Genomic DNA, 131,160 nt, shown 5'->3' on the forward strand with positions numbered 1-131,160 from the left:
ATAACCACGGCCCTGCCCCTGCCCCCGCCCCAGGGAGCGAGGCCATAGGACCAGCGCCCACCTCCCTGCAGGGATCTGGCACGTGCTAGACCAGTGTCCTCAAGAAGAGTCCTCAGACTTCTCTCTGGTTTCTTCGCCCAGGCTTGGTCCTCAGTCTGGTGATGGCTGTGGTCTCCCTCCAGAGACGCCTCAGCCCCGGGATCTCCGCCGTGTGAGTACAATACGTGTCCAGTATGGACACACAGACAAAGGGTGCCAGCGGGTCCAGGCGAGCAAGGGGAGGCTGGCAGTGGTCCCCACCAGGAGACCCTGGCTCCTCTCACATTGCTGCTCCTCAGCTGGTAAGAGAAAATCCCCCATGTGCAGGGCCCTCCTCTTGAGCACTGCTAACACCAGGACTCCCTCTTCTATTCAGGAAAGAGATCATCACCTTGAAAAAGAAGAGGCTCTTCACGATCCTCATCTTGATGCTCGCAGGCGCTCTAGGTGAGCATTTGCCTGCTGCCAGCGGAGCGGCAGAGGCACAGAGCGTGAGCTTCAGCGTGAGAGAGAGGTGCTGGTGGGCCCCTTGCAGCCTCCCATGTCTGCAGCTCAGGGAGCTTCCAAGGCGCCCACTACATGCAGAGAAGGGAGGGAAAATGGGCTGTGGCTGTGGGACGCCAAGTGTGCCCTGAAACCAAGGAGAGGGTGCCCACTTGGAGCTGCAAGCTCTGCACCCTTTCCCCCATGTCCTCAGCCAGCCTCTTGCTACCCTGATGTGGGAGGAGACTCTGTGACTCCAGGGATCGTTGGACACCCTAATGAAATAACTCTCTTGGTGATCTGCATTCCAGCTGGTGTTTGCTGCGGGAGCTTGATGCTCATGTTGAGGCTGTGGACACAGGATGTGCCGCAGGTCGGTGACTGTTGTTGTGGGACAGGCAAGCCCCACGGAGGAGCCCTGCTGATGGTGGGCGGGTCCATCGCCCAGTCCCTGCGCTTCTAGGCAGTGACCCAGAGAATCAGCAGCAGCTTCTGCCTTGCCCTCCTAGAGCCGCCAGCTCTGGAAAGCTCCAGCAGCTCTGGGACTCAAATGGAGAACCCTTCCCTTTCAGGTGCTGTTGGGGCAGCCTGCAGCCGACCTGCTTTCCCTGCGGTAAGAGCCCTCTCCTCTCCTGACGCGCGGCACGTTTAGAGGGGTAATGGCAGATGAGCCCGTGCTATTGGCGCTCACTTGTGCAGCGCCCAGGGCTCGTGCCTTTCGCTCCGGCCTGGGCCTTTTGCTAAACCGGGAGGGGAAGGGAAGCATTTGCAAGCCCGCAAAAAAGAAAGAAGGTGGCTTGAGCACCTTTGTCTCTGCTCCTCCTGAGCTTGGAGGCTCTGAGAAGAGCTGAGCCGCTCTCTGACAAGATCTGCTCTCCTTCCTGGTGAATGCAGGAACACGATGACTGTGGGGTCGGAACAATCCCAAGAGATGAAACAGCTGAGAGATGAGCTGGTGCGCCTGGCTGCAGAGATCAGCACTACGAGGAAGGTGATCCTGCACTTTGGGAAGGAGGGCTGGGTCGAGTAGGGCCCTGCACAGGGTGCTTCCTGGGCCAACTGATGGGCTTTTCCTGCCCAGCCCACACATCCATCCCTTGCCAGGGGATGCTGCTTGAGCTTCTCCGCTGTAAAGCTCTTCCTCCTGCCCAGGCCTGATGTGGTTGCTTCCCCTGCTTCTCTCTGTCTTTCCCAGGAAGTTCAGCAGATGAGAGACGCAATGTCTGCAACCACGCAGTTGTCTGACTGGGCTCTGAAAAGTGCAGGTACAGCCGAACGGACAGGGCTGTAGGGCTGTCACGGCACTGGGCTCGTCGTGCTTAGCGCTCCATAAAGCAGGCTGTGCTGCGCACTCTGCTCTCTGGGGCAGAGGGAGGCGGCACGAATCCACAGGGCCCCAGAGCACGACTGTGGCTGAGCGGCTCCCTTGGGCTCGCACCAGACCTGCCGCCAGAGCTCTCGCTGGAGCCCCGGCCGTGCCCTACACAGCGTTTCTGACCTCTCCTCCTCCCCTAAGCCTTCCTGGGGAATGAAAATCAGTGGCCGGGTCATCCTTTGCTGTCCACACAGCGGGGCCTTGCCTTGGGTCTGCTGCCCTTCCCATGGGAGCCTGCAGCATTCCAGCACCCGCAGCCCTTCTCTTTGTGTGGCTGGGAGACAAAGGCTGTCGTCACCAAGCATGGGGATCTCCTTCTGTTTGCTGCATCCCCTGCCAGGGTGTCAGGCTGTGTGCAGGGCTGGCAGGCAGCCTCAGAAATAGCCTGCAGCCAGCAGGTCCTCCAGGCCTGAGGCTGCTCCCTTCTCCCCTTAGGGGCTGCCATTGACCTGCAGAGATCGTCCAGCAGCTGCACAGGCTTCAGCAGTGTGTTCTGGTTCCTGTGGGATCCACCAGAGCTGGATACCTTTGTGCAGGTAGAGTAGCAGAAACCGCCAGTACTGCCTCTCTTGCCCCTTACAGAGTTGGGGACAAGCCCTGGGGCATCTCCCCTCAGGCCAGTGGTGTTCCTCCAGACCACGGCACTGGTCTGGTGCCTGACACTTGAGGATTCGCATGGGACTTGGCTCGCAAAAACAGGGCAGTTATCCTCAGAAAGGGGCTGAGCTGAGCTGAGCTTCCTGCCCATCATCCCTGGTCACTGCTGGCTGAAGGAGCTTCCGCTTTGGCACCCCACTTCCCTGCCACAGCTCGGATTTTCCCTCTCCTGATGGCACAGTGGGGAGTGGGGGGAGGCTGCAGAGCTGTGGGCCAAAGAGAGGGGTTTCTCTGAAACGCTGACTCCGGTGCGGGGCATCGCTGTTTCCCACTGGCTGGCTTTTTTCCTGTGTCCCACACCGGGAAGAGAGCCGGGCACTTCCGCACACTTTCCAGCACACCACTCATTTTGAGCACAAGCCCAGACCACAGGCGCAGTGCCGTCTCTGTGCTTCTGGCTGCGCGGGAGCCCAGCGGGGCCCATCATGGCCTCGCGTTCATGGCTCTTGGCCTCTGCTTTCAGTCGGATACATCCCCGGGATACTGCTGGCCTTTCCAAGGGTCTCAGAGCGAGGTGCTGATCCGGTTGCCCATGCAAATACAACCCACGACCGTCACCATCCAGCACACCTCAAAGGCAGCCTCTCCGCTGGGCACTGTCAGCAGTGCCCCCCGAGATTTCACTGTCTCTGTAAGTCTCTGCCGGGCACTGGGGGCTGGGACTGGGCCACGGGGAAAAGCTGTAAGGGGCACTTGGTCCTCTCTGCACCTCTGCCGAGACTGGAGTGCTCCCAAGCACTGCTGTTCCCTGAGGGGACATTACAAGGGGCACGCCGGGGGGGGTGTCACCGCTCCTAAGGCTTGCTCAGAGTGTTTTGGCCCAGCACCCCCAGGCCTTTGAGCAACAGCCAAGGGGGAGACTCAGCCCCACCGCATCCGGGACCCGACCGTGCTGGTCCTGAAGGGGCTGAGTGGGGATCACGGGCCCACATCTGGCATGAGCCTTTCCTCGTGGACGTCTTCAGCCTGAGCTGCTCCTCTTGCATTTTCTCCAAGGGACTGGCTGAGGAAGACAAAGAGGAAACTCTGCTGGGGACCTTCACCTACAACGTGCAGAAAGAACCGACCCAGACCTTCCCTCTGCAGGTGCAGTGAGTGTGTGTGGGCAAGAGGCCAGGGCCCAAACGCTGGTTTACCAGGAAGTCACTTAAAGAAGGAGTGTGCATGGTCCTTGCCGGGGCAGGGGCTCAACACTGGCCGAGAGAAACACTGATGTGACTGCGGGGCAGAGTGTCATCCAGCAGGGCAGCAAATGCAGAACAAGGGCCCCCTTGCCCCCACAGCTTTGTGGGTCCCCAGGGCTACCCGGCTGCACCCGCTGGGCAGCTGGTGGCAGGGAGGGCACTCAGCACCTTGCCCTGGCAGCCGGACTTTTCCCACGCTCCGTTTCCCGCAGCCAGCGAGCCGCAGCTTTCCACAGCTGCCCTCCACACGCCCTGTGGCGGGTGTTTAGGGTCCTTTGCCACCTGGGTGGGAGAAGGGAAGGAGGGGTGAGCTGCCGCCTCAGCCGGGATGGGAACTGGTCCTGGAGCAGGGGAGGGGCTGGCAGAGAAGATGCGCGCAGCCTGCGCTCACTCTTTACAGCCCGGGAGTGACGCTGCTTTTTGCCACGGTTTTGTTGCAGAATGGGAACCCCAGAGCCTTCCAGCTTTTGAAGCTCGGCATTCGGAGCAACTGGGGAAAACGAGGATACACCTGCATTTATCGAGTGCAGGTGCATGGGAAGATCGTGGGAGCAAGTGCTGTCCACCAGACACATGTGGACAGCTTACCTGAATAGTTATTAAAGAGTTAAATGGAGAAATAGGCCAGAGGGATGTGGCTGTTAGTCTGCTGCAGGGCACTGTCATATCAGAGGCCCTCTCAAAGCTGCCAAGTTCCGCCTCGTGCAGGCTGAGGCCTTCCTCAGGCTTTCCACTTTCTCTCCACTTCAGGGACGCTTTCTAACTAAGCAAAAGGAGGTGATGCTCCTGTAGCCTTCCCTTGTCACAGTTCCTTGACAAAATCCTGCAGCATGAGGGGCAACCCGCCATCTCATGCCAAGGAAGACTCATCAGACAGCCTGGCAGCATCTGAGGGTCGTGATCCCCAAAGTACTGGCCCATTTCCTTCAGATGGCACCTTGGGGCTGGCGACAGGGTCTGGTACGGGTCCACATGGGGTGCAGCCCGTGCGGGACCTCTGAGGAGTGTCTGGCGTGTTTAGGGCGGTCTGAGCAGCCCAACTGCTGCGCAGCGGGGATACTGGCTCAGCTCCCTGTGCCCACGTGCGCTCCCAGGCACAGCCCTCCGCTTCTGCCTTCTGCGTGTCTTTAAGAGAGCCACCGTTCCCCCAGCCTGAAATGCCAAAACACAGCCAGGTCCCAGCTGAACGCTGAACACACAAGCATCTGTCTTTTTCAAGGGGAGATTTGCCCAGTTCAGCCCTGTATCTTCAACAGCAAGTACGCAAGGGTATGGACCTACACCCGTTCGCCTCAGACTGATGTAGACTTCAAAAGCTAAAGCCAACAGTTCCACTGTCAGCCCTGCCACCTGCTAAGTATGGGAGGCCAGGAAACCAGTGTGGTCTTCTTCTCGCTTCAGTGGGTGCAGCTTTGTGGGGAAAGCTTGGGCACCTCTGGTCTCCTCCCACATTGCTTTCCTCATTTGCCTTTCAATTTAATACGGCAATAGGTATATTCAGGTGGACAATTACATGGTCATCAAGCTAATTCACAGGTCAAGGTGGTAGAGGTCGGTGTACTGCTGCCAGAGAATCCTTCTGCTACTGCTCTGTATTGGCAATGTGAGAGCACACTGGTGCAAATTTCGTTTTTTACCGAAAACTGTATCAGAAACACTTGGAAGAAAAACATCTTTTAAAAATGTAAAACTAGTAAACTTCTAGTTACTGGCCTCCTAATAGACTTTTGTACATGGAGGGCAAGGATGTGATTTGAGACAGCCACCGTGGCTTCACAAAGGGCAAGTCTTGCCTGACCAGCCTAGTGGCCTTCTAGGATATGGATTTGATGGATGGATTTTTCAGTGGATCAGAACTTGGCTTGATGGTGGTAAATGATTCTGTGTCCAGATGGAGATCAGTGTAGAGCAGTTTCCTTCAGGAGTCCATATTGGGACCCAGTACTGTTTAATATCTTCATCAGTGACAAGTGCACTCTCAGTAAATTTGCAGATGACACCAAGTTCAGTGGTGTGGTTGGCATGCCTGAGGGATGGAATGCCATTCAGAGGTACTTGGACAAGCTTCAGAAGTGGGCCCATGTGAACCTCACAAGGTTCAACAAGGCCAAGTGCAAGGTCCTGTCCTGTGTCAGTGCCACCCTTGTTATCAATACCAGCTGGGGGATGAAGGGATCAAGAGCAGCACTGTGCAGCAGGACTTGGGGGTACCAGTGGATGCAAAACTTAATACAAGCTGTCAGTGTGCACTCGCAGCCCAGAAGGCAAATCATGTCTTGGGCTGCATCAAAAGGACCGTGGCCAACTGGTTGAGGGAGATGATTCTGCCCCTCTACTCTGCTCTGGTGAGATCCCACCTGGAGTCCTGCATCCAGCTCTGGAGTCCTCAGTACAGTATAGACATGGACTTATTGGAGAGGGGCCAGAGGAGGCCACAAAAATGATCAGAGGGCTGGAACAGCTCTGCTGTGAGGACAGGCTGAGAGATCTGGGATTGTTGCCTGGAGTAGAGAGGGTTCTGGTCTTTCAGTAATTAAAAGGAGCTTATAAGAAAGATGGGGATAGATGTTTTAGCAGGGCCTGTTATGACAGGACAAAGGCTAATGGTTTTAAACTAAAGGTAGATTCAGACTAGACACAAAAAATAAATTCTTTATGATGAGGGTGGAGAAACATTGAAGAGGTTGCCCAGAGAGGTGGTAAATGCTCCATCTCTGGAAACACTCAGGGCCAGGCTGGACACAGCTCTGAGCAACCTGATCTAACTGAGGATGTCAGTTAGATCAGGAGTCAGACTGGATGACCTTTTAGGGACCCTTCCAATTCAAACCATTCTATGATTCAATCAAGATATAAATTTATTGTCGAGAACAATCAGAAATGTCCCACTGGGCATCTTCCTATTAAAGCCTTTTTCACACTGAGATCCCTTAATAGACTATAATAATGTTTGTACCAATTGTCATTTACAGCGAGAAACTTCCTGCCTCTAGTGACACTTGAAAACATCCCTAAATTTTCCAATTAAATTTTTATTTGACCTATAATAAAAATAACCAACACTAGGCAACAAATTTTTAGTATCTCTTGAGTAGCATATTAAGACTGATTCTTTTGTATTTCTATGCAGAACAACTTAGTTGGCCTACCATTTTCTATGGAATAATTTTGTGGTCAGCTGTAACCATGTATTTGTGACTTAGCGTTTCATTGCTGTAAAATTGAACACTCTGTCACAAATCTAGTATTATTATGACTTAAAGTGCTGGATAAAATTGGAGAATGGTATAAACTGGAAAAGAACAAAGCTTTTTATGTCTAGTAATAGGTGAATAGGGAAAGACCTCTCTTGAGAAATGATTGGTGACGTTGTACTTATATTTGTCCTTGAACTTTAAAAATTGGTAAGTTAGGTCCCATTCCTCATGTTTTACAGGCTCCATCTCATGGCACAAACTCCTAATTATTTTAAATAGGCAGAATCCAGATCAAGTAGAAGAAAAGTTTAAAACCTAAAATGAAAAAAACTGTTTGGAAGGAGAGAAACAGTAGGATGCCCAATGACAGCTCTTTAAACAAGAGTTTTTGTTAGAGATTGATCTGTTTATTGAAAAGCACTTAACTTGACAGTGCATCTTTGTTGAAAATGACCCAGATATCTCTCATGCATCCTTCGTGAATTAACTCAGAAGCTAATACCTAGGGGACAGAAGCTTGGCAAGAAGCCTTGTTGGCTTTCTCACTTGTTTGCAGACTGAAATTATAGTGAATTGTAAGGACTGTTACTTTGCAGTAAATTTCACACTCCTGCCCTTCCAGGAGTTAAAATCAAATGTGCTCTGAAACAAGAGAAATTGACATATGATGAAATATGAAGCTTTTTGAGCAGTTAACCTCCTCCAGTGGGTTCTTGGAGTGCAGGGATCCAGAAATCCTATCACATTTGGTGTGTAAGGTCTGGTGGAAAAGCAGGTATGCACCTGAATGAATGTGGGACTCCTAGGGAGATAACATGACTGTGCAGCTTTTGGTTGAATTAATGAAATCCAAAGTGAAAAATGTAAAACAGCAAGACTGAAAGAGTGCTAGAGTTGAAAACGTTTTAATTTTGCTAGATTCGAAGGAAAAACATAGGAACTAAAAAAGAGAGGGGCAGAATAAAACACTTCATTTGCAGGGTATATAAAGAGAAACTAGAAATAGAGTTTATTATGGATTGAACTTTGCTGTCTTTACAGTTAATAGGTGATATATTAGTTTCTGAATTATTCTAACCAAATCTGCAAGAAAATTTGCAAGGCAGGGCATTTTCAACATGACTCTAAGCAACACAGAGCTTTCTGTTGAAGAAAATATAAGCTGTGTGTGTTTTCTTTTCATTGAACCATGTATTAAAATCTATATCCCATTGCTAACGAAACGTCTGGTAAACATGCTACCAAATTTCCAAAAGAAAGTTGGATCCTATCATGTGCTCTGTAGTCCATAATCACTTTTGAAATTATTATAGCATGTTTAAATATTTTTCTAACTGTTACTAGCCAGGGTTAGAGAAAGGCATTTATATCTAGGATTTCATACAAAGAGCATTACCTGTTTGCCAAAATGTGTGTTAATTTGACATGCACTAATACGTACTTGGTGATGACCTGATGTTAGGTGTGGATTAAAAAGATCTGAAATATTGTATTAACATTAGTGAAGTTTGCAAAGTCAAACCAACCAATAATAATTTATATCCTAATGACTTGTGAAAAACAAATACACCAGACATAATTTCACACACACAGACACAAAGCCTGGGAAGTACCACTATAAGTGTGAGATCTGCCTTAAGTATTTTGCGATACATTGCATCACCGGATGTAGTACTCCTCGATGAAACAATCCCCATTGATTTCAGGTGCTTTTTTGAAAGTCTTTGTAATGAACTTATCTTTTTTTTTTTTCTGTTTCTCCCCATATGAAGTAGCATACCAGAGCACTGAGACTGTTAGTACCAGTCTAGTTTGTCACATCTTTCTTGCACTTGTCTTGCTGTTTCTCACTCCAAAAAAGCCTTGCAAATTATGTTTCTTTCACAGGGCAATATCTGAAGTATAGTTCCTGCCTAGTCTTTTTCAAAATGTCCTATACACCCACAACCCTCCAAAAATAAGAATTTCTCATGTAATACTTTCATTTATATTGGTGGAGACATGGAAAACACACACAAAAAAAGTGATTATTAGTAAGTGAGCCCATCCATTAGGTATAGTACACATTGATTATTGCCTAGGAACAACCTGAGGCTGGTGAAGTGACACTTTCCATCCTTAGATCTCAAGGCATTTTATGTATGACTAATTTTATCACTAATTTTATGCTAAAGCTGAAAAACACTCATCTTTGCATAGGTACCTCCCTGGCCAAAGGAAAACGTAGGAAAAAAAAAAAAAAACACACTCTCAACCCATGTATTTATCTACTATTATACAACAAGGCAGTTTGAAATAATGAGAGGGGAAAAAATAGGAGAAAAATACTGTTTCCTTGATAAGAAGAGCACTACAAGAATCCTAGATTTCTTTCTGCAGTATTTCAAGGCATTCTCACATAGTGAATGACTATATAATCAGATACATTTCTAACCTGTAGTTCTGACATTAGCTAAAATTGCCTAGTTTTGCTCCTGACTCTCTGTCTGGCACATGTGCTCCTGCAAAATCTTTAACCCAATACGCTACAGGACAAATTTATCAAAAAACGAAGTTTAGAGTATCTTCGAGCTAAACTATTTGCAGAAGGTTGCAAAATCTTGGGCTGAAGATGAGCAGCAGAAATAAGTATCGAAACAACTTCATAACCTATCATCTACTGAAATACAGCAACTGGGAAGAATTTTTCTGTCAGGTCACAACAGAAACACAGAAAGTAAAACGTTTTTCCCTCATTCTGTTGGCTGAAACATGTGGCATTTTACTTGACTTATTAGTATTTGTGTCTAACCTGGATGAAAAACTGTAATAAGATTAGAGGATTTCGACTGGCAAATTCTGGGAGATTATTTTTCAGGGTTTTTTAAGTGTTTCACGTACTTTACTATCAGTGCACTATTATTCTTGTTAAGGCATCTGGAGATGGAAGAGGTATTCAGTTCAGTCACTACAGGATTTGGGTCCTGATGCAAAGCCTATTGAACAAACTGGAACACTACACTAGGTTTCAGTTTAGGTGATACCAGTAAATAGATATATATATTAAATAGTGCAAATTCACTGATTATTACCAAAATGAACAAATCAGTGCACACCATAACAGATTCTCTGGTTCTGCAGCCACTGAAAATAACTTTATTCACAGCACAGCAAACTAGTACTCCGTCAATAAATGCTAGGGTAACTATCACATAGGCAGCAATTTTTTTCCGGGCTGGGTAATATTAGTGATATTTGATTAGCAAGTTCTACCAGTGTATGCAGAGAGCATGCATTTTGCTCAGGTGCACAGAGTGAACCACATCAAATCTGAGTAGAAAACACAAATACTTCATAAATTATCAAATAATTGGGCCAAATAGAAATGCAAGTGTTAATTAATTTTCAGCAGTAAACTGTGCTAGCATCATTGAGATAAAAAAGATAGTGATTTTACTTTAAAAGAAACTTAAAGCATAAAAATGCCATGAAGTTTGGATTTTTAGTGTTTCTTATCCAGGCAGTTGAATAATTCTGATTTTAAGATGCGTAGAATACAGGAGAAGACGTAAAAGTCTTTCAAAGATAGTAAAGTAGGTTTGAATAATCAGATGCCAGATAGTCCAATGTAGGATCTAGCAGAAAGTTTGGTGCAGCCATTCAATCAGACAAAATATTTTAGGCTCTGTTTTCCTCCTCAACTCTATCAGTGGCTCTGTACCTTCAATGTTTATGACTCAAATTTTCTTTTCCATAGGCCGCTTTTGAGACTCTTGGAAGGGAAGCACTGAGTTCAATGTATTAATGATCAAGTAAGCAACACTCCATAGTAGGTGCTTTCTGAAAGCAAACAAATAAATGAAGCAACCTGTTGAACACTTGGAAGTGCAAACAGTGTTTCCCTCTTCATCAGTAAGACTTTTCTCAGTTTGCCTGGATGGTATACGACCATTTCTCTCTGCATTAAAGGTTCTCTCTGCATTAAAGGTACTGGAGGTATCCATTTCGGTCTGTCTTGGCACCGATTACTTGAACTTGCTGAAGAGCTGTAAGTAAGCCAAGGCCTTCCTCATTTTGCATGAAAAGAACCCACAGATCACTAGTTAAAATATCTGGTTTTGTCACCTATAAGCTTGTCTTCTGTATCTCTAGCTAAAAATCTGCATTAGCCTTATGCGATATACTTCACCTGCTTATGCTGTCTGAAGAAGTTGTTTGACATATTTCAAAGGTTACTCAATTATTACTATATATTTTACTGTACAAGGAATTATTTTTTCCCTAGTTACAACAAAAAAGAACTAGGACAGTAGAGTTTATTTTGTAAAATGAAAATATGCAGGAAATCCAGTGGTGTGCTAACAATGCTTGACACAAGGAATGTTTTCTATAGCAGAAAATAGAAAAGAGAAAGCACTTGTATGCCAGCTAGGTGGAGATTTTAAATATTATAACAATTCTATTTACACTGGGCAGATTTAGCATGCAGTTACAATTATCCAAATACAATAGAAGAATATTCTTCATGTCCTTCTGGGGCTAAAGCATCTATTCAAAATTTTAAAATCACCTGTCATTAATATAAATTGCCGTGTTCTTCACGTGCTATAGAAGCATACATATGCCATTAAACTAAAATGAAGTCAGGTAAAGCTTTAGTACAGATTATGGAGGTGAAATGCTGAAGATTTTGGATCTATAATGCCAAATAAAATTATTTTCATAGCTGTCCATGTTAGAAAGATCCTTATGTTATATTCTGTTTTCAAAATAAACAAGTGTGAATCTTCAGCTTCAAAGAACACTAAAAAAGACAAATATTTCTGTTTTATCTTGTGTGAAAGTTAGCTTTTCTTTTCCTTTTTTTTTTTTTTTAAATGTAATTCAATCACAGCAAAGCTCTCTCAGATCACGATTGTTGCATAATTACTGTGAACCACAGACACAGGAAAATGCGGTTTAAACATTGATGACATCTCAGTCGTTCTCCAAAGCTCTTCCCTTCTTTGAAACATTGAGTAAAAACTGCTGGTCATAGACAATTGTGTCAAACTAAATCATACTGATAAACTATGTAGTTAAAAACCCCACTACATGTCTATTTTTTCTAACACTTTTTTTGATCCAGAATTGCAATTTACACTAGCACATTAAATATTGACACATTTCTGTGAGTTCTATAGTGAATTCTTTCCACATACCATGTTTTCTCTGGATTTGTTTGCCATTAAAAACTAGCTACCACTATGAAATATTATGATATCTTGCTGCTTCTTGACAGCATACTGGAGAGATAAAATATGAGGTTTTCAGATCCTATTAAGCCATTCAACTGAGGCTACACTGTTGGTCTCACTTTTTGGCAGTCAGAGATAGCGATCTGTTCAGCATCCTTTTTCTGAAGAGTGGGAAGAATTTAGAAAGGAAGCCTTGAATAATGTATCACTTAAAACATTCTTCACATATTCCAAACAAAGCTTCTTATTAATATCAGTGGTGTTCACTTGATCAAGGGGAAGTCATTACTGTGATGCTGATCTACCTTCCTGTTATCTGCCTCCTCTTCTTTGACAGCATGTTCATGTCTTCTTCTACCCTCCAATTCACTTAGTTTCTCCACTATGAATTTCTTGTCCTTCTGACTGGTGGGAGCTATTAAATACACAGGCAAATTCTTTAAAGCTACAGAATTTCATTCAATTGCCACTTGGTTATTACATCTATAAGCTGTGCCATTTTAAACACTGCATTTTGATAACGACTCAGTCACTAACAGACTGTGGATGCATCTCTTTATATTTTGGTCAACAGCCTTTCTTTACTATGTTTATAAGCTTTAGTAGACCCAGTATGTTTTCTATTTTATCCCAATAAATATCATTTTCTGCCAAAATTATTGTTGTTTCTTATTATACTAAACAAGGATTGGGTCTTGGCAGGGTGTTTCCATAACCTTCAAACAATTAGCAAATATTTTCCCACATTTCCTTTTTCAGTTCTTTGTAAATGTTGATGTTAGACCCATATGCAGTGTCCTGGCAACAGTTTCACAAAAATCACCTCTCTCTACGTCTCCGGATTATTACCCTATTTACGTATTTCAGAAAGTTGTTAGGATGGAAGTATTTATTTTTAATTCCTGGAATCAGCTGTAAGTGTAGTAAATTCATAGAAAACAGCTGAAAAATTCCATATGTCTGCTAGTAGAAACTAGTATTTACAGCCCAGGCTTTACTTTGAACACTTCTGCGCAGTGATGCTTAATGGGGATATTGCACCTGACACCTATTCTGCTTCTCACTATGTCATCTTGGGTGAAAGTTTGTGACCTTTGCTTTTATGCCCATATCTCAGTACTGATACCCATGTGGTCACCTGACACTGATTTTTATGGTGTCTATTTATCAGCCTCTAACAGCAACCTGGAATGAAAAACAATTGTGAGTGGGGAAAAATCCTCTACTCTGTTAATGCACAAACAGATTGCAGAGGTAAAAGAAGAGCACAGACATTAAAAGATGGGGGAAGAAAAACCTCACAAATCTTCAGACTTTTCTGGTAGCCTAAGCAGGTATAAGGAATGGAATTTTGATCAAGAACAATCATAGATTGTCACAATTAATTTTTCTAGATGTCAGATCACCTGCACAGAAATGTTAGGAAAGATTTCTGGATTTATGCAGCTATAATATAAGAGAAGCTGGTCAGAACATATAGCCATTCTTTCTTGAAGTTTTGCAAAGTAAAACCACCTGTGATATCTTATCAATGTGGTTATTGATCCTTCAGTTATTTTCAAGATGTGAGAAACTATGTTAAGCATAGTCATACAGAAGCTTACACAAAATATTTTGACTGGTAAATCAACACTTTGGAAATATATTTTGTGAGAAGGTTTAGCTTTCTTGTTCTTAATTGGAAATAATAAAAGTAGAAACTATGAGATACTCACACAAGAAAATGTCTTCACACCTAATGGTAAGATAAGAAAATATCCCAGTGCTTTTCGTTTTATTATTCTGAGAGAAGAGCATTCAGTGAGAAGTTTCTTGCTTCTTGTATTTCCTTTGCGTCAAGATGAGCAGGGACTGTGGATGGCATCTTGCTTGATACCAGTCTGCCAGGAATTTCTAATTACTGTTTCCTAACACCAGAGTTATTCACCAGACTCCTAGCCTTCAGCATCCCTTTCTATCTCTCTCTGTATGAAGACAGCCCCACTAACTGTTTCCAGTTTGCAGGAGTGCTAACCCTAAGGACACCAACTGAACAGGCCTAGTTGTTCCTAAATGTTGGTCCTGCACGGCACTTCACTTCTTGTTTTCTGTATAACTGCACTTGAGCAGCAGCATCTGAAGGTTGTCCTTACAGTCTAGATTCTTGTTAGAGGGCTTAGTACTGGAGATCTTTAAAAGCAAGTCTGAATAACATACTATCATGAAAAATACACAGAAAACCTTAGGCTAAGATTAAGATATACTGGGCATTATGCAGGACTGTAGCTGCTAAGGACTGTTATGCAAAATTACCGTAAGAACTTGCACCATGCCAGGTATAGTGTTAAAAAAACAATACGGATAATTTTTTCCTTTTTCTATACCAAGTGCTGTAGAAATAAAGTAAAGTAAGTAATTTCCTAGGCACAGGATCAAAATAGTTGAAATACAGGGAAGAAGAAGTTGGTATTGTATTCATCAAATTATGTGCTTCATTTCAAACTCTTTAAAAAGCAGGTGTGCATCCTCTACAGAAATAAAAGCGATCCTCCATATAAACGTGAAAAAAATATAAAATAAGACACTGTTGCTTCGATCTTTAGACTGCAAAACTAGTACAGGAGCAAAGATGTGTCACATGTTGTCCACTAATTTTGCAGATCAAAGCAGGTATAAATGCCACCTCATATAACACCTAGTATATCTTCATCTTGGCCTATGAAGTCTTCTTGTAGCTAGGTCTCTGAATTACAGAGATACTCAAAAACTGAACTAGAATTGTGTGCCAAAACTTTTTTTGTTAGAAAAAAAATGTTAAAACTTTTTAATTACTAATTGTTTCCAGTGGCATTTTTCTTAGAATGCCAATTCAGAGTAGAAGAGTCTTCAGTATTTTTTTCAAGGCTAGAAATACTACCATATTTTTTACATGTTTTTGTTTCACGTGCTTTCTTTTCAATGAAATCTGTGTAAAACATGGCTTATAAAATGCATACGAGAGAGAGAAAATAGCAGTCATTTTACTTCAAAGTGTATCACTTAAAAATTGAGAGCAGAATACTTAACCTTTTCACTCTCCATATTGGGTCAAAAGCAAAATGTTACAGAAAAAATTTCCAATGATGAGACATATAGAGAAAATATTTTCAATGCACGAGATATTTGTAGTCCATCACCAAAAAAATAAAAAAAAAAAAAGAGAAAATATTTTGAAGAAAGACCACTTCTATTCTTTGATAATAATGTAATGTCATGGAGGACAATGAACAGCAGATGACATGAAATGGGTGAGATGACTTTATCAAATGGACGAAAAAAGTGAGGGAGGCTGTGGCAGGTAGAGAATTGTGCACATGCACACACTTGCACCTGCACACATAGATAAACACAGAGAGCTAACATATATAGTTAAGTGCACAATTTGCCCACCATTTGCATGCCAGAAAGTCGAGGCTGCAGAAAAAGCGACCGTCTTTCCAGCCACTCCATGGGCTCTGCCTGAGGGCTTGGAAGGTAACACTTGAACAGTTGCATCTCTGGTCCTCTGCTTCTGCACGGTACAAGATTTCCATGTGCCATCTTTCCCAAACTCTGTTGCTGGAGGGATTTATAGCCACATACTGTCTCAAATTGATACACGATGATATCACACTAGGCCTTCCCAGCAGTTTCAGGTGTTGTTCTCCTGGAGACAAAAATTAGAAATTAAATATTTGGAAAAGAGTAGAAGCTTAAACATCCTATGAAAAGGATTTGCTTTCAGCCATCACAAGATTTTTTGCTGTCTGTACTGTCCAGAAGTTATGAAAATCTATCAGAATATTCAAATAACTTTGGGCTGGGACTGCCTAGTCCTTGGAAAACTTGTGTTTTGTAATCCTGACGGGTTTGACTGTAAAGAATTCCCTTAGGTCTTTAGGAATAAAGCACTAGCTGAGACAAGTGCTGTCACTGATAAAGCTTTGGAAGGACCCAGGAATAAAGACAGCAAAGATTAGTTGCTAGAAGTGATTTTACAGAGTTCATCAACAAAATATTTCTGCATCACACATTCAAGATACTTGCAGGGAATGTGCTGACACTGTTGTGCCTGCAGCACAGCTTGTAAGCCTTTCCTACAACAGTGGTGTGCAGGTGGAAACAGAAGTCTGTTTCCGTGGAGCTCTATCCCTATGCTTGTGCCCCTTATTTATTTTTCTGTTCCAATGAGGCCAAAAAAGGCCCAGTTTCTTTTTAACAGACTCTTTTGTTTTCTTTTTAACTCATTCTAAAGGGTCAAATGACAGCTATGGATGGTGAAAGCCTCAGGGAAAGGTCTGTCTGTGTGATGCTGCCAAAAACACATTTTACAAGGCGCTGGGATTGCTGATGGCACCAGCCCAGCTCTCTGGTGGTGCCATGCAGGGCACACATGACAATGATTTGCCATCACTGCTCCTGTACCTTTGACATCCTGAGTCCTCCTTTCCTTGCCTGTACCACACCCGTACTGCCTCAGGTTATTATCCTCTTGTCCCACACATTGTCTGCTTTTGCACATGTGCAGGACGTTGACATCCTTACAGGCTGCTTTTAAGGTTGGTTTTAAGATTCTACATGAAGGGAATGTGTTTCAGTACTTTCAACAGCCACTTTCAGCCTAGCTGCTTACTGTTATGAATAACTTTTGGAATGTCTCTGGAGAACCTATCTGTACTCCTGAAAACACTTTTATCCTTATCCTGAAAACACTTTTATCTCTTCCAGTCAAGTTACAGATTAATTAAATTCTTAGACTTCATTAGTTCCCACGTGTCCTCTTACTCCTAATACATTTTTAGAGAAACAAAACAAAACACACTTGAATTTACCATAAGTTTATAGTGAAGAGCAACCAGGCACTGAGACAACTACTTGAAGACACACTTTGGAAAAAGTGGGTCTTAATTACTTATGCCTCAAGGGCCTATATGTTAGCTGGGTATAATACAAAGAATTTGCTACAAGGAGGAACCTGAATTATTATAATATACGTGAAGAATTTGGAGAACTTCAGATAAAAGGTGCTATGAACTGTCAAAACATTCATATTCTAATATATTTCTTGAGACAGTCTGGGCCAAAGTAAGCATAACTCTCCTTCCAGCTAAAGGCTGACAGATGTAATTCCTGATGGAGAGTTTATGCTTGAATGAACAATTTCAGAAGCTATTTTGATTTTTTCTCTGTTTTCTGAAGGTGAGCATCTGCAATTTGATTATTATATGGGGAAGAGGGGAGAAAGAGCTACATACAAGCATGTGTGTGCCTGATTGAAATTATAAAGCTTTGTGCTGGAAGGATCTGTATCTAGGAGACAGCTAAAAATAACTTTATTCAGGACAGATGGGTGATGTGAGTATGTGGGTGCTGTTCAACTGTTTTATTGGACTTTTCAACCCTTAGGTGTGTTTTATTAACCCATTCTGAAGATCTGTCTGAAAAACAAATGCTTACACTATGAAAATATGACAGGTGAAAGTAGATAGGGTGAGCTTTAGCAATTTCCACAGCTAGGGCTTTTGAGTTTTCGGGGTTCTTAAAAAAAATTTAGTGTTTGGATGCTATTGAAAAAGCAGGTTTTCACAATAAGCTTTGCACAATGGCCATTATCTATAGGAATCTCTATATTTTCTTACAGTATCCTTTAAAACTTATATTTCAGAACGAAAATGAATCTATTTAGAAGTTAATAATATTAAAATTAAATGTCAGTGTGCCATCTACTGGCTTACAGTATTAACATCAAACAGTAACAAAAATCAAATACTTGTAACTCAGCAGGAACCATCATCCAAAATATTAGATAAGATTGCCAGCTGCATTTAATTTAAAACATGCTGGATTTGTTAAAAGCAGATTTAGATCCCTCCCACATCTTGAAAAGGTGGTGGGAGCATACGCTGTATGTGGCTTGAAGAAATTCGCTGGTTTCTCCAGTGCCTGATGGCTGCATGGTAGAACAAACCACATTCACACTGCAGCAACAAGGCTGCAGTGTTATGCCTCATCAGTTGAAAAAGTGCTTTCCAGGATATGAAAATGGAAACAAAGCATGCCCTATTACATTTTCTGAAGCTCATCAGAGTCTAGAAGTTCAGCAGGGACTGTGAAATTTCTGATGTTGCACAGTCCTTCCCGGCTCTAGTTCTCCGCAGAAGCTATGACAAAAGTGGGCTGCTGGCCTGTGTTAAGTTTAGAAACAAGACTGATAATTGCATACTACCAAGAGGGAGCTCTTCACCTCAGACATCAGGCAAGAAACTTCTTGTGTGAATTGTAAGTGGTCACTCAGAGGTGGCAGCAGGCGATGGCTGACCTTCAGCAAGCAACGTCCCACACAGCACAAACATTTTAACACCTGCTTGTGCTGCCGATTTCATCCCCCAGTAATCTCTTGAAGTGTGCATACAGTGCTACAAGCCAGATCAGCAGACTTGTTTCTCAACAGCTCTGTGAAACATGGAATTATTATCAGTCCTATTGTATGGTTGGAGAATTAAAACTAAATTCACTGCCCAGTTTCTGGCAACAACTCTCTGCCAGCACCAGAAATCAAATCTACACCAAGTCCCATCCTAGGACTTTAGACAGATGTGGAAACAGGTATGATGTGGTCTTGATGACTTTGGGAACCCCATGAGACCCTGTTGGACTTCAAAACCAAAGCAAATAGTAACTTCATTATCTTCTAGAGTAAAAGCAAGGAGCAGTTTCTGAGAGAAGGAATGCTAAGGACATAGTGAAATGACCTATAACGTCCCAAGTCTCTGGAAGCTTCCTCTTTTTAAACAGCTCTCTCAGCTTTACACACAGCTGACCATAGCAGCTGCTGCTCTTCTGTAGTGGACATTGTGAATCTAAGTTATTTTCACATAGCATACCAGGCATCTTATCCTCCTGCTCAGAAGTGTTAAAATGATGGTATAAACAGTCCAGCTGCCTTCCATTTACTTTATATCTGCAATTCATTCTGCTCTTTGAAGTCCTGTTTTCAGGATTTATGGGAGCTGATCAGGTGCCTTAGCATTACTGTTCCCTCTGCCCCACTCACCACACCGGAATTGGGTACAACATTGGATCAGATGGTCACTGTAGGACTGATGCAGCTGATGCATCTGCATCTTCCTTTGGACATCACCACTGATGTGTACTGATGTCTGTCATCATACTGCATATTTTTCTGATGGTTCAAGTTTACATTGTGGTAACTGTGATCTGCTAAACAACTACTTTGGCTTATTGCAAAAGGACTGTCAGAAGCCACCTCCTTCTCTCATGCTGAAGAAGTAACAGTATGCTTGCAAGGTTTTCTATTTCTCTTCTCTTCCTGTCAGTACTTGTTTTAGAAGGAGCTTTGACCACATGCCACTTAAAGACTAAAATCAGGTAAATTCCAGGAAAACAACTACCATCTCTAGAAGAAGAGGAAAAGATGATTAATAATATTCTTTCCCCTTTTTCTTACTGAGTACTTTGCTGTTCCCTCATGATATATGAAGTATTCATTTCCCAGCACTGCCTGAAAAGTCAGCAAAAAGAAAGGATAGTTCTGACTGTGAACCTTCTTACTAGCAGGCTAAACATCCTTTCTGCCTCTTCTAAAGTTGCCTTTTTCATTATGCAACCCTGTACAGAGGCTGAAACTTAAGATACATGAAACTTTCCTCATTACTACAGTAGCTTCTGGGTTTCCTCCTGTTCTTGTGATCTCTGGAAAGCCCAGTCAGATGAAGATGTAAAATGTTTGACTAGGACTGCCCGGCTAAAGTTATTGCTACAATTTTTACTGGCAGGTTTGAAAAATCAAATCACCCAGTATATTTTACAGAATCACACAGAATCACAGAATGGTTGGGGTTGGAAGGAACCTATGGAGATCATCTCATCCACTCCACCTGCTAAAGCAGGTTCACCCAGAGCAGACCACACAGGAATGTGTCCAGGTGGGTCTTGAATATCTCCAGAGAAGGAGACTCCACAGCCTCTCTGGGCAGCCTGTTCCAGTGCTCTGGCACCCTCAAGGTAAAGAAGTTTTTCTTTATGTTCAGATGGAACCTCCTGTGCTTCAGTCTGTGGCCATTGCCCCTTATCCTAATGTTGGGCCCCACTGAAAAGGGTCTGGTCCCATCCCCTTGACATCCACCCTTGAGATGTGTACAAACATTTATAAGATCCCCTCTCAGCTTCTCTTCTCCAGGCTGAACAGACCCAGCTCCCTCAGTCTCTCATAAGAGAGATGCTCCAGACCCCCAATAATCTTTGTAGCTCTCCACTGGACTCCCTCCAGTAATTCCTTGTCCTTCTTAAACTCAGGAGTCCAGAACTGGATCCACTACTCCAGATGGGGCAGAGCAGAGGAGGGGGATAACCTGCCTCAACCTGCTTCTTAATGCACTCCAGGTATCATTGATGTTCTTGGCCACAAGGACACATTGCTGACTCACGGTCAACCTGTTGTCAACAAGAACTTCCAAGTCCTTCTCTGCAATGCTGCTTTCTATTTTGAAATAAGAAAATGTGACTATGTACTGGGTTCTGCTTGCAGTATTGGCAGAGGGTTATGGAGCTCATTAGTGGCACAGGGTCACAGATGAGTTTTGCAAAGGCTTCAGTACTTATAGGTAAGAAATGCAGACATTTGTAGAACTTTATAAACAGTGTTTAATGAACACTGGGCTAAGTGGCAACTCAATAGACACTTTAAGAAACCAAACCTTAGATATAGGTCCTCGGAATGCATGTTTAATCTTTGAAACCTAGCCAAGGTATTTGTGGAGTTCTGCTTATGCCATTAACTCAGTGTAATTTTGTAAGCAGTGTGTTGTCACTTCCACCATTAGATGCCTCTGTACCCCACAGGTACTTCATATTGTTGGCCATTACAGTCGTAACTGCTACACAGAGTGGTAACTAGCCTACCTCTTACTACACATAACATACAAGCTTTGAAGGCAGCCACTACAGCAAGCACTGAAAGCCTGTAGATATCCAAATATTCTGATGTGTAGCATATACTAGCTAAATTTACAGTGCTGTGACTTCATTATTTTCAGTGGAAACTAAGTATGTTCCACCTCTTCACAAAAAAAAACCCCAAACAAACAAACAAAAAAACCCTTCCACTTGGATATGTTCAAGTCAATTTATAATTTTGAGACTCCTGTGGTATAACATTTTCTGCAGTTTAACATCTGACTAAATCAGCCGATAAAGTATGAGTCAGAGCAGTGGACACTGAGATTGATTGAAAACTTCGCTGAATGACTGAGCCCAGAGGATTATGTGCAGCAGCACAATGACAAGCTGAAGGCCGACCATAAATGGTATACATCAGCCACCAATAGTGGGACCAATGTTGTTCATCATCTTCACTAAAGTGAGTCCAGAGGAGGGCCACAAAAATGGTCATAGGGTTGCAACACCTCTCTTATGAAGAGAGGCTAAGAGGATTGGGGTTGTTCAGCTTGGAAAAGAGAAGCTTCTAGGGAGACCTTATTGCAGTCTTTCAATATATAAAAGGGGCTTATAAGAAAGATGGAGAGAGACTTTTAGCAGGGCCTGTAGTGACAGGACAAGGGGCAACTGTTTTAAACTGAAAGAGGTAGACATAGGTTGAACATAAGAAATAAACTGTTTTACAATAAGGGTGGTGAGACACTGGAACAGGTGGCCCAGAGAATTTACATATGCTTCATCATTGGAAATGTTCAAACTCAAGTTGTACAGGGCTTTGAGCAAACTGATAATGAAAGATGTCCCTGTCCATGGTGGGGTGGGGGGCTGGAACTATATATCTTCAAAGATTCCTTCCAAAACAAACCATTCTATGACACTATGATTCTACGATTCATGGTCTGGATTATTAGGCTGAGTACACCCTCCATAGCTTTGCAGATGATACAAAACACAGAGGAGCAGCTGATACAGAGGATTGTGCTAGCATCCAGATGGACTTGAATGGGCTGGAGAAATGGGATTAACAGGAACTTCATGAACTTCAGCAAAGGGAAATGCCAAGTCTCCCCGAAGAGATATTATACAGTATGAAGGTTACACGTCACAATAGAGGCCTGCAAATGGGACAAGAGAGTTTATGCAGTACACTGAATTTGTGTATAGGCATTAGATGGGTACATGGTTTCAGACCAAGTTATGTGGTCTCCATGTGGTGGGAGGACAGCATCTAGAGTACCCCTAACAGGGGCCTATGAGAGGTCTCTCTCACAGCCCATGAAGCCTGCTGTTGGTGCTCACTGCAGCAGGGAGAAGAAACGGGAAGTAGCTGTGGGGTATCAAGCATGCCCATAGCCCAGGGATATGCAGAATCCCCCAGGCATGGGGAAAGAGTCCCCATTTGGAGCCATGCCTTCTCTCTGGACCAGTTCTCTTTGCCTTCAGTGAACCTCTTGCCACTCTGGTGTGGGAGGAGACAGAGTGACTATGGGGATCATTAGAAAATCTAGTAAAATAACTCTCCTGGTGACATCAGTTACAACTGGTGCCTACTTCAGGACCTCACCGCCCATGTGGATGCTCTGAGCAAAGGACATGACACAGGTCAGTGACTGCTGAGGGACAGCAAAGTCCCATAGATCAGCCCTGTTGATGGTGGTTGGGTAAACTGCTGAATTCTCCAGTTTCAGGCAGTGATTCAAGGAAGCACCAGTGTGTTTCTCCAAGTACTGGGAAAGCAGATGTTGTCAGGGAGCTGCCCAGCCCCTCCTGATGCCTCGCAACTTGCAGGTGAGCAGAGACACAGGAGCTTGAGCCCCCTTTTCTTTCTCTGCCTTGTTAGTGTTTCTTTTCAGGAAAGGTGAAGATGAGAATGAAAGTCACAAGCCCTGAGCACTGTGCAAGTGAGTGCAAGTAGCATAAGGCTGGCTGTCGCTGCCCCACCAAATCAGTCAGAGTGCAGGAGAGGGCTCTTAAAACAGAGACCTCAGCTCACACACTGTCAGCCCCAGCTGCAGCTGAAGGGAAAGGATCTCCGCTTCAGTCCCAGAGCTGATGGAGCTTTCCAGAGCCTCCAGAAGCTGCTGATTCTTTCACATGCCCTCCTGTGCTTTATTTCCAAAGAGATACAATTAAAGGTAAATAGCTTGGAATTTAGCAGCAAAAATATATCGCAGAGCTGTTCCCGCCTACTGCAACATTTTAGGCCGAATGGTAATAACATAATGATTGTGGAGCATTCTAGAAATTCCGAGCTTAAGTCTAAGACAACATACTGGTGCTTTACAGAACACTAAGATCAAGTTCATTCTTATAGAATGCACACATTTTTATTCACTGTTACCTGGGAATGCACCCTAATTCATCAGTTCATTTGTCCATCTCAAATTCAGCCTACTCCTATGCTGGTTAGACCCATCTGTCTGCACACTGACCTGCATGTACCCTGTTCCTTGCTTTCATGAGTCCAGCCGGGCTCCTCTGCCTGTAGATATGGTAAGCTTAGGGTAGATCCTGGAGAAGAACTATTACTCAGCATAGCAATAGCCATTTGAAAGACCTAAAAATGTGAAACTAGGAAATACATCCTCATAGCAGTTTTCAAGTCTTGTAGTTCATGTGGGAAAAGCAGTATCATTATCTGTAGAGTTTTTGTGTAATCACTAAGCCAAGATTCAAATACAAAATTCTGGGTGTGACTATCATCTTTGTTTCTGAAGGGAAGGGGATGTTTTAAAAGAGGAAAAAAACCCTAGCACATTCATTTGGTTCAATCACTTCTTTATTTTAATGGAGAACTATTTAGGGAACTGTTAAGTATTTTTGCAATATTTTTCACAAAGTTTCACTTTGCAATAAATGAGAAAGTCTAAGAAAGTAAAACCTTCATGAAACTTCAGGTTCATGAGAAAAAAGAAAAACCCACAACAAAACCAAAACCCAAAAAAACAAAACCAGCCCTCCAACAAACAAAACAAACAAACAAACACAAATAAAAAACACATACCAAAAAAAAACCCAAACCAAACCAAACCATTTAGCTATATTCAGCAGCTGACAGCTCAGTGCTGGAAGACTTCCTAATTTCCTCTGTGGGGAGCAGCAGTTCTACAGCCAAATTTGGTAGTTAGGAAGCCATGCAACATTTTTGAAATGTTTCTGAAAACATACACCTTAGGAAGCAGGATGACAGATGTTGTAAGTCTGCCAGTGAAAAAAGGCCGTTGCCTCCATCAACAGGCCTTATGTGCTTCTAGAAGGAAATGGTCACAGGGCTCCATAGGCAAAGCTTTGAACTAACAGAGACGTAATGGCAAAGTGCCTCCTGCTTTCTACCAATCCCTGGACCCCACTTGTCCTAGTACTGAAGCTTTAGATGCAAACTGTGGGAACAGAACAGAAGGTTGGCTAGGAGAATTGTATATATGCTCAAGCAACTGCATTTTAGGTCTAGAGAAAAACATGTATCACACTAATTGGTTTCTGGCTTTGTGTGCTTGACAAGTAGAACCTCTGTGTTTAGATAACATAGTCCTGTGAGAAACTCAAAGGGACCTTATCAAATATGCTTGAGATTCCTGCTTTGCTGTGAGAAAGATCAAAGCACAGCAGAAAACTATGCCTGCTTGAATCCTTGAAATACAGGTGAAAACAGCAGGCTTGTTGATCATCAGAAAGGACTGAGCTCTGCAGTGCCTGCATTCCCACTTGTGTATCTCTGCCCAGGTGCTTAGGTGCTTTTTCAGAGATCCTCCAGTTAGCAATGTAACGAAAATAAATTTACTCTTTGCACTTCAACTGTGACTTGTGGTTGTTCCTGCAAACTCTTTTGGCTTGCACACAAACTTTTGTCAGCCCTGGCAATCTCTGTCTTGGCCAAGTCAGATTCTGATTTTACCACCCAAGGAATAAAGTGTTCTTCAGGGATTACCTGTATGAGACAGAGAAAAGAGCAATACAAAACTGCCAAGAATTGTGTAACATGTCAAGGCGTCTAACAGATTTTTTACTATTCTGTGCGTTCCTTTTGGCCCCATTTGTTGAAAGACATAGCATTTCCCTGCATCTTAAAGAATAGGCCCTACCAGCGGGGCGGGACAGCACTGCACACCCAAAATCCTTTTGCTCTAAATCACATAAAATCAGCTCTAGGAGAGTTGCCCTATGTTTGCATGTCCTCCACAAACACTACAAAATAATAATTTGATAAAACAGGTGTGGGCCATGGCCAGAAAAGTGTCTCTCAGATCCAGTGGCACTACCTGTGACTGCCAAGCCTTGATAATTAACATAGTTAATTAGCTGTAGCATAGTTGTTACCTGTAGCACGTCACCATTAATGCATCTGTTTAAAGCTTCAGAGCCATTGGGTTTGAAACAAATGACTTCCAGTCACTGACGATATCTTACTTAACAGTCCGGTCATAAGATTTAGGCCAGATTGTAATTATTTTTATATATTTATATATATATATATGGTTGGGTTTTGTTTTAAATAGTTTAGATTGGAAGGAACCTTTAAAAGTCATCTAGTCCAACACCCTGCAACGAGCAGGGACATCTTCAACTAGATCAGGTTGCTCAGAAGCCCGTCCAGCCTGACTTTGAACTGAACCTTGAATGAGTCTCCATCTCTGTCAGCAACTATCTTGCTCTACTCTGTCAAGAGTCTCTGTCAACGCACGTAGGGACATCCCTTAGGCAGGCCTATGGGGTTATGTGACAAGGTGCTGGCAGTGAGGGCTGCAAGGCAGCTTCTGCGAGCGGGTGGATCTGCCTCGTGTTGGACATGGCTGGTTCCAGCCAGCTCCATTGCACCCACTGCAGGACACGGCTGAGCCCTTCTAGCGAGATGGTGGTGCCTCAAAGAAAACGTGCTTAAGAAAGGGTAAAGCACACTGGGCAGAGAGGACAAAGGGAAAAATAAAAGAGTGAGAAAGAGCAGAGGAACACCACGGTCAAAGAAGGATGAGAAGGAGGCAGCCCACGACACACCAGCAGATACTCACACTGTGGCCTATGCACCCACTGCTGGAACAAGGGAGAACCATGAGGAGGAAGGAGCAGCAGAGAGGAGCTGTTATGGACTGGCCATAAATGTCCCATTCCACATCCTCCTGCACTGCTGGTGGGGAAGAGTCAGCGTGAAGAAGTGAATTTTAGTTAGGGAAATAAAGCAGGAAAAGTGCTGTTTCAATGGTTTTTTGTTTCTCACTACACAGATCTACTTTAACTGACAATAAACTACTTTTCTCCTAATCAGGTCTGTTCTGCTTGTGACAGTGACCAGTAAACAATTTCCTTGTCTTCATCTCCATCCATGAACTTTCTTATTCTCCAAATAAGGAGAAGGAGTGAGTGAGCAGCTGGGTGGGTGTTTGGCTCTTTGCCAAGGCTAACCCACCACCATATGTGTACAACAAAGAATATAAAATTAAATAAAACGCTGTGTCATATGAAAGAAAATTATGAGAAAATTAAAGTCTCCTTCTCTGGAGACATTCAAAACCTGCCTGAACACCTTCCTGCGTAGCCTCATCTAGGTGTTCCTGCTCCAGCAGGGGGATTGGACTGGATGATCTTCCAATCCCTAACATTCTGTGATGCTGTGTGATTCTGTGATAAGTTACCATGTCTTTAAGCTTTTCTAGGGGTTTTGTGAACTCCAGCATTCTTTAATGAGAAACAACCTGTATCCACAAGATTGCATGCTGGTCACCATGACATTAATTTAATGTGCTCAGTGTTCAGTTCATCTTGTTTATGCGGACCATTTTAAAGTATGAGGTTTAACTGACTGAAGCAATATGATAATGACAAAAAAGTATTTTTCACATTTGCAAGAAAAGAGGAATATGCTCTCTGAAATTAAATTCTTCTTAGGTGAATTTAGCATAACAGATTTGAAAGCAACAAAGTAACAATCCACAACATTTTTGTAGTTATTGTCTCAGCATTTATTTGAAATATCAATACTTTCCATGATATAGTTTATACATTAAGCAGGAGGGAATTGTCTTCATTTCACATCATCCAGTATTGGAAGTGGCACATTCGAAGCAGCACATTAAACCTCTGAAAGAGTCTGTACAATTTAGATAAATAGAACTCTGGATAACTAAACTAACAGAACTTCTGCAACTGTTACCAAAAGAATGCCAAGAAGCTAGGCACAGCACTGTACACACAAAGTGCAGGAAGGAGGAACACAAGAGAACCAACTAAACATATGGGAAATGTTTTTGCATATACAGCCACATGTCTTTTGATTGCTCAACACAAAAAGATAAGTTTTATTTAGTCCTCATTGAGGGCAGAATATGCACAAATAATGTCTGAAGAACACATGGTAGACAGAAACAAATGAAGCAAGGGTTGTGTTTGGTTGGTTATTGTATTCCTCGGTGAATTAGTTTACAAAGGATATCTGGTGCTTAAGCAGCATGATTTTGTGCAAAGACTTGACAAGAAACAGTTAACAAATGCCAGTTTTATTCCCCATCTTGCCCTCTTACTGGCATTTTGTTGAGCATGCTCAAAGTTCCTGAAGGGCAAATTCAGGTTGTTTGTGGTCCAAGGTTTTACTATAGCAATCCCCATTTTATGGTTTACAGTTTACCTCTGGATGGAAATAAGCCTTTTTAACAATAACTAAGTATATAAACGTGAGCAGAGAGCAGCAAGACACACAATACAGTTGTTTGCTTTCCGAGAAACCAGAGGGTCTACATTTACGTTGTCTCTATGAGAGCAAGCCAGTTTGGTTGGAAGATACAATTCTGGTTCGTCGATGTTAGACCTGTGTGAACTGTATCATTACGAAGGGAAAGATGGAATGGCAAGAACTTTTCCCTCCTTTTATAGAGAACTAAGACTGAAAAGTAATACAGTGGTGATAGGCATTACCTTCCCAATACTACCTTCACTTCCTGCTACTTCATTGAGTTACCTGCTTTGCTTGCCATCATCTTCCCATCTTCCTCTCAGTAACAGCTCTGGTTACCACCAGCATGGCCAACAAACTAACCCACACTACGCTGGCTCAGAAGATACCACGCATCACCACCATGCAGTATGACAATAAGTAAACCAAAGATGCTCAGTGGGAATCAATTACTCTAACCACTGCAGTTTGCACTTGTAAGGTGTAAGCAGCAGCATTTTGAAAGCAGTGGTACTGACACAACTCTCTGGGTCAGAGGTGGTGGATCAGCCATCCTAATTGGGTAATGGAACTAGAATATCGACATAATTGATGGGGAAGAAACCTGACTGGCCATGAAGCATCCCCTCATACCAGTTTTCATCAATCTGGTTAGTAAGGGTAATGATATCACCCTCTTTAAATCCCAGCTCTCCTTCATTTTCTGGTTCAAAGTCATACAGAGCTCGGCAGCATGGCTGATCCATGTGAACACCTATGAAGAAGAAACACAAAGAAACAAGTGCTTAAAAATCTCGACAGTTACAGCATCCTTTTTACCGTTGTACCTACTACAGATTTTGCTGTTTATGGTATCACTCATATGCTGATGACAGTTCTTTGAGAACATCTAAATTTGGACTGCTAAACTTCATCAGAAGACAGCTATCGGCTTTTGGCAGCCTTCAGTTTTCATATGTGACTGTTAGTAAATGTCTGAGAATTCTACAAGAACAAAGATACAGTCAAGCCCACACCTAAAAGCACAGCTGTGATCAGTTTGGAATCTAATTTTTGTCTGTTTACAAAACACAAAAAATTAAGCAACATCCCCAATGTATTTCCAGCTTTACTGGCACAGAGATGCTTTGTCTATTTACTTCACATAGGTAGGGTGAGGTAGCTTAAAACAACAGTGAAGATCTGACTGTATTTTTGTCCTTTATTTGGAAATGGCACTGGCACAGCTGCACTATAAACCACTCTATATGCTCCTAATCCTCTGAATTTTAATATGAGGTTTCCAAAGACATTTTCTCCCAATTACCACAAATCACTTGATTGCAGGGCCACCAGGATAGACTCAGAACAAGTTTGAAATTGAAAGCTTTCTAGTTCACAAATATCTGACCATAAACCTTTTGCAATAGCTAATGCATGTTATCATAGGTCATTAGTTACATTTGATTTTCATACATTATATGAAATTAACAAATATTCCTCCCATCCCCCATATTTTGCACCTGCCTGCCCTGAAGTCTCTATGGCTTCAGGTGTTAATTAAACCAAAATTATTACTGGTCAAAATATTCAGGACTTAGCAGCACTAAATTGTAAGGAATCTTATATTGTTACCTGACTTTCCACAGTAAAAGTTCATGTACTTTCAGTGATCAGAATGAACCAACACGTCACTGCACTGTAATGGCACTTCTAAGCACACATATTTCAGCTTTTTCATGGGTACTGGCATCACAATGAATAAGGTCCAAACTTTTTGCATATTAATTTCAACAACTCACTATAGCTAGAAGGCCTACACTTAAGCTATTTTAGGACAAAAATATTCTATTTCCACAGATGTCAAAAGAGAATTTTTTTCAAATACCAGATTAAATATATTAAATTCTGTAGTGAAACCTTATTTCATCTCTGTACATATCACTCACAGTATATTTTGTTTTATTTGTCATGAAGACTGTTTTGCTGGCATCAGCAAGCTCTACAATGCATATTTGGTATCCTTATTGCTACCAGATGAAATTTAGAAGACTTAGCAAATAAACTCTAGTGAACACAGAAGACTGGAGCTTTGAATGAAGCAAGCCAAACATAAATTTAATAATTGTGAAAGAAGAAGATGTTTCTCTGAAACTTATTAACACTTCAAAAGAAAGAACCCAAAATGCTAAATACTGCTCTCTGAAGAGGAAAACACAAATGCTGAAGAGACAGAAATACCAGTCTGCTCTGCCTTAGCACAGACAAGTTTTCATGACACTACCTAAAAGAGGTGAAGAAGAAAATTACTGGTGGCATGAGGGAAAATTTAGCATACAGTACTCAAGCCACACTCCTGCTCCATTGTATCCCTGTCCTCACCAGCATAGTGAGATTAGCAGCAGTTTGCAGGCTTATACAAGACAATTCCCAGCTGCAAATGCCAAATGGAGATCCTGTTGCTGCCTGTAGCTGGAAGAACGTAAAAGATTTACATCAGGATGTGGTGGGAAGGAAAGAAATCCTTTCACCCAAAGACACATTTAAAGCAATGGATGATCTGTCCCTGTTTGTTGGTCTGGGGATATGAACATCTCACAAAGAAACAACAGTTCAAATAGTTCTCCCCTACATTATCCTCACTCTTCTTTCCCCTCATTATGGAAGAACTAATCCTCAGAAAAACTTCTGCAGTGTAGCAAAACTTCAGAGTTGGCTTTTCTTCTCACGTTGCTACTGCCATTACCTGATGGTTTGGGTGTGGTGGCATGGGATATTCCTCCATTGTGCTGAGTATTGTCACCAGTTGTGAAATCCAGGCTCATACGGGGCTTGGGCTGGTATTCTCTCCTGGGCTGAGATGAAGCCTCTTTTATTCTATCGAAACATGAAGTTAAATGTCAAGAGCTAGTTTCTTGTTAACAGATGAGATGCACCACACACCTTTATTTCCATAGCTGAAGTTCTCAGGCACCAGTCATCCAGACTAAACAAGTTTTGGCATTTGAAGTAAGTTTTTGTTTACAACACCAGTTTAAATCACCAAGATCCACCTGATGTGACTATACCATGTTGTTGTTAATTTTTCTTTCTCTCTATGAACCTAGAATTTTGTCTGGCTTCCTTTTGTCTAACAATAACAAAGAGATTCTAACAGAGAAAAACTTGTTACATGATTAGCAGTGCTGTGCAAATGTCTCTATCCCCATTTTTAGCAAGATTTTTGCTTCCATCCCTGGCAAGTCTTAACTGCTTGCTCGATGCCAACTCTTGTCATCTTGTGAGGAGACTGTGTGGGAATGTACTGACTTCAGTTGCAGACTTAATTCATTTTTAATTCGTAATACCTGTTTCACAAAGGTACACAACTCCAGTTTTCATGACTCTCAAAACAAAAATATTATCCACCATTCATTTCAACTTATTCTTCTAATTGAGAAATCTAGAATTTCCGGGAAAGGGTACATTTTCAGATTCTATGGTAAAACCCAGGGAAGGGATGATGACATAATCAGAGGAGCATATGCAAAACAACTGCCTAGACTTGGTGTTGACAGAACATTTTGATTTATCTTTTGAAAAGATGTGCTTCTAACTTAAGCAGTTTTGGCCCTGATAACAAGGGTTTTCCTCACTATCACTGCTTTTCTTCTGCATAAACGAAAGCATAAGCATATTAAAAATATAAATCAACTAACCTGTAAAAATAAATAAAAAGGCTTTGCTGTATTTCATTAACAGAAGTTACTTTTTTAAAACAGGAAAGTTTTGAAGAAATAAACACTTAAGCAAGTTCTATTACACTTGATACTTTGATCATACAAACACCATTTTTTACAGATTATGAACTAGATGACAGTTCTAGTGACTTGCTATAAACTACCCAAAAGCCCAGCAGGAGCCATGTTTCTTAAGAAACATCTCCAAGGAAACCCTTTCTGCTTCCCAGCTGCTCTGTCACTATACCCTGTCTTGACAACTGCAGCCCCTTGGTGCTTGATGAAAAAGAGAGTTTAAAAGGCAAAGCCTTTGTTGACCTTCCAGGTTTTATTAATTTTATTGCAAGTCTCCCAATGTTTGCTAAGTTTCTAAAGTCCCAGTTCCTGGAATCATGGTATTTTAAGGAAGTTTTTGCCTTCTGTTAATGTGTAGAAGAAAAATGAAAATTCTTGCACTTGCAGTTCCTGAAGAAAGTTTTGAAGACTAATCTAAAGGGACCAGAAAAAAGAATTGAGTGCATTTTTAAAATTTTTCATGGGTTTTGCAATCTAATTCATCTTTTAAAAAAAATTCTTTGGGCAATGTTTTAAACAGGACAGTCCTAGCAGTTAGATGACGTTATCCATGCCAAACAACAGCACGAACAAGTTACATTCACATCTTTTAAAAACCACCTAGAAAACAGGCAGTATGTTCTGTAGACATCACTGAGAGTGAACAGTAACAAATTTCCTCATCCTAAAAGTAAAGCATTGTTTCTTTTCTGGTCCATATGGTCAAAAAAACAAACCCCAAAATCCAGGGCCGTGCATTCTTTGCCACCTGCATTTCAACAGTGGCAAAAGACATGTAGTTCAAATAGCAATAGCTCTATGTCCCTGCTTAATCCCTGGAAGGAGCATATTATGTTACTTGAAGTTGTGCCCAGTTGTTTGGACAAAGAATGATATAGCCAGCAGACCTTTTTACAATTAGGGATGCACAGTCAGTTTATGCAAAAGATTACTTCAGCAGATCTAGAAGAGCAAGGTTCTTGAAAGGTTGAAACAATTCAGAGCTGAAACTTAAAGCAAAGATATGGACCATTTAACAGAAGTTTCAAAGGGGCAAAGGATTATCTGAGCAGGTACAGGAAATCTATTGCAGAGAGAGTTATGTATGTTCACTCTGTGATGCAGCTTATGGACTACAGAAAAACCCACCTGCTCCTGAGGTTTTTTTAATACTTCTGTAAAATAACTGAAGTATTCATTTTGAAGGGCTGAAAATCATTCTATTAGCTGTTTAGACAGTACTGCAAAGTGTATCCAGAAACAGCCTGTTGTGCAGTATACTATCAAAACAAGTGCTGCTCCTAATCACAACAAAATTTTAAGACATAGAACTGAATTAAGCTTATAGAGTGTGTGCTCTGAGAAAATAAACAGACCCAGCAGTACCAGAAACTAGATCTATGCTAATGACATCAGGAAAGAGCAAAGAATCATCCAAAATTAAAAAAACTGCCTTTACACAGCATGTGAGCATTATCTGTTCTTGGGCATTACTCCAGAACCATGTAAACTAAAGAAATCTTTCCTGCATGTTGTTTCCTTGAAGAAAGATGTGTGTGGGAAGCTGATAAACTTTTACAAACATTATTTCACACGTTTCAAAGAGGTACAATCTGTTTTGTGCTGATAGAAATAAAAATTCTAAACTAAAAATTCTAAAATTCTGTTGAAAAGATATTGTACCAATTCCAAGATAGAATTCACAGTTACAGAAAAGTGAATGGAAGAGGTAAGTAAACTCAGTTAAGTCTTGCATCAAGTTTGATCTGATAGTAAGCTGGAAAAAAGGAGTATTAATAAGGTGGAAAATGATGGGGTCTTACTACCTGGCTCAGGTAGATAAGAATGTAACAAGATACTGTTTTTCATCAGCAATCATTAATATCTTATCTCAGAAAGACTACTTTGTGAATACATAGAGGAATGGTAAGGAATCTGAAGTTGTAAGTCCCACTGACTTCCCATATTTATAAAAGCTTGCAATTAAATCACGTTTAACAGCTTTATTGAGCTGAGATGCATTCCTGAACTCAGTTCTCATTCAGCCATACTCAGAAATATACGTCCCTCCAAAACACATAAAACTCAACTTGCAATTGCCTCAGGAAAGGGACCTTGTTTTCATAAAAATACAACTACCATGTTGCAAAAGATAACAGCATTGCATTATTCCACTCTTTAGTTTTCTCTGTAAAACAAAAACCAACCAAATAAAAAATGCAACAAAAAACAATTCAACAAACTTAGAAAAAGTGCGTTACCTATCTTCCAGCTTGGAAGTAACTCGCTGTAGGATCTGTGTGGCCTGCTTGTGGTACTCCAGCTGGGCTTGCACAAGAGCAGAAAGCTGGCTCACTTGTTCAATCTGAGGGTTGACATTAAAACATCAGATCATAGGCAAGTACTAGCAGCTCAGCAATAGTGAGTAAAGGCCACTGGCACACTGACACTGCAAAGGCAGTTTTGCTTATCTCTCTAAAGACTTCATTTATCTTTGTAGTTTGTAAATAAGTTACATATAAATCTTTATTCATTACCATGTATGGTTATGACCTGATCTGGAATGGTAACAGCAACTCTTCTCCGTTGATTGTCTCCATGGCTGATTTGCCTGAACAGCAGCCTACAGACCTACCTCATCCAGCAAAAACTATGAAAGTAAAAATGAGACTGTAATGAGAGCACAATACACCTTCTTCAATCCTGCCTTCGAAGGGCACAAAACAAGAAGCAGTACTATGGTCATGCTTCTGTTGTACTCTGTCCTGTGAGGCAGACCAAAACAAGAAGACACTACATACTCCTGGATGCAGAGTATTTGTAATGAAGGCAGACAGCATTCTACTGCATGAGGGAATAAACATTCAGAACTCTTGTGTGGGCAATACAATTGCTAGCAGTTCCCATAACAGACAATGCTGCCATGGTGTAATGCAGGCCAGTACTCTATAGCCACGTGGCATTGGATGTTACTACAAGGACTGAATTTACAAACTTGTTATACTTCTTCAATTTCAGCACAGCTATATTTCATTTCTAGCATGCAAATATTCTGAAGTTTTTTATGGCCCATCTACAATAATCTGGTAACAAAATGAAGAATTAAATTAGGTTTGTATTTAAACTTTGGACAAAACTAGTCATTTACTTCAATGGGAATATTTAAAGCGTGTTTTCTTTGACCACAAAATCTCTAAGACAGACATCAGCTAAAATGTTTTTTTCCCTCCAAAAGATATAACTTTTTCTTCTCTTTTATTTTACAGTTTCAACATTAATTGTAAATAGAATATTTAAAAATATAGATGTTCAATCCTAAACCAGTCTGTGAGCAACAAATATGATGTAGAGTCAGATTTGAGCAGTCACATTAACTTTGGCTTTCCTATTCACTATTGTATCTGTCTGCAGCAGAGACCATGGGGCTATGAGTTCATCATCTCTGATCTTTACCAATCCTCTCAGAAGCCCAAACACTTGAGCAAAAGTCTGGCTCAAACTCTAATACCACAGCTAAGTAAAAGTCATGATTACTTTTACATAATTCTAAGAAGGAAGATATTTTGTTTTGTAAGTAACACTATGCAATTAGTAAGCACAATGATGCTACAAAGATTTTATGTTCTTTAGCTTAGTTACCTATAAAATACCTATAAAATTAGTCCTATGTGTGGATGCTGTACATTACTATAGCTTCAGAGACTCCCACTGAGATCACCAAGGAGGCAAGTTCTTCCCCACTGTACAGTGACAGGAGCATGTGGTGTCATGGATTTAATGAGTCTTTCAGGTTTAGGCTACCTTAGACTGCCCTCACTGCTGAACCAGTATCTTTCCCTTTTTAAGATTCAGCTCCAAGATTAAGAAGGGATAACTCACATCCATCTCCAGAAGGTTGAACATGCTTGACTCAGCAATTTCTTTTGATTCATCAAATTTCTCCAGAGCTTGGCGAAGTTCTTCATCGGGGAGCTTGCCCTGTCTTTTCTTTTTGTAATCAAAATCCAGGCGTCGACCCTCCATTTTCTTTAGGTGATGCTAGAAACGAAAAACACAAACTCAAGCACTGTCCTTATATTGCATTGCAATCAGGTAGTCCATGTACATTTGCAAGCATATGCTGTTTGCTGTATATCAACCTTTCCCCAGATAGGAGAAATACAGAAAAATGAGGTAGGTGGTTTTACATATCATTTAAGAAGCCATGGTGTGCTGCTGTCTAAACCTTCAGCATTAAAAAATGGAATGGATAACTGCAATTGCCATCCGTATACATGACAAGCGAGTTTCTAGCTTTTAAACTCTGATGCAGAATTACCCGAACACCACCATTTTTCCCTAGACGTTTAAGAGAACTCTACTAAAAGCACAAGTTAGTACATTTTTGCCTGTGTAACAGTTCTCATAAACAAAACAACACAGAAAATACTTTTATCGTTTCCATCAGATCACTAGAGGATCTTAATATTATCTTTCATTACAGATTTTCTAGTTTGTTACTTGATGTAACATTCATGTCAATCTGTTTAGCAGGTGCTACATCAAGCTGGAAAAAAGTTTATGCTACCAGCATAAGCATGAATACTTTAGGTGTTCAGTTCACCTCAGAAGCATCAATTTGTCATCTCTTATAACATTTATAAATTTGTCAACTTTGCAAATTATATCCAACTGCCTAAGACATCTTTCTTCCACGTAAATGTAACAATATGAAAGCCTTACTGAGCTCAGAAGAACAATCACATATACAGACAATTTGCTGAATTTGGGAGGCACATTTATTTCCACAATTACAGAGTTAGGTCACGTCCACAGTATGCGGGCAAACAGATTTTCCTCTGTCAATGCTGTCTGGTTCTTGGATTACTAATTACGTAATTATGCAAGCAAACAGTGTTTGTGCCCTAAATTCCTGGGAATGTTTCAGACACAGTCTTCCTACAGACAAAAGAGTAATGCCAGATTATAGGCAACTGACATGTCATACACTAGAAAATTAAATTGAAACATCTATTTATTTAGTGAAATGAGCTTTCATATGGTAAGGATAGAGCGCTGTGTTCATGCTTGCATGAGCTTCACATGCTACCATAAAAAAATGTTAGAATTTTGATCTGTCCCATTCTAAATCATCAACAAGAGAGACAGAACTGAAAAGTAAAACTCAAGCCAAAAGAGCCTAAGATCAGTTCATTTGTGAATCTCAAAGAACATTTAAAACTAAACAACTAACATAAATTTTGAACATACACAGAGTCTGCAGAGTGGACATTATTAAAATGCCAGACTGAAGGCAATACCTGTATTTCTCTCAGATCTTTGTCATGGAGATTCTGAAGTGGGTCAATGAAATTTTGTTTCACTTCCATGTCTAAAGAATCCTTGACCTCAGAAAGCTCCTTCATGGCTTCTCCCACATCTGCAAGTGCTGGTCCTGAAAGAAAAGATGTCCACAGTTTATCTCAAAAATAACTTTGTTCCAAATCACTGTAGGATGAAACTGAGTCATGGAAATTTCAGTTAACATTTTGTTTCAAACCTCAAGTTTAGGAAAGAAACAGAATATGACACACTGTACGAAAGGGCAACAAGGATTTTGCACTTCTGCAACCCCAGAGTTCATGCCTTATAACACAGCTGAACCTGGGGATCTATGCTGTGTCAAGACACCCTCCTCCACAGCCCTTGTTGTTCAATCATTACTCACTCTGGTGAAACAAACATGCTAGAAAATAATTATCTGTATTTGCTGTAGTGCTGCTGTCAACAGACTCTCGACTGAACACAAAAATAGCTCTAATGCAAGTCTAGGTCTCCCTGTTTTTACCTGTGAGACTGCTGACAGTAACAAACGTAAAAATGCTTTAAAATTTCACAGAATTTTTTCTGATGAAAGATTTTCTTGAAGAAACTATGGACTGCATAAATCTACTCAAGTTCATAAACTTCAATAAGAATTATCTGCCTTCTGAGATTTCCTCCAAGATTAACTTGAGGGTCTCAAAAGTTACCACTCTGGTTTATCTCACCTTCATGAAAACAAAAGCAAGAAGCTCAAAAATACACTCCTGGCCTGAGGGGTAGGTTGTTGGAAAACCAAACCAAAGCAAACTAAACACAATTTCAAGGAATACGAAGGGTCTGAAAACCCGCAAATTTGAAAAATCAGAAGGAGCTTTGACTCCCAAGCAGGGGATGCCAGCAATGATCTGCAAAACTAGAGAGCCTGGCAGACATGGATGAAGAGAGACAAACACCCATAATAGCGGCTATTAGTAAAGAATGTGAAAATAATTGCCATATCTATTCTGCTGCATGCTACTGCAATCATCAGGGAACATACAGCAATTTGTGCAAACTAAATTCTATTAGTTCTTCATTTTCCCTTTAAAAATGTGTTTGAAATGTAGCAAATGAGAGGCAACCAATTAAAAAACAATTCAGTAGTCTTTAGCACAAATCAACTTACATCTGCCAAGCTAATCAGTAAATTATATAAAACAAACAAGAAAGTACCATTCCCATTGCAGATGTCTTTATGCCAGAAACAACATCCTATGAAGATTCAGATAGGAAATAGATTTTTGACAGTCCTATTTGAGGGTTCTGTGTGTTGCCATATAAAAATGGCACCAGAGAAGCCCACACAAATTGGACATGAAGACAAAGGATCCCTTTTGGTTAGAACTCTATTGTTGAAGAACACAATTTTAAGTCTCATTTTAAAATTTCTAACTCAGGCATCTGTAAACTCATTTGGACCATGGAAGGAGGAGTGGTTGACAGATAAGACACGAGTATTCACTAGTGCCTTAAAATGTGGAATTTGGTCAGAAAAAACATCAAAGTCTATTAAAAATCTATTATCCTTTATTCCTTGTCTGTAATGAAGACAATAACTTTTATTATAAGAATTCTGAGGACAAAAAGGTTTTATTGTACACATGCACAGACAATAATGCAGTTTCTGAATATGTACGTCTTTCATCCTAACACATCCCCAGTAACATTATCTATGAGAGAGCCTAAACCCTATATGCCATGGGTCCAAATGGAAACAATTGGGACTTTCATCCACAATAAAAAAATCTTTAGTCCAAACCCACAAAAGATACTCAAAAGGCCTAGACTGAACCTAAAGGAGAAGTTCGGTGAAGCAGAACTCTGATGATCCTTGCAGAAGTTCTTCCTTTATAAGAGCACAACACTTTAATAATGAAAGTTATATTAAATTTTATTACAATTTTTATTACATTACAACACAAAGGGCAGTAATCAAGTTACCGAAGTTGCATTCTTCTCCAAGTTCTCGGCCAAATTTCAGCATCGCATCTGCCAGCAAGGCTTCAGCCTGAGGGTAACCTGGTCCCTTTTCCTGGCCTCGAATTTTTGACATGGTGTTGATCATGCTGAGTTTAGCTCTGGAAGCTGAAGCAGGCAATTGACAGAGGTTACAAATATGCAATAATCTGAGAATACAGACAGGAATGCACTCTTTTAATTTATCTGAACTACCTACAACGTATATGAAGGACATTACCTACGTTTAGGATTAAGCCCTGGTTTTCATTAATTATTTTTAGAGCAAAGCAATGAAATGTTGCTGGTCACTGACTTGTTTCTTCTCCTGGTAGTCCAGAGAGGAGGCTCTGTCCTGAACTTCAAGACAAAGCTTCCCTTGAAATTACTTCAACAGAAGAAAACCCAGAAATACCCTCAGGATAGCATGTTCGATATGTGCTACAACTCAGGCAAAAAAAAATCTTTAAGCTATCTCTAAATTCTTAATCTTAAAATCCTTGGGTACCAGATGGATAGCAGATTGAGCTAGGCTTCCTCTCAAGGAAAAGTCCAGATTAGGTACACTCAAGATTAAACTGTGGTGTCCCACATTTTTTAAATGTTTGAAGGTTCTTCTGTTGTAGAATATTAAATAAAACCTACATTTCCTGCTTTTTATGGGAATTTGGGGTAACTCCTACTTCAATTTGGTTTTCAACTGTACTTTAGCTTGTATGTTATTGTAGATACAAAACTGCAGATCAGAAGAAAGGACACAATTATCATAATTGACGAAAACAAAGACAGCAAACAAAAAAATAATTAATTTGCTTGATAATGTGCTTTAGTGAATTTTTCCAACTACGGAACGCAAATGGCTTGCAGACAGTGAATTAATTCATGGCACTTCAATGGCACTGTTGCCAGCAAATGGGACTCAGCAGGTGTTTCTATCTACATTATTGTGTGTGCTACAGGAGGGCAGCTATGAATGTCTCTACCTTCCTCCTCGCAAAGGCTTGACTTTGTTAGTTGCTCTTATGAGTTAGTATTTCTGTTTACCAAACATTAGTAGCTCACGCTGTTGTGTGCTGATTTCATTACTTAAAACTCAACCTTGCATACAGTTCTGCAACAAAACAACACATGAGCAGACTAGAGCCATCAAGTGTTTTGCTCTTAACTTGCTTTCACTTTGTGGCATACAAATGTATGCAAAGACACAGAAACAGACAGAGGAAAATCAGTGTCATACTTATGTTGCCTGAGAACCAACTATAAAAGGATTACATACTTTTAACATACAGTAATTATGTTTTTGTAAGCTTTTTCACTACCCTTGAGTGACACCAGATCACGCTTTTTAGCATATGAATTTATTGATGCCTTCTGTTTCTACCCACTACAAAACTACAGTCAGCAAACTGGGTAACTGTTCAGTTTAGAAAGTAGCATTTTAATGAAGTGTCTGGCCTCTACAAATGGCATCAAAATAATGGTGGCAACGGGAAAATACAGAGACACCAAAGGAACTATGGCAAAACCAAAATCAGTCAGGGGAATGGAGGCAGCAAGCTGAATTAAAATAGGAATTAATGTCAGTATTTTCAGAAATAAAAGGAAAAAAAAAAAATAAGAGGAAATGTAAAAAACGAAGTGGCTACATTCTGGACAGGCAGGTAAGAGCAGAAAGCAAAAGATATAGGAAGGAATTAAAAAGATTAAAGGACAATAAGGGAAGGGCAAGAAATAATTCATAAAGAGAAGAAATGCATTAAAATTCATGCTTCAATGATTCATCTAATCATTCAATAATTATTACATTAGAATAATGATTTAGTACGAAATCTCAGAATAAATCCACCAGTGGTCTCATTCCACTTTTCTTCTTTTAAAGATTATTACAGTAACTTTTATGGGAGCAGAAGTAAGTTTGTGGAAAATCCTATCCCAAGCCCTTTCATTTCTATTGCTTTATTGTGCTAGTGCCACATGCTTTCTTCTCTTATGTTTCAACCTGAGTGAGGACAGGCAGAGATGTACAAAATACTCCATGGAAGTGACCTGAATGCTTGATTCTTTTCCCAGTTTCACTCCGTCTCCCTTACACTGACTTTCATGGTGTCACCAATGTGTCGCCTTAAGTGTTAACATAGCCACGGCAAAACATAAGATTACTGCCAAAGAGCTTGAAAGCAACTTCAGCAGTGGATTCGATTGCTCATTCTTTGTACTTTCTATCTTGTTCATCCTGCACAATTTTCTTGAAATTATAGCCATGTACATCTACATGGAAAGCCTTGGAACCTTCATCATGTTCAATTTTAGCTATCTGCAGCCGTCCTTCTTCTTTTTTTTTTTTTTCAACATTGGGAAGTCTAAAAATCTGTCTTTTTCATTCACACTAACCTCAACTTAACACCTTGCTCAGCAAATTCACCTTTGTCTCCCCTCCCCTCCCCTCCCCTCCCCTCCCCTCCCCTCCCCTCCCCTCCCCTCCCCTCCCCTCCCCTCCCCTCCCCTCCCCTCTCCTCTCCTCTCCTCTCCTCTCCTCTCCTCTCCTCTCCTCTCCTCTCCTCTCCTCTCCTCTCCTCTCCTCTCCTCTCCTCTCCTCTCCTCTCCTCTCCTCTCCTCTCCTCTCCTTCCCATTTCCCCTTTCCTCATTCCTTTCGCTCTTATTTTTTCTTTCCCACATTAGATAATTAATTGTTTAGTGAAGTTAGACAATGCTGCATACTTCATTTATTGATCCTCCAAAACACCACGAAACAAACTGATCACTAGCACTGCAGTGCTATGCTATCAAAGCATATTGATGATTTCAGGGCACATCATACTTATCACGGAATGTGTGCTACATCCCCAAACCCTCTCCTCTCTTCTAACCTCAGGTAAACTTTAAAGAAAATATTCTGTTAAATATTGCTGTTAAAGATTTTTTTTCATTAAATTTCCCCCCTCTTCCCAATGTAATGTTTCTACTTTTTATGAAAATGAGAAAGCAAACAGGAAATACTGGAAATCACCATTTTTTTGTGTCCCAGATAAACAGTAATATAGTTGTAGGGAGAATTTTAAAGAATTTTTATTTTATTGAAAGAACAAGTAATTTTCCATGGAATTCTTCCCACTATAGGGAGCCTTTTTTAAATTGGCATAAAACAATCTAAGATCAGGTGAAAGCTGAAAAAAGTCTGTCCTCTTTTCCTCTTACTCCATCTACTGCCATTTCCCAGCTGTGGAATGAATAACATGATCTCATTTGATATGCAAGACAGTAAATCTTCTTCTTGCTTATTACAATTTTAATTTTCTGATCCTACTTGCACATGCCACAAGCAAATGAAGGGATGTGTAGATAGAATAAGGAGACTGCTCTTTCCTCCAGCACGGCAAACTTGTGCCAGCCTGAGGTGCCTGAAATCACACCCTCAGCTACTTGCAGAAATTTTGCTCTCTGCCATTGCTGTGAGCCTCCTTCGTGACTGACTCACAGCAATCATAATCACTCAGATGTGTCAGGAAAGAAGTCAGAGAAGCACTAAACAGCCAAAGCTTACTACCCAGTCTATAAGATGTTGCACAACAGCAGCTTGACAGTAGTTAACAACTTTATCACTAGTCCCATAATGTTTGTCAATCCTATTGCTTTTCCTGAAGAGTACTTGTTGACGATCAGCAATGACTCAAGTGACAAACAGTATTTCATCTGTTGACAAAGAACCTATCCTAGGCAACATTATTTTCTTTCTAGCAGTTAAGAAGTTGTAAATATTTTTTCTCCTTTTTTTCAATCCACTGGCAGCATCATCAAATTATCTTCCTTGCCTCTGTGGTCTAACATAAAAGTATCTCAATTAAGCTATCCAGCAACAGTCCCTTATCCTGCCACACTGAAACTGAAATACTACACACTGGTTCAAATCTGTCTCCAGCTATTAGGAAACAAATTCCTCACAGTGAAAAAGCGAATTAGGTCTGTACTTCCATGAAACTCTGAGGTACTGGTGTTAGGCAGATGGCCTCATTTTATCTTCATACTAATTTTGCACAAGCATAAGTTTGTTGACCACGTCAGTGCAGATGGCACTGACTTATGCTAGTATCAAAACACTTGTGTTCCCAGATGACTACATACTTGATTATAACAGCTCCAGATCACTCTTTGTGAGGCTGAGGGAGCTGGGTCTCTTTAGCTCGGAGGAGACTGAGGGGTGACCTCATTAATGTTTATAAATATGTAAAGGGTGAGTGTCATGAGCATGGAGCCAGGCTCCTCTCAGTGACAACCAATGACAGGACAAGGGGTAATGGGTACAAACCAGAACACAGGAGGTTCCACTTAAATTTGAGAAGAAACTTCTTCTCAGTGAGGGTGGCAGACACTGGAACAGGCTGCCCAGAGGGGTTGTGGAGTCTCCTTCTCTGGAGACATTCAAAACCCGCCTGGACACACTCCTGTGCAACCTCATCTGGGTGTTCCTGCTCCAGTGGGGCGATTGGACTGGATGAGCTTTTGAGGTCCCTTCCAATCCCTAACATTCTGTGATTCTGTGATCCTTTGGCAAGCTGTCCATCAGCCCAATAAAAGATTTTTCTTTCATCTCCCTATGCAAACCAATAGTTTATACCTATTTTGAAGGTTCAATTCAGTCATCTCTGATTATGTCCGTTTATCTGCCCTTTTTTCTAGTTTGGCATCAACAGCTCTTTTGCACCCTCCCTTTTGTAGTAACTCTAATGAGGATGGGAATTGGCTACAGGACAAGGTGAAAGGTGTTGTTATCATGCCTGATCCTGATGCCCACCCCTGGGCTGACTGCCTGGCCTCGGTCTGTCCCCACGCCCTGGGAGGTACCTGATGCCCAGGGCTGCTGCTGCTCCAGTGCCTCCCGCCTGCCCTGCTCCTGCCGGGAGCACTGGGACAGGCCATGGCTGCCAGGCCCTGCCTGGCCCCTCCTGGGGAGTCCGCAGCCACCTCCAGCTCCCCAGGAGCCCACCATGATCACAGGGCTGACATTCAGATGCCTGCAAGTAAATACATCTGGTTTCTAGGCATATGCTGCCCTCTTACCTAAAGCAAGAACACACAAGAGGAAAACAAGCCTCCCAAAGCCAGTCTTCATTTCTTTTACTCATTTCTTTTACTTCATGGTAACTGCAGCAATTTTGTGTTAACTGCACCAGTGAGGATGAGATCTACATATCGGTGAGAAAGAGTATTTTCAAAAAGTGCTGCAAGTACTGTGAGACTGTGAAATTACATTACCTGGATTGGGCTGAAGATACTCTATTGTTTTCGCCATTATCTCCATAACTGCCCTGCTGGTAACATCCACTTTCTAAAAGACAGAGAATTAAACAAAAAGAAACAGGAAAAAAATATTAGACAAACATTAGACAAATGTTTCTCACTCTTCCATTTTCTTCTTATAAATTCTCTTAACTATTCTTATAATTTTATTTTTGTGTCCCTGAGAACAGCCCTGGTACCAGAATGGTGATAATGTCTGGAAAACTTCCAAAGCATGAGTCCATCATTTCAGTTTATAGTGGATCCATTCTCAAGTGAAGACATTAGTACAGAGTACCTCAGGATCTGTTAAGAATCTGATACGACTCATTGTAACATGCTGGTATTTTACATCATCCTGGGAAGAGTCCACAATAGGTAAAGATTTTTGATAGAACAGTCACTGAAAACTGCTTGAAGAATTAGCCATCTTTGATACCCTAACAGCTGGAAAAATGAGATTAAAGCAAATGTCAATCAAAACCAACCATCAACAATAAAATGGGCTGTTTACCTCTTTCAGAGTGAGTGCTGGTAAAACTGGGATACAGGAGACTTGGTATCACTCTGTTTTGAATTTGAAGAAACCTATCAGCTTTGATGCCCTTGGTGAATCAGTGCTGGCTGATCATTTGTTTCCCCTGGTTGACTCAGAAATTTAAGTACTTTCTTCTACTGTAGCAGGAATTGTTACTTTCTTAAGAAGTACTCCACATCAGCTTCCTAATCTGCATACAGTAAAGTATGCAACTACTCTTCCACTCAGAATCAGGCATCAGACACAAAAATGCTTGGGCAGATTTGGGGATCCCTGTAATCTGTCCTGTACTCTGCATTTATGAAGAAGACACATTGCACTTCTCTGCAGGGTAGCTTGTGTCCCACAGAGTGAACTCCTTTACCATAATGACAAGTTCCTATTTTAAAAAAGAACACCTGAGACAGGTTGGTTGCAGCACGCTGTGACCGACCTCTTTCCTGTTTCCTGTTGCCTCTGCCATCTGCCAGTGCTTGCTCGATGCTTCACATGAAGAAGCTGAAGAGATCTGCCAGCCCTGGCAAGGGAGAGTGGGGGTGAGGGAACAGAAGGCCAGGGACAGGCAAAAAGAGCATGTCCACTGGCTTCAGAAAAGCTGGCAAGGGACACAGGGCCAGGCGGGGAGTGTGGAGGTAACTGATGAGTTTACTCCATTCTCTTCTCAACTCTCCGTGCTCTTATCTCCTCAGCTGCCAAACTCACGCCGCACATGAGCACTATGTGGGATTCACCTCTGGCTGTTGCCATGTCCTATTTTCCACTTTAAACTTTGCATCAGCTTTCTGAATCTTCGTTAACATCTTCCATTTTTGAGGGCAGTGCCTAAACTTGTGGCACATCCAAAGGGAAGCTAGGCAGAAGAGGAAAAACCAACTCTGCAGTACTTTTGCTGGAAGGAGTACAAAAGATATGCCCTTCTCCATTCAAAGTTTTTTCCATCTCACTATACAAATGTACAGATAAATAGCTTCTGTATCTCTCCATCAGAATTATATATCACATACGTACCCTACAAATCACCTAGCAGTAGCTCGTGTTACAAGATTTGATAGTACCTTTCAAAGTCAAAGCCAGAAAAAAACTGCCCATACTGATCTTTCCAAATGAAATATTATCACCACAACACATATCTGTGCCTTTTTTTCCCTCTTCCTCCATAGAAACACTCAGTGCTATCACTGCCAACCTCACCAAGCAGTCTGTTGGGGGATTAACCCCATCTACACAAGACATTCTGTCAGAGGAGGCTGCATAACAGGATCTCTGAACCTATCAATGAATATTCCAGTGCACTGTCAACCCCCTTCGGCAGACAGCTCTTGCTCCTCTTGACTGACGCTCACGGAGCTGAGAATTACAGGCACCCTTTTCCATTGGAATTACCATCTTGTAGACAGACCTTATGTCAGTCAGTGATAGCCTTGGCTTCAGTGATCACAATATTACGGAATTTGGAATCCTGCTGAGCATGCTGAAGGTTAGTACTAAGACATAAGTTTTATATTTCAGAAGATCAAACTTCAGCTCACTCAGTGCTCAGCTGGGAGGAATTCCATGGGAAGCCTCCATGGAGGATAAAGGAGCTAGCGAGTGCTGGGATTTTTTCAAGAACGCTCTCCTGGAAGGACAAAACCAGTTGATTCCCTTATAGGTAAGGGAAGTAGGCGAAGCAGAGTCCCCTTTGGCTTAACTGAGAGCTTCTGAGTCTGCTCAAAACCAAAAGAGCAGCATACCAGAGATGGAATAGTGGATGAATACCCACTGAGAACTACAGGGGCATTGCCAAGGTGTGCAGAGATGCAGTTCAAAAAACAAAAGCCAGGCTCATATTGAAATCAGCCAGAAATGTCAAGAAATACACAGAAGTGTTCTTCAGATATGCACACAAGTAGAAACAGAAAGAAAATACTAGCCTGCTGTTAAATAGGAGAGGTGACTTAGTCACCAACAATGCTGAAAAGATAAAGGTTCTCAATACTTTCTTCACCTTGGTCTTTAGCAGCACTGTTGTCCCGCAGGCCTTGGGAATAGGAATCCAGGATCAAGCTAACACAGAACCAATGTTAGTGAAGGAAAAGTTGGTATGGGAACCAGTACAGGTGCTTGACTCCTACAAATTGATAGGCCTTTACAATATCCACCCAAGGGTGTTAAGAGAGCTGGCTAACAATGTTGTGAAGTCGCTCTTCGTAATCTTGGGAGAAATTGTGGAGATCGGGGACATTCCAGAAGACTGGAAGAAGGCTAATGTCACTCCAGTCTGCAAGAAGGGCCTAACAAGGGATCCAGGAAATTATAGTCCTATCAGTCTTACTTCAGTCCCTGGGAAGGTTATGGAATGAATGTCCCCCTCCTGGGGGCTGTCACAAGTCAGATGAAACACGTGACTGGGAAAAGCCAGCACCAATTCACCAAAGGCAAGTCATGCTCAACAAACCTCATCACCTTCTACGACAAAGTAACATGCTCGGTTGATGTGGTATAAGCAGTGCACATTGCCTACTTGGCTTTCTCCAAGCCTTTCAATACAGTTTCTCACAGCCTCCTCCTAGGGACACTGATGCGTTATGGTCTAGACAAACGGTTTCTGTGACGGGTGAGGAACTGACCGGCAGACCATACCCAGGGCGTGCTGGTATATGGCTTCTCTTCAAACTGGCAACATGTCACGAGTGGGGTCCCACAGGTATCAATATTGGGCCCAATGCTGTTTTACTTCTTCATAAGTGATCTGCATGATGGCATCAAGTATACCCTGATGAAGTTTGCTGATCACACCAAACTGAGTGGGGTAGCAGACACTTCAGAGTGGAGAGCCACCCTGCAGGATGGCCTGGATAGGCTGGAAGAGTGGGCTAACAAGAACCTTATGAAGTTCAACAAGGACAAGTGTAAGGTCTTCCACCTGGGAAAACATAATCTAGGAGTGCAGCACAGGCTGGGACCTACCTGGCTGGGGAGCAGCTCTGTGGAAAGGGACCTGGGGGTCCCAGTAGACAACAAGCTCCATACAAGTGAACCATGCGCTGCTGCAGCAAAGCAAGCCAACAGGATGCTGGGCTGCATCAACAAGGGCATCGCAAGCAGAGATGAAGTAGTCATTATCCCACTCTACTAAGTGCTTGTCAGGCCACACCTAAAATACTGTGCTCAGTTTTGGTCCCTGCTATGCAAAAAAGATGTGGACAGGCTGGAGAGAGTTCACAGAAGGGCCACCAAGGTGACCATAGGACTGAGAAATGTGTCACAGGAGGAAGGGCTGAGAGAACTGGGCTTGTTCAGCCGTGAGGAAAGAAGGATTACAGGAGACCTCATCACTATGTTCCACTATTTAAAGAGTGGCTACAAAAAAGATGGAGATTGCCTATTCACAAGGAGTCACACTGGGAATACGAGGGGTGATGGGTACAAGTTACTTCTGGGTAGATTCCAGTTGAACACAAGATGGAAAATTTTCACAATGAGAACAATCAGCCATCGGAATAATCTCCTTATGGAAGTGCTAGATTCCCCAATATGGGACACTTTCAACATTCAGCTGGACAGGGTGCTGGGCCATCTCGTCTAGACTGTGCTTTTGTCAAGAAAGGCTGGACCAGATGATCCTCAAGGTCCCTTCCAACCTGGTATTCTATGATTCTATGATTGTTTTCAGAGATCCTGTATAATGGTTTAACTGAAACTAATTTGTAGTTGACATCAGTCTCAATCTCTGAACGAAATATTAGCATTACAGAGACTGCCATATATTTTGTATGCCTTGGTTAGAAAACAAAAAGAAATAAGAAACTGAAAGATCCGTCCTGCTGAATAAAAATTAAGTCTTTCAAAATTATTTGAATGATTCAGGGACAAAAGCTCTGAAATTCCTGTCCTAGAAAGGAAAAATGAATGGTAAGAATGAAAATATGCATCTGTATTTAGACTTACCCTTTCCATTTCTTTGAAGTCATCATCTAGCTTGGTTCCTTCTGCACCTCCTACTTTTTCACTCACTTTCTGCAGTTACAAAAACAACAACAAACAAATTCAGCATTAACTGAAAAATCTAGTCATCATGTTTTCCTGGAGAAATGTTTCGCAATTTTTCTTCTCTAAGTGGGTAGAACATTCAGACATAATATTCTTTCTGAAAAATTTATTTCAAACACACTTTAACTCAACTTAAACAATCAGAAAACATACTACTGCTCAAGTCTCAGAGACCAAATCTTCTGCTGGTGTCAGAAGTGCATATTATACTATCATGTCTTTGCAAGAACAAGCTTCTGTTTCGCTGTTGAATTAATGTCTGTTTCTTGGAACTTATCAAGCAATTAATCAACAATGACAGATCTGTATTCAGTAGACAGAAATATCCGTGGCCCTGTGTGCTGATGAAAAAGAAGGTGACTTCATAGAATGAACTGGGAAAAGGATCAAAAAATTGTCAGAGCTGAAAAATGGCCACAACTGCTTTGTCCAGTGTGTATAAATGCAACATCAAGGGTAATAATCATGGCTAAACACAGAGCAAGAAGCAGGTCCCAAGGCCTGACCCCAGCCAATCAGAAGGTAACAGGCACTCATGCCTGAGGACTCTCAGAAATATACTGACTCAAGCCACAATCAGGCCTTCACTATTAGAAACCAAGTTTATAAATGAAATAGATAGATAGATAGATAGATAGATAGATAGATAGATAGATAGATAGATAGATAGAAAAAAACATACATTCACACCATTCAAGATCTTGAGAGTCACATGAGTTATATATAAAATACCCAGTTGACAGACCTATTAATATTAGAAAGAACAAAAGGAAACTTTGGTGTCATGTCTTTAGCAAATACTCTGGGTTTTTTCATAAATTAATCAGCTTGAAAAATAATTGGAAAATGATTTTGTGCTACCATTTCATTTCCCTGATTCAGTGGAACACATTGAAAGGAGTTTCCACTTACTGTCAGTGAAAGTGACAGTAACAGATTTGGACAGTAACTACTATGCAGCACCATTCAAAATGGATTTTAGCAATTGCATTGTCAGTCACAAACTGTTTTAGTGGCGTAATTCCTCAACTAAGTCAGGTGCATATGATCCAGTGAATGTACTAGTCTTTCACTGAGCTGGCATTTGTCTTAAGAAATTAATCAGACATATGACTTTCTGTTTTCTGTCCATTTTTAGTTCTTTGTACCAAACACCATTTATTTTTAGAAACATTCCTAGGTGTCTCAGAATAATTTTTAGACTCTTTTAACTAAGTGCAACTTCTAATTTCACTGAAGTGACTCCTGCAGTAAACAAGGAGGAACAGAAGAAAAATTGTACTTTTTTCCTCTTGGTTTTGACCACTATGTTAACTCTTCTATAACTTTATTTTAGTATAACACCCACAGTAAATCACTCACATGGCATTAATAATATCCAGACATTTGTATAATTTCAAATTTACTCCAGTTCTCTCCAACAAAGCTGCAAGTGTAGCATGGCCAAGCACTTATTAATGCAGGCTATAATTATCTGTACAATAGGAAATGGCTATCAGCTCTGGTTTCTGTCAGCTCCTTGCAAATTAGTAGCCAAAATGGTACACTAATGAGACATCAATACTACGAACCATCCTGAAAAAAAAAAAAAACAAAGAACTTTACTATATATTTATCCCTTCTTTCCTATACGAAATAGATGTGCAAATCCATACAGATACTCTCTTGTCATTAATCTGAATGCAGACAAGTTTCTGGTCTGTATTACTGAATTTGTGCCTTATAGAGATCAGTGATTTCAAAATCAGTGCTGTTAGGAACAATTCTGCAGTGGACAAGGGACAGATTCATTGTCCTAAAAGGTGCTATTCATTTGCAGTTTCTGTGAAAAATTGTAAAGAAGGAAGCAAAAATACCAGAAGCTTTCTTCACCCATCCATGGATGAATCTTCTGCAAATGGACCACCTGCTACAGATGATGTGGCAAAATCTGCACAGGAGCTTTCTGCCACAAAGATTTCAGGTCACTGAAACAACAGCATGCAAATATGCTGCTAGTTAAATATTCGAAACAGGTTCTGAATAACTGAAATTCAACTCTAAAAATACAAAGTACCCAAAGGTAATTAATGTTCCAGCCCTTTTTAGCTGTAGCTTTACTTTTCACCACTTTGAGATGTTTTCATAGTTGACAAGGATTTTCAAAGACATGGCTTCTCATCTCCAGAGATGCCCTAAAGGTCCCATCTCACATCTACAAACCACAGCAATTGCTTCTTCCCTTCATATTCATCTTTACTCTAGCTGAGGAATGTAAGACACTTAATAGTGCAGCTCTGTAGCTTGCTGGAGTGGTCACTGCTAACTCAAAAAGGCAGGTCATCCTCCTCTCCCAAACATGCCTTCTGGTTTTGGTCAGTTTGTTAATATTAGCCTCACAATTGCAATCACGAGTCACTCATTTAAAGTGACTAACAAAACTATTTACCAAGCAGAAAATTAATTTGAAAAGCTATGGGTGAAGTACTGTTACAGACAACAGAGGTAAGTCAAAAGAGAGAGAAGAGCTGTGAAGTCCTCAGCCCTTCTGGAGCTGGGTAACTTTTCTTTCAGGGTAGGTACATCATAGGCCCTCAAAGAAATATCTTCAACTCCATTATCCAGAAGAAAATCTGGTTTGGAAAAGCAGACAAACCACAGGAAACGAACAGCTGAACCAAAATCCGACTGGGAAATTTAAACACTGCGTTCTTTTTCTTGAAGGCCACAGCCACTCAGAAGTCAGAGATGAGAATTCAAATTAAGGACTTCAGAAAATTTAAGAAAAAAAATTAAACTCTCAGAAGTTCTTGCCCCTTAGGAAAGAAGGGGGAAATCAACCCAGAAGACAATATTAAGCCCCCTTTGCAAGGCCATATATTAAAGTGGTTGGGTGGGAGCACTGGGCCCGAGAAAGGCAGGCTACGCATTTGCAAAAGAGCCCACATCAATGTCATCACTGTATTGACTAAATTCCAAGATATTTTCAGCCCATTGATATCCATTCTCCAAATCAACTGTTAAAGCATTTCATTAAGGCTACTGCTCTACCATTCTCTAAGACTGTCACATCTGATTATCATTCGGCACAAAGCTACGGCAGCTTACATCAGCTGAGGATCTGTTCTCATGCTGAAGATTCAGCAGCAGTCAGAAACATTGCCAGCTAACACCTACAGCTAGCCAGAAAATAAAGTCTCCTTCACCATGTCTTTTGAGTCAAGGTTTCAACGTTTTCATTCTTGCTTTACAACAGAATGAAAATTGGGCCCTCTAAGTTGTTTTTAAAAACAGAAATATTACATCTCCTCCTAGTTCAGGCGTGTGGAGGAATCAAGACCTACTATGACACCTCAACCAACATTATTTAGTTATTTTGTGACTGGGCCTTCTCTTTCTAATGTCAATTACCTATTCCATCTTGCCTCCAAAAAGCCTTTACAATAACATTATCATTAAAATATCAATATATTTTCATGAAAAATAACAGATTAAACACACAAACATTTTCTGTGTGGGCGAAAAATGTCATTAAAATATTTTTGTGCACCAAAAATACACATACCTTTTCTACACCTAACAATGTCATGTTTTACAGTTGGTATCTCTGTATTTTATATGACTGAAAACAAATACTATGTGCCTGAGAGCAAATTCCAATTTTATAAAGTTCCCATTTTCACTCAGGCAGAATATTAACATCTGCTGGTCAGAATTATTTCAGTAGGGATGATAAAAGTGGCATGAATCTTACATCTAAGGGAAAAAATAAACTTGTTTTTTCCCTAGCAGATAATACTAAAAAGGCAGGGTTTTGGTAAATGCTGACAGGGTCTGGAATCTAAGCCATAGTGACAGGAGTGTGGTTTAGTAGATGGATTTCATATGAAACAAGACGACTTATTAGGTCTTATTTATGGAGCCATTTGTTCCATTTTTCATATAGTTGACCTTTTTTTTTTATTATTGTGTCCTGATGCAGCATGTCACACAGGACAAAAAATGCTTGTGCGGTCACTATGAATATGCTGAAAAATTCAGTTGCCTTTTGTAGAACATACTGATGAATGCTTGTTCCAGATGTCACACTATGTTCCACACGTTTCTATAGTCCTTCCATGCGGTTTTCGCCTTTTTGACTTTCTCCTGTCACTGTAAGTGTTCATGTTGTGGAAGCACAGTGACATAAGTAACTTCAGGTTCGCTAAAGATATTCAAATAGGCTCTAAAATGCTGTGATGAGTTGTTAGTTTTGCAAGCACAAGGATGACATAGCTGACTTGCAAAAGAAACTAGTGAGAAATACACATTTTAATGGGAAGAAGTCTGTGTACACATGGTGAAGGTTTGCCAACACTGCAGGCTTTTCAGAAAGAGAAAACATTTCGAACAGAACACACATAAAAAGCACAAACTCTAATCAAGATATTTTCTGATTTTGGTTCTCTCTGTCACTTCACGTGCTAGAGTAAGACAAAACTGCCACTTGCAGGCTAATTTTTCTGTCCTGCAGAGTTTGGCATTTATGTTATCAGAATTTGTTACCATAGAAAACACATGGCACCTGCAATTCAAATTTATGGTCATGGCCCTGGTTCTCTGCAGATAACAAAGCATCCTTCCTTGTGGCAAACCACCCTCAGAAATAACTGTAAGCCACAAATGAGATTTTCTGGTGATTTTAGACACATCAGAATCAGGACTAAAAGAAAAATTGCAAAGAAACAACAATAACAAAACAAACAAACTCACAACCTCAAAAGTATATAAATTAGCTGTACTTCAGACTTCTTCTCCAATTTACATCAGAATATGAAAGAAAAGAAGGACTTTTGCCAGATTAGTCTGGAGATAGCTTATCTCCAGAAACATTAAGAAGCCGTAAAAAATATCAGTGTTGGTTCACAGTACCTTATCCTGTACCAGAAAGGAAATTAACATCTGATTTCAACTGAGGGAGAGTGATCTTGCTGAAGCTTTTCCAGGACAGCCATCTCAACATAGGAAGTCCTCATTTACAAGCCAAGCGATCCAATACCAGTACTCATGGAAAGCTTCAGGAAACTCAACAGATGTGACAAATCTCACCAGAAGCCGGAAGTGTCTGATCAGCATTGTACTTATATTGCACTCATTTTTTAAGAGAAACTGAGCAAAACCCATACTTTCATTAAACACAAAACATTTCCCGAGACACGAAAGCTTATCACTCTCTCCCCTGCATTTGGAAAACTTTGATTTTTATTTTATTTTTCTTTTAATTTGTAAACACCTTGTGCAAAGCAGGGACTGTCAACAGAACATGGCATGACAATGTAGGACAAGCCACTTCAGTGATAAAACAAAAATAGGATCCCAACTTGTCATACATTTAAGATATAGTAATGTCCATTTACATTACATTAGTAAATTTCTGTTCTTCAGCTGGGATGGCTGCAAGGGCAGTCCGCAATGCCAGCTGGAGCTCATCAGCAGAAGATCCTTTCCTTGCAGAACTGACAAGCACAGCGACTCCATGGCTACCACAGAAGCTGTAAGAGGTCATGAAGACAGTGTGAAAGGAGAAAGGGAACAAAACAGAGAGTGACAAATCTCCATGGGACTTCATTGTTTATCTCCTATTTGCACTAAGACTTTGATTATGCCAATGAAGTTTTGTTTTCTCCTTGGCAAAATGAAGAAATATACTTGTCTATCACGTGGGAAAATTGCAAGCATTAATTTGCACCTGTTACTGCTTGCCATCAGGAGCATGAACAGAAATGTTCATGATGTAGTTAATGTAAGCATCTGCCAGACAAGCCTGAGATTATCTTTTCCTTTTCTCTCCTGTCACTCAGCAGCTATATTTAATCACTAAATAACATACTCCCCACCCCACCCCGATAGCACTGAAATCATTTTCTCCCTGCTATAAATCTTTGTTCACCTGTTCCACCACAACACTACGCCAGCCACAGGGTCGGTGGGTTTTATCCTCCCTTAGAAGTTCCCTTGACTCCGCTGTTGGATGCAGAATTTCAACAATGAAGTACCTTTTAAATATATGTACAATAGCTTGGCCTTGCTAGTCCTCATGGCTACAAGTAGCAGGGCCCATAGCCCTGTTAAGAGCTCCACTAGCAGTCTGAAGGCAGGTCAGAAGCTAGGGAAATTGACTCTAGATGTGACATACATACGACATAGGAACCTAGCAATGCTGAAGACAAGCCATTGCTAAAGCTTGTCCAGTCATGAAGGAAATTCTTTGTGGGACAGGATCTCCAGTAATACCAGTGACAGCCTGGAGCAAAAGCAAATTGGCTCAGTGGAAATATTTCTCCCCAGGAAGGTAAAAAATGGTCAGGATCCCAACCTCCAGCATTGTTGCAATGTAAGAAATACGCACTGTGAACCTGTCCTGTGTTCTTGTCTCCTAATTTGCCTTTTTTTTTTTTTCAGATAAAGCTGTCAAATGGGAGGGAAGAGGGTGTCTGAATCAATCCTTTATTTGAACAACCTGAACTAGCACTTTGCTTTCTGACTGCTAACAAGGACCATACTGCACAATTCCTGCAACTCCAGCATCACAGGGGGAGTCACTCACGCTCAGCACTAGCGCGCAATATGGAAGTGTGCCGCAAGCTTCTGCACTGACAGGAGTTACTGCAGAGCCTCTGCTGCAATGCCACTGCAGCACACTGGAGACTGTCCACTGGTAAAGCAAACAAAGCAGGTGAGAGCAGGGGAAGAGCTGCTGAAGAAGTGCTGGTGTAGCAGTGCTCTGAGCTGCACCTCTGTGTGGAAAGTCCCTGCAGAGAGGCACCCACCATGATCAGTGAGGTTAGTACTATCCTCAGGCAGACAAAAATGTAAATCAATATTACGCACTGCAGCGACAGAGATGTGCTGGCAGCTGAGACACTGCAGTGCATCCACAAAAAACAAGATAATCCATCTCACGCATTTAAATCTATTACCAAATTCTCTCATGTTTACCAAACACACTTTAGGAGGTCAGTTCTCTGCAAAGTTCAAGTTCAGCCAGAAGGCTAGTCACCTCTGCAGTTTAGAATGGCCTCAGGAGCTGGCAAAGAGAGGCTGGCAAGAGCTCAAAAGCTGTAGAAAGCTGAGGACAGTAAGAACACTGTGTGCTTTTTTAATAGTCTCTGTCCCCAGCAGGCTACTAATATGAGAAACAGAGAAGAAATTGGCATTGAAAAGGTGGCTGTATTAGGTAGAACATGTGCCAATCTCTGTGGGGTTTTTTTCCAGTACAGAAAAGGAGCAAAGGATCTATTCACACATTTTTCCCGCATATAGTATTTCTACTTCAGATGACAACAGTACCATGATCCAGTCCCTTTAGTGGACCTGTGGACAATAACATGCTCACAGGTTCTTTACTTGTGTGCAAAGGGATCAGGATTCAGACCACAATCCTCAAGAGTTCTCCACACAGCAGCAGTGGGAGCCCTGCCCCTTACTGCACTGCCACAGTGAAGGAAGACATCTGTGCTATGCTCCCCAGACTACCAAAAATTTCAGTAGCTGCTTGAGTGTCTCTTCAGTGTAAGTGGCTCATTCCGCTGAATGGTGATGAGGAAATTCAGAGGGAGAACCAAAACTCATACAAGTATGCTAACAGTTTTCGAAGTTCTCAGATTTCTGCCTAGAGGGGTGAACAGGACCAGCAACCAAAACTAATACAAGTACGCTAACAGTTTTCAAAGTTCTCAGATTTCTGCCTAGAGGGGTGAACAGGACCAGCTTCCTCATCTGGCACACTATCGATTGCCAGCTCCTGACCTATCATGCTCTGTTACTATGAATAAATAACGTTTTTGTATTTTAGAAGGAGAGTGTAAACCATGAAATTACACATTCGTTCAAACTTTCATACTTCTCTCACACCTTCAAAGCAATTTTTATGAAGCTTTAAGGTGAAGATGTTTCCTCTGGGTAGACAGAATCATAGCTTTAAATTTTCTTGCTGCACTTTCAGGCAGGTGAGGTGTGGATCTTAAAACCATATACAGTGGTGTATGACAGTGCATAGAGCAAAAGAGAGGAAGAGAACACAGTTCAATGTATGCATCCAGCTCGTATCCTAATCTGGAGCCCATGTGCAGCATGCTGATGGATTATGATCCATCTGGTATCAGCTACATACACTAGCACATACTTGCTCCATCCACATAACTTTTAAGTTCATCAGAAACAATGACCTTTTCCTGCACACTGCTTCACTTCGCACTTGCACACCTCGCCACATAGCAAACCCAATCTGGGTACAGGTGACAGGTGGCTTAAACTGTCCCATGGTTTATTAAATGACATCACTGGACTGATTGAGCTCACCTACTCAATTTCAGCACAAACCTGTGCTTCCTGCAGCAGCGGTTTAAGCTGCCAGCTGGGAGACAGAGTTCACGTTCACTCCTCACGAAGAATAACGTTTAGCCTTGGCTACTGATCCAGATAACTTGCAAGCACTAAATGTCAATTTTGCAAAACAGTAGAGTATTTCACATACAGGCATAGCAGGTGAAGATTGCTGAGGCACAGTCTATACCTTCATAAGATCTCCACAATACATGGAATGCAAATACCCAAGTACCATTATGCAAGCAGTCATGCAATGATGTCCTTTTGATTGGTAAAGCAGACTCTAGTATACATGAGCTTATTAGGCAAACCAGCTACTCATTTTTACATTTATTAAAGCTTGGCAGATGTTGCAATTTCTTTCTCTGAGTACAGGAATGAATTAAAGTTTAGCAAAAATAAACAGGACATGCTCAGGTCAATAAAAAATGGCAAAATAACATCATGAGCAATTTACAGCAATTAAATCCCATGTAAGGCATATTTTATAACTACATAATGTACACTGGTCTACATGCCTTCTCCTGGGTAAAAGTCAGCCTAGTCCTTAGCACCTGGAAATGTGAGAATGCCAGGAACATTCAGAAGCTGCTAGAGGCCAAGAGAACAAACCACAGCTTAAATATGATTCACCTATTTAACAGCTGGACAAACTGCCTTATTGTGAACTCATCCCTTCTACATTTCAAACCGCATCTGCTGAAATCTGCCAGTGAATTAATTGTTATCTGCCAAAGACAAGATGTTAAAGGGAGTTTGTGAGGGAAAGCGTGTCTAAAAGCTGTTGCTGGTACTGATGTACATTTTATTTCTAGTGTTCCTGTTGCCATGTATAAAAGGCTGCAGTCTGTACAGTAAAACAAAGTGCCAGTCCAAGGTATCAGTATGTTCTCTTATGTTGTTGGGAGTGTTCATAATTTATTAACCACACACAGAGCAAACCAAAGCCATTCACCACTTTCGGTTTAATAGCAGCACACTTAGAAACTGCCAAGATCAGTTTTAAGATCCAACGATTTTACATGAGCACTACAGAAGTTCAGCTGAATGCCCTTTCCTTAAATTAACATCCTGTGCCCCACACCCATTGTGTAAGAGCAATATGTGCCAAAGCACTGGCCTGTTGTCAGGGGCAGGAAAGCACTACAGTACAACAGCAATGCTCGGACAAGCTCTGGGTATTTCTGGGATGATGCTCTTGGTTGACTGAAATGGTGGTGTGCCTTTTTGTGCTTCTGAGATGCACACAAATTAAAAAGGAGAAGGGAAAGGGGACTGGATGAGTTAGGACTGGATGAAACATATCCAGATATAAGAAAAAAAATCACAGATTGCACCACTTAGCCTTACGCTGTACTGTGTACAAGCATGCTGCAGAGCACAATGGCCAGCAGCAGATGCAGCTTTGCTTCTGCAGTTGCAAGGTCAGCAAGGGAATTCTGTCAGAGTCCCTGGCAGAGAGGGGGACCAGGCCCTTCCTACCATAATGAATGCATAGCCACAGCCCTAGGGGATTAATATTTAAATGTGCAGATTCCGTTTTCTTCCTTTCGCTACTCGCAGTGAGTGAGGCCATGGCTCTAGTTGCTGGCTGAGGTTAAAGCACAACAGTCCTTTTTGGTGCCCAACGTGGGGCAAGAAGGGTAGGATAACAAAAGACCTGACCAGAGAGTGTTAAAACAAAATTTATTATATGCATTTATTATATTAGTAAAGTAGTCACTGGTCACAATGTTGTTTTGTTTGCCCACATCACTGTGTTACGTAAATTCTCACATGGCCTCTGTATTCCCTGCGGTGCTGTTTATTCCCTCTGGGAGAAGGACCAGGATTACCACATTGCTGTCTTGTGTAACATCGACGTATGATATGATAACATCACTGGCCACGAGGCTAAGCTGGGATTTGTGTGCAACATTGCCATCCTGTCCATACCTCAGGTGCTTCATTAGTTAGATACTAATGCTGTTGTTTGATACAATAATACAATTGGTTATTAACAACTATAATGCAGTAGTTCACAGTTAAAACCCATTGATATCCTCGCTTTAAGTACCATTTTAATTGATTAATAAGAACAAGTAAAAGCTTTGCCTACTCTAGGGAGTCTTTTGCAAAAACACCTGCTTTATGGCTAGAATTACCCCTGGCTTCGGCAGGCCTTCAAACGCTGCAGTGTGCTGCCGCCAGTTGGAACAACGCTGCTTCCAGCCCTGCTCAGAAGCTTTCAATGTGCAAAACCAGGTGATGTACCAACACCTGGACTCGCAGTACAGTCAGCAAATGCAGAACTCAACCAGTTTAACACTTCTCTTTCATTAGATAAGATATAGTAAGTTTAACTTAGATCTGAAGACGGCTGTCAGAATTTTAAAAATCAGTAGCATGGTGGCATGCTGAATTACATGTATCATTGCACATGGAAGGTGGTAAAGAAGGAATGAGTGGAAATATAGATACAGGTTAGCTATGAACATCCTAAATATGCCTATGAAAGCATTTTGATCTTCTAAATTTAATACAAATGTGAAAGGTCAGAATTTATTCACACCAAATTAAATGCTAGCAAGCACCATGACAGTATGCCGCCTGTTCCCTAGGTGGACCCTCTATAGGATAATGGCACTACAGTATCAACAAAAAAGACAATTTGTTCCTTCTTCTTAAGAATACAGAACTATTTGTGTCTTGAGCTTCTATATTCCCAGGAATAATTTGATGTGAAATTTGTGGTATAGTTGCTCACCATGTAGTCACATCCTAATGCAGACACTACAATACACGAGTACAAGTGAAGTTTGGTGGGTTTTTTGTTGTTGTTTTTTTGTTTGTTTGTTTTATAATAAAAACCATGTAAATATACAAAATATAGATATAGACATGTAAGTTGTAGTGTTTCTCTCTTCCACCATTAGTTAATGACAATACAAATCCAAGGAATTTGGTGGTTGACAAGTGCCTAGAACCAAAGCTGAGGAGTATGGAAACAGAAAAGTCATACTGGCTTTTGCAGTATCTCATTTTTCATACTTCATTTATGCTAAATATGTCACTCACTCTAAAGTTTTGTAAACTGGTGGACAATAAACAAGCCACACTGTGAATATGCATGATCCTGTGAATAGTATGTTACCTGTGTCCCAGTTCATTAGTTAGTGTGTGAAACGACAAAACCCAGAAGAATAAACCATTTTTGTATCTTCTCCTTAAAGTATGCATGAGCTGGGAAGGAATCTACAAATCAATCGCGTTCTGTGTTCTGATTATGACCTGATAATCTCATATAGCAGCCACCCAATGCAAATATAAGCATGAACAAACGCTAAACAAGAGCTACAAAAAGACAAGATTCTTGACATACAGATAAAGCAGCACTTCTCAGAAGACAAAAGAATGCCACACACAAGTGGCACTCTAAAAATAAGCTTGGTATAAGAAATATGACAAACCAGGGTAGATTAAAAAAATTGTATGGGTACACGTACTAGTGGTACTCTCAAGACTTCACTTCTTACTCATCAAGCCTTAGGTTCTCCATTCCCAATATGTGGGCCATGACAAGGTGGGCCATGGCCCACTGAATCCTCTCTGTGTTAGAAACTTTCAAAAGAACCACATAGGAAAGCAAGCTGTGGCCTTGGCAGTGATGGGGGAACAGGAGCCAGGAGAAGACTGCTTTCCAGCAGCACAGACATGTTCAATAAGACAACTAGTACTGTCACTACACTTCTGAAAGTGGACAGGAAGTTGGGGAGGAGGAATAGGAAAATCAAGGCCAACAGCATCTTCTTTTAAAGAAAGCAAAATGCACAGGCCCAAGTCTGCTTTCTAAGGGCAGGAAGGGTGTATCCCAAGCTATACACCATCTCCTGCTCTTCACAACAAACATAGCAGTGTCTAGTGACAGAGCTGTCAGAAAAATCATTACAAGCTCTCATGACCTGGTGATCACCCAACCATTTGCTTTCATTTCCGATCACCACATACTACACTAGAATCTGTTCATGCATCAGTTCCGCCACAAGTCACCCTGACTTTGTATTTTCATGGTTTTAGCATCAGTACAAGTGGAGTCCTTTGCTGAGATAACCTGGCAGCACACTCCACTCTCATGACTGACGACCTATTTTATTTAGCACAAAGTGGGGGGCTGAGAAGCCTTTGCTGCTCTACAATTTCTATTTCATTCTCAAGCTTATCTTACCACAGCACTGCCACTCTAAGGGATAATGCTACTTTAAATTACTGAGGAAACTGAAGAAATAATTACTGTGCTTAATGAAAAAGAGCATGTAATTGGCTGTTGTAACAAACATTGTACTTATCTTTAGAAGTAACTGATAAATTTCTAATTCTTACTTGCTGCATAACATTATTTTGTGAAGCTGGGGTTTTTTTCCAGTTCACTTTTCCTTTAACATATGAATTTGCTTCTGTCAAACATAGCAAAAAGCAAAATGAATGTTTAGAATTGCAAATGAGTGTTTCCTTCTTTATGCTGCAGGAATATTAGCGGGGAAAAAAAATGCAACAAATCAAACCATTTAGAATAAGGACATTATGCCCTGAATAGCTCGTCAACAATAATATTACTATGATCATAAAATTTGAAGCTGAAAAGATAAATCAACCCCAAATAATTAAAAGTTCCAATTCTGCTGGCCTCATACAGTAAAAATTCCTGTTTAAAATTCAGAGAAATTTTACCTCTAAAAGACTGCAGGATTGGGACCAGAAGTACTAACCATACAAGCTAACTGAGCTAGACATTTCTTGAAAGGAGTCTGCCAGTGTTTTTGTGTTGCTGTTCTTTGCGTGAGGACTAATACCTACTTTTTCCTCAACTTTTCTCTCTCATGCATTTGAGCTGTATGCCTGCCTGCGTAAAGCCAAAGCTATTTTTCTGCAGAATATATACATCATCATACTAGATCAATCTATCAAGACTATAAGCTTGACACTCCTCAGGCACTAGTGCTGAGGAAATGTACACCTTCATTTTGACAGGAAAATGCAGCGAAATTTTTCCAGCATCAAACTGCCCAAGGATATGTCTATAGACTAAAAACCTCCCACATTCCTCATTACACATGAGCTTCATAGCCTCCTGCAAACTGCAGACACAAGCAGTGAAACTGAAGCTATTATGACATTTGGCATCTTGTGTAAGACCATCAAGGAGGTGATTGATCCAAGCTCTGTTTAAACAGCTCAAATGATACAGCATGACAATGTCTTGTTCCTTCCTGAGATCTCTTCCACATAATAGCTTCTGATCAGTGAAATGCCCTTTGTAAAGACAGTTGGGAACACACAAGATCAACACCTTCAATAACTGCAGGAAGATTTTTATAGTTTAGGGCATGTGAATGATAACTAGACATAGTGACTGCCAGTATACTAGAGAGTAAATTTAGAGGTGTTTAGGAATTTCTCAAACAGTTTGACAGATAATGCAAATTGGTAAATTTTTTTTTTTTTTCTGACAGGATTCTGCCAGTTTCACTACAACCTAGAAACTGTTTTCTTCATGCCAGGATAGAAATTCTGTTCAAAACTGGACGTAACAAATGACTCTGTAAGCTCACCCAGAGAGTCTCTTTTAAAACGTGGGTCTCTGACATCTCAGAGCCTTAGCCGTTCAGTAAAAAAGTTATGCTTGGCCAAATTAGCATTTGGAGGTGAGGGAAGGGGAGAAGAAGGAAGTTGCACAAAGTGGAGGAGGTCCAAAATGACAGAATGTGAAAAGAATAGTGTATATTTAAGTAGGCTGCTCTCAGCTTTTTGCACAAAAATTCCTGCTACCTCAGAACTTGCCTGTTTTCAGTGTTGTGCAGGTAAGGAAATTTTCTGTAATTTTGGAAAGCTGCACAGGACGAGAAAATAATGTTCTTCTTCATTTGATGAATGTGTACCTTTCAGAGTTTCTAAGTATGTTTTGTTTTCAACAGATGTTACGGAAGATACCTTGCTATGGAGGTTTTGACAAGTTGTTTGCCAACCCCTTTTCTATCACAAAATTGACTGTGCTGAGAACTATGGCAGCAATTAATATGTGTAGGCTATGAAGTAAGGTAAGAAGGGTAGAAGCTAACATTACAAATGCACGATGTGTGAATCCTTTCATATGTGTAAATCAAAAGCAACCAGGCCTGGCTTGCCTTACCATGGTATCAATGAGGTTTCATTGGATGAGTCCCACATAAAAAGGTACCAGAAAGAGCAAGAGTAACTACACATGAGAAAAACAATTTGTTTGTACAGCAAAAATATCAAGGAAAATTCTTCATTATCCATTATCTTAATTATTTAACATTTCTTAATGTAATTATCCATTAAAAATATATTCATCTATAGCTCTTCAGAAGTTAAAGCATCAACTGTGCAAGGCAAAGGCATTCTGGAACTCATTACATGAGTTTGCTGCTGCTAAGACAAACCAAACCTTTCTTTCTTTTGTACATTATCACAAGTTATAAACTATGTATTTCAGCTGCACTGTAATGAGATTTTTTTATTCACTTCATGATAGCCTGCTGCACCTAATAAAAGGTTTTACTTCTAAATCATCAGCTGTTACAAAGGATAAAATAAGTGCCAATTTTTCACAGCAGAATAATTTTCCAACTTCTGTGAGTCTTTCCAATAGGGAAATCGGTAAGGGCTTTCACACAGGCTTTGCTGCTTTGCGGAGATGTTCAACAAATGCCCCAGTGCAGTGCATAGGATTGCCAGGTTCTACCCCAGGTGGTTTGTGTAAAATCTTTAAAGGACTAAGTCAACAAGTGAAGCCTTGGTATCTATACATCCCACTCTCCTGCTTTACCTTCATTTCCATATGCCTAATTACCTCATGGAATTACTTTGACCAGGAGAGGCAACAGAACTTGCTGATGTTAAGGATGCTGACAAAGCTGTAAAATTGTCATTAGTATCAAACGTGTCTTGTTTGACATGGCTGAGGCACATATGCATGTCTGCACTGCATAATGCAGCCCCACATCAGAGATACCCAGCTATCCCTTGGAAAGCTGGCTTATCAACAAGAGCACAGCATAGTACTGTGGAGAGCAAGTGTCCTCAGGTGTCCAGGGAAATGGTAGATGTGGTTCCACAGGAGGTGGAAAAGGCAGGCAAAGGACCGCAGTAAGCCTGGCAGGCCCTGAAGGCCAGCCACCTCTGACCACAAGTGTGGTCTCCATACTCAGGAGAACTGGCAAACACATCAGGAAATTGGTTTGGCTAAACACGGCACTCACAGTTGTGCTTCAATGCTGTACACAGGAGATGGCAGCAATGAGAGGCTACAAAGAAGGAGTATAGGAACTTTGCCTGGGTGTGCAGGGGACTATGTTGGTAATCTTGAAAGCTCAGCTGGAGCCAGAACTGACAAGGGACACCCAGAGAAGCAAGAAGAGCTTCTGTCACTGTATTAAAAGAATAAATGAGCCAAATGGAGGCCCCTTGCTGAATGGGGTAGGAATTACTGCAAGGGGTACAGATAAGGCTAACATACTTGGTGTGTTCAGTGCTTTCATTGCTTTGGTGTTCACCCAAAACATAAGTCTTTCATCCTTTTTGCCACAGTTCAAAGAGGAGAGGAGCTGCTGGGAATTGAATACATCAGGGCTGTCTCGAGAAAATGTGATGACTAGGAATCCACATGACCAGATGGGCTGCATGCATGGCTGCTGAGCAAGCTGGCCAACATCTTAGGAAGGGTGCACTGTATCATTTTGGAAAGGTCATGGAGACTGGGGAAGAACCCCTTGGTGAAGAAGTACAAATATTGCACCCATCTCCAAACAGGACAGAAAGACAGATGCAGAGAAGCACAGCCTCATTTTGGTCCTTTAGAAAATCATAAAGCATGTCCTCTCAGTAGCCATTTCGGGACACACGAAGGAGAAGAAGGGAGTGGAAATAGTCAGTGTGGATTTATCAAAGGCAAACAAATCTGACTGCCTTCTGTGGCAGAATGACTAAATCTTGGCACAAAGAAAGTACAGTAGATGTCTCCTACAGTAATTTTACCAAGGCTTTTGAGAGCATCCCAGCAACGAGGCTGAGATGAGACAGTCTGCATTGTTGAGGAGTGAAAAAATGGCGGGATCATCAGTTTCACAGGGTCATGACTAATGGTTCATACTCTGCCTGTAGGCTGATAACAACTGGAGTTCCTCAAGGGTCTGGCCTAGAATCTTACCAATGTTCATAATTTATCAGGCATCTGGCTGCCTGGGAAAGCAGCTCTAGGGGACATCCCTGAGTGCTGGTGGGTAGTGAACTGAGCCAGGGTCAGACATGTGCCTGGGCTGCAACAGGGTTCAGCAGCACCAAGGTTAGTGTGACCCTGGCATGGCCCTGTAAGCACAGTGGCACAAGCTGAAACACAAAAGGATTTGGCTGGAAATAAGGGGAAGTTTTTTTCCCAGAAGACGGCCCAGCAGTGCAGCTGGGGCAGCAGCCTATACCAGAGACCCCCCCAATGTGCATCTATCATGGGCTAGAGCTGGAGCATGAGGCAGTATAACAATTTCACTACTGTGACAGAGACAATGGTCCTTTTGAGCAGGAATTGCTTAAACTCAGACTTCAAAAGTCTTAGTTCTCCTGGTACTTGTGCTGAAGTCATTTACAGAGCTAAGATTTTGGTTCCCATTATCAAACAGGCTTTACTACAGTGAGTGTAACTGTGCCTAAATTCTACTGAAATGTCTTCATCAAATATTGTGCCATAATCATGGAATCACAGAATCATTTATGTTGGAAAAGATCTTTAACATCATTGAGTCCAACCATTAACCAAGCACTGTCAAGTCCCTCACTAAACCATGTCCCTAAGCACCGCATCTACACACATTTTAAACACTTCCAGAGGTGGTGACTCAACCACTTCCCTGGGCAGCCTATTCCAATGCTGGTAATTCTACCAGTGGAAAAAAAATTTCCTAATATGCCACCTCAAGTTCCCCTGTCTCAACTTGAGGCCATTTCCTCTCATTCTATCACTTGCTAGCTGGGAGAAGAGACCAACACCCTCCATGCTACAACCTCCTTTCAGGTAGTTGTAGACAGCGACAAGGTCTCCCCTCAGCCTTCTTTTCTCCAGGCTGAACAGCCCCAGTTCCCTCAGCCGCTCCTCATCAGACTTATCCTCCAGACCCCTCACCAGCTTCATTGCCCTTCTCTGAACTCTCTCCAGCACCTCGGTGTCTTTCTGGTAGAGCAACCCAAAACTGAACACAGGATTTGAGGTGCAGCATCACCCATGTCAAGTACCGGGGCACGATCATTAGTCCTGCTGGCCACACTATTCCTGATACGAGTCAGGTTGCTCTTGGCCTTCTTGGGCACCTGGGCACACTGCTGGCTCATGTTCAGCTGGCTGTCAATCAACACCCCCAGATCCTTTTCCTCCAGGCAGCTTTCCAGCCACTCTTCCCTGAGCCTATAGCGCTGCCTGGGGTTGTTCTGACCCAAGTGCAGGACCCGGCACTTGGCCTTGTTGAACCTCATACAATTGGCCTCCAGCCAGTCCAGATCCCTCTGTATGGCCTTCCTACCCTCCAGCAAAGCAACAGTCCCACCCAACTTGGTGTTGTCTGTAAACTTACTGAGGGTGCACTCGATCCCTCATCCAGATCATTGATACAGAGATTAAACAGAACTGGCCCCAATACTGAGCCCTGCGGAACACCAGTCGTGACCAGCCGCCAACAGGAGGGTATACCCATCCAAGCCATAATGACCATCTCATGTCCCTTTTCTCTGTGTCTAGTTGTGTTTATGGATTACAACCCTGTTGTTAGGAGTACTGAATTCTGTAATTAAGAACTGTTTGACTAACCAAACTGTGGAAACACCAGTATATGTAAAGTCGATATGGTAAGGTACCAATTTTAAACATCCTACCAGACTGGATGTATCAGGTGATCTCTGCCTAAAACAAGAATAGGATGCATCAGCATCAGAAGACAGCTCAGGGAAGTTTAAGAATCTTTTGGTAGAGAAAGTAAATTGGAAAGATCTGAATTTAAAGTGATCATTAGTGCAAAACTACTACACAAATTTGTATTCAAGCTCAGACTCTGTTCCTAGAGTCCAGCTGAACAGTATGCACGGAAATGCAACATACCAAATCATAAAACATTTTCTACAATATGAGGAAGACTTACTACTTATTGCTGTAGCAACTGCTCAGGACTCTCCTTTGATTTATATCTGCATGTCATCTCTATTAAAAAAATTATTGTTAAAGAGACAAAGGATAATATTTTCACTGTGTGGGTCATTGCTAAACTAATTTTTAATTGCTTTCTGCTACAATGCAAATGGCAGGTGTCACTGATTTGAATAAAAGGTATTTCCTGACAGGCAGCAGCTGTTGCATTCACGTAATGCATGTAAAAACAGACCTAACTTCTTGTCTTCAGGCTCATTAAGCTGACTTCCAGATTAGGCCAATTTCAGTAGCAATGCCAGTGGCACAGGTTTCCTAAATTAGCTTGGCTCAAATTAAGTAATTAGAGGAGAAAAGCTTTTAAGGCACCAAGGCATGACTATGCCATAACTGTGGTGCAGAGCTACAGAAGTGTCATCTCAAAATATCTGCACAAAAAGAAATCTGCTGGCTTCAAGGCTGATAATCACCAAGCACCACTGGATAATATTAAGTTTCAGAAGCACAGTACATCATCTTGTACTGATCCATAAACTGTGAATATACATTGAAAAAAAATGAATAAGAGAGTGCTAGAATCCAAAATTACACACATGCAAAGAAAAAAAAAATCACCTTTTAAAAGTTGTACTCTCCAATAATGATGCCTGTTGAAAATACTGGGAGATAAGACAGTTCCCTCAAATCAGTGAAGAGTGTACTTTGTTGTTGTTTTTCTTAAAAAGCCCTAATTATTTGGAGAAATAGTGAATTCACACCAAGAAACGTCACTAAGTCATGCAAGCACGCTTATTCGAGCACAGCAGGGGACATATACTTTATTTTAAAAATCTACCTGTCACCAATTTCACATACAAAAAACCACCACTCCTGCGTCAGACCTTAATCAGGATTGCACAGAGAGGAAACAGTGCTCATCATACAGAAATTTGTACAATGTCTTTAATAACACAAATCAGCACAGACACAGGTTTACTGCAACAAATCAGAAGTAAAATGTGTCTTCATTCAAAAGTTGTTTTACTTTTTTATTACAACAGTACAATTTTAGGCTTTATAAAAAAATCGCTCTCAGAAAAGAAATACACTACCAATATAGGAGTAGAAAGGTTAAAAACCACTATCCACACCACAACTTGTTGTAGTTTTCTGCAAGCACTCTCAATGGAAGCTAAAGAGCAGAGAAGTCTCAGGTATGCTGTCAGCCATATATCCATCATGACATGGCCTTCTGCCCAGTGTGTGGATTTGAGGGACATTCTCTGAGGTATCATAACTCAGCCTTACATGAATAATCTTGCTCTCACTTCCCACATGGATTACTAGCTTGTCCAATTTATTATCAGGTCAGCCACAACTGCTTGAGTTTTGTTTAGGAAGATGTCAGATAAGCCACGAGTCACAAGAGAGACATTATACAATGCCATGAACAAAAATAACAGGGTGCAAGAAGAAAGGAAGAACAAAAGCTCAGTCTCTGTGGATAAATTTTGAATCTTGGAATAGTCCCAGCCCTGATACAAAACGGATCCTGACATGGTTTTTGTGCACTAACTTCCCTGCTGTTAAAGTAATTCCTGCTGACCTCTTCTTACTCCAGCTAGGAAGCACAAGATATTTTTAAAAGGTGTCTCTGTAAAAGATGCAAGATAGCAGGTACTATAAGAGTATTTGACATTCAGCCCCAACCAGGCCTAAACATTTTCAGCTACAGGCAGCTCCCTTATCTGGCCGGACTCTACCACTGGCCTATGGAAAAAGAATAATCCAAGGTCCAATGACTGTTGAACTCTATTCTTCCCCCTGAGTTTCCCCTGCAGTTTTTCACTGTCCACAGGTTACCCTGTGCTCTTCTCAGCCATTACACATGCTCGCATTTTTCTTCTTCAAATCTTAGCTTCTCTGTACTGCAGGCACATCTTGCCCACCCTCTCACAAGTCTCTCTCCCTTAAATATCTGTAAAAAAAAAAAAAGATTAACTACCTGCCAGTGATCCCAGGTATCGAAATATTTTACTAACCATACCTCTTGTGAACAATCTGTGTGCAGCAAGAGTAATGCTAAAGAAATAGAAATCACAAACACTGAAACTCCTGCACATAAAATACGCGATTTACTATTCTGATGAGACTAAAGGAAAAGATGCACTGAAAGCTCAGATTGTTTGGCTGCACAGTTTAATCATATTTATAAATTACCTGTGTCAAATAAGAAGTTGCAAAGATACATGAGAGAATGCTTTTTACCAAATCAGAACTCAATTGAGAGAGAACTTGCACAGAAAGGAAATGATAAATTGACATGCAAACATATATATTAAATGTTATGTCTGAAACCTTTACACATACACAGGGAAGCAAACATATACTGTAACCAGCAACCTTAGTTAACAATATAATGTCACTGCAGTTGTTTGCTTTACATATATAATGTGCAAACACAGGAAATTCAGGAAAGCCACTGTCTCAAGTCTCAGCCAGTCACCAGTTCTGAATTGCTTTGGGCAATACCTGTCAGTATATCAGTTTCTCAAAGAGAGAGGAATAATACTACTCTCCTTCATAAAACATTTAAATATTTATATTGGGTTTCTTCCTTTATTCAGGATCTCTGTCTACCCTTTGAGATGAAAAACATCTCCAGGTATACTCACAATACAAATTCTTAATGATTTTTTAAAAGGGCTTCCAGTAGAATGCTTTCTATTCTTTTTACATTGGGATTAGATATTTTCCTTCCTTCTTTATAGGGGCACCATTACCAGGAAAGAGAGTTCCTTAAAATAACACTGTGTTGATTAAACTTTAAATCACATAAGGGTATGCAGCCTGTAATTGCTTTTGTCAATTTAGCCAGTTACTATCAACAACAGGGGTATCTCATAAGTGTCCTTTGATATTCAAGACGATGATACAGAAGATCTTGTTTTCTTGGACAATACCACCATTACGTGAAGCTCTACATTGATTATTTTAAAGATACAGAACATACTATGCTATTGTCTGCCGCAGCTATGAGAGATATGTTCAAAGTGCACTCTGAAGACTGTTCAGGATGAACCCTGCTTCAGTATCATTTTGCAAGGGGCTGTATTTGTACCTGAGCTAAGCCAATCCTTCATCTGAAAAATTGTAAGATGTATCTGTGCACACAGTTTAGTTCCACCTACATCAGCTGTATGAACAGTGGTAGAACTATGACTCAGTGCTATAATATCTTGGTGTTGTGTTTCATAACAAGGACGCAGCTCTCTCCCCTTACAGATGGTGGTGGGTTTTTTTCTTCCTGGACACATCAATGATTTCAAGCAAGTTCATCAGGCTGCTAACATTTGACACTACTAAACTGAAAGTTTTTTTAAAAACTTTGTAAGGGCTAAGGGCTTTTATATAACGAGTTTTCAGAGAGTAGCTATAAAACAAGAATTGAAAACAGCAGTAGATGCTTAAATGCCATTCAGTAATAGACAGTAATAGCGGACTTTGTGCATGAAAATAAGTCTCCCAGTGTTCATCTTTTGCAGAGTTGATGTACATACACTACATTGTCACTTCAGTGCTTAATTTCACATCCTGTTTAAACCTACAAAGAAACTGTGTTTGGTTTCAAGCTTACTTTTAGACATCGCTTGTTCATATAATGAAGCCTTTATCCAGGGTTAGTGATCTCTGTCTAGGAAAGGTCCCAGAATGTCTAAGGTGCATTAGCTTAGATGGAGAGACTGCTGCTGGGCATGATTTAGTGCTACCAACCGTATGACATCGCACAGTCTTCACAGGTGCTGATTAATACTCTCGGTGCCCTTGACGTAGCAGAGGTGGTGTGATCTGAAAGCCCAAAGGCTTAGAGATTTTCAGGTGATTGTTACTAATATAATAGCTGACCTGCCAGACATTGTTACTCTTTTCCTACATGGAATACCTTTAAAAAGGAGAAAAAAAGGGGAAAGAAAAGAAAAAAGAAAAAGAAAAAAGAGAGAGCGAGAGAAAATTAGGGAGAAAAAAGCAGGAAGTCATCTTGAAGGTGCAAGAGGTGCAAACCAGCCAGGGAGCTAGACATGATCAGGAAATGAGACAGGTCAGACCCTTTGATGTAGAATGACACAAAGCACGTATTCCTTTGTGTGGGACTGATTGCTATTTCCTCCCTTTCTCATTTTTTTTCTCCACTTTAGTTCCACTTCTGGAGAAAACAAGCAGTTCAAAGAAGTTCACTGTAACATCCCCTCTCTCTTCAGATGCTAAAATACTAAAGTTAAGCATTGTCTTTGTTAGTTCCCTAAGCAACATCCCGAGCTAGGTTCAAGGACAGTTCTACAATACTTCTCAAACCTACAATGTCATTTTACAAATCTCAAACTGTCAGTATAGTTGCCAATAATATTGTTTCCAAAAAATACAAGTTAAAATTTTACTTTTTCTTACTTTTGAAATGAAAGAGATATCTACTGAAAAGTACAAGTGAAAATGACAAAGAACTGTAAAGGCAAAAAAACCAATATTCAAAGCTGCACAACTAGTACTAAATGAAGATGATGAAAATTGAACACTATAGAAACAGAAAACTGAAGAGAAATTGCTAGAAGCATGAATGAAACAACTTAAACGGAGCAGAAGAAATCCCAATGCATACAGATTTTTCAGCTACACAATCTAAAATGGAAAAGGATACCTGAAACAGAACTATAAGCATGGAGCTGTGCAGCTCATATTCATCAGCATAAAAAATACCAGCCCAGGTGGTTTGAAAATGAAGAAGGAAGGTCCACATAGGGTAGAAAATGACAACCAATAGGTGGTTTTCGGGTAAGGAGGCAATACGAGCAACATTTCTAATAGATTAAGACAATAGGCACAATTACGTTATTCTGTGGTCTATATTTAAGCTAAACTGGAGAGGAGGGAAAATTTCTAGTATTTTTAGTTGAAAAAGACTGGACAAACCTCTTCTTGGGGTGAATTTTACCTCTCTTTATAAACTGAAGGTCTATACATCACTTAACAGCTGAATATAGAGCTGAATCCACCTCTGCAACACGTATCAAAATGCCTTGGGTAGTAAGAAAGGCTTGGTTTGAATTTGGCTAGCTGAAAGACAACACAAGCTCTAAGCAACCTGCCTGGAGACCTGCAGCACCAAAGGCATGACCCAGTCACACGTGCCAACAGAAAGACGGGCTGCTCGTAGTTTCAGAAGGATATTTGGGGTTAATAATGCTGACACAGCACTTTGAGAGCAATAGGAGGGTGTTCTGCAGAGCTGAATCCTTCATGTGCTCCACACTTTAGTTTTAATTTTGTGACTGAGTTAAGGTTTCTAGATAGGCAACATCTGAATTAAAATAATTCTCTGAAGTAGAAACTAAAAGAAAAGGATGCATTGTCAGAGACCATGGAATAAGGATTTTTATCACAAAAAATCCCTAGGGCTCTAGAGAGGGATCAGTACCTTTTGTTTAGTTACAACAATCACATACAAGAGAGCATTTGTTGGGAAATAGCAATCATTTATTTTTTAACTTTGACCTAAAAGCAGTAAATACTCTGTTAAAATGCTTTATCATGCCCTTAACTGAACTCTTTCCCTCTCCTCAATAACCACCTAAAACAAGTTCAAAGTTATTTTTTGCCTCAGTCTCACACAGAACCAACACATTTCTTTAATCCCAGCAATATCTAAAGCTACTGGACAAGGACTGCTTCCCAAGCAAATAGCCAATATCCTGAATGGATTCAACACTTGTTTCTGTTTCACATGAACCCCTCTGTGCATTGGCTGGCTGTGTCACAGCACGAAAAGATATGCATGATTATAACACTGTCTTTCTGCAGTACTAATGTTAGGACTTTTGTGAAAACAAAATAGCAAAGTACTTCCTGTAGTTGCACAGGAAGTAGATTCAAATAAACCATTAGATAAGACATTTTTCCTTTTAGTGTGAAATGGAATTTACACTAACCCTTGAAATCTTAAATAGTATGAAGTGTTGGTTTTTTTTTTACATGATCCATTTAGCTCATCTGCACTATGCTTGCTGCGTTTACTTTTACAGTGGAAGAGATCTTTCTGGCAAGAAAATGAAAGCTGAGTTTTTGCAAGACCTTGAACTGGAAAAGCATTTCAGCATCTGCAGTTTCACCTTCGGCTAAGCACTTGGCAATGGTTTTAGCACACGTTACAACTGGTTTTGTTTCACAGACTTCCTGTAAGAGGAGAATTTTTGCTCCACTTGTTATCTTGCATGATGTGGATGGGGAGCCTCTAGGTCAAAGAAACACCCAGATCTTTTGAAGGGACATTGATAATGGCCTAGGCTGTGCAAGAGTTCCCCCCAAAAAGTACAGAATTTGCCAGATGTTAGTTCAAACCATAAGGAGGACCTCCCTCAGTTAGTAGGGTGTAAGATTTTTTCCATTAAATCCTCTTAGCTTTTGCACTAAGTGGAACGGTCCAATGCTTGACCTCTGATAGCCTTTGATTTTATTTGGTGGTTGTTGATGCCAAGTCCCTGATTCAGCGTACCTCACACTGGCTTACAGGGGATCTTCTGCCATAATCATTCCTCTGATCTTTCCCTGATCCTTAGTGGGTTTTTGTGTTTATTGTGATGAGCAATTAACCAGGTAGCTTAACATACACCAGTTTGATAGCTGGTCATGAGAACACATATTCTTCCTCCCAAATAAAGACAGCAGCGCACAGCTTGTAAGTAAAGCTGAAAAAAAAAATGACAGCCCAAAGTTACTAGTCCAGAAGATCCTCCCCACATTTTTCTCCATCACATAGTTGAAATCTCACAACTTCACTACAGTTTTTGAAGTATTTTCAATCCTAGAGTACATTAGAAAGAGTCTTTAGATAATGCCAGTGTTCCAAAACAGTTGACTGCCAACCCGCTAAATAATTCTGAAACATCACATACACCACTTACCATGCTCCACATCCCACATGCAGGACACGTTGCACAACCGGCACTGCGGAAAACACCTGCAACCTCTGGGCCAGTTTGTAAATTCATTGCATTTCAGTTCTGAAAGTAACACAGCAGTTCTACTTCGCTACACAAATGCAAAAGACTGATGGGAACACGAGGGTCACAATAAACACTCCCTTTACCTCCTGACAGGTAAAAAGACGCCTTCGTAACAAAATGATGCAGTGCCTCCACACATCACATCTAACAAAGTCACCAGGAGGTCACAGCTCGCAGTTTTCTCATTGGGATTTTTAATCGCCAAATTTGCTATTCCCATGAAAAAAAAAAAAACTCTAAAAACTTCACAGATTTATAAACAGTTCAGGATTCTTCTCCAAAAGTTAAAATAGTATTCCTTAATGGAATAAAAGGAATGTGAAACTAATTGTCCTGTGTAATCAGTTTGCTGAAACGAAAATAATTAGTGCAGTTCTTTACATTTCCCTCAGAAAGTCTAGCAATTGTTGGCTCACATACCAATTAACTCAGCCAGGTCAATTCTATCAAGAGGTAGGAACACCAGCAGGTATATGTGGAGGATGCAAAAGAGAACAATATATTCTGAATCCTGCAGTGTAAGCAAAACATTAGAATATGTTCCCCACCAATACCAATCCAATTGAATACTCAAAAAACCCTGCACCTATTAACAATATTGTTGGGGGGAAAAAAAAATAAGCCAAGTTCATTAGCAAGCAACTTCAATTTATGAAACTGGCCCACAGGGAACTTAACTTGAAAAACAGTGCTCTTGTTCTGTAGGTGTTGAATCAAGGTATTGATGTAATTGTACACTAATTCATCACACAAACAAATCCATGTCACAAGTAGCAAATGGGCCAGGAAACTGTATTACTTTATGAGATTCCATTTCTAACACAGCAGAGGCAAACACCACACTGAATTCTAATATTTTTGACACACCAGAACACACAATCCCAAGGATGCTATCAAACAGGCCCATTAGAAATAACATTTTGTTCTATTTTAATGAAAGTCTCAGATAATCTAATTGTCACAGAGACTGCTTTTGCAGGGTGTACAAATCCCTACAGTAGCCTAGACACATCCAGACTTCTAACAGCAGAAGCTTTTTTATAAGCTGGTATCTTACTTAGTGTTCACAGCAACACCGCTGGAAGTTAAAAAACTAATTAATTCCCTGTATGTGGTCGGTTTTGTTTTATCATTTCACTGAGTAAGGATAAGCAGGATAGCAGAATGCTCTGCAGCAGACAACAACATAATTACTTTTAGGTCCAGCTACACAATTTATCTTTATACAAGCTGTTGACTTTAAGATCAAACTCTGTTAACCTCAGTACCAGGGCTCAGTTATTTAACTACCTTCAGACAGGTCACTTAATGACCTTAATAAATTACGTAAAAATACGTTCACATGTTGTCCTAGGTTACACTAATTGATTCGCTATTTGTCCAGCTTCTGCTCCATAGCATCCAAGATCACCATTTTAACACCACTTTCCTGAAGCTATTTCTTCAAACATGTAAGCATCAGTTCAACTTTGAGGACTGATCTTCCATTATTTTCTTTTACATAGTTTATATTATTTCACATTGGTTTTGCAGCAATTAGAACCACTGTGCTTTCTTAAAGCAGGAAATAAAAAATGCAGCTCAAATCTGTTGCTACCACTATCTGCAAAAGATAAATAATTTTGTGATCAGATTGAATGCAGAAAGCCCTTTCCTTACAGAGACCCACTCTGACAGCTGATGACACAAAAGCCCAGACAGAGCCAAAACAGACAAGACTTTTTGTTTGTTTCTTTATAGCATAGACTTTTAGTTCTGTTCTATATAACCAAAAAGAATTTTGCTTCAGGAAGCTATCAGTCCTTGTCCTCACCTTATAAAACTTTTTGACTTAGCTGATGGTGACACTGGTTTCTCAGCCCTGAAGAGGTTTAAATTCTGCTTTGTTTTCTGGAACAAAACACTTTAATCAATTTCTGACTGCTTTCAAGCTGAGCTGACTGTTTGGCAGAATGTCCGGAGACAGTGATTTAACAGCTTGCTATTTCTCAGCTTCACTATTGCAATTCATTAATTGCAAGGCTCTAAGTGACCTCCATAAGCACCAACTATACAGAATACAGCCCATCAGTTCCTCAGCAGCACATCAGTTCCTCTGTTCTCCCTCTTCTGCTGAACTTCCGAATTAGCTGTAAGAATAAATTATTGTCTGGCAAGCTTGTCAGTGAAGGAGGTCCCAGATCTCCCTCAGAACTTTTCATGGTTCATAGGAGTCATACGTGTCTCAAGAAAGGAGTTTATCTAAAGAAACATATAGAGCACAGTAAGCTATGACAGCTTTTGCTCTAGAACTCTGTACATTGTAAAAATGGAACCTGGCACACCGAGGCTGAAAATTAATAGCCCAGGCCTGAGCCTACGATGTATCTCCTATGCAGGGCAGTGCTGCACACACAAAATGCAGAGGGCAGGTGGGCACTGCGAGTCTGAAGCAAATACTGTCCAAGGACAGATGCTTCATACCTTCAAAACTGTGAGCAAGCAGGCATGGACAACCAGAAGTCAGCTTCCAGTTTCTGCTAGTCTCATTTTATTAACAATTCTCCACTCATTTTTAGGTAAATCATAACTAAAAATAAATCATTTTCACAGGCAATTTTGCCTGAAAGTTTCAGAATAGCGAACATGTGAATTGCTATGTGCAGTACACTGCATACATTTATAGACATGCAACTTCAACATTATCGCTTTTGCCAGGAAAAGAGTTTAGCAGCTTATAAACAGAGGTCGTAACCTGATCATTAATAAATCATCTGTGTTTTACATTCACTGTGTTGCTTTGCCATTAAGCATCCAATGAGGCAGAGGCTGAAAAACTATTTCAGACAAGAGTTAAAATACAGGTAAATTATTCCAAAGTTACAAAATAAGGTGTTCCCACGCGGCTATAAAACTTAAAAAAAACCAAAAATTCCACTCTCCTTTAAGAACTACAGGATATTTTGCACTATCATGTTAGAATCATTAGCAGAGAAGTATACTGGCTTCCTGCCAGTAAATATTACGAAATTATAAGCGTTTGTTTTTTTTTTTTTCCACTGTTGTACCCTAGTATGGTCTATAGGCTGTCTAATAAGCTTCCTGAGCCATTCTGAAATACTTAGAAAAATTACAGTGCATTTTATTTCAATAAATTAGCTGAGAACAGTAGTTCCTAATAGACCAAGCTATTGCTTTCAAGGAATAATGAATCTTTCAGCACCATGAAGCATAGGATCTCAATATACTCCTGTACTTATGCTTTTCTCACTTTTGCCCTCTAGATGTTTTTCTTAGTATATGAGACAGGTTTCTTTTGGGGTTTACAGTTTAAAAAAAAAAAACCAACAACAACAACAAAAAAAAACCAAACAAAAAAAAAAACCACACAAAGACTTCTAAGTCCAATGGACGGTCTTGGAAAAAAAAGAGATCAGAACTTCACCAGAAGAAAAGCCACACCAGAAGCTAGTGGTCCTGACAAAACACGGTATTCTGAGTGATAGCTTTATCAGAAATCGATGTAGACATGGAGTGTCATGGACTTGCAACTAGGTACCAATGCCAAAGAAAAGAAACATAGTCACACCTGTCACAGCTCAAAAGCTGAACCAGAGACATATATCACCCTTCAAAGTAAATGTAATGCAGTCCATGCTCACCTCTCACATGTCCACATACTATACACTAAAACACCTTAGAGAAGATTGTCTTCAAATACAGAAGTTACTTACCTGTCATGCAAGTGTGACATCAAATGTACAGGAAAACATGACTACGTCCAAGTTCAGCAAAGAAATAAGGGTTATTACATAACTAATATATGAACTGTACCACTGAAATAATCTAGTTAGCCAGCTTGCTCACACTGACATGTGAGATGCAAACATGTAGCACATAATTGGTCTGTGCACTGTTATCAGGATGTTCTATGCTGATCACAAGGAGCTCTCCCAGGGCCAGATTTATCTCTTACTTTGTACAAATGAACAAAAGGAAAAGCAAACTCTACTTGAAGATGCTGGAGGACAAGCAAGATTGTTATCTCTGTGTTTTTTTCTGATGGAGACCAGTTTGACCCAGCTGACAGAGAAATCGGTACTGACAGCACTTGGGCAGCAGCGCTGTAAGTACCAGGCAATAACTGAGTGTCCTTGCGGAAGGGCTGCCATGCCCAGTCTGTCCCCACACCAGACAATCTGAAATGCTCCAGTGAACTTCGCTCTTCCCCAAGTTCTTCCTCCCTCTCTGGAATTTCCCAGGCGTTTCACCCTGTCCCCTGCCCTCCAAACCTGTTTCTGGAGAATGAGGGCCGATGTCCCCATGTCCTCCCTTCCAGTAGACAGGGTCACCACACAGGCTCAGGGAAGGGAGTTGCCAGGTCCTTGATACCCCAATAACGCAAGAAGAGCAGGTTCTTGCACTGGTTTCCCCTAGAAGCAAATTCCACCAGATCCTTAGAAAAGGAAGGATGTTTTTAATAATACATTTATCTCCTCCAGCCATTTGAAAGCCAGTGACTAATATTTGCATTCAAGTACACAGGCTACTGCCGGTCATACAGCATCGCACTTCACACTGCTGTCAGGGGAGCTGGATGTGTTTGCTTCTAAGGATACAGGCACAAGTTAACTAACTGTTAATTGTTAACCTGTTAATTGTTAGCTGTGTATTAATGAGGCAGAACTCTCCCATCTAGCAGAAATGCAAATATGTGAAGAGTGTACAAAACAAGTTGTTTACATCAGATGGTCTTTTTCACTCAGAAAATGGTTTCAGATTGAGAAAGTGGACCTAAGAAGCCATTAAATTATTAAAGTGCTGTTGCCTGGATACATTTTTTTCCTATTTCATTTCCAAATTCCAGACTAGCTTTGTTCTTCTTCTTGAGCTTAAAAGTAAAAATTCCTTGAACTTCAGAGAAGTAATCAAGCAACTGGTTTAAACTGAAGATATTCATAGTTTGATTTGATATATACAAAATTTAAAAGTGAATTAATATTTATAAACAGATTAAAATGTAATCTACCTATAATTGATTCTATCTAGAAGAGCAAATTTTATTTATCATTTACAATCATTTATAAAATACTGTCTATATAGATTTATTTCTAAAACACTGTATACATAACTCTGTATTTTACAGATATAAAAAGACAAATAAAATTGCATTCATAATTTTTTTTAAAGATAATGAAAGCTTTATAGAGGCATATTCAAAAATACAAGAAATGACACAACTAAAACGACTATGTAACTTTAATTTGGCTCTCTGTCTTTATGCATTATCACATATAAACTTTTACTATTTTTAAGCTGGTTGCGGCTTCATTATAATTTTCTCATTCACTGTACAGAATGGACAGTATTAATTTGAGAAAAACCTGGTTGCTTACTTTGTTTGAGCTATACTGTGCAATGTGTGGAACATTGTCCTACCACAAAACTGTATCCTGCATAAAGATTGAATTCTTAACAATGTCATTTCCCAATCAGATTAGTTAATACCTAAACTGAGTGCTACAAAACCACGGTTTAATTTATTTTAATAAGCATTCCCTGAGATTGTGGAAAACCTTAATTTTTAATGTTTGCTAACTACCGTTCCTGATATTCTTTTAATCTAGTATTTATCGATTGACGAGAATACATGATAACAAACACCCTTGAGGTTATACACAATGCTTAATCCCTGCTTAATTTTAACTACAAGACCTACCATTATAGGCATTCACCTGAAAATCCTACATCTTTAATATTAACCTTATGCAGTGCTATATATGTGAAAGCAGTTTTAATTACATTTTCAAATTGTAACTACAGCAAATTTATCAATTTCTAACTTCAAGTTATTCTCAATTAGTTGCACCTTCAAGAGACCAGCAACAGAAACGCCACCTCAGGTGATTGATTCACCCCCCTCTCCCCAAGACCTAAGGCAATACACACAAAATTGCCTACTTGACTTTAGAGGAAGAGAAGAAGGGAAAGGGGAAAGGGAAAAAAAGGGAAAAGGGAAAAGGAAAGAGAAAGGAGTCCATAAAACATGCCCCTTTTAATAATCCTTGCTTGCAGAGCAGTCTCTTTACCTACTTCGATGGAAGAAGCATGGCACTTACAACTAATTGTCTGAATTGCAGTTTGCTGCTAATTTGTTGCATAACCTGGAAAAAGCAGGTTTTAATGAAGTCATAATTATTTTTACTTTATACAGTAATATTCCATCCAGCCACTTGCAGCATACTCTGTCCATTCACACAGTCAAAGGCCTTGTACTCCACCCCCAAGAGTGAAGGTTGTCATGGCTACTGCAACTTCAAAAATCTTGACTTTCTGTGACTAATATTTTATGTTTAAAAATAGTTTTATGACAAAATATAAGAGACAAAAAAGACATCTCAGAGCATGGCACTATGCAAACACAATAAAAAGATGGGCCTTTTTTTTTCCTTTGTCTAAACCAATTACAACACTATCTAAAAGAAAAAACCTTACTTGGATCACTTTTCCGTATATCTGGCAAAAGCACTCAGTGTCTTTAAAAAGACACCTTTTCTAAAAACATGATGTTAAGTCCATGTTTAATAAAATGCACCAAAAAAAGAGAAAAATTATCACACTTAGAAGAATTTTGACTGTATGATCTGGTTCTAGTAACAATGTTACACATGCAAGTGCACTTAATCGATTTTTTTTTTTAATGCCATGGGGGCACTTCATGAGTTTGTGAAAGTCTTGTTTAATTAACAGCCACAAAATCATGACTGAAATAAAACTAAAGAACAAAAGTTTAAAAAAAAAAAAGACAGATGATTTTTCTACAACTATGCTGCTTTCACTTTAAGGAATGCAAGTATTTTCTTCTATTTGGAGCATAAGCACCCAGCTTTACTTACGTAAGACCAGTCAAGGGGATTTCTCCCTGCTGAAACTGCCAACTTCAGAGCTTTTATTACTTTTTTAATGATTTATGCAAAAGCTTGCTATTCACTGCAGCAATGAGGTACATTAGTCCATCCTAGGATTTGACCCTAACTTACCTTCAACACTTTTGTCAATTCATATTTCTTCCTCTTGATGCTATTAACAGGGTATACACAGTCAGTAGTGAGGTTTTAGAATCTGAGAGTTGATTCCCAGCTGAAGTTCAGTGAGAATGTATCTCTAGTTAAATCAATTAGGCTATAACATTTCCACATTGGTGGAAATCTGGCAGCTGGAGAAAACCTAAACCCACTTTTTGGTTATGACAGTTACTATTTATGTGGCATTTGTTCTTGTTTCTTGCTGAAGCTACCCCTCTCCCTGCCTGCTGAATATGTGGCCTGCAGAACAAGAAATAAGGGCTGCACAAAAGCATCTCTGTGAGTTTATGGGGATCTTCTTTGAGTGTGAAAGGTCAAGACCTTTCTTCTTTTCTTCCCTGTTTGCAGTGAGCTTTCCAAACTAATATCAAATGGATTATCTAGCTGTAAGAAGAATCTGTCTACCACGAGCAGCTGCACTATTTATAATGTGCAACATGATTTTAAACCAACTTAGCTACTATTATTTAAACCAAACTGAAACATGCCTTGCTTAAACATGAATGTGTTCCAGAAATGTTGTGGTTCTATGAAAAGCTTTAAAATAAAGTCTCATATATATATATATATATATATACACGTATATGTATATATGTAATTTGCAGCAAAGATTATATATTATTATATATCTATTATACGTGTTCACCAGGTTCTAGTGACACTACCTGCATTACGAAGCCCTATTAGACTATCTGGCCCGGTGCTACTGTTAAGGTGCTGTACCAGGTTCCAGGTCTTATCCCAAATGTCCTACTGCAGCATTTTAAAGCTGGTAAGAACATATCAACATAGAGAAACTTGGATTCTCAGCATACTGCCTGTATGAAGATGAACAAATAGTTAGTTTTGGCCATGGTCACTTTCCTTGTTAAAGGAAAAACACCACTCTAAAGCAAAGTAAAGCAGCAGCTGGCACTCACTGCCAGGAGCACGGAGGTCGCCAGTCAGGGCTGAGCTACCTGCAGCCCAGACAAACTACTGTCCTCCACATTTAAATGCCAAGTCAGCTTCAACGACGCTGACTACCATTCAGCTGAGTTGTCACATACTCAGACGTTTGAAATACATATTAAAATGTTTCCTGGCCAATCACATAAGTAATTTGCAGCCTGAAGGTCCAGGCCCTGGACCTCTGTGACTGCAGAGGAACCTTATACTTACATAGGTGTGATTTAGCTCCAAGGATGCCTCGCTCAGTGCTAAGAAAAGGAAATCTAAGGTCAGCACCTCCTCCGTGGAGGATTAATGACCAACTATGAGGTCACCTGCTCCTTAGTTATTCTTCCTTAGTGGCTCCAATATGGAAATATGCCAGCCACCACAGTAGCCAGCACTAATGGAAATCAGCACTGGAACCTCAAATATAATTCACTTACAAAATAATGTACAAAGTAGTGCACTCCTCTGTTTTATAATCATAAAAAAATTCAACAGAATAAAAATTAAATACTTAACTCATATGACAAGTACAAACAAAGCTCTGCACACTACACAATAGCAGATGCTTTTTCCATACCTGTTCACTTGCATGTAAAGGAGAAGGTGAAGCACACTTCAAAAATTTCCCACATCCATGTTCAAATTTTCTTTTTTCTGGTGTAACACTATCAAAAGAAAGTGAACTGGAGGAAAAATGAGCACTTCTGAGCTCACACAGCATGAAAGCAGGAGATAAAAAAGCATGACTTACTAGTCCCCAATGTTTTTCAGAAGACATGTATTTTTATTTTTCCTTGAAATTAAACAGATCCAGTCTTTCCCCTAAAGACAGCTCCAAAAGAAACTGAATACGTTTCAAGGCTGCCTGACTGCATAACATTAGCTACACACGACGCTCTCCTGCGATATTCCATGTGCCAAAGCTACTTGACAGACTTGGTTTGGAATATTCAATCTCCTTAAAAATCAAGTAAAAATAAGTTAGTTTCTGCTGTTGAGTGCTGATACTGTTCAGTCGTCTGAAGAAACCTAGACACAGTCTTTAATTACATGGCATTGTGTCTCCATCATAAGGTAACTCCTGTGATCATGTCTGTCACCGCCATGTTCAGCTGGCACAAAGCAATCTCTTAAGGGGGGAACATTACCCATGCTCAGCTTCCAAGACGCTGATTTCATAGGATCATAGAATCATTTCAGTTGGAAGAGACCCTCAAGATCAAGTCCAACCACAACTTAACCTAATTCTACCACTAAACCATGTGCCTGAGAACCTCATCTAAATGCCTTTTAAACACCACCAGGAATGGTGACTCCACCACTTCCCTGGGCAGCCTGTTCCAACATGTGACAACCCTTTCCGGGAAGAATTTTTTCCTGATATTCAATCTAAACCTCTCTTCGCACAACTTGAGGACACTCCCCCTTGTCCTGTCACTTGCTACTTGGGAGAAGAGACCCACACCCTCCATGCTACAACCTCCTTTCAGGTAGTTGCAGACAGTGATAAGGTCTCCCCTCAGCCGCCTTTTCTCCAGGCTAAACAGCTGCAGTTCCCTCAACTGTTCCTCAGACTTGTGCTCCAGACCCCTCACCAGCTTCATCACCCTCCTCTGCACTCTCTCCAGTACCTTAATGTCCTTCTTATAATGAGGGGCCCAAAACTGAACACAGCATTCAAGGTGGGGCCTCAGCAGTGCAGAGTACAGCCGGATGATCATTTCTCTAGTCCTGCTGACCACACTATTCCTGATACAAGCCAGGATGCTGTTGGCCTTTTTGGCCAACTGGGCACACTGCTGGCTCATGTTCAGCCGGCTGTCAATCAACACCCTTAATGACTTCTCAGAGCCACCTATTAACTAATTTTAAAGTCACTGATAAAGCTGCTTAAAAGAGACAGAGATCTTTCTGTCACTTGTTGAATGGTTATTTTTAGAAAGTTTTAAGATAGGAGCCTGCATCTTAAGCTGTAAGTATTATAAAAGGTCATCAGAGTTGGAGATGATTTATTGCTTCTGTTTGTTATGGATGATACATGAATAATCACATAAAAGGTCACGTACTTGCAGACTTCATTTTTTTAAAACAGACAAGGAGATAACAGGATGTCAGTAACCATTAACTGTTCTGGGTCTGTCATGGATTTGGAATTTCACGAAGTATATTTCCTTCTTGCAAGAGATTTCTGAGGATTATATTCATCAAGTGATCAAATGAAATAAATGTGAAAACTAACACAGACCTTAATTAGCAGATTGACATTCTTAACACAAGCTGTTCACTTATGTGCAGTGTCTGGTTATTGGGAAGGGAACAAGTGCATTTGGATAGTTTACCAGGGGTTTTGACTAATATAGATATAAGTAGCTGTGAGATAATCACACCTCCACTTTTATCCTTATGTCTTCCACATTCCTCTGGAAATAGATTTATCATGCTCACAACAGTCTTTAAATAAAACTTCTGTTAGAGTGAACCTGCCTGGTGTTATGTCTATGCAGCTTAACTGAAACAGTGATAAATGTGCGGGTGCCTATGTGATCATGAAAACACTCTCAAAATGGAAAAGCTCAAGTGTTTAACAAAACCAGGAATTAGAAAGCGTACTTCCCTTCCATCTCCCTCTCAACATATAATATCTTAAAACTGAAGGCTGAAATATTAGTAGTAACATCTTTTTCTCTGTTAACGGCTTCACAAGTCCAGGAGGGTAAAAATAACGTGCAAGCAATCTGTATGTCATGGACTTATTCTGCTTTTTAACTCTACAGATGAAGCTGTAAGAGCAATAAGCGTGCAAGAAGGATTTTCTCTGTCTGCACATCAGTAGCAATGATATATCTTTGCCATCAAACTCAGCTTATGAGGGTTTTTTTCTATTTGCATATAAATGGATCTGAGTAACGCTGTATCCAAAATCCTGAGAGACCTCTGCATGATCCGTTTTCCCAATGAAAGCAATAACAGTCTTTGATTTTACCAAGGTAAAATGTGCATCCAATACAAATGATACTTGCATAGTAGAGCTGTTTTACAATTTGACCCAGGTAAATGGCCTATCCTGTTACCTCAGTTTCTTCATATATGAAAAACAGTAAAAATCTTTGAGATGCTGCCATGGGAGGCACTGTCAGTAAAAAGTGCTATTGCTGTATGAAAGGCAGTTTGTTCAGGTAAATCTCCCAGTCTCCTATGATGCCATTTTCTCTACATGCTTCTCCCCTTCTTGAAAGCAGCTTTTACAAAAATGACTACATGTGATTCCTAGAAGAACTTTACATGCACAAACATTCATGGAAGCAGTGGCAATTACAGGCAAGTTCTTAATGTAAAGCAAAATGTGGGTGAAGTTAGACTCAACAGATGCTATGCTACACATATTCCTCACAGAAAAAAACTAACAGCTGTTGAGCTCTGCTTTGTGGAGCCTAGCTACACCAGCATGATGAAGAGCACAGGAACAGATACGTGAACTTCTTGCTTGACTGTATTTGACAGACAGGGTACTTTTTTGGTCACAATATGTGGACACATTGATGATCTGTAAACTGATTTCCCTCCTAGTCCCACTACCCTCCTCCTATACACCTCCAAAACTGGTTGGAACGAATTGCTTTAGATGCACAGGGTTAATTGTAACCAGCTGGCCCAGAACGCAGTAGGCTTTTAAATACCTTGTGAGGAAGCCGAAACATTAGACTCCCTTTTTTCCCACTCCTTACTGTAGCTACTGCTAAAACCTGCTTTGCTCCTACAGATGCCGGCAGACCCCAGTGTCCTGTGGAATGAATTGTTCATGATGTTTTGCTGAAAAGGCAAATGTACCTATCCACTAATCTGGAGACCATTTAAAGTTCCCGTAACACACATATGCACCAGAGTGAGCTCAATTTTTGGTCTTGATTGTTCTTCCCATGTTTCACCTTCCATCAGCAGCTGGGGGTCTTTTCCATTAGCAGCTTTCCAAGCCCTCAGAGAATGATTAAAGGAAGCAAGAATAGAAAAATCAGTAAGTGCACACTGCCATGGCTTCAGTTAGGTTTTTATTACAACACTAACATTTAAAGTTCTTTGGAGAGTCCTGGTAAGCCTTAAATAACAATTTAGTATAATGAAAATGATACGGCAGTAAAATAATTTAAGCAAGTGTTACATATATTGACTTCTTGCCATTCTCTCAGTCCCTGGACAGAAATCTTCCAAATCTGATATGGTCAAACCAGGTAAGGGAACTTCACATGTCACAGCCATGTTCCCAGTCACTCAAAATATTAGTTCTGTTTCAGGAATAAGGTGTAACATCCCCATTTTGCTGACTGAAAGACTGTTAAGAAAAGTAGGAGATGTGGACACAGAATCTAGGAAGCCTCAAGAAGAATTCTCCTGTTTTCTGAATGTTATATGAGGCCTGGTAAGACAACTATCCCAAAGTGAGTATGAGATTAAATGTTCTTACTGCATGGAAGGCATGAAGCATTGATTGCTTCAGAGAGATGAAGTATAAACAAGGTGCTCAGCTACTAAATTTTCCAAAGGCTAGAATTCAGCTGGTTATCCATAAAAAAACAGAACTAAACTCACTAAGAGACTTCAAAAGCCAGTATAAGTTTGTATGCATTCTGGCCCAGGGGTAAGCTGAGTATCCACCATTTCAGATAACATCAGATTTACTTTATAAAGCACTGTGTAACTATCATACTTCTAAGAAATCCTCAATTTTCACTCAAACTTGATGCTTAAGCAGATGATGTGCTCCTTTAAGCAGTTCAGAAGCACAATTTTTACCATCTGAGAACGAGTTACAAGCATTTACCCCTTGAATTGACAAGTATAACAATTAAGGAAGATTCAGTGCTAGGAGGACATGATAATGTATCTTCTAGCAAGAAATTCAGACTGAGGAAATGGTATAATAAGCAGACGAATGTCACATATAGCAATGACTAGGTGAGATAGTTATTTTCGGTAATACAAAGGTAAGCATTATCAGAATGACTCATTAAGAATACACAACTGCAGACCTATCTGCATCTCAGCTACCAGCTGTTGCCTGCTTAATTCAGCAGCTAACAAGAAAACTATAGTTTGTACGAAGACAATGATTTATACTGTGTGTTCCAGCTTTTTACTATATTTACTTTGCATTTGTTGAAATATTGCAGTCACCCAAGCAATAAACTCTATATCGCTTTGTATGGCATTTTCATTTTGCTTGATAAAACTTTACATGTCTCAAAAATGCACTTTGTTTTAGTCCACAAAAATGCCACCATCATTACATAACAAATGACGGATCCTCTGATATAACTTAAAAATATGGTAAGCTATGTTACCAGTTAATAGAGTAGCTATGGCAAAAGGTTTCTTAATTAGAGCACAGAGATCTGTTCTGGGGTATCCCATAATGTTTTAAGCTTGCTCCTCCTTGTCCTTAATTCAAAATAAGCACTTAGCTAAGTCCTTAGATGGCAGAAAGACCAGAGATCAGAGAAGCCTAGGAAAGACTATCAGAAGATAATGGCGGGACGCTATGTACGTGTAAACTTTACTGCAATAAAAATGTGTACTTCTGCCTTGACTTTCAACTATGATTCATGTTTGAATAAAAAGTCTGTGGAAAAAAGCATGACTTCATAGATAGGCTCTTGAAAAAAATCACAAAGCTTTAAAATTCTATATAAAAAACCCAAAACGGTCTTCTGTAATTCACAGGAGCTATGAGGAAGCTCAGGATGGGTGCACTTGGTTGTGTAAGCATCTAATTGAAATACTCCTTACTGCATATACTCTGGTAGTTCCACAGTACCAGCACATTACGTTATGTAATGAGGAATTTCATTAGTATTTCTTCTGCCTATGTTTTTTTCTGCAGAAAGTAGTATGACTCATTTTGAGGTCACGGTGGAAGACATACAAGTTCCAGTGCAAGTCAGATTCCAAGATGAATGACTGACATCCCACTAATTTTCCAAGTGGGGAAATGGAGGGAAAAGCCAGATGACTTGGTTTGCTCTTGGGCATAACAAAAGTTTTTCTCATTACGTGGGTTTCTTTGCTACATACGTCTGCATAGACCAACAAAGATAGGTAGCTTATGGCATACAAGCAGATTTCAAATCACTGAAATTTGGGCAGTTTGAATAATCCTATACTCAATATTTAACACCACATGCATTCAAAATACCCAATCTCCAACGATCAAACACATTTCCAAGTACTGGAATACAGCTGACAGTGGAGACACCGAGATTATAAAAATACAAATTGACTTTCTGACATCTGATGGTAAAATCAAAACAAGCATGGAAAAGAATGAGCTAATGATTTTTTCGGCCTCTGTTCCTGTCCCTCCCCACACCCCCACCCCCCACTCAATAAAAAGGGGAATTGTGTGAAGATAACTGCAGAAATACTAATGATATCAATAACAATAGGATGTCAGCAGCCAATGAAAGACATCTACATGACATGTCATTTTAGCAGCTATTATGTTGTCGGCGAGCACAGGTTATTGGACCATTACTTGCTTGACCACATATGTTCCAAAACAAATCATCAGTGAGAAAAATAAAATATAGGTAAAATATTATGTCACAAAAAGTGGTGTTTTCACCACTTCACCGGGTGATCCAAACTCAGAGCTGCCTACTCTCAAGTGAACCAAATGTCAGCAGTTGCTCAGTTACTAGTCAGGCAAGGTCTTCCTGAAACAAACGGATTTACTTCTTGCATAAAGACTGGATAAATGCATCAAGATTTACTCTACAAAGAGAAATTAAAACATTTCATCAGTACTTTAACCCAAAGGACTGCACTAAGAAGTAACATTTCCACACTAATTTTTCAAGGTATTTATTTTAACCTCTCCTCCTTTCAACTGAACTAGCAAACTTGCTGAATGAAGACAGTTTTACTATCTGATATTCATCTTAAAATATTCTTAATAGCATCAGATCAAATATAGTCAAAATACATTATCTTTACCCATGCTCCAGCCTTTGCTAGGTAGGAAAAATTACTCAGAAAAGGTATTACGGTGTCCTTCAGGATTGTAACCTAAGAGCCTTCCACAGCCCATCCTCCTCTGGAGGGCTTTACAAGCAAAGTAACTCATAGCATACCAGACCATATCTCTTTTCACACATCTGTAGACCCGCTTGAGAGTTTAGCCCATAAAGGGGAAAATACACCTGAAATAGATATCACAAACAGCAGAAAATTTTCCTAATCATATTTTTTTAATTTAATAAAATAACTTAAAATTTTACTTAAACAGTTGACAGTTCTCATGAAAGTGAAATTTACCTGTAAGTTTAATTTTTATAAAAAAAAGAAACATAAGCAGAAATGGAGTTTTATTGAAAACATTTTAACCCTGCTTGCTTATTCCCATGTACCAGCTCCAGTGAACATTGATGTGAATTAATTTCCAGTGAAAGTCATTGACCCTGCACCAGGAACAACAAACAACAACAACAAAACCACAAAACACAACCCCACCAAAAAAACCCGAACTACAACACCTACCCTGAGGTTGAAAAAAAGATTAATGTATCCTTCTTGGATAGAGTTGTTTGTATCTGGACAAGAGACTCATACCAAGCTCCATGATCATTTTGTGTTCTTATCAAGTAAATACACCAACTACCATCACAGCAGAAAGCAGAGGACAGTATTAGTGTGAAGTGACAAGATCATATGGATCTCCTACTTCTCCTAACTTCTCCTTTCGTTATGGTTTAAACTAAGATGAAAATCAACTAAGAACACAAGAAAATGAGAAGAGGAAACATCTTGGGGTCCTGATTCATGTGCAAGCTGGAAATTAAACAGGAGAATACAAGAATAAGACTTGATTGCTAAGTCATCACTAACTGATAAGGGATTGACATAAGATCCACACAGTTTCTGACACAAAACATAATTACAAAATGAAGAGACATTGAGAAATCTAGAAAGGAGACCGACTAATGGGAATAATCCTTTCTAAGAATTAACATTCAAGTACTCACAAAGACTATAAAAGCCATTCAAAATGAAGGTTGTTTTAGATTGCATATATCTCTTTCTATAGGTGTAGAAATGTTTGGGGTATACATATAATGGGTTTTACAGAATTACAAGTTAAAAGAAAAAAAAAAAGTGTTTATACCTTAAGTCCAGAAAACATGTAAAATTATTCCAAAGACATGCACTTTCCTGTATTCCTCAAAATCTATGCTTTGATTTAGAAACAGATCATAGAAATTCTTTGGATCAGACATTACTAGTGTCTTTCCATTCTGATACAAGTTGACAAAAAGAACAAGAGAGGTAGTAGTATCTTTAAGATGGAAGTTTTCCATGGACTTTGCTTTCAGCTTGTCACAGAGACTTCAAAGTTTATCCTTCCTTTTTTTCAGAAATCAGCATCAATTTTTGAAGCACAGCTTTGCATTTGCTCTGCTAAAGGCTGACAAATACTGACCAGCATTTCTACCAATTTCTATCTGCTCCATAGAGAGTTACGAAGCCCATGACGATGACATGTAAAAAAAGGGTCTCAAGATTAGTGACATAATCAAAACACAAGAAAATTAGAAGGCAGTTGAATCAACTTGTCATATTGGCCCAGATCATCAGATTGCAAATGAATTTTTCTAGTACTGTTAGGAACATATCAAAGTTTTACAATTTCCTATTCACTGACACAGATAATCTCCAGGAAGCTCCTGCTGAACACATGCTTATTGCAGAAGCTGCAGCAGTTAAATAAGAAGCTAAGACAGCTGGGTTCAATTTAGGTTGTGGATTACTCTTTCACTCAAAAGATAACCACTGTTAGGCTGCTGAAAGCCAGCATTGCTGCTATTACTGAGCCCAGCTGCTATGTCCAGCTTTCTTCTACTCAGGATATTAAGAAAAGATTTCTAAAAGGCTACTATTTTCCAGGAAAAACAAAATAGGGCACAAAATTAATTTCTAAACAATGACAATTCTTTCTCAAAAATAACTACTCTTCTTAAAACCCAGATTAGTAAAAAATTGAAGATATTAAAAGCACAGGAAATTCATATTTTCAGCTTCTATGATAATATTTTGCAGACATCTCCTATATTTCACTCCGTAACTGATTTGCCATTTTCTGCCTAAAATGTTTGCATGTGGAGGAAAGGCTTTGGGAAGGGAGTATTGTTATGATGGTATAATTTTTTTTCTTATTTAGCTCATAAATTAATTATAGTAGGAAATAGAAGTGTTACTCGGATGTCGATGTAGCATCTTATTCTGTGTACTTTCATTTTCCAGCTGTCTCAATTTCAATTTATATCTACTTATTTCCTGTCAGAAATCTCAACTGGTTATACATCCGCTTGCAAAAAGGTACTAAAAGATTCTCTGTCGTATTTTCCATGGGATATTTAGAGAAGTCTTTATTCAAAGTACAAGTCCTAGGGCTTGATAACATTCCGTGTAAGCTTAAAATCAAAATCTCCATATAGTTTTTAGTACAAAGTAATCACTTGCCAATTTCTGATTTCAGTGATTTTTTTTTTTTTGCTTATTTTTCCATCTGAATATAGTATATGGTATACCAGATCCTGCTGGAGTGAAAGACAGATAATGTTGAAATCTGTTCACTGATGGCTCACATTTGACTCCAAGCATTTCTCACATGACTAACACATAAATTCACTAACTGCTTTAATTTATCAAGGATCTATTTTAGGATGTAGGCCGCCTACTATCAAAGGTAGCTCCTGAGAAATTCCTGGCAAGGAAGAGAGAGGAAAATGGCTGATACTGTTGCAAGAGTATCCAACTACTTCATTGCAGTTTGATTTATTTATTTGTAGAATATATTAACCAAATTTTGAGCCACTATTCTATGGCTAAAGTACCGCTTCCACACAAAAATGACACACCTGTATCCTAACATGTTTTTAATGAAACCTGAATCATGCCTGGTAAAATTTCCCTGCAGGATCAAAGCCCAAGGGATGGCTACTTTCCCTACATGCATAGAACTTCTTGTGACAACTTGAGCTTAACACTTTTCGCATCTTCACTACTTACTCCTATTTTCATGATAGTTACTTCTGGAATATCTCACCTGTAGCGCCATGCTTGTGCACCGATGACTTCAAAGCATCAACTGATAGCTCAGTATCTTAAGAATCAGAGTGCTGTAAGTCCACATATGGCAAGTTAGAATTTCACGTCGGTGCACCTGTGACATGCGAAGTTTCCATATATTCAGAAATGCAAACAAATAATCTTTCCAGCATTAACTGATTTCCGGGTCTGAATCTGAGAAATCAGTTAAGCTACAGTATGATAGTATTTTTTTACCATAAGTTCCTATTTTTCATGTTTAAATTCTAGTGGCATTTCCCTGGAAACATAATGTGTTGAACAGCATCTGCACAATATAAGCTTTTCAACACAGGGACATTCTCTTTCACACAGAAGCAAGATTATTAATGACATAAATAAGCAGTTAAATTCACACCAGTGAAAGCTAACACGTAGGATTTTCAAGGTAAGTAATCAACACCCATTTAAATGTTGTGCTTTCGCTATGCACATTAGCCATCAAAAGTTCACCTGTCAAAACATGATGGAAATAATTTCTTCAGGATCTGAAAGCTTTTGAAACATTATTCACCATCTATAAGTAGCTACAGGATGGCTACAGCTCTATCCTTGTGTATGACTGCAATGGCAATAATCCTGGGAGAAAGTAATGTTTGCTGTACACTGGTAATTTGCTGACTAGTGGTTAACTGGTTCCTTGATTCTTTGATCTTTCACAGTATTCATACCGGTGTAACAATCTGCCTATGAAGCACCATTTCCTAGTAGGTTAGGAACCAGGAGAAATGACTCAAGAAAACAGTAAGAGCCCAAAGATTTAAAGAGACATTGTCAAGGCAGATAAACATAATTCCTTGGTTCGTATTGTCATTACAGCAGTGCTATGTCATAAGATGCTGTAGTTGCAGGAAGCATACTTCAGAAACACAGTACTTTGCCAGTAGATCTACAATCATAAGCCAGTGTACACCAAGTTGGAAAAAAAAATATATAGAATAAAAAGTTTCCATATCAAGCTTCTTGCTGGAAAATTGTCTTTAAACAACATCCAAGCAGTATAATATCCCCCAATAAGAATCTTTCAATTCCTATTGTTCTCATTTTTTTAATTAAAAGCAAAAGTCTTGTAAGCAGCCTTTGAATACTTTAAAGAAATGCTGAAGTTGCCTTTAAAAATGGTGCTTAACAAAGGAAGTAAGATACAGGAACTGCAGAAGTGATAGGAAGCTCACAAATAACTGCAGCACTACCCAGTTTAAGTTCACTATTATTAAAAGAACTTTGAAAACATCAAACAGCAGTGTCCATAAGGCACAAAGTATTTTAAAAACCCTTTCAGTGATAAATTTTAATTATGATCTTGAAGTCAAACACCCAAGAACTCAAGAGTCTATTATTGGAATATCATGTCATCTTTTGGGAACAATGATGCTCTTCAATATTTTTAAATTGTAACAGAAATTACTAATATTTAGTATTTAAGCAAACAGAACTGGAATATTTCAGGAAAAATCTTGGTCTCACCAAGGTATATAAAAGTTTAGAAATGGTAAAGCACAGACAACAGCCATTATTTAACGATATCTAAAGTCACAATATCTAAATCTAAGGCAGTGGAAAATTTACATGTACGCAGCACTGTAAACAAAAAATAATAATAACTTTTAAAAGCACTTTATTCCAAATGTCTTAGCTTCTTAAGAGTTGTCCTTAACATCTGTTATAGAAGGCCACACGAAACAGAAGAGTTGTTTCTAAACAAATCGATAAACATAGCCCATGACAACAGTGCTAGGGCTCAAGCCTGGCACAGCCGAGCCAGCCCAGCAGAGCCCCCGCCTGTGGGACGTTATGTAAGTGATGCATGGGCCACATACAGCTTATCATACCCCGTGACTCAACACAGTCTTAATTCCTCTCAGGCAAATCAAGAGAATAAAAAGTGGCTTGTACTGCATTATGAGCTGCCAATAAAGCAGTTCAGGAGTGCAGAAGGCAATATTGCCCAACAAGGGCTCATAATCCATAATTTCTGTGACCAGGTGACCTCCAGCAGCCGATCTTCTGCCCCCGCCTCCTGGGACGCTGCCATCGCCGCCTTATGTAACCACCGTAATGCTCTTAAATCCACTGCAACAGCCAGACATGGGGTAAAGCATGGCTGTCTTGCCACCCGCCTCCCTCAGCACTTATAATTGATGGTAACTGAAATTCATTAAGTGAAGGCCTGACCTGACGCTGTGCTGAGGTCACTCAGCAGCTCTCAGCCGCCCGCCTGGGGCTCAGGGTCTGGCGGTGATGGCTCCCGCCGTGCAGTGTTCTCTGGGAGGGCGTGCAGCACACTTCCCAAACATCAGCCCCTGCCCTGAGCCATCCCACATCACACCAAACACAGGCAAAGGCAGTGCTCACAGCTGCAAGACACAGGAGAGAAACTGCACGCAGGCACAGGCATTGAAGGTGGTCTTCAAGATTTTGCTCACAACTGCTGAAACTCTTATGCTGACGTGCTGCTTCACAGCCTAAAAACAGACCCATGCAAACAGCCAGTGCAGTTCTTTGAAGAAATTAGAGTTCAGGATAGTTGCTTTAAGTACCAGCAGACGAGAATGTGATAGTTAGTGCTACCGACACAGCCTCAACAGCATATTTGACTACTTGGAGACCAGGACAGTGACAAATCCTCTAGAGCAAAAACACATTCTAAGTACAGCTCATCAGGGATTGAGTGACTTGTGTCTCTTAGATAAACAAAAGAGATTTTTTTCTTTTGTCATTGTCCCAGGGTTTATCCCTGTTTGAACCAACCACCAATTTAAAAGAGTACAACTTTTTTGAAAGATGGACAGAAGGATTCAGGTCTGATCCACTGACAGCTCCTTCCTATCTTCTATCTCTCCACCCTGTAAACTGTCTACAACCCCAGCCAGGGAGCCTCAAGATCCAAGATTAACCTGACCTACCTTGTGCTTTTAGTCATGGATGTTCCTCATTTAGCACCCAACAGTCAGCCACAATAGCAATCACAATTTAAGCAGGAGTCAGAGCCAAGGTCTCTGTCTGAGACTGTAACCACAATTCCTCTGTTTATGTGCATACAAAAATGAATTGATTACTTTGTACTGATAAAGTGAACTTTTCATTTCAAGATTTAGCCTTGAATGTGAAGTTCATTCATGTACAGCCAGAAGTGTATGAGAGCCAAAGTATTGCAGAGATCTCCTTTTTCCTTGGTGAATCCTTGCAGGAACCAGTATTTATCTGACTGCAAATTCCCCATCTATTAACAGTGAGAAGGTGAAGCAGTAGCAAGCATGAGAAATTGGGTCTGTCATCTCTGTACGCTAAAAATGCTATGTCCAAACAGCGAAGTGTAATTAACTTTTTGTTCCTTTACAGGAGTTTGAGGTTTATATGGAAAATATTATTGAACAATACACTTAGACTGATGACATCACTGTTCCCCTTGGGCAGTCTCAATTCACATCACTATTTAAAGCACTAGACACTCTTCTAGTCAACACAGACAATACACAGACTATTAGGATACATTTTTAAATGGAACAAAATGCCAGTTCATTAACGTTGTCTGTAAGCCATTTTCCAGCTACCAGTGGATATTGAGATCCCCACACTGTGTCCGTGGCACCAGGTTCTCAAGTTAAAATAGAGACAGACCGTACCATGAAATGCCTGGACAGGTTGGTCATGTAATGAAAATTCTTTCATTTCTAACCAGCCCACACTCGGTCTAATGCTGATCTCCCTGTCACTGAAGACAACTGCAATTTTCCCTACAATCTTCAATTACAGAAGGGATCCAGCCCTAGACGACAGTAACAAAGTCTTTTCCATTTTCTGGCTCTTGTGACAAGCCAAGAGTCAGCTCATGACCCCAGATTACTTTGTTCTAAGAACATACTTAAACGACAGCAGACATACTGCTGACACTTTGATCCAGACTTTATGGACTAAGAGCTCAAAGTCTTTCAAAATCACAGCCCAAGGTTTACTCTGAATTATCTTAAGATACCATACATGATCATGCTGAGCCAAGTGAGCATTTCTACAAAAACCTACTTGGTACCTTGCATAGTGTGTATGAGTACATGATGACCATAAATGAGAAATTCTCACTGCTGTCTCTTTTCACTTCAACCCATTGGCAGTTTAAAATTCATTTCAGCAGCAAAACACCCTTGATTATGAATTTGTTTAAGCCCTAAGGACAACTTATCTCTACCAAAGAGGTTTAATGGGATTTAGAATGACAGGGGCACTCTTACCACTGATGTCACCCAACTTGCCTTAAGCATCCCTGTAGACATTTAACAAAGAAATTCTGGGATATGCATCCAACACCCCACTGCTTCTAGCTCACCCACAAGCCCGCTGCCACAACATGGCAAGGCAAAGAACAGGCAGTGGTGGACTCTTCAGTTCCCTTTGAACTGCTGGCAACAATCTGCACTGACAATCAATTGAAGAGGGATGGTATGTATAACATTAATACCCTGAAGAGCCCTTTTTCTATTTCAGCAAGTTCCACCTCCTTCCTAGTGAGAGGTGATGCTAAAAGCTAAACCACACTGCTGCTAGCAGAACTCTGTCAGGCCTTTGGTGTGGCTACAGCAGTGCTATTCCCAGCTGCCATATCTCCCTGGGGTTGTGTTCCAGACAATAAAAAACTGAGGATGAACAATTAAGCAAATATCTGTTTCTATTTTTCCTCCTTTAGTCTGCAAAAGTAAAAAAATACAAGTACTTGGCTTAAGCTCTGGATTTCGCCACTGAAACAAGTGTTTGTCATCATTGGAAATATAGGTAATTTTGGTCATCTAGTAGGTAACTGCTGATACTATTAAAAAAAAAAATCTTTTCATGGGGGAAAAAAAAAATAAACCTCTTATCTGCTGCTGAAAATGGTGACTATTTTCCACTGGTTGAACAGTATGAATTTGCTAAGTTTTTCTGTATTGTTTTTATAAGCCAACTATTCCGCTGCGTATTTGTTAATGAGATATTTAATGATTACATCAAAAATGAAAATTAATTCTACAGAAGGTAGTATAAAAAGACTGAAGAACCAAATAGTAAGTGCCATGTTGACAGAAGGAATTGCAGTTCCTATTAAATTTAATTGCACTTCACCATCATGGCAAGAACTAATCTTAAATTATAATGCTACTATTGCATACTATTACCATGACCAGCAGATTTCAACAAGGTTAGTATTACATGTTTCTAGAGAAAAGTCCATACTGATAATCCCGTGAACACTCCATATTTTCCTCTATGCTTGTGTCTTTATATGCCACCAAGTCAGATAGATACATGAACAGTATTGAATTTGTCTTCCACCCACTTACTGCAACATGATTATGCCAAGATGGACTTCTGAAAAAGTCTGAACCTCTTTTCTTCTCTTAAAATGCATTGTTAATTCCTGAAAACTAGTATTTTTTTTCAATGTCTCCTCAAGGCCAGCATCAAGAGAGTTCAAAAGAAAGACTGAACAGCAAAATACAACAGAAAATTTCCAGTCTCCCTCTTGTAGCAGACATTTAAATGTGTTGGAATGGAAAGGGATGTAAACTAAATAGTGTTCTGCTGGAAGAAAGGTAAAAGTAGACAACAGTCAAGCTTCTCCACAGAGAGCATTTTCTTAGGCTGAATTCAAACCAAAGCAAGAGCTGAGAGTAAATGCAGTTTCCCTTTAAGAAGAGGTCATGAGGGAGCAATACGCTCTGGGGCACCAACACAGAGCACACACTATGCTGCAAACCACAGACTTGACTGAAAGTGCTCCCAGCCAAAACAGGCATCACTGTTCCAATGTCACTGGTCTCTCCCCAGGCAAGCACAATGGAAAGAACAGTGGGAAACTCAATTTTGCAAATCAGCAGTGTTCTGGGGAAGCCTAGAAGAAATGTGACCTTGTAATGTCCAACAGACAGGCACCATTAACATACCGATGTGAATTTCAGGTCACTACTGGCTTTTCAGCTGAATGTCTTCTTTGAGTCTCGAATTGCCAAAGCTCAAAATAAATACATGTATGTAGTCTGATCCATAAAGCAAATAAATCAATGTGCTTATTTTTCCTGTCTCATTTGAAATTCACTTGACAAATGGAGTAACCTTTTTTTCTTTTCCTCTACTTATGTACTGCAACAAATTAGAACTCATTTAACCCTTAGATTAGTGATAATTCATCTACTTGGCATAGCAAGTACCTAAATCTGAAGCAAACACACACAGATGGGGGTATTTTGAACATGACAAAAATGTCAAATTGACTGTTCTATATAAATTACAAAGTGATTATTTTATTTATGCTGTTCAATTTCCAAAATACCCTGCAAATCATTTCCCTTTCTGTCTTAATCAGAGACACTGTTCCTATAAAACATAATTATCTTGAATCTTCCACCTTCTTCAGATTCCCTATGTGGGCCTCCATACAGTACAGGAGGGAAAAAAGCAGAGAAAAGACAATGAGCTTAAAAGCCTTGAACAATGCATAATCCTTTTGGCAGTGCTAGATTCTGCAGAGTATTGTGCTCAAAAGCAATTTAAAGTTACTTCCTAGATTAAGTTGAATCTGTGCTTGCTGCAGACTAAAAGCATGCCATACAACAGTTACCACGGCTTAGCTGTGCTGTGGTCCTTTGATAATGAGCAGCACTATGTCGGAGCCTGGGACGTGTCAGAACTTCAGTGTCACAAAGACACTCTCGTCACAAAAAAAATCAAGACTGAAAGACCAATTGTCATTGGTGTAATTTGGAATGTACAGTAAGGGTATTTGTGCATTACCACACATTACTGATTTCTTAACTATTTGTTTACCACCATTTTCTAAAGCTACTTGTTTAATTTGTGGTGTGTGGTGTGTCTTTCCGGTAAAGACTGCATCCCCATCTGGAAATGCATCGCTTTTTCCTTGTCCAGAGCAAGTATAAAAATGCGGGGGTTTTAAATCCAGCATTTGTGTTTTGAATGTTTGTGTTTCCACCTTTCAGACAGCTTACAATGGAAACTTAGATTTTCAAGAGGTCTTTCTTTCTGTTCCTATTAAAAAAAAAAAAAGACATTGTTTATAGGAAATTACTTACTCAATATCCATTTTTCAAGAAAATTAAATTAAGTTCTCATATTTGCACAATTAGAGAGTTCACACTGGAGGTCCTTAAAAAAAAGATAATAAATACTCTTACTTGGTTTTAAATGCCAGTGAGGCTGCATGTATCAGTATTGCCCACTAATCCTCACTGTTGTGCTCATCTTCAAGCTGTTTTTGTCTCCTGAACACAGAGTTTTCCAGAGTGATACTCCACCAAAGCCATCTTCTCTTTTTTTCCCTGGCAGTAATTCTGCTAGCACTTGCATCCCTGATGCTGAGAGGTCCCTCACTTGGCTGTCTCAATCAAAAATGACTTTTCTGGCTAAGGACACATGAGGGCTTCAGGGAAAGACCCAGAGGATGTGGTCCTCTCTGCCATTATGAAAGAAGGGACAGAATTTCTCACCAGGTAAACTCCTTTGCTCTTGTAACGCTATAACCTACTTACTCGTAAGTAGGTCCCAGTTTGCAGTGTCACTAGATGTCTTTATTGCTTTCAGTGCCTTTCACTGCTAAATAACCTCTTCTACTCTAAGAAACTGAAGCTGCTTAAGAAAGAATAGCAGACAGTCAGTGAAACCCTGGTTTAAAATACGCTTGCAAACACAAACTGTTTACTATAACGTATCGAAATCTGCCTTCCTAGCCTTAAATCAAAACCTTGAGCCTACATGAAAAGTTTGAAAGCACAACTGAATGTTTCAGGAAGCATGACATTTTCATCACCTGCACAGTGCCTTAAGACCTGACCTTGCATCCCCTAAGAACCTGGGGATCTGAGTTGATCCCTAAGATACATGTAGACACTGTACCCCTGAGCAGCCTTCTGCAGCCTGGTGTAACTCATTATTGCTTCAGGCTCTCTGGCCAGCATGAGTGACACTACATGACCACCCCCCTGTCCTTCCTTCTTCACACCCACCACTTAAGGCAGATCTACAGTGCATACCTGCCCTGACACAACTGAGTGTTGGCTGAGAACTGACTTTACTCCTGACCTCCAGACCTCTGCCAAAAGAACTTGTTGGCACAGGAGTAGCAAAGCAATTTTTTCTTCTATCATTTGTTTTACTTGTCTGGGTTTCATAGTGGCTTTAATCACAATGGCATTGTTAATAAAGAAATCACACCAATTTGACAGGGTCATATACTAATACTTCCATATTGGTACAGTGATCCTTGTTTAGGTAAAGCTTTCCTTTCCCGCTGCCACTGAACACCATCCTGTAGGCAGAGTCTGCAACACGCAGAGCTCATTTTGTCAAATTTATCTGGAGCTGGTTCCCTCTGCTCAGTGCGGAAGAACTGAGTCGCAGTCCTGCTGTTTTTATAAAACTTCTCTACCAGGGCAAGATATCACCCAGCACAGGTGAGTCATCTCTGCAGCTTTATATATGGGAAAACAATTCATGAAGTAGAACTGGAGGAGGGGACTCAAGAATAATTTTCTTATAGTCAAGACTGGTTGAAGAAGTTTCACAGTCTGCTGTTGTGAACATAAACACATTATGTCATAAACATATTATGCAATGGAGAGGATGTGTAGTACTTAATTAAAGCATCCATTATCTATCACAGTATCCTCTGGACAAAATGCCCAGCACACAGTTAGACAGGTCTATAATACGTTGGGTGAGCTATTCACTGATGGGTCAAGCTCAAAGAGTTATAGCAAATGGGGTTACATCAGGCTGCGGCCAGTCACCAGTGTGGTTCCTCAGGGCTCAATTTTATGGCCAGAGCTCTTTAGTGTTTTTATAAATGGTCTGGATGTAGGAATAAAATATACATTAAGTAAGTTTGCCGATGATACTAAATTAGGAAGAGCTGTGGCCTCCCTCAAGGGCAGAGAGGTCTTACAGAGAGATCTGGATAGACTAGAGAGCTGGGCAATCACCAGCCATATGAATTTTAACATTGGCAAGTACCAGATTCTCTACCTGGGACAGGATAATCCTGGTTATACACATAAATTTCAGGATGGGAGGTTGGAGAGCAGCAGCCCTGCAGAAAGAGATCTGGGGGTTTGGGTTGATAGCAAATCAAATATGAGTCAACCCCGTGCCCTGGCAGCCAAAAGGGCCATCTGCATCCTGGGGTGCACCAAGCACTGCATCACTGACCGGCCAAGGAGGTGACTGTCCTGCTCCACGCTGGTGCAGCCCCGTCTGAAGTACTGCGTGCAGTTTTGGGCATCTCAGTATAAGGAGGACATCAAATTATTAGGAGAGCAACCAAGATGGTAAAAGGCCTCAAGGGTAAGATTTAAGAAGAGTGGCTGAGGTCACTTGCTGGGAAGGATATTATCCCAACATCAACAATGGAAAGAAAAAGCTATATACTGTACTTACTCTATGGAGGAATTATTTTTATTGATTTTGAAAGTTCTGAGCTTTTATTACTTTGAAATCTTGCAATTTTATTTAGTATTTTCCTAAAACCTCCAGAACTTGGAAGAAAATGGCTACTCGAAAATGTCTGATTAATGGACTGTTAAAGTAAGCATTTGGCCCCTGCACTTGTTGTACGGTTTGGAAACATGAACACCCAAAGCTTCAAATCAAGAACATTACAAAACCAGTCCAAATGTATTGTTATAAAACTCATGCTTTTAATTCAGCCTCTCAGTATAATCATGGCCCATATCATGATTTTTAAATGTTCACAGCTGACTATGCTGTAGATCAAAATAGTACTGCTTGTCTCAGTAAACTACCATCATTTGCAACTTGGATCTGCAACATAAAATATTAATCACCGCTTCAGAAGCCACTTTCATCCTTCATTTTGTAACAGGATAATGTTCTGCGTGAGTCTGCTCCAAAAAGCTTACTGAAGTCTTTTCTACTAGTATTCACATTTTGCCCTTTTGTTTGTGTTTGCAGCAGACATGTATACAATGGAAGCACCATTTTTAGATATTTTGCACTGGTCAGATGGTAGGAGTAGCTTTGCTTTGACCTGTCACTTCATTCTAAATTCTGCCTGAAGAGGTACTGTGGATTGCCAGAGACAGAATGTATACATCTTAATATCTCCTGTGCCGACACACGGAAAAAATGGACACACACAAAAGCACCTATTTCCTTTGTCTAAGTATAATGTACACATCCTCATGGCTGGGAGTGCTTGATACACAATCATATACAGGTTTGTGAATAGGGGATGCATTGCAGTAATTTCACTGCTAGTTCCACAAGGAAAAGTAAAGCAGAGGAACATGAAATTAAAAAGGCTTGCAGGTCTACAGGGGGACTCTAATTGGATTCAAGGATTTTAAATTCATCTCCAAACACAGAGAAGCACAGAGTGACTCACAGGCCTTTCTGCAGAGAATACAGAGGTGAAATTTGCAGGGAAGATGAGGGTTCTGTGGGCAGAAAAACCGCAATAAAAACAAACACATTTGTAGTGTGAAAAAGCAAGTAGAAGTCACATAATGAAGTAATTTATAGGGCTCCTATGAGTTTCATAGTTTCAGAGAGAGCACCAGGACCAGCACAGAGGATGAGTAATTGCCACATACAGCATCACCCCAAGAACAGAAAACTGCCAAGGTATCTGAAAATAGCCAAAGCTGGGTTAGTATCAGTGGCACAGCTACTTTTCATGCTGTCACTCAAGCAACTGAGCTGTAAAACTGTGCATATCAGACTAGTGTTGTATAAAGGAAATGTCTGAGGAAGTGTATCAAGGATGATGTGTCACACGCTTATTTTTGTCTGGTTTTGTCCTCAGGGCAGCAAGGACACAGGTAGAGGACTGGGTGTCTATGTAGGATGTCACTGGGATACATCAGTTATCTGCGGCATAAGCTATAGCAGTCTGAGGGCAAAACAATCTCTCTGTTGCTTCTCTTGCACCTCTGCTGTGTGCAGCTCCCTCAAAAATTCCACTGAAAAAATACAATGCATTATACAGGTTGAGGTCCAATTGCAAGTGATTAGTTCATATTAAGGAACCAAAATCACTTGTCATGCTGTTTAGTGATGCCATTAAGTCTTAAACCTAAAAAATCATAATAGCCCTCAAAAAGAGAAGTAAACAGAAGTAACAGAGCACTCAGGAAGGCTATTTGCACAAGTACAGATAAATGTCCTTTCTGCAGCATGCAGGTGAAGTACACAACGGAGCTGACATTTGATTTAAAAAGATTTAATGAAAAAAAAAATTATCCACTTCACATGAATACACCCTGTAATGAAAAAGAGCTTTTTGAAAACTTCAAAGATCCATGCAGCCTTGAAAATGTTGACATCCACAAGCCCCTACCAAGCAAGACTTCAGAGAACACACTGACCTCATAGAAGCAGAGACATATAATGAGATAGATAGTAAAACAGCGTATCTGCTGCAGTTACTTCAACACCCGGTATCATCTTATTGCTGTGGTACAAATGTCCCATCACATAAATAAAAGGAATTAGAGCATTGTTAATGTTTTCTTCTCTCATCAGTATGTTCAGGTTTCAATGCACGCTGAGCTCTGAGGGTCAGTATTATCAGTAGCAAATACAAGCTAAACCAAACACAAGATATCTAACTGATCCACAGGAAGTATTAGCTACCTACATATTTTATTGGCATGACCATACCATTCTGTTCTCATGCTTCAATGAAAGCATGGAAGCCACACAATTAAAACTTAATAAAATCTGTCTCTAAGGAGAATGAATATAAAACATAATAGATCAAAATAACATGGCTCTAACACTATTCAGGGAATTGGCACTAGAAGTGTCTCTTTTCAGTCCTTTTGGGGCAGTATAGCAAACTGTTATTGGCTTTTTAATTTTTTCTTCCTGTAACTTCTTGTGTAGTGTTGAATGCTAATGGTGTGTTTTTCTCCTGAATTTCCGCTTTTCTTTTTGTTCTCAAAATTATTTGTGGCATACCAATCAGACCTTGCATGCATTAGAAGTTCTGACATGAAAAATCGTTTTATCTTCTTCAAATTCATAACACAATTCATAATGAAAAAAAGAAAAGCCTCCTAACAATTTCATGGTCAAACACACAATACTAAGTTTGTTCAGACTGCTCTCTCACCAGTGGTCGTTCAAACCTTTTGAAGTCCACAATTCCAGTTCAAAGATCAAGAACCATATACTTCGTGGGTAGGTACACTGGTTAAAATCGCAGTGGCACTGCTTCACTTACATACGAGCAATAGGACCTCTGCAGTTGGACTGCTATGGCCAGCACAGACATAAAAGAAATATCCCATAGGTCTCCCACAGCTTCATCTCCATGATTAAATAGGAGGTATCCCAATCTGTTTAAAGAGAGAACGGTTCTCACCACATATAATAACAAAACTATAAATTCGTTAATTAAAGTTGTATTCATGACAAGTGGTGTTTATTACAATTTGTCAACCCTTTGTGAGAACTTTGAGAAGTGTAGCCCAAATTTTAAAAATATGATGAACTACAATCTGTTCATTCTCAATGCTAAAAATTTACCTCTCCAAATAAAATCCCTTCATCTACACCTTAAACTCTACAAAGAAATTAAATATAAGGTGTTAAAAATAACATAAATGTAGAGGATGTCCCCATCTTTCTCCTACTACAGGCAACAAATCATCTGCAGTGCAAATGAAGGATGGGAAGGTAATTAAAATTCAAGCCATGTGGCTCTAGCAAAGTGCATTGCTTGACTGAAGTATCCGGAAAGATTAAGCCTCCAGAGGCTGGGAGGTATCCTCTTGACTCTTCAGAGAGATGCAGAGTCCAGGGACTTCCTATGGCCATCTAAGATGTTCCAGTTCCTACACGGAGCTTTTCCTTTTGAGTGTAGATTAATCTTCCAGACCCACTGAATACTTGATCAATGGCAAAATCTCAGCTGGCATGTCATGGAGAAATAGTAGGTCTATTTCTGGCTGAAAAGTGTAGCTTAAAACCAACATATTTTTAAGTCATTGACAAGAGACAGGTATGCAGTACCATTACTCACCAGCACTGTACACTTAGGCAATTTAGCAAGTCAGGAGTTCCACAGCACATCTCTGCAGCAAGACTGGCATAAGGCAGGATCACACTCCACTCTACTCATTGGGCTCTGGTTATGTAAGAGCAATGGCTCCCATCAGAGACAAACAAAGTGATATGTAACAGAAATAAGAAGCAGTAAAAATAGACATTTGCCCTCAGTACCACATTTACAATAGCCATCCCTCTTGGCATACCAAGACATCAACAATCCACAGAGTTTCCTCTCTAGTTTGCAGCTCTTTTGTCAGTGTCACAGTTTTGGCATACTGCTGAGATAAAAGTGATGCAAAACAGGGAGAATTCACAGCAAAGCTTTCACTGCCAGTGGGGATCCCTCAGTTACAAGGAGTATCTATTGCCCTGCTTTTATGTGGGTGCACAGAAAAGGAGCGGTTAAGGATCCTTTACTTCTCAGGCCAACTAAAGGCAGGTATCAGAGCTCACAACAGAGTACAGAAGCTGCCTCACCAGCCTCCCAGGTCTGCGTGATCCAAACCTTGGAGACGTGAACAATCAGTGTTATAGTGTGGCACCCATTTCCTCAGATCTGCTGAAGATGATACTTCTGCATGGCAAGTGTTACCCAGAGCACAATTGTTACCCAAAGCACCAGAGATCACATTTATGCACACTGCTTTTCAGAAGGCAATGGCCTCTTACTATTTCATAGGTCTGTAATAGTCCCCATAGAGGTCTCTGCCACAGAAGATACAATCTACTTCTTTAAAATGCACTCTAGATAAAGAAACCTGCTCTGCCACATCTGTTCACTATTACACCATTTCTTAAAATGCAGCCCTCTCTGTCCATAAATCTACATGATTTCTTTTCTCTGTGGATGATGTTGCTTTTCTTCTTTTATCTACCTACACGCTTGCAAAGGAAGTTTGTAGTAGCCGAGAAATATACTATATTTAAAACTCAAGTCAATCCATGAGCTGAACAGAGAGCTTTCCACAGCTGTGTGAAAACAAGACTTTAAATATTCATATGACATAGAAAAGCCCTCCTGAACTCAGATTGTTTTCTGCAGTTTTCCCAAGCATTTAGATTGTGAAAGTATTTTCAGTAGTGCAAATAAATTATAAATGCTTAGCAACTACCAAGTACCTTTTCCAGATTGCAAGTGCATTAGCATTTCAGTACAGATCAGGTGCCAATGTTTTAAAATAAATCTTATGGTCATCCCTATACTCCACTATGATCTAGATCTAGATATGACCTACACTACACAGCAGTCTTGTAGTATGTGAACTGGATTCCTTTTGAACGAAACTGAAGCAGAAATCCTGATGTTCTTCAACCACTAGCAGACATTCAGTCCACAGGACCAGACCAGAGTTATTCCAAAATCAAACTAAAAATAAATCATAAACTTCCATTGGGGAACGCTGTGTCGTCTGTGCCACTTGCTTTGCTCTACAGACCCATGTCTTTCGTGCTGTATGACTGTCCAACATAGACAGAAGCTCAGGTCAGCTGCTACATCACTCAATCTGAATGAAGGCACAAGGGAGGGGCACAACCATGCATCTGTGAAAGATCCGGCACACATTTTAAACTGGAGCAGCTCCCAAAGGAGGAAAGTTGTAAGGAGACAAAGTGGTTCAGAAGAATTACTGCCAGGTCTTTGCAATGGCTGTCATCTCTCTCCTGCTATGTGTTATTTTCCCCTCAAAGATCTTAAGTCTTCTAATGATATGCTTATAAAAAAACATTAGTTTTTACACTTAAAAGAACTAAAAATTTAAACCCTGAAGTCAAGACAATTCAGAAAAAAAAAAATAAATAAAAAGGATCCAGCATTATTAATTTGTAAAGCATCTTGATTCTGTAATATGCTCTTGATGTGTAGGATTGTAGACTTTAAAAATACTTGAGGAAAAAAAAAAAGCTGTGTTAAAAATGTCCTCTGAACATTCAAAATAAAATAAATCAGCAAAATACTCCAACACAACAGAATTCATTCTGCAGAACATTGTTTTGCTGCTGAGTGAAGGCACAGAGCACACACATTAGTGCATGTCTCCAGGTCACCTCCATTGTTCACTTGCAACAAGTCACAATAGGAGACAAAATTCTGGGAATATTTTTGGAAGTCTTAATTATGCACTGCCTGCTTGAAAGACCTTCGATATTATAAGAACACTTTCTGCTTTTGTGAACTGATTCATCTACCTTTTAAATATTTAAGAATTAAGAGCCATAGTGTGCTGGTTTATAATTTACAGCAGTTGTTAATGAGAGCACCCTTGTTGTTTAAAGATAAAAAAGGTATCAGAACAAACCCCAGCCTTTCCAGTCTGCAAACCAAATACATTATTTCAGTAAAGCCAAGGAGTCACTGTTACAGTCACAATGAATTAATTAAGTCCCAGCTCCTCGGTGACATTGAGATGATGCAGAGGAAACTAGGCCCCCAACCCTGCCAGAAATTCCTCAGATGTCAAAAGATTGCACTGAAAAAAAAGAGACAAAAGTCACTTTTGCCTCCCTTCAGGTCACTTTGCAGCAGAGATGTAAGAAGAGAAATGGTTGCAGAACCATGCACTGCAGAGATTTTCCTCTTGGCACAGGCTGGGAAGGGTTGGGGTAGGAAACAAAGTTGCTGTAACTATGCTTTCATTTATTTTTTTCCTCTTCTTTTCCCTCCCCACTTCCCCCGCCCTCTCAGTCATCCCTGAGCATTTTTGTCAGTGAGATACATTTATCTATGATACAACAGGACTGAGTTTCTGTAACACATCTTTCCCAAGGCTTCCCCATAGCTTAGCACAGGGCACCCAGAAATGGCTATTACTTCCTTCCTCAATGTACAGAAGGTAAGCTCCAAGGCAAGCCCGAGCAGGAAAAAATGGAGCAACAACACTTCAAAGCACTCTCAGCTCTCACCTGGGAATGCTAAGGAGCAAGTTGGCATTTGCTCATCCAAGCTTATTCACACTGCTAGGTTTCAACACCACACATCTTAAATCTATAACCACAAACCCAGACGCTCTCAAGGGCAACAGTGGAGATTTTAAGGCAGAAAATGGACACCCCAAATAGCTGCTGACTTCTGACAGTGACACCTGCAGTGTGCCATCCTACCATGACTACTTGCATGATGTTGCATTACAGAGCAGTGTGTGAGCCAGCACAAGCAGGTCACAGGAACAATCATAACCCATGGATGAAACGCAAAGAGTACATTTATTTTTGTTACCTTGCTAACTCAGGGATCCCCAAAAAAAGCACCTGGGCAGAGATACGCAAGTGAGAATGCAGGCACTGCAGAGCTCAGTCCTTGCTAGATCAGCGAGCCTGCTGGTTTCACCTGTGTACCAGGGATTCACACCAGCACAGTTTACCACACTGCTTTGGTCTTTGCTTGCAGTAGAAAAGGAATTTCAAGGATGTTCAATAAGGCCTCTTTCACAGGCCTATGTTATCTAAACACAGAGATCCTACTTCATCAAGCACACAAGGCTAAACAACAATTAGCATGATATATGTGTTTTTCTCCACTCCAGCTGCAGTCGCTTGAGCGTATTTACAATTCTCCTCACCAATCTTCCATTATATTCCCACAAAGAAAAAAAAAAGAGTCATAATCTTCCCCACATGCTCTTCTGTTCTCAGTGTAATGCTAATAAAATTCCTAAAACACAGCATACAAAGTCAACATCTGGTCCCACTCTCCCCTCTTGCTGGCCCTCTGCTACCTGCTCCTTCACATGCTCTCTAAAGCCCTAAGTCAAGCAGGTTCTGCCTCTGGCTCAGCCATCCACAGGGCTGTTACACATACTCTTGACCTGGTCTTCATTCCTTAACAAAAAGCTCATTTGGCATGTGTGGCTTATTTCCCAGCTGCTTGATTTACCTTCCCAAATTTATTTTTATTGCAAGAAAATGAATATAGCATTTAAAGGAAATACAGCTCTCAGTAATAATATTTTACAAAGGTTTGAAAGAAATATCAGGAGGAAATCAGGGAAAAAGAAGTCTACAGCAGTGAATCTGTTTGACTGCTTGTAAATGAAGAAGTTGCCCTGGACAGAAGTGTAGTTAATCTGCAAACAAAAATGGAAAAAATATGGAACTACAATAGTCTGTTTTATTGCAGCTTCATTATATTTTCAAATCTCCCTTGCTCCAATGTGCTATGTAAGAAGAGAGAGAAAAAGTGCTTCACAGAATGCAAGTGAACAAGATGTAACACTATCATATCTGCATGTCTCTAAAGAACCTTCCAAATCTGCTCAGGAAGACTGCCTGCTTTTCATAAAAGTTGCTAGAAATCCCATACCGCTGATTTTAATGTATGACTTGGGAAGTGGTCTTGTTCTCAAGATAAGAGGAGCGAGTCAGCAATTACCCTAATAGAGCCAAAATTACAGCAACAGAAATGAGAGTAAGGCCAGTCCTTGGACATAATTGAATCTTCTCCTATATTTTCAAATTTAAGTCCATCCATATTCCAATTTGGTTTTATCTCAGGAACTTATTTTATTATTAAACTGGATTCTGCAGTGGTACCAGTAGTCCCCAGTCAGAACTCAACCCAAGAATACTCAGCTGCTTGCTTGGCCACTACATCTGGGATGTTCATCAAGGAATAAAACCAGAGCTGAGCCTTTCTAGGTCTTTTGAGTCACAAAAACATGTGTCCAGGAATTAACAGTGATATGGGGAAGGAGGACATACAATTTAGTTACTTATACTATGCACTGAGCAGCACTGAGCAAAAGGATAGCTCCTTTACTAAAGATATACTAAAATTCTTATCTTACAGTTAGCAGCAATGCTTTATCTCATTAAGGCAACAAAGTCTTCTCCCTGCGTCAGGGTTATGGAAAAGCAAGACAAACTGGAACAATTCTGCCTTTAATCATGAAAAGCCACACATCTGTATAGCTAGTAAATCTGCTACTGCGTTTTGCCTTTGTGACCCAGCCAGGTTATTTTCAGTCACCGACGGTGCAGACGTCACAAGGTTGCAGAAGCCCCAGGAATACACTAACACAGAGCTCAGCTTCTGCCCAGGACAGTTTTGCACTTCAGTGAATGGTTTGATTGAAACGGGCACCTTGCTGACCAAAATCTAGCAAAAGCTTTGGGAGTCAGTGCTCTGGTCAGGACAGCGAACTCTCCCTAGGGAAGGAACAAGCACCTGAGTCACAGACAGCTTATTTCCAGTGAATGTCCAGCAGTTTTTGTTAGAAGACTATGTCCAAACCAGAGCAGCAGGGAAGTATTTCCTTTTCCTTATTCTTTCTCCCCATGAGACAGGAAATCTACAACAGATAGGGTCCTTATCTTAGAATCAATGTTGTCCTTTCCCCTCCTTAACCACCTTCCAATACCACATATACTGACGGACACCATTAAATCCATGCTGACGTCTTCGATCTGCTGGTATTATTTAGGCTGTATGTGTTTTGGGAACAGTTCTCATCATTTTCCTGGGTTGGAACAATACATAGTATCACAGTGTCTAGATCAGGAACTGAGGATCCTGGCTACAGCAGGCTATCAAGATGGAAACAGCAAGCGTTGGCTTCATTCACTAAGGCCTGACATTTTTTCTGCCTCTAGTCAGAGCAGTCTGTACATACTGGCACACAGAACTTGCTTCTGCTCAGTTTTCAAGGATTTCTGCTGAGGAATCCTCACTCTTTCATACTCATCTTCCTTTCAGGTATCTTACTCCCACCCATCATTACAGTTAAATAAAAAACAGAATACTCCCCGGAGAACACCAAAAGCTCTACAGTCTATTTCAAGTATTACAGGTTATTGGCCATCAAAATGCAGCCATTCTGAAATGTGCCAATCCAGACCTTTGAGGAGGGATGTGACATCTGTGAAAATGGCAGGTCCCAAATCACCCTGACTTAAATTATTTTGAATTACAACACTACAAAGAAAACAAAATACATATATTTTGATATCAGGTATTTGTGGCTCTTCGTTTAGTAAGAGAATCCCATTTCTACCATGCAAAGCTTTGCTGCTATGTGTCCTTTTTGTAGCAGTGTATTGGGTGTGCACAGCAAGGTTTTGGTAGCAGGAGGGCTACAGGGATGGTTTCTATACGAGGCTGCTAGAAGTTTCCTGTGTCCAACAGAGCCAGTGGCAGCTGGCTTCAAGATGGACTCACTACTGGCCACAGCTAAGCCATTCAGTGATGGTGTTAGCACCTCTGGGATAACATATCTAAGAAGGGAGGTTGGAAAATGGTGCAACTGCAGCCAGAGAGAAGAGTGAGAATATGTGAGACAACTCTGCAGACACGAAGGTCAGTGAAGAAGGGGGGCAGGAGGAGCCCCAGGTGGTGGAGCAGAGATTCCCCTGCAGCCCACAGTGCAGACCATGGTGAGGCCGGCTGTCCCCCAGCAGCCCATGGAGTCCATGGTGGAGCAGAGACCCGCTTGTAGCCTGTGGAGGAACCCATGTCAGCGCAGGTGTATACTCCCAAAGAAGACTGTGGCCCCATGAAGAGCCTGCACTGGAGCAGACTCCTGGCAGGACCTGTGGAGCTGCAGAGAGAGGAGCCCATGCTGGAGCACGTTTTCTGTCAGGACTTGTGACCTCATGGGGTCATAGTGGAGCAGTCTGTTCCTGAAGGACTACACCCTGTGGAAAGGACCCACACTGCAGCAGTTTGTGAACAATTCAGCCCATGGGGAGGATCCACAGTGGAGAAGTTTGTGGAGGACTCTCTCCCACGCGAGGGACCCCAAGCTGCAGCAGGGGAAGAGTGTGAGGAGGAAGGAGCAGCAGAGACAATGTGTGATGAACTGACCCCAAGCCCCATTCCCCATCCCCCTGCACCACTTAGGGGGAGGAGTCAGGAGTGAAGGTGAGCCTAGAAAGAAGGAAGGAGTGGAGAGAAGGTGTTTTAAGATTTCATTTTTATTTCTCATTACCCTACTCTGATTTGATTGGTAATAAATTCAACTAACCTCCCCAGGTTGAGTCTGTTTTGCCGGTAACAGTAATTCCTGAGTTATCTCCTTGTCCTTATCTTGACCCACAAGCCTTTTGTTATATTTTCTCTCCCCTGTCCAGTTGAGGAGGGGGTCACCTGGTCACCTGGCATCCAGCCAAGGTCAATCTACAATGAGCAGTTTACACAGGTGAAACAAACCAGACAAAACCAGCAGAGGAAAATTTTTCTGTATAAAAAAGTTAAAGATCTACATTATTCATTTCAGAACTATGTAAGTTTGCCTCTGCTGTAGGCAGTTAAGTATTCCTCTCATCTAGAAACTCACATTTTACCTGTCTATACTTAAGACAGGCCAGATGCATACGGTATACGCCTACTGCCTGCAACAGTTATGTCCAATTCCAACAGTGGTGGATTTGCCTCATCTATGGTAACGTGGTTTTCAGCACTTTTGTGGAAAAGAAAAGATTTCCTCGCCAGCCTCAGAGTAATATGGTCATATTTTGAAAAAATTATTTAGACCACAAATAACAGAGGTACCATAAGATCCAGCCATCCCTCCTGAGAGAAAAACTTCCATTTGTTGATGCTAGTGGAAGGCTCCTTGGATGAAGGAATCTAATCAGTAAACCATGTGTATGTGTGCTTATTTTGCATGTAAAGGCACATTTCCACATTCAAACGTCTTGGCTCCTGAAAACATCTGCGTATTGTTGAACTTTTCTTATGCCTCAGCTTTGTTTTAAAAGTTCTTTTTTCTTTTCATAATAGTAGAAAATCAAATTCCACCTCATCCTGGCCAACACAAAGAAATGGAATGAAGCAACCAACAGAAAACTCATCTAGGACTGTCTCCTAAGCACTGAAACCTTCTTCCACTTCACCTGGAGCAAGACCCAAGTTTAACTTCAGATAGCATTCCTACAGAAACATAAATCTCCATTAGTTGAGAAAAATACAATAACTGGTTATCTTTAATGCCTTGGCCAGTTCTGTGCAAACACTCTCATTCCAATGGAAGGATGCGGTTAAGTGTGCTGTCCTCAGATCCCTTTACAAACAAAGCCAATTAAATTGAAATGCTGTTCTTCTACCGGCAGAAAGAAATCCATTCATTGTAGAGTTATACTTGTAAAATTGCAGCACTTCAAATTCAGTCCTTAGATTATGATGCCATAACTTTCCAAGACAGATGAGCTCTAAGTGACTCATCTGGAAAGTCAAAGACTATTTTTGACATTTATACCTTATGAATTATTAACTGGTTTGCTGCATCCAAAATGATTTTGCATGAAAATTATTTTTTGGCACATACTTTGGAGGCTGAAAATTGTAAACACTTGTAAAAAGCCAGCAAAAATATCTAATTGGCTAGTACGGCTTAAAAGAACAAGTCTTGTTTGTCTACAGAAAGTCACAAAATATTAAATCAATAATATTTTCAGGAGAATCTTCTTTCTGGGGAAAAAAAAAATAAAACACACTTCAACTCTTTCGCAACATGCTCTGTTATCACCCTATTTTGTTGTGGTGCCACTCTTGCCCATAGAAGCGGAAGTTATGTCCAGTGCTAAAGGATACTTTTAAATGGAAATTAAATTATGATCTCAGTGTTAACTGCACAGAAATAATCAAATTTCTTAACACAAACGTGAAAAACAAGCCCTTTTTCAAAATGTTTAGATAAATTGTTTTCACATTTTAAGACCTTTTGCAGTCAGCAATAACTGGAATTTAGGCAACCAAAAAATAACAATTGATCAATAAATAAATAACAAAAATTATTAAAAAGTCAAATGGAAATCCACAAAAATATGAAGAAGGCAGAGGAGGATGTAAACATTTTAACACTGTAAGGCGCTTTTCTGCTATCGCTGTCGGGGGAAAAAGGAGGGGGCAGGGAGAAGCCAACATTTTTCTCTATTTCAGAACTTCTGGTTACAAAGGATTCAGTATAGCATCCCAGTCTGACAAAGCGATAACAAACCCAAGGGACAAATGACCAAAACACAGCCCAGTGGAAATTACATCAATATGACACTTGCTGTTTCACGAACAATGAACCCAGCTAGTGGCACCTATCTATTCTGAAACACATGTGGATTCACTTCACCAGCCATTCCCTGGTGACACGTCTTTTAGCCGAACCAGTGGCTCAATGTCTCGTTATTTCAGGAGGCCCTCTGGCATCACACCAAGCCTTCTTTGCAGGCTGCCATGATCAAGGTTACACTGCTGCTGCCCCAGAAACACCTTCGCTGGGATCAAGTAACACCCCTTCTTTGGTGGGGGAATGGTGATGAGGAAAGAAGCTGAGAGCAAACTGCTGCCCCTCCGTGTGACCCACGTGATACCGTAACAACAACTTCAGCCCACTTTCAGTCCATAAAATTGGCAGTTTTTTTTAACGGCTATTTAGTTATACAGATATGGTTCCATCATGGGCACAAGAGTATCATCAGTTTTACACAATTTACAACTACATATCCATGAATCATTCTGTCCAGGTCTGCCACAGTGGTTTGTTTTCCATCCACAGACAGGTTGAAATTATGCTGAAATCCAACAGCTACTTCTTTTTGGTTGGTTGGCTGGTTGGTTCATTTGGTTTGTTTTCTCTTTCCCCATAAACAGAAAGCTTGTGAATGATGTTATAGCACAGTAAATATGAATTCCCATCCTTTTTCTCTGCTTTGGGAGAAATGAAAAAGTTATTTTAATTTCTATCATTTCTATGGCAGGTTGACACGTGCTATAACCTCAGGTTTAAAAAAGGCTACTATTTGGTCTCCAAGATTAAGTGCAGGATGAGATAAGCATGGAAGGCTAGGCAATTCTGTTGTGGCAAAGATCATAATAATACCATGCTGTAGCTCAGTTTTCTTTCATCTGCATACCTCCCTACATTTAAGAGAGGATCAGCACCACCACTGTCCATGAGGGATGACTAAGTGAGAAGAAAATGAGGACCAGAGTCACAGACTTTGCTGGAAAGCAGCACAAAGAAAGCCTTTTCAGTTCCAGGAGAAAAGGGTGCTGGAAGGATGCTTTGGTTGCCACTGAGGTACCACACACTTTGAGAGCACTTCCCACCACATACAGTCCATTCACAATTTCACTTCAGATGTACGTACAGAGTTGCAACAGCTACTTGTGGCCTGCAAAGCAGATTTTCATCTCCTCCCTCCCTCCCTCCCTCCCTCCCTCCCTCCCTCCCTCCCTTCCTTCCTTCCTTCCTTCCTTCCTTCCTTCCTTCCTTCCTTCCTTCCTTCCTTCCTTCCTTCCTTCCTTCCTTCCTTCCTTCCTTCCTTCCTTCCTTCCTTCCTTCCTTCCTTCCTTCCTTCCTTCCTTCCTTCCTTCCCCTCTTCCGAGTTTTTACAGTCAAAGACTTCAGTGGCAAACTACTACGTCATGACAGTCACTGTTCAAGCTCCTTGACACCACATCCTCCACAACAAACGAGTGAGCCCACCCCAGCACCTACCTTACATTTGCACTTGACAGCTATGTAAAACTGCAGAACCCTCTGCACAGTAACCTCTGCAAAATCTGCTTCAGTTAAACCAATTTATGCTGCTTCAGCACTTTTATGAAGCATGCTGTCAATTAGCACGCTAGTCACAAGGGCACATTTAAATCTCAAAGATGCTGTTTTGCATGAATGATCAGGAGCAGCCAGTTCTTCCTTGCTGTGTAATACTTCCAGTGAAGACGGAAGTATAAAAGAAAAATGTCACACAGGATGTGTTTTGAGCATAGCATTCACACATACTATTTGCCTCCACAGACCACTGGGAGAAAAACTGCAGACAGGTGTCATTCAGTGTTCCAGTTTTATTTATACTTACATACGTAAAAGTGGGAACTGGATATATCAGGTGAAAGGATACTGCAGTAACAGATGCTTGAGAAATCTTCCCCCAAAAGCAAACCATTATCTTTTTTTGTACACAAAGCAGCAGCTCTTTCAGTAAGATTTAGAAACAGGGTTAGAAACCAGAGCAGAGTGGGTAGGTCATCAGCAACTCAGAAGGGTTACACAGTATCCAACTAAATCACCATTCAGATTAAGGTCAATTTTTCACCCTTTCAATTATGTAATATCAACAAAAGGACACCTGGGAATGGTGCCAAATGTGAATTCTGTATCTGGCAATCAAACTACAGTGCCCAAACAGAAGGAACGTTCCTACCTGCTGTGGAAATAATCCCCTCCACAGCTAAGTAAATATTTTTTCTAAAAATAGTCTTTATTCCCAGATCAAAAATGTTCTCCCTTTCCTTGATCTCAAAATGTACCACTGTGCACTGAGAGAAACCAACCGACTGTCAAAGCTACACAGCTCTTGAAGAGAGGTTCCTAACAGCTGGCATTGGACACAATCCTCAGAGCAACAGCACCCTGCAAATGGGTCTTTTTCCCATCCTCCACCTGCTCACAAGTTTCCACGCTACAGAAGAAGGGAGCTCTTTATGTCCAACATAAGCAATACGCAATGCAGCAGCCACACTCACAAAAATAGACAATTGTCCAGCTCCCCAGACTGGCTCACATACATACCTTTACATACATGGGAACTAACCATAATTTGGTGGGTGTGGGTGAGAGGAAACACAGAAGGAGACAGGCAGACCCAGTGTGAGCCCAGCTTCAATCACAGTCAGCTGGAGAAGACAAGTGAGGGGCTTTCACTGAAAAAGCCAAGGCAGCAAGCACGCACAGGTCCCACTCAACACCGCAGGACAGTCAGTAACACATTATTAATAGGAAGCTTGATGGGGATTTAGGAAAATTTTTATATCAACACATCACTGTCCGCATTCTCTGTTAATATGAAAGGAATGGTAACAATTGGTCAGTTGCAGTTTGAGAATTTAGCAAGTGTAGAAAACACGTTGTGCATAAAGGATTGCTTTCCCCATCCCAGTTAAAAATATTTTACATGCTTCCAAACAACAAATTTAGAATAGAGTCAGCTAGATGAACGACAATATAAAAACATTTGACAAGGAGATGAATTTCCACCATACTCATATTCACACTCATTTCAATTGAACCAGTCACAAGTTTACGGTGATTCAGACACTCAGAACATTTGCTGGATCCATGCTAATAAGCAGACACTCTTCCAGGACACTTTCAAAACACATTATCAACATTTTCAAACTCTGCCTCAACCATAATGTGTTCTTTCTTGCAGATGAACCTATACAGACAGATTTCAATCAATGCAGAATTGCTGGAAAGCCCACAGGATTTTGTGTTACGTGGGTAACAAAATAGCAAGGCGGGAGCCTCATTTGCTTCTCATTGAACATGAGGGTCAATCTCTCACTCTGCACAAAGCTGCTTTATTAATGAGAGAAGCGTGGTACTTTCCACCTCAATGTCAGAGCATGAAACAAGCTACTGACAACTATGAGTGGAAGTCTTTCAGTAATAAATGTGTTTCTCTATAAAACTGTATCAGCTGGTTACTTCTGTCTTGGTGTTAAGACAAATTAAATCATGTTTTATCATACAAGCAGAATACAGTGGTAGAAAAGAAATTGTATTACAGGCCTTTTGGTTCTAATCACCACATTCAGACTGCTATGGGCAGTCCCGTGTATTCACTGGTTTGCAGGGGAACCTCAGATGTGGCCATTTCCAGCATTTTTGTTCACTTCATTCCTTACGAATCTCTTACTTTCTGAAAGCTTAGTTTTGTCTGTGGCTCACAAGACCCATATTGCAGAATGAATGCAGTCATGTGGAAACAAAGCTTGTGCTGTTTTAAAATAACCATTCAAATGACCCAGACTGTCAAATCTTTATCACCCAAAATGATTCTGGTGGTTTTAAAACTGTACATAAACCTGCAGGAAGCAACAGTCTCTCGGTCACATTGACATAGCCCTAATGGCAGAGTCTGTATGCCTTAATAAAAAGGGACCATTTGGTGGCACAACACTTAGTTGCTCATTTCTGGAAAAACACTCTTTGGAGCAATCTGCTTAGCTCCAGGACATTGGACAGATTTGCAGCATCACAGTTAACATTCAAATGGGGCTACTTCTCCTTTTTAGGGATAAGAGCAGTAAATGAATAATCTAACCAGCTCTGTACTCATCAGTCTAACATCTTGTAATTCTGCATGAATGTCACAACTTCTAGGCTCACTCTCCTTCTACAAACTCAGGAATATTACTTCTAAATTTAAGCTGCACAGAGGTAAAACCATTAAAGTTCTGCTGAAAGGAAAAAGAGTGAATGCTGCATTTTAGAATTAATGAGCAAAGCTTCCTCTTGCTTTTCAGTGACTCACTGCTGTTGCACTTGGTGCATGAAATTTGACAGGCATGAAGTTCTTCAGCATGGCTTCTAGTAAAAACCAGAATGGTACTGTTTCATGCAGGTTAGTCTGATATTTTACAAGTCAAAAAATGATGAATGAAAACAAAATGCTTACATTGTATAAAACAATCCAAACATGTAAGTCACATAATTTTAAGTTGTGCTATGGAAAGCAGATTACTTCTAGATGAAGGAAACTTCTAAATAACATTTAAATTGTGCCGCAAATCTTTATACTTCTAACTGGAACTGCATTTTGTATTAATAATATTGTATGCTCATAATCATAAACTCCCTGTCTATAAGTGGTACTTATGTTACAACAAGAATAGCAGCATTAAAGATAGAAAGAAACAAAATGAGAAACTTCAAGATTTCACAATATTGAACTGGGTTAAAGGACACAATAACCTGAGAAATAACTTGAAATTGTTCCTGGCATCATTTAGGACTCTCTTACGACACCGGATCATGCACAAGTTCTTACGTGAATGAGAAGCAAAGGAAAAATTCAGAATTTTTAGAACTTCCGATTTGTTTGGTCCTATCTGGGAAGCTTCATTCATACAGGCAACGTCAATCCATATTTCACCTGGGGATTAATCCCTAGGCAAACGGATTACTCCCTAGAGTAAGGTCACCACGACTAAATCCTGGATTTCTCACTCATACTGAAAACAAGCCAATAAACAGATCAGACTTGCAACCTATTTGTGAGTCATTCTCATGCATGAATGTGTCTTCATGGCCTACATACAATCTGTGGAAGTCAAGGCTTGGCCCAAAAATCCCTGGGTCATCTGATGTCAGGCTGCTAAATCTGGCATCAGAAACTTAATATTTTGGTTCCAGCCAGCTAAAACCCTTCCTTCTAAATGACAACCAGTGTGAGAGTGTCATCTGAAGGACAGACCAGCACGCACAGACCTTTCACACCATGCTCTCTCCAAAAGCGATGTTTACCTCTACTGCTGCAGAGGCATACTCATTAACTCATAATAATAGAGAACTGAGACCTCTATTATTAAAAAGTGAACCTCATCTTGCCTACTTCTTAAACGTGTAAGACACAGACACTGTAATTATCATTTTTGGTACCAGAACTCCATGCAGCAATGATGATTTCTGGGCTTCTGACAGCAATGTAGGTAGCAGGGGGAGAAATAACAAACTAGCAGAAGCAGCAGATGGGCGCTCTAGGATGGGCTCAGGCACCCTTAACTGCTGCTTACCGCATCTGTCGTGAGTATAGCAGGTTTCTGTGAAGCTTATTTCACCACTGATGCAGCACAATGTGGTATGAAAGGTGAGACACAATGTCACCCAGTGCTTGCACAGGCCCATGCAGGACTTGACATATCCCATTGCATTCATAACAGGCATTGGTGTAATTGCAAGGCATTGAGAATCAGAATTTGGAAAAATTCCTGTATTAGGGGTCATTCTTTCAATAATATTTCCCCACAGTGCAAAAAGAGATGAGATGAAAGATATGAGATGGATAAGAAAGGGAAAAAACACAGGTTTTGAAAAGCTTAAAACAGCTGCGCTATCTTGCATGGCAGTACCTATAGACTGCTTGCAGTGACCAAGACTGCTACCTGAAGATGCCTGCAATGACAATTAGCAGGAAATAACCAGGGATTTTGTATTGAGTTAAAACAAAACAAAACAACAACAACAACAACAAAAAGGAGCACATTACAGTGGTCTTGATCTCAAATCGCCAAATACAAATAAATTCCCCACACTTCTATGAAGCCATTTCAGATTTATTCCCAAAGCACGCTGAGTCAGAACCTGATTCAGAAACTGTCCTCATAGACTGTAACACAGAGATTTTGTGTTAGAAAACAAGTTGAAGCCTGGTGAAGCAAGTTGAAGCCTGGTAAATCCTGACCTTCAATATCACACCATGCCTAAAGCAAAAGGACCAAACCTTATTATTCAGATTTTCTCTGTATTCGGGAGCCAGAAACCAAAAAAAAAGGTCATGTTTATTGCTGATGTAAAAAGTCAGGTTGCAGAAACGCCAATAGACACACGGGGCACAGCTCTCTGTAAAGAAGGTCCGAGACACACGGCGGGTGTCAGCCCCAGGGGCCACCCCCGCTGCCTCGAAGCCCTCTCTGTGCCCGCGCTGGCTGCCCAGGACCCGCGCCCGCACCCCGGGAGCCCCTGCCCGCCTGCCGCAGCGCGGCCGGAGCCGGGGTGCGACAGATGCGGACGGACGGCAAAGCCCTGGCCCGATGCACCGTGCAGCGCACGCACCCACGGAAAACCGCGCACTCAAACCAGTGGACATTCGTGCAGACCCATCCCCACACCCGCGGACATTCACGCACCATGCACAATCCTGCGCGTCCATGCAAACCTGTGAACCGCTCACGAACCACGCACATCCGTGCACCATGGACACCCGTGCATACTCACGCACCTCCGTGCACACTCACATTTGTGCACAATACACGCGCAAAGCGACTCAACCTCACACACCCGTGCACACGAACGAAAACCCGAGAGCACTCATGAACACCACACACCTGTGCACACGGCTGCACACCCGTGCACGTGCGTGCAAACCCACTCGTGCATGCTCCGGCGCACGGGAGCACGACGCACGGCCGGACACAGCCCTGCATCGCGCACCCGACTGCACCCCGCAGCCTGCACCGCCGAGCACCCCAGTGCGCAGCCGGGCACCGCGCACCCACCCGTGCGCCCCACGCACACCTCTTGCCGGCCAGGGTGAGGGGTGGGGGGGTAGCGGGGGAACAGTACCTGGGTCGCTTTGTGGAACTGCTTCTTGAGGCCGGCCACCGACATGGCGAGGGCGGTGCGCTGCAGCGGAGCCGAGCGGAGCCGAGGGGCGATGCGCTGTTGGGTGCACTCGCCTGCCCGCCCGCACCGGCGCCGCTCGCGGAGGCTGCCAGACAGCGGCGGCGAAGTGAGGGCGCTGTGACGTCAGGGGGGACGCACCGCCTCCCCCCGGCACCGCCGCTCGCCCCCGCCCCCCAGGTGTCGTTGTCCCCGGCAGCGGCCCCGCCGCGGGCACGGGGCGGCCTCGGCGCTTCGCGCGCTGTCGCAGCGCCACCTCCGCGCGGCCGGGCCGGCAGAGTCCTGCCCCACGCCCCCTCCCGCCCCTCAGTTCGTGGGTGGCGCCCCAGCGCGCGCGTCCCGGCGGTCTGTCCCCCCACCCGCGAGTCCCTCCACACCAGGATGCGCGCTCGTCCTGTGCGGGGCCGCCGGGGCGGCCGTCCGCGTTCCCCCGCTTCGGTCTGAGCCACAGGCGGGGGTTCCTCCGCACTCTCCTCCCCTCGTCGGCCTCGGCCTCGCCTCAGCAGCATCCTGGCAGGGAGGGGTGCACCTGTCCCACAGGACTTCATGCGTGGAAATGAGCCCGAAGGGGAGAAATTGGTGGAGCAGTAACGAGAAACAAGAAAGCAGTGGCAGAGCAGATCAACCTGGTCCAGATACCTGAAGAAACATTTGTAGCCATACTGGCTTCTTCAGGCCTGATGTGCCTCAGACCACAGAGGGTAGTCGAACTGTGGCAATTTGGGATCACTCCACAAGGGCTTTTTTCTTCTTGCATCATGATGTCAGTGAGGTGTAGAAAAGCAAATCTAAAGCCAGTTCGTTCTAACCTGCTGGTGTGCCTGTTGACTTGAAGGTAAAAGCCTAGAACCCAGAAAAATGTCATGTACTTTAGCAGTTCAGTGTTACAAACAGAAGCAGAACAGTAATTAACAATTATTAGGCTCTGCCAACAAAACCCTAAACAACACCAGCAGTGAGATCCAAACATAATGATCCTTTTCTGCAGGCTGGACTAGTCACTCCATATGTGTGCTGCAAATTAGCACAACCAAGATGCACATTCACACAAAGCTCTTATCAGCTGGTTGAAAGCGCACATGCTATGTTGGCTTTGTAATTCCATCACAACACACACTCAACACAAGCTGGTTAGAGGGGTTGACAGCATTTTTAGAATACCTAGAGCTATTTCTAAATTCCGTGTGGACTCACCGTGGTGTACCACACAGGCTTGGTGTACCCAGCCAAGCTGCACTGCCACACTCTTCAGACCCACATATCATCTCTGCTCTAGGAGTTATGGGGGAACCAAGTACACCAAACAACTGGGCATCCAGAGGCAGAACAATGCTTCCAGATCACTGGGTTTTACCAATTTACTGCGGTTCATGGAAGTGGCTTGTGATAAGGGAAAGGATCTTGAATGCAAGTCACGTCTGTGCTTTTGAAATTATTACCAAAATTGCTCATCCTGAAGAATGGCAAACCAAGAATCCCCCTCTGCTCACTGTGGAGTGGGAGATTATAACAGCTCAGTCCTGGGCACAACAGGGGACATCACTTTCTGACCTAGTCCCAAGTCTGCACAGAAACATTTCACTTTAGTATTAGTATTATTTTAAAGCATGAAAACTGAGACTGTATGGAGATTCCAGGCGAGGAGTGGGAGTTTCTTTTGCTAACCATTTTGCTTTTGACAGAAAACTCCCATTTTACCTAGTACTTGGGGAAGGGCTCTATAGTTTGCAAACACAGTGAGAATTAGGAAGTAGAGCTAAGAAAATGATGTCATAACTTTAATTATTCATATAAAATGAAAAATATGTTTCTGTGTTACTAAATAACTAGAATTGAACGGTTGCATTTCACAATCTGGCATTTGCTGGCTATTTCAAAGAGTACACTCCTGTCTGCCACAAATTTTATGTGAAAATTATGTGAATAAAAGAATAAATAAATCAGGTGGCATAGAAAAGTCCACCAAATTCAGTTTTTGGGTGATTAGCTGACAATCCAAGCCCTCATTTTCAAGGGTGTTAGGCCCCTGCAGCTCCCACTGCCCATTGACTGAAATTGCTAGTATGCTGCCTGGCTATAAGTCAGCCCAGATAGTAGTTGAATGCTGTGACTCACCTTATATTATTGGCTCTGCATACTCATGTTCTCATGGGTGAATGCATCACTTTTACTTGTGCTCACATGTCTTTTTTTTTTTTTCCTAGAACATCTATATTCCTGGGAGTGGAAAGCATTATCTTTATTAAAACACAATTCATGTTTGTCAGTGTCAATGGACTTAAAACTACTCTGAGTAAATTAAATGGTGACATTTGTCAGCCAAGAAGAACTTCATTTAGTGTCTGCTCTTCAGTGTATCATGTCATTTGTGATGTTTCTTGGAGCAGTCTCTGTGAATAATGCTTTGAAATCAGCTTCAGTGAGATGACTTTTGTTTTCAATAAACTGTAGTTAGCAATAACAAATTATGTTGGCTATAATGTATCATATCTCATTTTAAAATATTTATATGGATGTTTGAGATCTGTGTGGATATGTGTGAATCTATATATATTCCAACTACAAATTCCACTTATACATTAATAAGTATAATAGGCTAAGCAATTCTTTTTATTCCATTCAGCAAAATAAAATTATAACAGTAAAAAATACATTAAGAAAACGTCATTTTTACATATCCAAGCTTTTGTAGGTGCAAACCTAATACTGTCTTCTGTGCACATTCTTATGTCTTTAGGTTGTTAATCACTATTGTTCTTGCATAACACATGGTTGATTCTGCAAATTTAGAACTGCATGCTACTTCTAGCAGTGTCTGTTTGCATTAACTGATCATTTTAAGAGCAAAAATCTTCGCTAACTTAAACCTGTCATCACAGTACAATAGGGACTAATACACAGGAAATATCTCTCACAGAAATAATGGTATTTTTGATTACCAAAGAGCTGTGATATGACCTTGTAAATACTGATAGTGTGGTAAAGATCATAAAAGAAGTGCTTTTGTCAACCAACATTATTATTCCACATAATTTAGAATAACAAGATTCTTCTCTATCATGCCAGTTTCTCAGTTATGAACTCTTCAGGTTTTTAAAGAAGAAAATAGAAATTCATATGTTAAGCTTCTGGTCCAAGATGCCTGATTTTTAGAACTTCTGACAGGTAAATGTTGTCAGAGTTAGTGGGACAGAACATTTCTGAAAACTGTGCCTTGGCTTTCTCTAGCAGAACGCACAAAATTTCACAATCTTTTTGAAAATGTAAGACATCTAAACTGTGTTGTTCAGCAAAACATGGTGTAAAAATCTTTTATGCCTATCTAGATAGTAAGTAAATTCCTTCCAAATGTCATTGTATCAATTTGCAGCCCACTACAGTGTTAAGCCTAATGGCAGAACTCCGGTTCCACTATTTTTTTGCAACATTTCAATGATAACTGTAATCAAGATTTTCATTAATACACAGTCTGAGCCTTGTTCCCATTCACTTCGTACCCTGATTTCAGTCTTATGCTTCTGCTACTTCGTTTGGGCACAGACAAGCTAAAAGTGCCCAGTGTTTCTCAAAATCCTCATTTCATTCTTTTACAGTGATGTTTTAATTCTCAAGTTCTCTCTCTTATTTTCCTCCCGGGAGCTTAAACCTGTTCTACAGAGAGACAGTAAAGTCGCAACACAACTAACACAACTAGGTCATTTGTAGGGATTTGGAGTTGTTTTGCTTTCCATAGTCAGGAGGTGAAGATGCACCACAGAGCTCCAGACATCTTTAGCTTCTACAGATGCAATACCTGCTGAGGTCTTTGCAACAGTGATAGAGGTAGAACTCTAGGAAATTTCTATCAGTGGCATGAGACAAAATAGCCCCCATGCTATTTTAACCCCTTTCATAAATAAGTTGATTTTGAGAAGCAACTCTCCTGCACAAAACAGACCTCTAGAGCCCACAGGAACTCAATCTGCAGTAGCATTCACTAACTCATACTGGAGAACTTTAGTCAAAAGAAAGAATGGCACATTGTCTCCTGAGTTTGCTTTGTAAACCTCACATCCAAATTCTGAGCAAGTCAAATATCTCTTTTAGAAACTATATGTTGCTACTATGCAAAGCAGTACAGCTGTTCTCATTCTGAAAGGAATTTTGTGAAATAAGTGGAAAAAAAAATAATTCCAGTAGATCCCAAATAGTATAATCTATATAGTTTTTTTATATAAGCCCCATTTTAGAAGTTTGTTTGTTTTTTCTTAAAACTCAGCTGATATTTCAACAGCAAATGAGATGAAAGGTGTAACAAAATCCATGGCTAAGTTGACTACCAAAATAAAATAAAATGCTAAAAATACAATGAAAACATTAGAAAAGAGAACTTGACCAAGAGAATACAAAAAACTAATTCCAGGACAGTATGATGTGGCTGCATATTCTGGATACTTGCAGAATGTGCAGTGAAAGAAAATCACTCTGGTCAGCATTTAGGTAATAAAAGCACATTGAAAAACCAAAGGTCAGTATAATCAAACAAAAAAGAAACCATCAAGCATTACGAATACAAGCTTTTCAAAATAACACAGAAATACCAAAATGTACTTAGTGTTTAGTCACATTTCACTGGGGAATAATTGGGATATTTCTAAAGTTACATATGGTGCTCTGTCAATGACTTTGCATGAAATCTTTGTTGATGTTATCCTCACAATGCTTGTATAACACAGAAAAATATAAACCAGCCTTACAAATGGGAATTCAAGGCTCTGGGGAAGGTTTAGTCAATTACCCACAGTTGCTCAGGAACTGTGTAGCTCAGTCAGAAATTCAACCAGAAAATATAATTTACTTATCAGATTTCTCATTTGAAACCTAATCAGAGCTGCTCTACTGCAAGTCAGCTAGTTAAGTTGGGTGAGTTCAAGGAGTGAATTAGCAGGCACTGAATAATCACATGAACATAAAACCAATGCTTAATTTAAAAACAGGTGAAACATCAAGTGTGAGACATAAAGGAAACAAACAAACAAAAAAAGCATTGTTGCATTATCTCTTAAAAAAGAACTTCTCCATTGATTAGGAAATATCTTGGCAGCTTCTGAAGGTAAGAAGGTACACAAGACATAGACAATAAGTTTGAAGCAAGGGAAGAAGGAAACATCTATCAAAGAAAGAAACAGGACAGAAAAATGTCAATAACCCCCATCCTCTTGTTTGAATTACAGGAGATATTTAATTTCACTTAACACAAAATAATAACATAAAGCAAGATTAACAGCTTTGTTCCTAGCACTTAAGTGTTTGTCGTGGTTTAGTAACAGCAAGCAACTAGGACAATATGCCACTCCTCACCCTCTACCTGCTTGGTGGTATGGGGAGGAGAATCCAGAAATAAACGGTAAAACTCGTGGATTGGGATAAAAAGTTTTACAGAACAGCAAAAGGGAAAAGATAAACAATAACTAATAACAATGAAAGAATATTGAAAGCAAAGGATACACAATGCAATTGCTCACCAACCCAGAAAATGGATGCCCAGCCCACTCCTGAGCAGCAATCCCTCCAGCAGTGGTCACAAAAACCTGACTGCAGGTCACATTTAAACATGCTCATGCAGCACCACCTGTACTGGAGAGCAAAGACCGATTCCCCAGGCAGAGTTCCTCCCCCAGTAAGCTTCCTCCAGTTTTATACTGAGAATGGATTATGGTATCACATACCCCTTTAGCTAGTTTGGGTCAACTGTGCTGGCTGTGTCACCTCCCAGCTTCCTGTGAAAATCAACTCTATCCTACCCAAACTCCGGACACTATCAGTTTCCTGTGAAAATCAAACTTATCCCAGCCAACCCAACATATTCCACTCCTTATTCTGTACTATTTATTTTGTGCTCAGGTCTCATGCTTACCAATACATTCCAGTTCATTACTACCACCTTTCCTGTATATATATATATATATATATATATATATATACACATATATACCTATATGCACACAGATACTATTCCCTTAGTCCATGGCATCATCCCATCCCTCTTAAAAGTTCATGGAATTTGTTTAGTCCATGACTTGGGGTTCCATTTGTCATAACAGTCTCCCGGGTCAAGGAAGATGGTGTGTGATGCTGGAGTGTTGCACTGTTGCATGCTGCATCCAGAACTCGTAGCCGGTGTATCTGGCACAGTTCATCCCCATGATCTGTGAGTTAAAGACATCAATCTTGAGGAAGTTGCTGGGCACCAGTTGTTGAAGCCAGCTCTGGTTTCATCGCCACTGCATTTTGTTCAGTGTTATTGAATTTCATTCTTCATTAATCTGAAAGGTACTTACTGAATACTGTTAGTATGGCTTATAGTAACCATAGTAATGATGACATATAGTATTAAGTAGCAATTAACATAATACATTTCAAATCATTGTGTATTCTCACACAGAATCAAATCTCCTTGAGGTACAACTTGGACTTTTCCTTCCTTCAGCATTACCCACCAAGTGCACCAACGCCCTTGAGCAAAAGCACCCCCAGGGATGGGTTTGCCTTTGTCTGATGTAGGAGTAATCCATACTGTCTTCCCTAACACATTATTTGTGTGCACTACAAGGACTTCTTTATACCCTTCTGCAGTACATGGAAGTTTTGATTGAGCTGGGCTAGCTCAGTTGATAGATTCCCTTGTGTTAACTAACCAAGTGGCTTTTGCTAAATGTGTATCCCAGTGTTGAAAGGTTCCACCACCCGTTGCTCTCAGTGTAATTTTTAGCAGCCCATTGCATCATTCAATTTTCCTGGAAGCTGATGCATGATGAAGCATGTGATATACCCACTCAATGCCATGCTCTTTGGCCCAGGTGTCTATGAGGCTGTTTCAGGAATTAATCCCATTGTCTGACTCGATTCTTTCTGAGATGCCATGTTGCCATAGGACTTGTTTTTCAATGCCCAGGTGGTTAGTGTTCCAGTCAGTGGCATAGGGCATGGGATAGGTTTCCAGCCATCTGGTGGTTGCTTCCACCATTGTAAGCACATAGTGCTTTCCCTGGCAGGTTTGTGAGAGTACAATATGGTCAACCTGCAAGGCCTCCCCATATTTATATTTTAGCCATTGCCCCCTGTACCATACAGGCTTTAACCATTTGGCTTGTTTGATTGCAGTGCATGTCTCATACTCATGGATAACCTGTGCAATGATGTCTATGGTTAAATCCACCCCTCGATCACAAGTCCATCCACATTTTGCATCTCTTCCATGATGACCTGTGATATCATGGATCCAGCAAGCTAAAAATAATCCACCTTTATGTTGCCAGTTTTAATCTACCTGAGCCACTTTAATCTTAGCAGCCTGATCCGACTGCTGGTTGTTTTGGTATGTTCCAGTGGCCTAACTTTTAGGCTCTTGTGCATATACATGACGTACTTTTACAGTCAGGTTCTTTAGCAAGCAGCAATATCTTGCCATAACATGGCAGTCCAGATACGTTGGCCTCCACAATGCCAGCTGATCCACTTACGTTGCTGTAACCACCCCCACGAGGCATTTGCCACCATCCATGACTCAGTACAGAGATAATGTACTGGCCACTTTTCTCATTCAGCAATATCTAAAGCCAGCTGATGGTTCTCACCTCTGAAAACTGACTTGATTCACTATGTCCTTCAGTGGTGTCGAGGTTTAATTGCGGGGTGACAATAAAACCATGGCAGATGTAGTGTTAACCCCTTTCCCCTCGCTTCCCCCTCTTCAGCCCTTCCCTCTCCCCCCTTCCCACTAAGGACAGGCGATCGGAAGCGAAAGAAGGACAGAGAGAAGAGACTTGCAAAAATTAAAAGTGTTTTACTAATGCTACTAATAAAAATAGAGAAAATAACTCAAAATATACAAAATTAATCTTGAAAGTCCCACTAACTGCTCCAGCAGATTTAGGGCCGGCACCCAAAGTCCTGGATTGGACTTTGCAGCCAACCAGAACAGGATTCAGTCTGTCACTAGGCCTCAGTTTGCAGGGACGACTCGCAAGGTCCTCTCCTAATGTTCGCCGTAAGGAAAAAAGTATGAGATCCTCATGATCTCCCACTTTTCTATGAAGTATCACGTGAATGGGATGGTATACTCAATTCGTCAGTTTTCTTGGTCACCTGTTTCTCATTGCCTCTCCTGCGAGATGTACATCCATCCTTACCAGTGACCTCGCATTCCATTGCTATGTCTGCCAAAACATGTATGTAGCTTTCGGGAAAATGCAGCTAATAAGAAGGCTTTAGCTAGTTGGCAAATTCACTAAAAGATAAACTTGTTTTTAATAAAACCAGGACAGGTGGTTTCTGCAACTCATCATGTAGGACTTCACGCAGCAACTTTCCACTTCCAGTGCAGTAATGGGCTTTAAAGAACAGCCAGCTCTTCCGGCTCTGCAGCAGTAGCCGAGGCAGTGAATTGTGGTTCAGTGATGTGCCATTAGCTCTTAGCCTCTTTCAGAACAAAATACACGATTTATTGTCCACATATCTGTGTTTCAAAATATCACTACAAACCTGTGTGAGTTTTTGGGCACAGACTGGTCCTTCTGTACTGTGAATGTCCAATAACTGTAATCAGACAGTATTAAAATAATAATTTGTCCAGTTGTCCATATTCTTGTCCACAGGTTCAGAGGCTATCCCATCTGTACCTATTGGATGTGCTGCTAAGAATTATCTGCCACCCTTGACATAGATTAATAACGAAGTTCACAGGTGTTATGACCTATTCCCAGTGATCCTTAATGAAAAAATGTTATTAAGACATTTATGCAAGCGTATGGCTCCACAAGCTTGAAACTTACCATTATTTTGGTCCAGTTGGCAAAAAAATGTTTCTGAGGCTTTTGTCTGGATCAAATAGACCAGACAAGGGACAACAGAAGCAAAGAATGAGAAATTGGTGTGCTCACAATCTTCAACTGAAGTAAGATGGTCCTGGAACATCTCGATTTTGACATGCTGCTTTGGATATTTAACAGTGTGAGTGAAACACACAGATCCTTCTCCCTCCTTTCTGAGTCTTTTTTTTTTTTTCCCTTCCAATAGGTCGGCAAGGATTACCAGCTGCAGTAAAAACTGCAGTAATTATCACCTAGGAATGCAATGTACTGTACCATATAAGACATCCCAACTTAGTACGGAGCCAGGAACCTCAATCACAAACACGTGTGCCTTGAGTTCTCTAGCCTTGATGTTCAAACTGGGGAGAAGGAGGCTTCTCCTTTGCAGCATACATCATACCCCCATTAAGTGGGATGTTCCTACACTCACTTGGTTTGGTGCTGTGAAAACACCTGTGTTAGTATGAGCCTAGGATGCTCCAGATTCTCAGTCCTGTGTTACCTTCCCCTTAGTGAGAAAACTTGCACAGATCACTGAGTAAGAGAAGCTGAAACAGGGAGAGCATCCAAACCAGAGCTTGGCATCACCCACATAGCTTGCACTTCATGAATTCCTTTCTGTTAATTAAATAACTAGTACACTTCTCTAAGCTATCAAGATAATTAATATTCCATCTTTTCTCTGCACAAGAGGAGCTTTCAGAATTCCACTATAAGGTTTTTTGTCCCATTTGTATGGTTGTACTCGAGTTACAACAGAATTTG

General features: G+C 40.7%; 2 protein-coding genes across 2 annotated transcripts; one reads left to right on the forward strand and one right to left on the reverse strand.

The window, feature by feature from the left end:
• Positions 1-1,438: 1,438 nt before the first annotated feature.
• On the forward strand, positions 1,439-4,376 carry LOC139826377 (sperm-associated antigen 4 protein-like). The gene is made up of 6 exons (XM_071801901.1): positions 1,439-1,513; positions 1,718-1,787; positions 2,333-2,433; positions 3,018-3,185; positions 3,551-3,640; positions 4,179-4,376. Exons 1-6 carry the CDS (start codon positions 1,454-1,456, stop codon positions 4,332-4,334), a joined length of 645 nt encoding a protein of 214 aa, XP_071658002.1. The 5' UTR covers positions 1,439-1,453; the 3' UTR covers positions 4,335-4,376.
• A 22,660-nt stretch (positions 4,377-27,036) lies between these two features.
• Positions 27,037-121,696, reverse strand: SH3GL2 (SH3 domain containing GRB2 like 2, endophilin A1). Its single transcript, XM_065860787.2, has 9 exons — positions 121,487-121,696; positions 48,562-48,630; positions 44,070-44,142; positions 38,804-38,947; positions 36,820-36,953; positions 35,399-35,557; positions 33,781-33,884; positions 30,493-30,623; positions 27,037-28,521 (listed from the first exon to the last, which is right to left on the reverse strand). Exons 1-9 carry the CDS (start codon positions 121,529-121,531, stop codon positions 28,322-28,324), a joined length of 1,059 nt encoding a protein of 352 aa, XP_065716859.1. The 5' UTR covers positions 121,532-121,696; the 3' UTR covers positions 27,037-28,321.
• Between the last annotated feature and the right edge of the window lie 9,464 nt (positions 121,697-131,160).

The sequence above is a fragment of the Patagioenas fasciata genome, chromosome Z (assembly GCF_037038585.1).
Source record: "Patagioenas fasciata isolate bPatFas1 chromosome Z, bPatFas1.hap1, whole genome shotgun sequence".
In the NCBI taxonomy this organism is placed as follows: Eukaryota; Metazoa; Chordata; class Aves; order Columbiformes; family Columbidae; genus Patagioenas; species Patagioenas fasciata.

Coding starts and splice junctions, on each gene's coding strand:
- LOC139826377 (XM_071801901.1), top strand. CDS start 1,454: ATGAAACAGCTGAGAGATGAGCTGGTGCGCCTGGCTGCAGAGATCAGC. Junction 1,788..2,332: donor CTGGGCTCTGAAAAGTGCAG/GTACAGCCGAAC, acceptor TTCTCCCCTTAG/GGGCTGCCATTGACCTGCAG. Junction 3,641..4,178: donor CCCAGACCTTCCCTCTGCAG/GTGCAGTGAGTG, acceptor GTTTTGTTGCAG/AATGGGAACCCCAGAGCCTT.
- SH3GL2 (XM_065860787.2), bottom strand. CDS start 121,531: ATGTCGGTGGCCGGCCTCAAGAAGCAGTTCCACAAAGCGACCCAG. Junction 48,631..121,486: donor AGTTCCACAAAGCGACCCAG/GTACTGTTCCCC, acceptor TTGTAACTGCAG/AAAGTGAGTGAAAAAGTAGG. Junction 44,143..48,561: donor ACTTCAAAGAAATGGAAAGG/GTAAGTCTAAAT, acceptor TCTGTCTTTTAG/AAAGTGGATGTTACCAGCAG.